Raw genomic sequence first — 122,226 nt, 5'->3', positions numbered from 1 at the left:
AGCTCATGCCCGCATTATCTACCACATTGCCACTGGGGTTCTTATTCCAGGTTGGGTTACCACCTTGAAATGCAAAAAAGCCCACCGCAAACCCAACCACAAGGTAACTCTAACTCACCCACCCACCCACCCCCCGTTTCTAGAGCCACTCCAGAGAGAACACATACAGATAAGGTTGATAACATCATTTTCTTATTTAAACTGCAGGAGAGGGAACACTACAGCATCATTAGCTGGGCACAAAAACTTTAACATTAGCTATCCCAGTGTATTGTGAAAATAATGCAAATCTTTAGACCCACGTAAAAAATAATCAAGCAGATCAAATTATTTTTCTGGCAACTGGCAAATCCAAAAAAACTGGCGAGGCCCATCAGATAAAGGCCAGGTGGTATCCCTAATGCCCGGGTGCCACCTACAGGCCAGGCCAGGCCAGGCTCCAGCACTCAGCTAGGCTTCTGCTCTGTAGTGTCCGGGTATTCCAACACTCCAGTCCAGTCTTACAAGGCTCAGCCCTTCAGCTGAACCTAGGGTTGCCAGCTTTCTATTTGCAGGAAACTGAACATCATTACCCCACTCCCTGCCCCATCTCTCCCCTCCCCGAGGACCTACTCATTCTGCCCTCCCCCCACATCACTCGCTGTCCCACATCCTTGCTCACTCGCTCATTTTCACTGGGCTAGGACTGGGGGTTGGGGTGCAGGAAGGGGTGATGGCTCCAGGCAGATTTTATAGCCCTTCATAGTACTTTCCAAATGTCAGCTATCATGATAGTTGTGAGCGGAAAGGCGGGAAGGTGTTTTTTCCCTGTACACTGTCTTCATTAACTTTTTATTTGTTGATTTATAATAACCATACAATAAAACAAAAGCATGAGAATGACACTAAGAACCCAAGCCTGCTCTCAGTGAAGTCAATACTAAACTTTTAGGTTTGAAGTGATTGTTTCTGGATGTAAAATTCATACGCCATGTGGAAAGTAGTGGGCAAAGAATTCAATTCTGGAATTCCCTACAGAGCTCTGTTTCTTGTGTGCCTTGTAAATCTGCACATCCACCATGACAAAAGCTCTAGAGACTAAGAATGAGGAAAAGGCAGATCTAAGTCTTGTTTACCGTCTCCCTGTCTCCTCAGCACGCATAACACCAGACAAGTTACTCCAGCTACTAGCAGGTTGCAGCTAGACAAAAGGTTAGTATTGTCAGGTATTGCCCCTCCCCTTCCTCTATCACACTCTCCTCCCATAGCTACGTGTCTGCATCTCCATTGCCTCCTTGCCCTGTCTATCACATTGACTGACAGTTCTGGGTAAGTAGGCTGTGGGAAAGAGACGCCTCTTCAGTCTGTTCACTGAGCTGCAGGGTTTTGAGCTTCAGCTGGGATCTTACTCTCCAGTGTGTTTGCCAAGAGAAATATATTCTCTCAGCATGGCTGGTAGGTAAGGGAGAATCACACTGGCCCATTATTCCTCTTTTTTTAATGACAAATAGACAGAGTTGTGCTTCTCTAGGGCACCTGTATTTAAAGGAGGCTTTAATTAGAGTGCAGCACTGCAATAACATTCTGCTAATTGTTTCTGTTCTATTGCTTCAAGTTGAAAAGCTGCTGGGAGCTAAAAAGGCAATTGAATCATATGCTGCTTTATGTAAAATAATGTGATACTAAGATTAGATGTTTTAAGACAGCTGATGTTGTAGGATACCTTGTAAAAGTAAAGTTATAATGATGCAAGCCCTTCCTAGTCTTTAATCAATCCCTCTTGTGTTTTTGTGGAATTATAGGGTCTTTCTAGACTGTTTATTGCATTGATACAGTTGTTATTATCTTTGAAACTTGAAGCTTGATCTCCACTCTACAGATACAGTCCTGTTTACTGGATCGGATTTTTCTCTCAAATGTATCATAAGGTTGTAAATCAGGCGTAACTCCACTGAAGCCCATGGAGTTGCACCTACGGCTGGAATAAATGAGAGGAGAATCAAGTCGATAGTTTATTTCTTTTACTAACCATTTCATACAATTTTAAGGGAAACTTTAAATACATGTTAAATCTTTATGCAAAGGGTTTGCTTAGCAACCTGGGCAAATGTTTTGCTTCTTTTAAAAGCACAAATGATGTGAAGATTAGAGGACTTTTAACAATTGCACTGCTGCTAAAAGTCTCTTGAGGATAAAATTACAGTGCAGAAGATGTACATCCAAGCCTTCAGTTTGGGTGTTGCATTGCATATTTACATTAACTACAGTTTTTGTTGCATTGATTTGGTTGAATTAATTAGAACTAGCTTTCAGGCTGGTTGGTTTGGTTGGTTACACCAATACTTATTTCTTGCACAGAAACTGTTTGGACAAGGTGAAAAGGGAGATAATGTGTCTGTGGAGCGGGGGGAGATTTTACAACTGAATTGCACAAAAACCAAATGGCATAGCATGCAAATGTCTTGTTTTAAATTAGCAGCAATGCTAAGGTTGGAATTTTGTTTTAAGTGTACACCTGTTAGAATATAGTAAAGTTTCAGTCAAAAAGCTACATCCCAGCAGCCCTCTTGCTTCTTTCACTCTCACTATAGCTTTTATAGCACTGAAACTGAAACATAGATTTGAGATGGCTGAAACCAGCAACACTCATGCAAAATTCACTTTTAATCCTATGCAAAACACGGCCTGTCTTGTCATGCAGAAATTGTTTTAATCTTTCTTTATATGGAAACACAATGCTAGTAATTGAGGTGATATCATCAAGAGTATGGAAGGAGGAAGAAATCAAGAACATACGAGACTACGCTCTTAAAATGTATTATGTCCTGGGGCTTCAAAGTCTCTGTTTGAGGTTGTCACGCCAGATGGTTAAGGTATTTTTGTGACATTTAGAAACACTTTGTTCAGAATGACACTGTAACTTATTAACTAAAATCTCAGTCTTGGAAGGGTTTGGTTTTGCCTTTTGTTTTTTTCATCTTCATTCTAAACTTCAGGTACTATCTGTGTATATGCTCTGTCCTGTTTGAAAAGAAAAGGAACAACGAAAAGAGCTGGAAAATCCCTACGTTTATGGATGCCATTTTTATATTTTGGTCATGGACAGAGGAGAGAAAAGAGAAAGTTATTGTGTACTGTGAAGTGACTGAAATTCTAGGCACACATTTTCTAATCACTCAGGTCCAATAAGGGGTAACTATTACATTTAATATAGTTCTTTCAAGGGCAAAAAAGAGTCAATCTTCTGGCTTAGCTACATGAAGTTAAAGTGTTAACTAACATAATTGTAAATTTTAGCATAGACACGACTCAAACATTTGTTCTAGGACACAAACATGAGTTGCTAGTCATGTTTAACCCTAGCAAAAAATGTTTGTATCCTGTCTGAACTAGAATTCACAATCATGTTAGTAAACCTGAGTTTATTAACACACTAAAACACAACAAAACATTCAAATGTAGACGCACCTTTTGGGAACTTGTATAGGTACATTGCAAGAGTACCTAAGAATTTATATGATAAGTTCTCAATGGTCAATTGAACATAGTGATCCTTATGCCCCACAGGCGGGCTGTGAAGTTCAATTCACGAATGTTAATAAAGCCATCTAGGATCCTTAGATGGAAGGTATTACAGAATGTGTATTTATAATTATGATAATTGTATATGAAGCATGACAAGTGGTTAGTACCTAATCATCATGTGGTTTATTTTTAAATCTGACCCAAACATCTATTTTATATTGATATTACTTGTTCCCAAACCAACTCTAAGCAAATGAGATGTGAAAGTCCAGCAGTTCCCTTCTCTCCTACACTTGTACTGCAGAATGTCAAGGAAACTGACTTAGATTCTGCCCATTTATAACTTTAATCGCTGAGCCCTTGAATAAAGAAAACCAAGAGTTCAGTATATGAAGTTGTCCATTGCATTGCTATATTAACCACTCATTTTAACCTCTTCACCCCTTGTTTGTTGGGTTTTTGTTTTGGTTTGGTTTTTTAAGATCTGTGGGCTTGGGAAAAATCATTAGTAAGTCGGAATGATCTGTGGAAAGAGAAGGGGAGGTTGTATGGGTTGGCAAGAACAGCAGCACTGGATTGGGATGTGAGAGGAAAGGTAGTAGGGGGAGAGAGAAGGCAAGGTCAGAAGTGGGAGAAGCTTCAAAAGCAGCTAGGAAGAAACATAGGAGGTGATCAGTTCTGTGACATTCAGTGATTGATTGTAGTATGATGGGAGTATGGCAACTTGTTGCTTCCAATATGTTCCCTGACATGCAACTGAATTGGTATTTTGGTAAGAAAAGAGTTAATTTGACTTGCAGCTATAGTCTGATATAAAGGAATCTGCCCAGGCACACAGCAAGTGTGCAAAGCAATGATTGTTATACCTCTGAAATTTATTATCAGGGGCCTTGTGCTGGGAGATATTTTTCATACGTTGTGAGAAGAATAAAGTTTTCATTTCTTTGGCCAAGTTTACCCTGAGTAAAAGCCTAAGTTAGCACCAATAATGGATTCAACCTTTGTTCCAGCTGCTTAATGCTAGTGATGGATTTGGCCCTTATTCCCCTTGATTTCAATTTCAGTGCAAGTTTGATTGCTAAGACCAGCAGGAGCCGGGAGTGCCTCATATCAATCAATGACAAGCTTCTTTGACTAATGAAATAGAATCATTTAATGGGATTTGATGTGTATTCTGTCCAAGGCCTTCAGGGCTAAATGAACTGCGGCTGCTGAAGAGGCCAGGATTGTGTGTAATGCTAGAAGGAATACAGGATAGAGAAGCGAATCCACAGGGCCGCTATTGCAAGGAGACCCTCATTTACACATCCGCTTTATAACCAAAGCCATTGTGTTAATGGCAGTTTAATATTTGTGCACATATATTGTTACTGTCAGGGAAGCAGTGTGTCACAAGTTCCTGTTATTACAAGACATGGAGTTGATTTTTACAGTTATGTAGATTTGTAACACATGGTAAATACAAGAGTCTGTCATTTCCTCAAGTAGTTTTGTTTCCTCTCCTGCACTTACACAGCACATTTTCTGTGGGTTTTGTTTTCAGCGTCTGGTTTCTACACTATGTATTGTGGGTAATATTATTTGGCCATTCAATTTATTCAAGCGGTCTGTTCTAAAGCTAATTTAAGCACTCCAAATAGAATTACAAATATCTAAAAATAAATAGATGCATGTGAACAAACGGACATATGCTGTTCTCCTTCACTTTCATTCATCTTTTGCTTATACTTAAATTCTAAAGGGCCAAACTCTGCCCTAAGATACATGCCAGTCTCTCCCATTGAAGTCAATGGGACCCTGTACAAGTGCACCCAAGGGCAGATTTTTGCCCATAGCTGTCAGTTTAGACTTCTGATTTGACACTGTTCAGATTGGCATTTCAGTGATCACTGATCAATGTCTTGTTTATCTATGCTTGGTTCTTGTGCCAATATAAATTTGCATAAGTCCTCATTGTATCGTTCTGAACGAATGTGCTGGACTTGCCAATTCAAATAGTTAAACCAAATAAAATTTTACTTTGCAAAGTCAGAAGGATTATAAATGAGCCCATTTGAACAGTCACTGCAGACTAAGAAATAGAAACTAGATAGGTCCTACTGGCTGTATTTTCAGATTGTCCTGACCTTGTTAGCTTTCTTCACTATTGAAAGAAATGTCACAATCACTTGATTACTAAGGGTGTATCTTCATTGTAGAGTTAACTTGGGTGATTAGCATTTCGGTCTGGGCACTGGGATGGGCCTAGCCTGGTTGTGAGCAGCCACACGGCACAGCCATAGCCGAGTTACTGTGTCCTCACTGCTGCTATGCTCACCCATGTGAGTCTCTAGGACTTCTGGGGAGCACATAGATTCCATGGTTCTTTGTGCTGCACTAAGCTGAGCTGCTCTCTGATTCTTGCCTGGTGAATTGTGGGAGAACTTGTCCTTCTGCACACATGGGGGGAACTGGAGTACCATCAGCGCATGGGTGATTTTGCTTGCGTCCTCAGTTCAAAATGATCAGATACCCAGGCCAAGTGAAAGCCTCACTGGGGCTTTAGCTTGGGGCCTGAGATCAGTCAGCTAGTCCTGGTTAAAAGCACCACCACACTTGGGCGATAGGGTCTTGTGTATGGACTGGAGGGAGGGCAGGGATAACACTTAAGGAAGAGCCCCAGTGAACTCGGAAGTGACGATATACCCAGGAACTGAGGCTAGTTCCACAAACTTAGTGCCACTTGAAGAAATAGGGTCAAAACTTCACTATAAATGTAAAACAAAGGGAAAAATACTGTAACCAGCTCCACTGCGGGGTACTATAGTAAGTGCTGTGGTACAACAGTCCCCTTTGATCCCTCGTATCATGGCCTGTGTACCATGCGCTCCAAGCACTAGGCTCTTCAAGCTCCAGCCCTTGTTGGGTTCCCATAAATACTCACACATTTTGAGTAAAAGGATTGCTTTACTATACAACCAGGTATGCTCCATGATGGAGGGGTAGGGGGTTCTATCCTGATCCCTGTAGGCAACTGGCTGAAGCCCTGAAGTGTGAGATTTTATAATAGTCATTGTCTATATGCAGAGCTGCAAGTGAAATGAGCACATTGTGGGCAACGCAAGGCAATCCTGTTCTTCCCCTGGACCACAAAGGAACAGGATGAATAATCTAGTGCCCTGTATCCTCCTGCTGTGGCTACTGCTCTCCTCTGCCAACAACAGAACGTGTCTGGCCCACTCTCAGCGTACTCATCCCAGGCTGACTGCTATCTGGCCTTCCCTCTGCTGCCAACCCTCAGGCTGCTGTGCCTGGCCTCATGCAGCTTCTGTCCCCTTGATAACAGTTTTCAAATACATAAAAATTGTTACAATGGGGAGGGAGAAAAAATGTTCTTCTTAGGCTCTAAGGTTAGGACAAGAAACAATGGGCTTAAATTACAGCAAGGGCAATTTAGGTTGGACATTAGAAAAAACTTCCTAGCGGTCAGAGTAGTTAAGCACTGGAATAAATTGCCTAGGGAGGTTGTGGAATCTTTGGAGATTTTTAAGAGCTGGTTAGACAAACATCTGTCAGGGATGGTCTAGATAATACTTAGTCCTGCCATGAGTGCAGGGACTGGACTAAATGACCCACAGAGGTTCCTTCCAGTCCTATGATTCCTGAGCCTGGTCCCCTCTGACCTCAGCACACTTCCTTTTCTTGCATTCTGGGGATTTTGGAGCTCTCTACTGGCTGGATGGTGAACTGGATAACCACATCCTGCCCTGCAGTCTCCACCTCAGCCAGGGTGGAGGTAAAGTAGGAGCCCAGTTATCAGCTAGCAGGTTCGTCACAAATATTAAAGAGAAACAAAATGTCACCTTCACATGCCTTCTTGATGAAAGCTCCTTGCTGGTGGCTATGTAATTCTATTTCTAAGTGAGACAAATGTCTTCCAAAGTGTGGAGGGGCCAACATGATAGCCTTACAGTGAGTGCTTAGTGCTACTCCATGCTGGAGGAAGACCACAGATGCAAGACTCGATTTGCCCCTGGATTAGTCTAGTTTTATGCTGGTGTTTTGAGGTCCACTGGGTTTTTTGGAAGGGAGGAAGCACCATGAATTGCTCCACAACAATCTTCCTGACTGATCTAGGAGAAGCAATGATGTACTCTGAAGGAAGTCCCCTCTAACCTCTTTGAGCAAAGGAAAGCTGCTCTGATATGGGAATTTGAAGGATTGGAAGGTTGAGAATTGGCGGGAATAGGGAATGTGATGGAGTAAGGGATCTTCCCTAGAAAACCAACCATAAAAAAAATGGAATTCTTCACTTCTTTTTCTATTCTGTTGTGTAGTGTTGCTGTTGGCTGTTAAACATCTGCTGCATTCCACACTAGAGATGGCTGCATTTTTGTGATGAGTTTATAGAATCCTTCTGGATGAATGGTTGTCATCTTTATTTTAAAAATTTTTATTAATAGATTTCACTAATTATAAAATAAAACTGAAATCTACTGTTCAAAAGTAATATCAATTGCTCTAAAAAGGAAAAACTTACTTTGAAAACTTACAAAATAAATAATTTCCCATTTCTTCATAAAGTACTTTAGGTATTATCCGCAGACTGTACTACTAATGAATATTGCCCCTCAGGCGAGAGTAGCACTGACTGCGAGTGTCATGAGCAGAGAAAGCTCCCTCAATGCCCTGATATCACCTAGAATGCTACTGAAGTACCACCAGAAATATGGATGCTGCTGTTGACAAAGTTATATTGATCTGGGTCTTTTTTTTTTATTTAAGCATTGATATTTTTCTGAATTTCTTTGCAGGCTGGAGTTAAATCATGAACTTTCTAAACTTTTCAATGAGCTATGGGATGCAGATGTTAACCGCTTTGTGCCTGGGAAAGATTATACAATTGACTTACAGGTAATTTAGCTAATAAATATCAGGAGGAGTGAGGACAGGATGAATCTGTATGAAATAGTGGGAGTAGGAGCACAGAGGGTTGGTGAGGGGGGCACTGTTTATGTGTGTATATATATATATAATGGGCCCAATTCCCAGGTCCATTACATCACTAGAATGACAGAAAAAGTGCTGTAGAGAGGCTGCAAAGAGGCTGGATACAGACCCCTGAGACATTCTCAGCATAATAGAATTCCCTGGGCAGCAAAGAGCCAAATAGCTGGCTCTGTTCTCAAATACCCCCCACCTCCCCCAAGATTTTGGTTGGGGCATAGGGGTAATGACCAGAGAACTTCTGCATTCTGGCTACTTTTGGCAAACATAACTGCCCCTTGGATCTGGTAAAGGTGTGGGCAATCCCTGCATACCCCATTGTGGCCAGGTGTGGATCTGCAGCACCTTGCCTCAGTGCCCACTCAGGTTCTTTCAGTCAGTTACCCAGACTAGATTAGTTCAATCATGTACTCCATTTGAGGGGTCTGGTTTATTGACTCTTTCTACTCACTTCTTTAGTCACCCATGTTTGCACCCACTCTGGGTCCATGTAAGAGCCTTGGTCAGTTTCCTTCCTCCATTCAGGAGTCCCCAGACAAGTCCTCTGTTCCTCTCCTTAAGACAGAACTTCCCCAGCTCTCTTCCTTGGGAGACGGAGTTGTAAATTAGGCCAGCTGTAGAAACCCAGCTAACTTCTCCCCGAGCTGGCCTTTCTCCAGTCAGCCCTTTCACCCTCAGGCTGAGAGCATGAGCAAATTAACCTTCATCGACTGCTATCTCCCCTGTTCTGAAGGAAGAGACAGAAAATAAACAGCCTTCTTTCCAGAGCTTGTCTTACTTGGCTACGAGAGAGGGGAACCCTGCCTCACCCACCCTACAAGGCTCTTGGGCTCAGACCCTTAAAGAAAAAGTAGTCTGGGACCATCTCCCTCCCCCCAAATAAATAAATAATAATAAAAAAATCTAGCTTTGCTATCCATAGGTCTTCATGCTTTCTAAAAAGTCCCAGGACTTACAGGGACACATCACAGAACAGAGCTTGACTGACCTCCTTACTATCCTTAAGGTAGCAAAGAATCCTGTGGCACCTTATAGACTAACAGACGTTTTGGAGCATGAGCTTTCGTGGGTGAATACCCACTTCCTCACATGCATCTGAGGAAGTGGGTATTCACCCACGAAAGCTCATGCTCCAAAACGTCTGTTAGTCTATAAGGTGCCACAGGATTCTTTGCTGCTTTTACAGATCCAGACAAACACGGCTACCCTCTGATACTATCCTTAAGGTGACAGTCACCCTGTTATAGAGCCATTGCAACTGAATATAGTTTAAAGAAGCCTTGCAATTACTCAAGCTTTTGTCAAGGGTCTCCTTTTCCCTGCTATCTTGGGCATTGTGCTGAGCCCATAAATTGGACCCAATACATATAAACTTGTTCTCTAAAAATGTTTCTCAATGTTGTACTAAGAGAAACCCAAGTTTTTTACCTTTATCGATGACAGTGTGGATTTCCTTGTATTGCACTGAGAAATCTTCAAGACACAATGTATGGCAATTCTGTCACTGAGTGTGCTAGCCATTTAGTTACCTGTTGCATCTTCCGTACAATCGTCAGTATTATCAGATCAGTCTATTATGGGGAAATGTGTTTTGCAATGTTTTGATAAGGGGAATTAAACATTAGGACACCAGCTAATCTCTAAGGGTAAAAACCTGTCCCAACTGAAGTCAATGGCAACATTCCCTTTGACTTCAGTAAGATCAGGATTTCACTCTAGGTCTTCAACAGTGTTCATATTGGTTAGCGCCTATGGATTGTGGTCAGTAGATGAGGATGAGGAAGATTTTCTGGCCACTGGGTGATGGAGCCAGTTTGGAACTCCATCTGGAGTGAATTCTGAAAGCCTCACTCTTCCCAGTGCTATTCTCCTGACAAGCCCCACCTCTTCCAACCTGCTAACTATCTATTCTTCTCTGAGGCAGTGCATGCTGCTTGTTCAGGCTGTGGCTAGAAAATGCAAACTGCCTTCAATTCTGGAGTAAAATTAACCAGGCTGGTAGGTAAGGTGAGAATGAGGCTCTCTGCCCACAGAGGTGGAGTACCTCTTACATTGCTTGGCATGGAAGGATGATCCTGTGGTTAAGTTAGTAGACTAGAATACAGGAGATCTGGGTTTAATTCCTGGCTCTACCACAGACTTTTATTTGACTTTGAGCAAGTCACTTCATCTACCCTGTGCCTCAGTTCCCCATCTGTAAAAGGGGGATATTATTTCATTATCTCACCAGGGTGTTGTGAAGACAAAATCCATTGATCATAGAATCACAGGAATATAGAGCTGGAAGAGACCTCAAGAGGATGTCTAGTCCACTCCCCCTCCCCCCCCCGCCATGCCAATGCTGAGGCTGGGCCAAGTAAACCTAGACCAACCCTGACCAGTGTTCATCTAATCTATTCTTTAAAACCTCCAGTGATGTGGATTCCACAACCTCCTTTGTAATCTGTTCCAGTGCTTTACTATCCTTATAGTTAGAAAGTCTTTCCTAATAGCTAACATAAATTTCCCTTGCTTCAAACTAAGCTGATTACTTCTTGTCCTACTGGGATTGTTTAATCTGCAGAAGAGAAGAATGAGGGGGGATTTGATAGCTGCTTTCAACTGCCTGAAAAGGGGCTCCAAAGATGACTGTTCTTAGTGGTACCAGATGACAGAACAAGGAGTAATGATCTCAAGTTGCAGTGGGGGAGGTTTAGGTTGGATATTAGGAAAAACTTTTTCACTAGGAAGGTGGTGAAGCACTGGAATGGGTTACCTAGGGAGGTGGTGGAATCTCCTTCCTTAGAGGTTTTAAGGTCAGGCTTGACAGAGTCCTGGCTGGGATGATTTAGTTGGGGATTGGTCCTGCTTTAAGCAGGGGGTTGGATTAGATGACCTCCTGAGGTCCCTTCCAACCCTGATATTCTATGATTCTACCCTCAGTGGACATGGAGAACAATTGATCACTATCCTTTTTTTAACAACCCTAAACATATTTGAAGACTATGATGTCCTCCCTCACCCTTCCCTTTTCTAAACTAAACATGCCTATTTCTTTCAATGTTTCCTCATAGGTCAGGTATTCTAAATCTTTTATCATTTTTGTTGCTGCCCTCTGGACTGTCTCCAGTTTGTCCACATCTTTCTTCAGGTGTGTCACCCAGAACTGGACACAATACTCCAGTGGAGGCCTCACCAGTGCCACGTAGAAATGGACCAATTACCTCCTGTGTTTTACATACAACATTCCCATTAATACATGCCAGATTGACTTTTGCCTTTGTCACAACTGCATCTCACTCTTGACTCATTCAATTTGTGATCCACTATTAACCCCAAATCTTTCTCTTCAATACTTCTGCCTATATAGTTATTCCCCATTTCGTATTTGTGCATTCAATTTTTCAATCCTAAGTGTAGTATTTGGTTCATATCTTTATTGAATCTCAGGCTTTTGGTTTCAGACCATTTCTTGAGTTTGTCAAAATCATTTTGAATTCCAATCTTGTCCTCCAAAGTACTTGCAAATCCTCCCAGCTTGGTGTCATTCACAAATTTTATAAGCATACTCTCCATTCCATCATCCAAATCATTGATAAAAATATTGAATAGCACCAGACCTAAGACAGACCCCTCTGGGATCCTACTTGATGTGTTTTTCCTATTTTACATCGAATCATTGATGACTACTCTTTGAGTATGGCCTTTCAAGCAGCTGTGCTCCCACCATATAGTAATTTCATTTAGATCATATTTACCTAATTTGCACATGAAAATGTCATGTTGGACTGTCAAAAGTCTTACTAAAGTCCAAATATACCACATCTACTGTTTCCTTGCTGTGACACTGCAATAAAAAACCTGCAGCACCAAGTCTCAGAGTCTGGGGAAATTGACTCAGGCTCACATGGCTCGAGCTCTGGGGCCAAAAATTACAGTGTAGATATTCGGGCTCAGGCTGGAGCCTGGGCTCTGAGACCCAGTCTGCTCATGGAGTTTCAGAGTCAACAGTTAAACACTTTTTTTCTGGGAGATATTCAGCCAGGGGTAATTTACTGATATTTAGCTGGCACTAAGCATTTAGAGAAGGATCTGCTTGCTCTGGTAACACTGTTTCTTGTTCAAAATCCATGTATAGATTAAACATACTAGTCATCTAATGTTATTGCATCAAAATGTTCTGCTTTTCTAACAGGATCCTTTAGGAAAGTTTCACAGTTCATATGTGTAAATGGGATCAAAACTCAGCAGCATAAAACATATTCCACTAAACTGAGGCATTTAAATATAGAATTTATTGTTGATGCCACATTTGTGGGAATTATGCTGAATACGGTTGCTGTTATAAATTATATACATTGGGCTCAATTTTGCCTTCAGTCAACCCCACTCACTTTGAACGGGTTGCACAGTCAGGGCATAATGTGACTCACTTTGCTTTTTTTTTTTTTTTTTCTTCCTATGGAGTTAACAAGATTTGTCAGATTTCTTCCTCTTATGTAATGCCTGTCTGCTCTAACAGAGACCATGTGGGGAAGTGCCAGTTCAGTTGTTAATGTTTTTGAGTTTTTTCAATGCCAGGTAAATCAAATGTTATGAGAATGAGGAAAGGAACATATTTTATGATGCCTGAAATTAGCTAAATGCATAATGTAGCAGTGGGGGGAGGGGCAATGAAATCTAGCAGTAGCACATTGCTTATAATGCAGTATGTTTTTAGCTTGGTAAATGTCTTCATTTAACACATCTAAGGCCAAATTCTGCTTTCTGTAGCACATTGAAATAAATGGAGTTATTCTGAATTTATACCAATATAATTAAAATCAGAATTCAGAAATGCTGAGCACTCAACAGCTTCCATTGGCTTCAAAATTAGACCCCCCCCAAATCCATACTTGGGCACTAGTCTCATTTTCAAAAGCTTCAGTGAGAGCTGTTTGGTGCTCAGCACTGTTGAAAATCAGGTAGGTTTCCATATAGGGATTTTAAGCTCCTACTTTTGAAAGGCTGGCCAGAAGGTTTATTCTGTAACAAATCTGTTTCTTTATCAGATATTTGAGTTTTATTGTATTTCCGTAGATTCCGGTTAGTCTCTGGAAAATGTTCTAGAATTCTATGACTATTAAATAGCTATCTGCTAAAGGAGCAGAGCAAGAGATAGGAAGCCAAGTAAAAATGTTGAACATCATGGAGGCCATAGATCCTTGAGGAATTCTGCATTCCATATTCCTTGGTGATAGCAGATAATTTCCTGTTTAGAGGTCAGTTTCTCTCACACCAGCAACATCCCTTAGTCACTGAGGCCCCGATCCTGCTCTCACTGAAGTCCGTAACAATGATTTTAATACTGTAGGATCAGGCCCCAAAGCAACCACCTGTAGTGAGAACCAGGAGGTGAAATCAATGAACCAGTACAGCAAATCAGTCAAGCCAGTTGATTTCAGTAGGACTATTCATAGAGCCCTGCAAATCTATGGATATCTGCTTTATATCTGCGGACATCCATATCCGTGGACCATGTTTGCAGATCACAGATGGATGCAGATCCAAACTTTATATCTAGAGCCCTGCAAACCTGTGGATATCCACAGACCATGTTTGCAGATCTCACATTGGATGCGGATACAAATTTTGTATCCACGCAGGGCTTTAGTCACATGCTTAAATTTATGAATGTGATGAAATGCTTTGCTGGATTGAGGCCATAGTGCATATTATTGTCTGTCATTCTTATTATAATACTTTGTTTTATTAAAGAAATCTACTGTGCTAGGGCTTAAAAGACAACTAGCTATTGAATTAATATTCAAGTGAGAAGTAAACACACACAATAATTTTTAATATGCTAGAAAATATTCCATAGCATATTCTGTAAAAGTAATGAAATCTTAATAGTATCAGACTTCACTACAGTGATTCTGAGCTTATTTTTTTTATCATAAAGTAGGAAGAGACGGCTATGTGTGTATAAGTTATGAGGGCACGGACTGGCAAAGCACAAATTAGTGAGGTTCTGCTGTCTAGCAGAATTTTACCATATACAGAGAGAAGAAACAGTTAACACCATGGCTGTGAAACCACAACCTCGTCAGAGCATTTTATAATGCATGGCAGGCAGGAAAACAGGTAACTCTCACAGCATCCATTTAGAATGACAATTCTGTTCTTCAGCTAGCTGAGCTGCACTTGGAGTAAGAGCAGCGATTTCCAGCAACTGAAATAAAAAGAAAGGCAAGTTGGCAAGTGTCAAATAAAAAATATTAGAGGGGTATTTTTTTAAATGAAGTTTAAGTCCCAAAAGTTTTGTGCAAATTGTTTTCTATTTTCTTCTAAAGATATTGATTTATCTGATTTCTGTTTTCCATTAATACTAAAATTATTATCGGAGTGTTACACACCAAGCATTAAGTCTAGACTCCTCCCTTTGCAGGGGAACTGGTGCAGTTTTGCTTTGTGATGGAGCAGGGAACTAAATGTGGGCAGCCCTGCAGGGCATATGCACCCCTATTCAGTGTGGAATGCAGCAGCACATGGGGCCGCACTATATGGGTGGGCTAGGGACTGCTGGAAGTGGGGCTAGAGGATCAGTTGCTATGTTCTTCCTCCTTTCCTTTGCACCAGGGGTTTGGGTATGTACCACACCAGCTCTGCAGTGCATCTACGCAGTGCTTGGCCTGGATGCTACACTGAGAATTTGAATCCAAGAGAAGAATTTCCACTCCAAAAACTTAAAATCTCTTACTGGAACACAGCTGACGTTCAAAAACACAAAGGGCAGTTAAGTGCCCAACTCTTATTTAAAGGCAATGTGAGTTGGGCGCCTGGCTGTCCTTTATACCTTTGAGAATCTCCCCCTCTGGGCCTGATTCCACAATTCTAAAGCAGGCACTAATTTCCATGAAGTCAATGGGAGTTTTGTTTGTGCTAGGAGTGCAGCATCAGACCCACATTGCGCCACTTGACTGCTTATTATTTATACAACACAGAGGTGTCTTTGGTCATTCATTATAGGTATGCTCCAATGAGCCATCACTGTTAGCCCTGAGAAGGAGGCAATAGGACCCTTTCAAACTCTTACAATGACAAAAAAATAATATTTTTCTCTTCTTGATGCTATGATTTATTGTATAACGTTCTCTATTGTTTTGTAGTATAATAAACAGTTTTAATAGCAGTTAACTTCTTGCTGTGCTTTGATTACTACTAGGAGAGGGATTATCCCCTTTAAATACATTTTGCATCCTTCATTGTTTTGTTTGGATATTTCTCATAGGAAAAAGCAGGCTTTGTACAACAGAGTAGCGGTGTTGCAAGGGACAGTGCATCTGAGCCGCTGTTTCGCTACGTAAATGAAGAGCGTCTGAAGAGCATAAAAACTTTTGCAGGTGAGATCTTTCCTGTGGTTTGTTCCTCAGTAATTGTGCATCCTTTCTTCTCATTGCCATTTTGGTAACATTGGAAATGGAATGATGAATCTGCATTTTTTTAAAATGTAGACTTAAAATGTAGCATTATGTATAGCTTGAATGGAGACTATTTGGAGATGAAGATCATCATGCAGTATGTCATTTGAAAGGGAATTTCCCCTAGATTTTCAATAAGATCTTGGAGTTTACCTGTGGCCTCTATTTCAGAAAGTATACTGATCTCCAGAGGAAATATGCAGGTAAACAATGTACAGATTTTTGGTAAGATTGGCTAGAATTATACGTATATACAAGAATAAATTCAATCAGCAGAACGCAGCAACTTTTAAAATCTAACTTGTTCACACTTAATACTTTTGTTGCTCAGATGGTTGGCTGCACCGGTATTAAAATAGAATACAAACTACCAACATTATCTTTATTTCAAACAAAAGTCTCTGAGCAGTATTCTGATATCTGTTATGCCTGTGAGACAATGGCAATATAAGCAGTGGCAGCAATCTCTCTGTATTTACACAGCTGCGTAACTCAGAGCAGAATTTGGCTTTATGCCTGTTAAATGGCAGTTCCAGAAACTGCCTTTCCAATTTATTACTTATTCCTTGGTATCTCTAGAAACATTAACTAATTAATTGGGTTGTAACATTATTTCTCATTTTGCAGCCATTCAGGTTCACACTGACTCCTTTTCTGCATGGAGGATGTTTTCTGGCATTACTACTTCTACTGTGGAACAAGGACCTATTATCCACACAGATCTTTTTTTTTTTTTTGGCAAGGATTAGCACCCACGCCAGGGCTGGGCTCACCTGGGGATGGGCAAACTTCATATTATTGAACAGCAATGCCTACTGGGCCTAAAACCCTTGATCAGAGGAAAGATGCAATGATACAGCGATTAGTGGAGCTTCACCAGAACACTGTTATTTATATATCTGCTATACTAGATAGAATACCAGAATTGATCCTTTTTTTGTGATTATGTTGCCTTCTAGAGGCCAAGCTACAAAGGTGATTTTAGTCTACACACTGTTGAACATCTTTACCAGGTGCCAGGCTGAATGGAATCTTTCTTTGCAGCTTTTGTTTCCCTATTGGATAACTATGAAACGTCAACTGGTGTAGCAGAAGTTGTGACCCCACAAGAAATGGCTGAAAACAATCGTTTTCTTGATGCTATCTTAGAAACAGAAGTAATGAAAGTGAGTAGAGCAGCTCTTCATGATTTATCACTTGCCACAGTTAACTGTAAATTAAACTAATTATATTTCCTTCTTTTCAATCCTCCAGCTTACTCATCAATATTTAGTTAGAAAAAATTGGTCAAAACCCAGTCTTAATGATTTCAAGTCTCAGCTCTATGACATCTGGTTTCAGCTATACACCAGGGAAACAGGAAAGGGGTATGTATGGTCAATATGGATCTGAGTAGTAACCATATTTAAGAGGATGTAAGAAATAAGTCTGTATGTCTCACAGACATAACCACAGAAAATGGAGAAAGTTATGTATTAATTGGGTGAAAGTAATTTTTAATGTCCCACTGTTTCTGTAATAGACTGTCCTGGCTTGTCAAAGACTATTTATATTATTTTTGGAAGACTGAATGATTACCAGATACGCAATCCCTTTTATGAAAATAGATGCATTTGAGAGACAAAAAGCAATTTACAGATAAATGTCAATTTAAAATGGAAAAGACAAATATTCTGGTCCATTGGGTTTTATTTGTTTGTTTGTTTTTTACTGGTAGTTATTCCTTTAACATCAAGTAGCAACTTTAGATTTCACAACCAGCTCTTTATTTTTATTTCCACAAAAAAGAAGAAGAAAACATTCAAAACTGGCAATGTTCATGGATAACTCTCAGCAAGTGCCAATTTTGTTCATTTCCTGGCCTTCTGCATCCAGCAAATTAAATTTTGTAGCTAATTATTTTTATGCTGATTTTATTGTAGGCCTGATTCCTGTGGATTCGAACATGTGTTTGTCGGAGAAACAAAACATGGAAAAGAGATTCTGGGTTTGCACAACTGGGTACAATTTTACCTTCAGGAAAAGCATAAACAAGTTGACTACAAAGGCTATATTGCCAGGAGGAAAAAGAGCAGGGTAAGAGAGATTTAGAGTTGTCTGTTTGTATGTGTACAATTTATAGATAAGGTGAGTAAATCTACTCACAGTGTCTCTGTTAATGAGTCCAGGGCATCATGGTGTTGGGGGAGACAGATTATTTTTATTTTTGCTGTGGATTTTGTCTGCTGTTAAAGCTCAATGCCCACCCAATTTTTAATTCCCCACTGAGACGCTAAAATTTTCTCAAGCCACCTTTTCCCCCAATACCGCTTGTGGTCAGAGGGGATTAATAATCCGCTAGTGACTCCATTGATTTACCATGCTGGACTCAAGCAAGAATGTCTTACATTGAAAGATGCAGAGCGTATTCACCACAAAAATCCCTTGGAAATTCCCCTGCCTTTCAGATGACATTGGCCAGAACCCTGTAAGTTTGCTGCCTTTCTGCCAAGTCCCAATGCATTAAGTTTCAAAGGGCCCAATTCTGGGAGCTGTTGAGCTCTGTTAGGATAATGGGTTCAGACAAGTATGTCCATAAAAAACAGCATAATTTTGTCATTCGCATGATGTATCAGGGTTAAAGAATGGGACTGGGACTTTTTGTTACTCTCTTGATCTGAGATCTTGGGACTTAGGGTCTTATCCAATACCCAATGAAGTCATTGGAAGACTCCCATTGACTTCAATGGGCTTTGGATCAGGCACTTAAACATTCTGTACTGTAGTTTCCTCGTCTGTAACACAATGCCAATCATACCTAACTCATAGTGCTGTTGTGAGGCTTAATTAAATGAACACCGACAACTTAATCTGCTGAGTTTTAAAAATTGTGAATTAAAAATAGTTTTAGCCTTGGAGAACCCCTGCCAATTGTTTTGGTTTAACAATCGTTTTCCTATTTAAAAAAATGAATTCTCTGCACTATGGCTGTGTGAAGTGCCTATACAGACAGGGGACGCTGACCTGACTGAACAGAGGAAACAGTGAAAAATGACTCTTATTCAAATTGCTAGCTAATGCACAAAGAGAACGTACAGAAAATATAGAGAAAATATTCTCTCAAAAATAATCTTGGGTGTTACTTGTAACAATAGTAGGTTAAAATAATCAAGCAAGTATTAACTTGAAGTTAATAGTGTCCCTTAAATTCAGGAAATGTATTGTGAGAACTGTGAGTGAGAGGTGCTATAGAACAATGGTTCTCAACCAGGGGTACGCGTGCTCCTGGGGGTACACAGAGGTCTTCCAGTGGGTACATCAACTCATCTAGGTATTTGCCTTGTTTTACAACAGGTGACGTAAAAAGCACTAGCAAAGTCAGTACAAGCTATCATTTCATACAGACAATGACTTGTTTATACTGTTCTAAATACAAGTCTGTCGCATCTGAGACACATTTAACATGCAGGATTTCAGCTTTACATGGTCGGCAAAAAAAAAAAAAAAAAAAGAGAAAAATAGCAATTTAAATACTGTTTCCGTAGTACGGGTGATTCCGCCCGCCATTACACTCAATGTAATTTTGACTATATGCAATTTTCGCTTTACACACTGTCTGCAGAACATACCCCAATGTAAGATGAGACAGACCTGTACTATACACTGAACTACAAGTACAATATTTATATTCCAGTTGATTTATTTTATAATTATATGGTAAAAATGAGAAAGTCAGCAATTTTTCTGTAATGTGCTGTGACATTTTCTTATTTTAAGTACAGTAGTTTTTAAGTGAGGTGTAACTTGGGGATAAGCAAGACAAATCAGACTCCTGAAATGGGTACAGTAGTCTGGAAAGTTTGAGAATCACTGCTATAGAAGTGCTGTACTGTACAGTAACTCCTCGCTTAACGTTGTAGATACATTCCTGAAAAACGTGACATTAAGCGAAACAATGTTAAGTGAGTCCAATTTCTCCATAAGAATTAGTATAAATGGGGGGGTTAGGTTCCAGGGAAAATTTTTTCAGCCGACAAAAAAAACTATATATTATATACACCTCTACCCTATTATAACACGACCTGATATAACACAAATTTGGATATAACGCGGTAAAGCAGCAATCCAGGGGGGACGGGACTGCACGCTCCAGCATATCAAAGCAAGTTCGATATAATGTGGTTTCACCTATAACGCGGTAAGATTTTTTGGCTCCCGAGGACAGTGTTATATCGAGGTAGAGGTGTATACACACACACACGCACACAGAGTATATGTTTTAAACAAACAATTTAATACTGTTCACAACTATGATGATTGTGAAGCTTGGTTGAGGTGGTGAAGTTAGAGGGTGGCAGAGGATGGGATACTTCCTAGGGAATGCCTTGCTGCTACATGATGAACTAGCACTCGGCTGAGCCCTCAAGGGTTAACACGTTGTTAATGTAGCCTCTCACACTCTACAAGGCAGCAGGAATGGAGGGGAGGGGAGACAGCATAGCAGACAGAGGCTGACACACACGTTATGTGTGGGAGAGAGAGAGAAAAATGCACACTGCCCCTTTAAGTAAGCTGACCCACTCTTAAGTGCATTGTCTCTGTAAGTTGATCAGGAAGTTGAGACAGCAGCTGCTGCCCCAAGCACTCTCTGTCTCTCTCCGTCTGTGTCCCCTTCCTGCTCTATATGCAGAAAGGGTAAGCAGGGTGCAGGAGCAGACAGGAGGCAGCCACCCTGACATTAGCCCACCCATTTCCCCCCACCCCTGCACAGCAAGCAGGAGGCTTGGGGAGCAGCTCCAAGGCAGAGGGCAGGAGCAGCACATGGCAGTGAGGGGGAGGGGGAACAGCCCAGCAATTGCTAGCCTGCTGTGCAGCTGCCGCACAGGGAACTTAGGAAAGTGGGGAGCTGATAGGGGGCTGCCGGTCCACCCTGGTTCCAAGCCCCCACCAGCTACTGCAACGGGCTGCTCTTCCTGCAAGCAGTGGACAAAGCAGGAGGCTGCCAAATGACGTTAGAAGGGAGCATTGCACAACTTTAAACGAGCATGTTCCCTAATTGATCAGCAATGAAACAATGTTAACCGGGACGACTTTAAGTGAGGAGTTGTACATAGTTTTATTTTGTTTTCACAGTGGTGCAGTTTTCATTTGTGCCTATAGATGTCACCTTTCAACCATAAAGGAGGCCATAATTTTAGACACTGATGCAAGGGAAACTGACAGAGATGTCACTTCAGGGCAGGAGCGGAGTAACCACCCTGCTACACTCCCACATTTGTGTTTGCAGAATAAACCTGAATGTGAAAATATATCTGTCTGGTCATAAGGAGTATTCAGGGATTTTTATGTCTTTTATTTTTGGTTACAGCCTGATGAAGATGATCAAGTTCTGAGCCTACAGTTCAGCTGGAAAGGTCTAGTAAAACCTGTGGGAAGCACCTTTATTGGTGTCAGCCCTGAGTTTGAATTTGCCCTCTATACGATCATTTTTCTTCAGTCTCAGGAAAAGGTCACTCGTGAGATGGTGCGGCTAGAGGAGTATGAACTACAGATAGTTGTGTATCGCCATGGTAAATACATTGGAACAGCGTATCCTGTCCTCCTTAGCAGCAACAATGAAGATTTGTATTGAAAAGGACCAAGTTAACCTGATTTTCTTTTTGAGTTTAACTGTAGTTTTGTGTAATTTTAAATGTCATGTTTGGAATAATTTCCTTTTGTTCTGTATTAAGATACTTAACCTAAGATGTGCCTTTTAAAGAAAAGTTCAGTGCCTGTCCAGGCTTTGAAATCCTTTTTATCACTGTAACCAAGAATGAAAGAAATTGTATTAAAGTGCCTTCATAAATCATAAATCTGTACTTTAACTTCCTGACCAGACAACAATTTTTTAAACTATGCCCTGTTAAAATGAAAATAGGGGTTTTATTTGTTAACTACTGCACACCTAGAAAGACTGATCAAACCATATAAAATACAGACCAGAATATCCCATAATAATTGTATCTTGTGGCATTAGTGTTAAAATTAAGCCCTCTATTATGGCAGTGTAAAACAATACTGAATAGCTGTATTTTGTGCTCCCATCCTCAGTTATAGTCTGAGAAAAGGATTTCTGCCAATGGCAATCTGGACAATTATGACATTATCCCTCCCCTTCCCAACCAGCACAAGCCTTATGAACACAGAAGGACTTCCTGGAATGAAAGTCAGTGCAGCACTTATCACACTACATCCAATCATTCTTCTACAGGACAGGACACATCTTAAAACAATGATTAATGAAAACTAGCAGGAAACCAGAATAACTTGACTGCCTGAAGCCTGTACGCCGGTACGCCATACTCGGGGCACCAGCTTACTTTCACCTCTGTGAGTAGTGAAATAATTAACTGGGGTCCTGCTTCGTGCCAGGGCTAAATGTTCTGTGGGCTCTGCATGGTAATGACATTTTGTCTTGTCTCCACAGGCAGCTGTATTCTTGGAACAGCTATCCTAATTAATCATTGTTGGCTTTGGGCCTTCAGTTTTCAACTTTATTGATATTAATTCTAGGCTGCTGGAGGTGGATGGTGAGCAGGTAGCTGCTATGCTACTCAATCGAGGCTTAGAGGCTGGGAGCTGTGTGAGCGAGACCATGTGCTATGTGCAGATGGCAGGTAAACACATGAAAGATTGCCTGCTGTTAATCACACCTCAGGAGCTTGCACAGGGTTATGCTATCATTGCCCATAGCCTGTCTCCCAACCAGGAATGCACTGTTCATTAAAATGGAAACCCGAGAGCAGAAATATGCTTTGCTAAGCCTTTGTTGGCCAGGACTGTGGGGGAGGAGGGTTCTTGACAACGTTATTGAGTTAAATAACAGACAAAGGGTCTTATTTAATTCTTGGTGACTATGGATACTAAGCGGGTATCACCTGCTTGATCGACACACCCTTACACAAAAGAGACTTTCTTAGATGTGATCCCATCAGACGGGCTCCCACATGGTAACGCGCTTCTGAGCTCACAAGGCTTCGTGATCAACACACACCACTATACACACCTACATGGACACTGGCTTGTTGAATACTTGACAGAGCACAGCCATCAAGGGGCTCTTGACTCATATACACACTGCCCAGATAGTGTTTTCTCCCTAAGAAATATCATGAGATTTTTTAAGAAAAGCTGCCTGCAATATCATGCTTCCACAATTCCAAGATGGAAATGTTGCCTGTGGGGACCATTGGGTAGTTTGTTTAAGAGATTATCTTTTGAACACTCTTTAACATTCCACTCTAAACATTCAGCACAAAATTGACCTGAATGTGCAGCATTTAAAAAAAATAAGAAAAAGAATTTCTCCTGTCCACATCCATTCAAAACATACTTAACCATCTCCTCTGGCAGTCAGTTTCCTAACCAGGTTTCTTAATAACTCCATACTGTACACCACCATCACCTAAAGCAATTGTTTTCTGGTTTTTTTTGTTCTCCGTGAGGGGATCAAAATAATCACACGTAGACTGTCAACATTTTAAATTGATAGAAAGTTTATTTAAAGCAAAGCTCTATTAGCCAAAAAAAAAACAAACCAACATTTAAAAAATGTAGTCCTACTAAGCCAAGGAAGTCTGTTAAAGAATTATTGCTGTTCATGGAAAAAAATTTCCAAAACATTTACTTGCTGAGTTTTCACTGTAATAAGATGAAAAAGCTGCTTCCTTTTTTTCTTGATTGCAAATATGGTGAATTTAAACAAATTTATATTTTCATAAAATCAAAAAGGTTTTATACTAATTGTGGTAGCAAGTTTTTCATTTGTTTGACACCTAACATCAGATGTTTCTATGAAATTTTCAAGTAAAGTCCTGGTTCTTTTTTACATTGGCATTTCTGTGAAATTTTTGATTTATGTAACATCATATGTCATTAGTTTCAGGGCAAATCCAGATTCAAATATCTTTTTATGGATGGCTGTAAAATATATTCAAAAGGAACTTACATCAGTTCACAGCAGCTAAGAATTCTGTTATTCATAAAATAAACAGTAATTTGCATTTTAATAATGGGTACATTGTAAACAACCTGTAGGAATGCTTGTGCTCTATCGCTTTTAGCTTCTGTTGTGTAGTGTGGTGTCGTACAAGAGAGCGTGAAATGTTCTTGCACATTAACTTCTCCCTCTAATGTCAAACTGAAAATCTAAAGTGAGATACAAATGCATCCTCTATTTATTTTCAAATACAAAGAGATTAAAAAGTAGCCTCTGTTTATATTTCGCTCAGCTGCTGTTTGCTTCAGCAGAAAAAAAATGGGTAAAACAGAGTGAAAAATGACTAATCATCTCGTTTGGCTATGTAGCTGTTGTGGGGGTGGCGGAGGCTACTTCCTCAGCTGGCATAGTATTAATACTCCATATAAGAGAAACATTCCAATAAAATGAAATTTGAGTCAGCAGCTCCAGGCCTCTGCTCGCAACTCTTGGCTGCTTACTAAAAGCAAATTAAAAAATCTCTGAAAAAAAATGATAACGTGTTGTTTCAACATTTTCAAATGATTTTTCATTTGGTTCATCTTTTCATTTAGAATTTTACTGCGATTTAAATTTAAAAAAGAATTGAGTCGTCAAGTCACAGAATTTAAGGCCAGAAGGGACAGCCACCAGCACCACTAAACCCAACAATATCTATGCTAAACCCAACAACCAAAATTAGACCAAGGTATTATAGCCCACAGGAGACTGCACTAGTATGTGCCATAGGTACAGACTAGGAAGTCCTGAGGTGCACCAGTGCTCAAGTGCCTGAGGTGCACCAGTGCAGTGGCAGAGAAATGATTAAATGAGATAGACACAGATAATCCTGATAAGCACCCCAGACTCCACACTGCAGGAAAAGGCAAAGAGGGTAAAACAGAACAAATATTTTGTTTTGGGCCAAAAAAATGTTGCCTTTGACCCAAAACAATTTTTTTTGAGTATTGATTCTCCCTCAAAAAAATTTAAAATCAGCCCAAAACCATTTTTAAAATTTGTTCAGTTCAGCCATTGAATCAAAAAAATCTGTCATTCATTCATACAGCTCTACTCAGCAAGCACCTGCATTTAACAGAGTTAATACTCTGCAAACCTGGCACAGTTCCTGTTCTTTTTTTTTTCTTTTTTTTCTGTCATCAAGCTGTTTTCTTTACTAGATATATGGTGCAGTTTCCTTCCCATGGAAGAGCTCTTCTCTCAGAAATGGGCTCATCTCTGCAGGGATCAGAACTCATCTCAGTGCAGTCTCACTCTGGGCATGCTGACACAAGAAATATGTTCTGTTTGCAGGTCTGGGAGATGTGACGTGTCCCTGCCTTTACTCTACCTCTCTGTGTCGCTCATTCTGCAATCCTTCTCCCTTCTGGATGGTCATGTGTAAAAATCTAAATCTCTTCATTACACTGTGTTCAGTACACTCTGCCAAGGCAAAAACACTCTGTAAAAACAAACCTATGAATCACTCAGTGTCATTACCTCAGTTTTGTTTTGCTGATCGATCCATCTTTGCTCTGAGGAAAGCAGTCATGTCTTTTTTATTTTTATTTGTTTTTATTTGGCAACTCCGTACAGCACACTAATGCTGATGCCCAGTCTGGGAGACCGAGCTGGGACAGTGCCAGCCAGGACTGGGGGAACAAAAACATGCCAGTCTAACAACAGCTTTGACACCAGCAGAAAGGGCCATCAACTGTGAGGCAGAAGTTCCAATGCAAGATGCGTGAGCCACGACTTTGAAGGCGGCACAGCTGAAGCTCTGGAAGGAAAAAAGCCTGTTACATCTTCCAGGAAAGGCATATGACGGACCCAGGCATATGACAATACAGAGAAGCCTGGCCTGACTTGCAAGGCTACTGGTTAGGCACCCAAGGGCAGAGGAGAGCATGAGCCATTACAATCAACTAAAAGACCTGAGGGGATTCCAGAGGCCTTACATAGCAGCAAGAATGTGGGGCATTTTAGGGATAGAGATGCTTACCCATAGGCTCCAAAGTCAATACTACTGGCCTGGATAGTACAAGGCTTGTCATTCCAGTGTGGCTCATGAGACAATCCTTACTTTAACCAAAGCACCTAAGGTTGCCGCCCAGAAGGGCAGCCTTCTAAAGAGGATATCCATGGATATTCTGGGACATCTAGTTATCACAGAGAGGCAGTCAATACGTCTACTATAGCAGACTCCTTCTTCAGGTGGGCAGGGGCTCAGCTACTGCCTGACCAAAAAGCACAGATATTTGCCACGGCACTTGTTGAGCAGTTTGTCTGTTAATACTGCAGACTTTTCTCCTTGCCACTGACCAAGAGTGAAACATTGAGTTACGGTTGTGCCAAGAGGTGTGTGACCTGCTCGGGATAAACAAGATCCACACCACATCTTACCACCCACAGTCTGATGGGCTGGCAGAGCCCCTAAACCATACACTGACCGCTACATTGTCATTCTTTGTAGATATAGAATCATAGTTTATTAGGGTTGGAAGGGACCTCAGGAGATCATCTAGTCCAACCCCCTGCTCAAAGCAGGACATCAACCAACAGAAATGGGACAGCTTGCTTCCCTACATCATCATGGCCTATAGGACTAGCATGCAGTCACCCACGGGGTACATGTCACATATGGGGATGTTTGGGCATGTGGTTGGCCTCTTGGTAGAAGTTCTGGATGGGGCAGATGTGATGGAAAGGTATGCTAATCTCAGAGGGTACCTAACACAGTTGGAAGGCATCCTCAGCACTGTCAGCCAATAAGTAAAGCATCACCAGGGTAAGACCACCCAGAGACAAAAGAAATACTATGATTTAAGGGTATTTGCCCAAATATTCCAGGGGTAATCGGGTTTGTCTCAGGTAGCACTGAAGGAAGAGGGGAGTTGAGGGCTAAATTGCAACAGAAGTACAAGGGCCCGTACAGGGTGGCCAGCTGCGTGTCAGCACTAACTCCTGTCCTTATCATGTAAATCCTCAGAATAATATATAGTCCAGTGTTGTATTTTATGGAGCTGTAGGGAGAGCTTGGGGGAGGAGCCTTGGAGGCAACAGAATCTATAGAAATGTACGTCTCTATTAGCTAACTGCTTTACATCAAAGAGAAACAGGCAGAGTTCAGTGAGATGAGGGTTTGTAGGCTCTTAACTGACTCTTCTGGGCTCACGAAGAGAAGTTAGTGCCCAATAGAGTGACACCCTTTTAGAAATCCTGTGAAATTGATCATTGATATGCTGGGCCTAATACCTGGACCACTTTGAATACAGACTATATATTTTGTGTCTCACCAGAAACTGAGGAGACCTGTCAACAATTAATCAAATGATTGGAATGTTTCCAGCTCTGAGGAATCTCATAGGCTTGTTTGCTGATGAGAAAAGAACAGAGGGCTGCTGCAGTGAATTCCAGTGCTGAAGAATCCCAGTGACATACCCTATTTTTAAGCCCCACTGCAGAGACTAAGGCAATGTCTACATTACCTTTTATGTCAGCAAAAAATGGGAACTGTTTGACCCAGGTCACAGCAAAATAGGGTGACCAGAGCAAGTGTGAAAAATCGGGACAGGGGGTGGGGGGTAATAGGAGCCTATATAAGAAAAAGACCCAAAAATCAGGACTGTCCCTATAAAATCAGGACCTCTGGTCACCCTACAGCAAAAGAGCTTTGCAGCAAGTGGGAAGAAGATATAAAAGGGAGACAATGAAGTCATGATGGTACCTCACTCTCCCTGCTACAACACACATGGAAATACCTGAAGGGCAAGAACTGAACTGTGGGAAGGGATGGTCCCAGGCTAGAAGGATTTTTAGCCTGTGTATGGAAACCTAGGCAAGCCAAGGCAATTTGTCCCTTGAGTCTGTCAGCCAGTTTATCACTCAGTGTAAGAGTTTGCTAATTTATATCCTACCTGTCAAGTGTGTTAAACTCAGTTTGCTGTTTTTGTTTATTTACTCAGATAATCTGCTTTGATCTGTTGGCTATCACTTAAAATCTATCTTTTGTACTTAATAAACTTGTTTTTGTTTTAAACCCAGTTTGTGTAATTCATAACAGTAGGGGTGGGGGTAGGGGCACTGTGCATATCTCTCTCCACAATGAGGGAGAGGGCAAATTTCAAGTAGCTTATGTTGTACAGTTCTCCATGCAGTGCAAGACAATACAATTTTGGGTTTACTCTCCAGAAGAGGAGTGCACTTGAGTGCTGGGCAATTCCTTAGCTGAAGCCTTCCCATGAAGTAGTGATTTCAGTATCTCTGTTTTTCTGCAGCTGGATGTGTCCCTACCTGTGTGTGTGCTAGAGGAGACTTGAGGGCCTGGCTTAGCAGGACAGCATGAGGGAGCTCAGGCTGGTGGAACAGGCGGGCTCAGTGGTACCTCAGTACATCAGGTGGCACCCCAGAAGATGGGGGAGCAACCTGGCACAAGATGTATCTGCGAAATTCTTGATTTAAGTCATGTTGCAGCATTGCTCACTACAGAAGAAGGCACATTCAGTTCATCTCTGTCTTTCATAAAATTTACTGTCACGGGTTGGATCACAGAGACCCCCACTTGGGAACTGCCACCTGATGTGCTGAGACTACCTCTAAGCCTGTTTTCCATGGCAGCTTGGGTCTTCATAACCCTGTCTTGTTTGACTCAGACATGCTAGCCTGCTACAAAAACAGACCCAGATCTGAACTACATCCCCTAAAAGCTACAGGCTTAACTGAAAACAGCTTAAGAAGTGCTCCTGCCTCCAACACTCAGATACCCAACTCCCACTGAGGTCCAAACTCAAAATAAATCCGTTTTACCCTGTATAAAGCTTATACAGGGTAAACTCATAAATTGTTCGCCATCTAGAACACTGATGGAGAGAGAGATGCACAGCTGTTTGCCCCCTACCCCCCGGTCTTAATACATACTTTGGGTTAATTAATAAGTAAAAAGTGATTTTATTAAATACAAAAAGTAGGATTTAAGTGGTTCCAACAATAACAGACAGAACAAAGTGAATTACCAAGCAAAATAAAATAAAACACGCAAATCTAAGCCTAATGCAGTAAGAAAGTGATTACAGATAAAAATCTTACCCTCAGAGATGTTTCAATAAGCTTCTTTCACAGACTGGATGCCTTCCTAGTCTGGACAGAATCCTTTCCCCTGGTACTGTCTTGTTTACAGCTCAAGTGGTAGCTAAGGGATTTCTCATGACTGCAGCCCCTTTTGTTCTGTTCCACTCCCTTATATATCTTTTGCACAAGACGGGAATCCTGTGTCTCTCTCTGGATTCCCACCCCTCCTTCTAAATAGAAAAGCATGAGGTTAAAAATGGATCCCAGTTCAGGTGACATGATCGCATGTCACTGTAAGACTTCAAGCCTTCATTCTTCCCAACCTGCCTCACAGGAAGGCTTGTAAACAAACAGAGCCATCTATAATCACTTGTTCTAGTTGATGGGAGCCATCAAGATTCTAAACCACCATTAATGGCCCACACTTTGAATAATTACAATAGGCCCTCAGCATTATATTTCATATTTCTAGTTTCAGATACTAGAGTGATACATTTATACAAATAGGATGACCACACTCCATAGATTATAGGCTTTGTAAAAGAAACCTTTTGTAGGAAGCATAGACTCATAGACTCATAGACTCTAGGACTGGAAGGGACCTCAAGAGGTCATCAAGTCCAGTCCCCTGCCCTCATGGCAGGACCAAATACTGTCTAGACCATCCCTAATAGACATTTATCTAACCTACTCTTAAATATCTCCAGAGATGGAGATTCCACAACTTCCCTAGGCAATCTATTCCAGTGTTTAACTACCCTGACAGTTAGGAACTTTTTCCTAATGTCCAACCTAAATCTCCCTTGCTGCAGTTTAAGCCCATTGCTTCTTGTTCTATCATTGGAGGCTAAGGTGAACAAGTTTTCTCCCTCCTCCTGATGACACCCTTTTAGATACCTGAAAACTGCTATCATGTCCCCTCTCAGTCTTCTCTTTTCCAAACTAAACAAACCCAATTCCTTCAGCCTTCCTTCACAGGTCATGTTCTCAAGACCTTTAATCATTCTTGTTGCTCTTCTCTGGACCCTCTCCAATTTCTCCACATCTTTCTTGAAATGCGGTGCCCAGAACTGGACACAATACTCCAGTTGAGGCCTAACCAGCGCAGAGTAAAGCGGAAGAATGACTTCTCGTGTCTTGTTTATCACACACCTGTTAATGCATCCCAGAATCACGTTTGCTTTTTTTGCAACAGTATCACACTGTTGACTCATATTAAGCTTGTGGTCTACTATGACCCCTAGATCTCTTTCTGCCATACTCCTTCCTAGACAGTCTCTTCCCATTCTGTATGTGTGAAACTGATTGTTCCTTCCTAAGTGGAGCACTTTGCATTTATCTTTATTGAACTTCATCCTGTTTACCTCAGACCATTTCTCCAATTTGTCCAGATCATTTTGAATTTTGACCCTGTCCTCCAAAGCAGTTGCAATCCCTCCCAGTTTGGTATCGTCCGCAAACTTAATAAGCGTGCTTTCTATGCCGACATCTAAATCATTAATGAAGATATTGAACAGAGCCAGTCCCAAAACAGACCCCTGTGGAACCCCACTTGTTATACCTTTCCAGCAGGATTGGGAGCCATTAATAACTACTCTCTGAGTACGGTTATCCAGCCAGTTATGCACCCACCTTATAGTAACCCCATCTAAATTGTACTTTCCTAGTTTATCTATAAGAATATCATGCAAGACCGTATCAAATGCATTACTAAAGTCTAGGTATATCACATCCACCGCTTCTCCCTTATCCACAAGGCTCGTTATCCTATCAAAGAATGTTATCAGATTAGTTTGACACAATTTGTTCTTTACAAATCCATGCTGGCTATTCCCTATCACCTTACCACCTTCCAAGTGGTTGCAGATGATTTCTTTGAATTACCTGCTCCATTATCTTCCCTGGCACAGAAGTTAAACTAACTGGTCTGTAGTTTCCTGGGTTGTTTTAATTTCCCTTTTTATAGATGGGCACTATATTTGCCTCCTTCCAGTCTTCTGGAATCTCCCCCGTCTCCCATGATTTCCCAAAGATAATAGCTAGAGGCTCAGATACCTCTTCTATTAACTCATATTCCAGTTACATTATATTTACACTCATTAGCATATTTTCATAAAATCATATAGAGTGCAACGTAACACTTACTTGTCGTGTTTTCATTGTAACAGACAAAGGCAGGCACAGACCAACCCCTAAATACTCAGAGCATTCCCTGCAGTGTCAAGCCCCTTATTCTTTACCATTTTTTTCAAATAATCCACCATTTTATCCACATATTCTCCATGACTGAATTTGAGGTAATATGCCTCTGGTGTAATTAGAAACCTTTACTAACAGAGATATATCTTTGGGGGCAGCAGGCCTGGTAACTCTCCTGCATCTCATCTTAACTGTTTGCTGAAGCACAGGTCATAGCTCTGTCATTTCAGGACTGTTCTGAAAAACATTACACACAGTTAAAGACTAACTTGTTATGCTAAAATCTGACATATGATCCCATTTTTGGATGTCAGTGAAAGGATCTAGTCAGAACTGTTGTGTAACTGAGACAATATCACAGCAGTGAGCAGTCTCAGCATATGGAGGTCATCATTACCAACTGGCATAACTGCATGTAAAGTCTACTTTAGATTTACTTCCTGCCTCTGTTGTCACAGAAATAGATACAGCTTCCTAGTGATAAAAGTTCAGTTAGAAAGGAAGGAAAGTAGGAAAGAAAGAAAGAAAATTAACTCGGGGATATTCTTGCATCATAAATTAGCAATATATAGACGCTCCCCAACTTACGCAAGCATTTCATTCTGGAAGCCTTGCATAAGTCAAATTTTGTGTAAGTCAGGAACGACTATTACACATAACCACAAAAAAAAGTTTACGGGACTTTTTCCGTAAGTGCGGATTTACGTAAGTAAGGTTTGCATAACCTGGGGAGCATCTGTACTTTGTAAATTCTTCTCAATCGATATGTCTCAGGAATAGCAGTGCCTTCTTGTGGTTACTTAATCATTATGCCCATCATTTTTCCAGGTTAAAGGATGTACTAAGATAGGCCTCTGTACAGCATTCCTTCAAAACAGAATGATGCAATGTTGGGGTAATACTCCTCTAACACCACTTGTAGAAGAGAGATGAAAAAGTGTTAGAGAAAGCTCCAGAACAGGGCTGAACATCTAAAAGATTGTGGTCCCCAAATCACAGGCCGTGGAATCCTATAATACAGGCTCTTCCTGAATTTGGTGAGCTGCAATTTTTTTTACTACTGGGAGGCTAAATTTCTCTAAGCCTTGTTCAAAACTATTCATAAACATTTATTTTTAAATTAATCTACAATTATAAGCAAATACAGTATTGGTATTGTGGGTCTTCATTTGTGGTTTTTGAGTAAGATTTGGGAGAAGATTGTGGTGTGACAACTCTCAATGCATCTGCTTTCTTTGATTCTTGTCAATCTGGGTCTAGACCTGGCTGTGGAACAGAAACTGCATTGTTCACATTGGTTGATGATGTCCTCCTGGCAATGGATGATGATCAGGTGTTCATGCTGGTATCAGATCGATCAGCTACCGTAAATAATGTTTATCAGGAGGGGTTGTTGACTTGCCAAGCATTCTGGTGGGAGTAGACAGGGCTGCTTTTCAGGACTTCATTCTTTTCTCTCAGCAAGATCTCAGTAGACCGTCGTTCCTCTTCTGTAAAGGCTATCAAGTGTGGCTTGTCACAAGATGCTGTTCTGTCACCACTCCTTTTCAATGTGTACGTGGGGTTGTTAGGAGAGTTAATAAAGTGGCATGGAGTGTGGTAGGAGACCCAGCTGTATGCCCCTATCCTGTCCAATTCAGATAATGTAGTTCAGCTATTCAGTGCCTACTTGAGATTGAAGGAAAGCGTGCTGCTTGAAGTTCATCCCAGATAAGACTGAGGTGTTGACGAAAGCAGTGAAGGAGGCAGCAGAAGGAATGCATCCATTCAGCTGCTGCTGCTAGATGTTTATATAACAGCAGTAACCCAAATCAGCTTTTTACCATCTGTGCCTCATTAGGAAGTTGAAACCTTTCCTTTCAAATGGGGCACTCGCGCAGATATTTATGTTTTTATGCCCTCAAGACAATTACATCAGAGACAGAAGCTAGTGCAGAATGCGGCAGCTCACTTACCAACCATTTCCTTGAGAGTACATGAAACCAGTGTTCCAGGATCTGGACTGGCTGTGTATTGGTCTGCTGGTGGTGATTAAGGGGTTGGTCATGACCTTTAAAGCCCTAAGTGACCTGGGACCTGCCTACCATAGATAATGCCTCTCTTCCCACGCCATACTGCCCCAGCTGTGGCCAGCCACTGCCCTCCAGTTGGATTCCTTTTGATAAAAAAAGGGGGGGTGGGGCTACCAGCTGAGTATCTCAAAGAGGAGTCTCAGTCTCTGGAACTTCCCCCTTGGGTTGAAATAGCCCCAACTTGATGAACTTTTATGCCTGCTGTAAAGGACACTTACTTGAATGGGCTTTTGAGGAATATTAAGGGGATGTTCCTGGAGGAGGGGCTGTGGGAAGGGTGGTGCTGAAGGAGCTGTTTTGTTGTTTTGATTATTAGTGGAGTTAATTCATTGTTTGTATATAACTATTATTTGCTGCTGGGTCATCATTTGTGACTGTAACCTTCACTAATTGGTAGGGCAACAAGAACTTTTTATGAGCATTTAAAAATTGTTATTAAAGGTACAAGTTGTCAGTGCAGCCCTCAGTACCATCAGGCTTTGGCCCCTTTGATCTAAGAGGACCAAATATTTCCCCATACCTGCATGAGCTCTGTGGAGTGAAGCTAAAATAAAGGTATGGATCTGAAGTCACTCCATTCATACTGTATGGCATGAACTACTGAAGTCTTTGTAGTAAAGCTGTAGGGCACAGAACCATTCAGGTAACACCTAGCCTAAGCATTAAAAAGTGATTGTTCATGATTCTCTTACTGTATTTTTCTAGCACAGGCTCTATTACTTTAAGTAACAACTTAGTAAAAGCTTAACACCAGGGTGAGTAGCCAGCTTCAACAGAGGAAGACAATTTCCAACAGTGCCTCCCAACTTCAGACACCTCAAAAGCAATAGCAATAGCATCCAGAATTTTAGCTTTCTCTGTAACTGTTGATGATTTAACTAGTGATGGGCAAAATTTTCTTGCCTTATTCTATAGTCATTACAACATCATGGGTTCAAAAACTCAGCTCTGACTCAAATGAAACTAGGTTTACATCCCACTTAGGAAACACTGAAAAGAGAGCAGAAATGAGGGAGAGCAAAAGTCTAACAGAACAAACAGTATGGAGCCAGATCTTCAGCCCGGCCTAAATCCTCCACCAGTACAAAGGGGATTTAAGGCTGTCCTAACACAGCAATTAGGAATTCCTCTCTTACAGAGGAATCTGCTGGCAGTGTAACACCAACTACATATAAGGACATTCTGGGGTGGACTGGAGTGCAGCCAGAGCATGCTGTGTTTCAGCAATCTTGGGTGAGCAGAATGGTCCCTATGGGACTGTTCTGTGTGATGGAAATTAGAACAGCCCAGTGGTTATTCTAACTTGTGTCAGAGATAAGTTTGGCCCCAGGATCATGGGAGATGGTCAGGTGACTTAGAGCCATGTTTACAGTCAGTGCACCTGAGGCTAGAACTCACGGTATAGATACGTGTACAGCACCAGTACATGCCAGACTCACTTTTCAAGGTTATTCTATCACTTATACATATTATGAGTTTCAGTGTTTAAAGTAGCGGGGGAAGGAGTGAGGGGGAAGCTCTGGTAAAACAATCTGGGAGCAGCTGCTTTGGTAAAACAGTAGGTAAGATGAGCACCTCAGCAACCTGGCTTCACTTCCCCCACCTCTCTGACCCCTCAGTGATACAGCTCCTTTTAAAATATTTTTTTAAACCAGGACTGAGCTCTCTTGCGATGCCCTGTCACACACACACATGAAACCGTGCAGAAGTAACTTTAAAGATAATGCCATATTCCTTATTCTAATATAGTTCCATGTTCAGAGTTAGAGTAAAGCTCTTCCAGTGACTTTACCATAGTCACATGACAGTAAGCTCTTTTGGCTGAACGAGTCTCTGAAGTGGAAGATTCTGTGCCTGAAATCAACACATTGGTTGCTTAGAGAGAACCAACAAATTAAGTCATTAAATCAGTGGGCTCAGAATAAATGGTGTTACAGTTATCAAAATAATGTCATACTTTCTGGTGAGTTGGATTATCACAGCCAATGCTGCTCCCTCACTATTTTCCAGACTACTTTAGGATTATTCTGCTCTATCACAGATGACTCGCTGCAAATTCCTGGAGTCCATTCAGGATGAAGGTACCTTGGATCAGGGCTGGCTCTACTGTTTTGCCGCCCCAAGCAGCGCGCCGAATTGCTGCTGCGGATGGCGGGGGCAGTCCGTGTGCCATTAGCAGGGCTGGCTCCAGGCCACAGTGCCAAGCGCGTGCTTGGGGCGGCACTCCACAGGGGACGTTCTGCCGGTTGCTGGGAGGGTGGCAGGTGGCTCTGGTGGAGCTGCCGCAGGAGTGGCTGCGGACAGTCTGCTGGTCCCACGGCTCAGGTGGACCTCCCGCAGACACACCTGCGGCAGGTCAACCGGAGCCGCGGGACGGGCGAGCAGCAGAGCGCCTCCCGCGACGTGCCGCTGTGCTTGGGGCTGCGAAATTGCTAGAGCCGGCCCTGGCCGTTAGGGTGGCACAGACGTTTCTATGGCAGTGGCAATTCGGCGGCAGCTTCTGTCTTCAGCTGGAAGACAGAAGCTGCTCTGCTGCGGACAGCTGAACATAGAAGCTGCCATCGAATTGCCGCCTCCATGGAAATGCGCGTGCCGCCCTAAAGGCCTCCACTGTCCACGGCGGCAATTCAGCGCACTGCTTGGGGGCAAAAACACACAGACTGCCACCCCTTGCAGATTGCCACCCCAAGCACCTGCTTGGAATGCTGGTGCCTGAAGCCGGCGTTGCCTTGGATGCATTATCTTCCTCCATTTTGCAAGTGCAACACAATATAGGAAACAAATGCTACTTAGCCTCCCTGAACTGGTGGATCTTGGTTTTTACATTAAGATGAACTGTTCATGTGGGAATGTCTACTTTTTTCTCTGTATCACCTTTTACTAAATTGTCTTATGTGTCTCTGCATTCAGGTTCCCCTTATGAAAATTCCACGCCCACAGGCCCTGCCGGCTCATTGCTTCACAGGGTTGGATAATCCTTGGTGGCCAATAGAGCCATACTTGCTTTCTAGCTTCAGAATGTAATGCATTCACCTCAGTGATTTTCTCTGTGTGAAAGGTTTATGCTAAGTTTCATTTTATTTGCAGAGTGTGGCAAACATTCCTTCTCTGCATGGGGCTATGTGCAGGCTGCTGGCTACATCCTGTGTGGAGGTATCATGGTATAATTCCCCACTCTGAACCTTAGCGTCCAAAAGATGGGGTACCAGCATGAATTCCTCTAAGCTCAATTACCAGCTTAGTACTTGTAGCGCTGCCACCAACCAGGAATTCCAGTGCCTGGTACACTCTGGTCCCCCCAAAACCTTGCCTGGGGACCCCCAAGACCCAGACCCTCTGGATCTTAACACAAGGAAAGTAAACCCTTTCCCTCACCGTTGCCTCTCCCAGGCTTCCCCTCCCTGGGTTACCCTGGAAGATCACTGTGATTCAAACTCCTTGAATCTTAAAACAGAGAGGAAAATCCACCTTCCCCCTCCTTCTCTCTCCCCCTCCCAGACTCTCCCTGAGAGAGAAAGTAACCTCTCTCTCCCCCTTCCCTCCTTTCTCCCCATCAGTTCCCTGGTGAATCCAGACCCAGTCCCCTGGGGTCTCACCAGAATAAAAAAACAATCAGGTTCTTAAACAAGAAAAGCTTTTAATTAAAGAAAGAGAAAACAGTAAAAATTATCTTTGTAAATTTAAGATGGAATATGTTACAGGGTCTTTCAGCTATAGACACTGGGAATACCCTCCCAGCCTAAGTATACAAGTACAAATTTGAACTCCTTCCAGCTAAATACACATTTGCAAATAAAGAAAACAAACATAAGCCTAACTCGCTTTATCTACCTAGTACTTACTATTCTGGACATATAAGAGACGGTATCAGAGAGATTGGAGAGAAACCTGGTTGCACGTTTGGTCCCTTTCAGAACCCAGAGAGAACAGCAACCAAAAACTAACAGCACACACCAAAACTTCCCTCCCTCAAGATTTGAAAGTATCCTGTCCCCTGATTGGTCCTCTGGTCAGGTGACAGCCAGGCTCACTGATCTTGTTAACCCTTTACAGGCAAAAGAGATATGAAGTACTTCTGTTCTATTAACTCTTACTTATCTGTTTATGACAGGAGGAGATTGTTTCTGTACAGTTGGTGCACATGTGGTACAACTGCTGTCATTGTGCACCCCCAGAAAAGTATGTCTTTTCCATTGTATCTCTGTCTTTATTCTGTACCTAGCAGACTCCTTTTAATTCTACAGTACTCTGTATAGCTGGTTTGTGGGCCTTGTGCTTTGTGAATGGTGTGACTGGCTGCCTTTGAAATACATTGTATGTTGGATTTCAACCTACATGTACAGCAGGCTTGGGGGTTTCACATTAAACAAGAATAAGCCTCCTTTGTTCTTTTGGTTCATATTCAGTACAGGACTGTTCTCCTAATCAAAGTCTACTGCAAGCTTCTGATTCATATAGATGTTTACTTTCAGCTGGGAGAACGGGTGCTCCTGATAGGCTTCTTTCCTTCCCGATCCCTTGAACCTGCTCAGTGCTTAACTTTAGCATAATAATATTTTCCACCAAGCCATACACCTATTTATATATTCATATTAAGTGATCACCAATGAATAGAACTCTCTCGAATTCGCCATGTCGGCTTTCCCATTAACCATTCTGGATTACTGGGACTGAGGTAAAAATGCTGCCAACGGACAACACTGGTCTGTTTCTATCTCTAAGCGGCATGTAGCATCTAATTAATAAATGTCAGAGATATTAAGATCAGAAGGCACTATTGTGATCATCTAGTCTGGCCTCTTCACCTAGCAATTTCTGCATTAAGCCCAAACTTCTGTTTGAGCCCTAGCATAGTTTTTGAAAAGATATCCAGCCTTGATGTAAAGAATTTACCATCTCTCAAGGTAAATGCTGCAATTTTTTTATATTGGAACTGTTTTTCTAGTCTCAGTTAGTCTAGAATCTTAATTTTTTTGAGGCCAGAAGGAACTATTAGGTCATCTAGTTCAGTGGTTCTCAAAGCCGGTCCGCCGCTTGTTCAGGGAAAGCCCCTGGCAGGCCAGGCCGGTTTGTTTAATTGCTGTGTCTGCAGGTTGAGCTGATCGCGGCTCCCACTGGCTGTGGTTTGCCGCTCCAGGCCAATGGGGGCTGCGGGAAGGGTGGCCAGCACATCCCTTGGCCCGCACCGCTTTCCGCAGTCCCCATTGGCCTGGATCGGCGAACTGCAGTCAGTGGGAGCCACAATTGGCCAAACCTGTGGACATGAAAGGTAAACAAACATGCCCGGCCCACCAGGGGCTTTCCCTGAACAAGCGGTGGAGTGGCTTTGAGAATCACTGATCTAGTCAGACTTCCAGTTTAACTCAGGCCACAGAACTTCATCCAGTTACTCCATACTGAGCCCAATAGCTTTTCTCAAAACATTTCTAGTTAACTAAAGCATGTCTAGTTTCAACATCAAACCAGTAATCACTGGACCTTGTTATCCCTTTTTCTGCTAGATTAAAGAGGCATCTACTATCAGAAGTGTCTTCCCCATATTAGTATTTGAGGACTGTGATTAAGTCATCTTTTAACTTCTCTTGAATAAACTAAGTAGATTTATTCTATTAAGTCTCTCACTATAAGGCATCCTTCTAGACCTCAGATCATTCTTCAAGCTTTTTTCTGAACCCTTTCCAGTTTTTCAACACCTTAACTGAAGTGTGATCACCAGAACTGGACACACTATTCCAGTAATAGTTTCACTAATGCCAGATACATAGGAAATACCTCTTTTTACTCCTACTTGATATATCCCTTCCTTATACATCATCTTGGCCCTCTCAGTTATAACATCTCACTGGGAGCTCATTATAACTTCAATTATATTCTCTCAGAGAATTTAGCTCCCAATAACCAGTAACACTCTAAGGAACACAGCTAACCCTATCATGACCACTTTACTACAATCCTGATGCTTTTCTCTGTGTGCAGAGTATGCTAAACTTCACTTTATTTGCAGTGTGGACAACTTCTTTTCTTTGCATGAGGACTATAGCAGGCTTCAGGCTGCATCCTGCATGGATGAGACAGTTTTGTACAGTTCTTGCACATGTGGCATGACACGTTCCATTGTGCACCCAGAAAATATTTCTTTTCCTTTGTTTTCATGCTGTGCTCCTTTGACTTTTATTTCTGTATAGCTGATCTGTTCGCCATCCCCTGCTGCTTCACGAAGGGTGTGATCAAGTGCCTTTGGCATCCATTGTGCATTGGATTTCAGCTTGTCTGTGCAGCATAGCAAGTGTGGGGTTTTTACATTAAACAAGATTATGCCTCCTGTTTCGTTTTCATCCATATCTGGCACAGGAGTGCTCTACAATTCAATGTCTGCCACAAGCTTCTGACTTATACAGATTTCCACTTTCTGATGGGAGATTTCTACTCCCGGCTAGCTGACAAACCAGAATAGCCTGCTGTCTGTGGGGAAGTGATGCAGGTTTTTGCTGGTATGAACTGCACACAAAACATTACTCGGTCTGGAACCCAGAACAAACTCCCTCATAGAATGATGGACTCATGATTTTTGGACCTTCATGCACAATGTAGAGTTGCTGTTTGGAACATACTCACCCTAAAAACTATTGGTGCTCCTCCCTTCTTGCCACGTGAATTGAACCAATACAACATTTCCATGGCAGGACTCTGCAAAACCCATTGGAGCAGTGCTGGTGAAATGATTATTAATGGCTCTCATTATTTATGGCAAAACTCCAATGGTGAGTGGAAGCTGTGTCAGCTTCAGTAGTGTTGCCTTGGCCTTGTGAAGGAAAGCTTGTAAAGCCCTCATAGACAATACATGAGCTGTGTGTGATGTCATCACCAGAGTATCCATTCATGACATTACCTTTGTGCTATGCAATGCCAACATCACACTGGGAGCTGATGTTAGAACAGGTTGGCCAGAAAGCATCGGACATTTCTTTCTGGAAGCAACCATAAACAATTCTTGTAAGTGATTCATGGATTCATAGATTCTAGGACTGGAAGGGACCTTGAGAGGTCATCGAGTCCAGTCCCCTGCCCTCATGGCAGGACCAAATACTGTCTAGACCATCCCCAATAGACATTTATCTAAGATATTCTTAAATATCTCCAGAGATGGAGATTCCACAATCTCCCTAGGCAATTTATTCCAGTGTTTAACCACCCTGACAGTTAGGAACTTTTTCCTAATGTCCAACCTAAACCTCCCTTGTTGCAGTTTAAACCCATTGCTTCTCGTTCTATCCTTAGAAGCTAAGGTGAACAAGTTTTCCCCTCCTCCCGATGACACCCTTTTAGATATCTGAAAACTGCTATCATGTCCCCTCTCAGTCTTCTCTTTTCCAAACTAAACAAACCCACTTCTTTCAGCCTTCCTTCATAGGTCATGTTTTCAAGACCTTTAATCATTCTTGTTGCTCTTCTCTGGACCCTCCCCAATTTCTCCACATCTTTCTTGAAATGCGGTGCCCAGAACTGGACACAATACTCCAGTTGAGACCTAACCAGCGCAGAGTAGAGCGGAAGAATGACTTCTCCTGTCTTGCTCACAACACATTTGTTAATGCATCCCAGAATCACGTTTGCTTTTTTTTGCAACAGCATCACACTATTGACCCATATTTAGCTTGTGGTCCATTATGACCCCTAGATCCCTTTCTGCCATACGCCTTCCTAGACAGTCTCTTCCCATTTTGTATGTGTGAAACTGAATTTTCCTTCTTAAGTGGAGCACTTAGCATTTGTCTTTGTTAAATTTCATCCTGTTTGCCTCAGACCATTTCTCCAATTTGTCCAGATCATTTTCAATTATGACCCTGTCCTCCAAAGCAGTTGCAATCCTTCCCAGTTTGGTATCATCTGCAAACTTAATAAGCGTACTTTCTATGCCAATATCTAAGTCGTTGATGAAGATATTGAACAGAGCCGGTCCCAAAACAGACCCCTGCCAGACCCCACTTGTTAAACCTTTCCAGCAGGATTGGGAACCATTAATAACTACTCTCCGAGTACGGTTATCCAGCCAGTTATGCACCCACCTTATAGTAACCCCATCTAAATTGTACTTTCCTAGTTTATCTATAAGAATATCATGCGAGACCGTATCAAATGCCTTACTAAAGTCTAGGTATACCACATCCAATGCTTCTCCCTTGTCCACAAGACTCGTTATCCTATCAAAGAAAGCTATCAGATTGGTTTGACACAATTTGTTCTTTACAAATCCATGCTGGCTATTCCCTATCACCTTACCACCTTCCAAGTGTTTGCAGATGATTTCCTTAATTACTTGCTCCATTATCTGCCCTGGCACAGAAGTTAAACTAACTGGTCTGTAGTTTCTTGGGTTGGTTTTATTTCCCTTTTTATAGATGGGCACTATATTTGCCCTTTTCCAGTCTTCTGGAATCTCTCCCGTCTCCCATGACTTTCCAAAGATAATAGCTAGAGGTTCAGATACCTCCTCTATTAGCTCCTTGAATATTGTAGGATGCATTTCATCGGGCCCTGGTGACTTGCAGGCATCTAACTTTCCTAAGTGATTTTTAACTTGTTCTTTTTTTATTTTATCTTCTAAACCTACCCCTTCCCATTAGCATTCACTATATTAGACATTCCTTCAGACTTCTCAGTGAAGACCGAAACAAAGAAGTCATTAAGCATCTCTGCCATTTTCAAGTTTCCTGTTACTGTTTCTTCCTCCTCATTGAGCAGTGGGCCTACTCTGCCCTTGGTCTTCCTCTTGCTTCTAACGTATTGGTAAAAAGTCTTCTTGTTTCCCTTTATTTCCGTAGCTAGTTTGAGCTCATTTTGTACCTTTGCCTTTCTAATCTTGCCCCTGCGGTCTTGTATTGTTTGCCTATATTCACCCTTTGTAATCTGACCTAGTTTCCATTTTTTATATGACTCCTTTTTATTTTTTAGATCATGCAAGATCTCGTGGTTAAGCCAAGGTGGTTTTTTGCCACATTTTCTATCTTTCCTACCCAGCGGAACAGCTTGCTTTTGGGCCCTTAATAGTGTCCCTTTCAAAAACTACGAACTCTCCTCAGTTGTTTTTCCCCTCAGTCTTGATTCCCATGGGACCTTACCTATCATCTCTTTGAGCTTACCAAAATCTGCCTTCCTGAAATCCATTGTCTCTATTTTGCTGTATTCCTTTCTACCCTTCCTTAGAATTGCAAACTCTATGATTTCATGATCACTTTCACCCAAGCTGCCTTCTACTTTCAAATTCTCAATGAGTTCCTTCCTTTTTGTTAAAAATCAAGTCCAGAACAGCTTCCCCCCAGTAGCTTTTTCAACCTTCTGAAATAAAAAGTTGTCTGCAATGCAGTCCAAGAACTTATTGGATAGTCTGTGCCTCGCGGTGTTATTTTCCTAACATATATCTGGATAGCTGACATCCCCCATCACCACCAAATCTTGGGCTTTGGATGATTTTGTTAGTTGTTTAAAAAAAGCCTCATCCACCTCTTTCACTGGTTAGGTGGCCTGTAGTAGACTCCCATCACCCTTGTTTTTTACCCCTTTTAGCCTAACTCAGAGACTCTCGACACTTCCGTCTCCTATGTCCATCTCCACCTCAGTCCAAGTGTGTACATTTTTAATATATAAGGCAACACCTCCTCCTTTTTCCCCCTGTCTATTTTCCCTGAGCAAGTTGTACCCATCCACACCAACATTCCAATCATGTGTATTATCCCACCAAGTTTTAGTGACGTCAACAATGTCATAGTTGTATTTATTTAATAGCACTTCCAGTTCTTCCTGCTTATTATCCATACTTCCTGTATTTGTGTATAGGCATCTAAGATACTGGTTTGATCTTGCCTCCCAGTTTTGCCCTGATCCTTCTTTCTCTCTCCATTCTAGCCCATGCTCCCTCTTGTTTCCGACTCGTCTCCCAGGTCTCCATGTTCCCCACTTACCTGTGGGCTTTGCTCACCTGATTGCTTGTGCTTTGTGCTGCAACCAGACTCCATGTTTCTGACCTCAATTTCCAACGGTAGAACACAAAAGCATGAATGTAGTATTCGAATGATGAATGAACCCACAAAGCAGTAGAGCACATTCTCATATCCAGTCAGTGGAGAAGCTGTATAAACACTGTTGGATGTTCAGGGGTGCTGAAGTTGACAATATTGACCACAGGTTGCTCGTGGCCACAGTGAAACTGTAGTTGAAGACAACCCAAACCAAGCCTTCCATTACTCATTTAGACTTACAGAAACTGACAGATGCTGCTGTCAGAATGGAATATGAGGCTGAAAGCTGCAAACGATTTGAAGCTCCAGCCCTTGCTGATAAAAGCCTTGAACACAAGCCAATCAACAACTTTTGGGACTCTTTCCAGGCTTCTATTATGGACATCATCAGCAAAGTGCTGGGGAAAATGTGCCCCAGCCCTAAACATTCAATAGATTAATCAACAGATCATGAACGTCATAGAAAAATACGTGCAGCTTGTTAAAATAGGAACATCCAAGAATACTGACACTTCAATGCCTCGTGTAACACAGCTTTAAAGCTGGACCATGAGCTGTTTTGGGCAAATAAGTCTCAATTGATGGAAGCTGTATTATCCAGAAACAACTATGGCACTATCTGTAAAGAACTGTGCACCTTAAAAGCTGGTCCAAGGCATAGATCTTCACTCATCAGTGATAGACATGGTAACATACTGAACACCAAAGCAGAATGTCCAAGTAGATCAGAACTGCAGATCCTCAGCTCCAGGAGGATGTGAAGAGTCCAGTGACTGCCCATTCATGTAATGTAGAGGATGTCACTCTCAAGGATGTTTGATAAGCAGCTTAAAAACTCAAGAATGGCCATACTGCCAGTATTTGTGGTAAAGGTACTGAGATGATCAAGCATGGTGGGGATTCCACCTTGTAGTGCCTGACCCATATTATCACCAAAGTGTGGATTCATGAGAAACTACCCAACAACTGGCACCATGGGATTAGGTTCCCATTTTGGAAAGGGAGAGGGAAAGGTGATGCTCTGTTGTGGCCCAATCACAGCAGCATCACTTTGCTTTTCATTTCAAGAAACTGTTACACTGGTTCTTTTCGAGTGTGTCAAGCCTGCCATAAGGAATGTACATAATCTAGCAGGCCACCAGGTTTACATCTGGCCAGTCAACCATGGAGCAGCTTTTTACCATTAGACGAACTATTGAAAACGAAGTTTTGGCATAGGAAGGATGAGGTGTATATAGCATGTATTGATTTAAAGCTTGCTTCGATTCTGTTGGTTGTCGCTCCCTTTGGCTCTGGCTGCAAGCTGCTGGTGTGACTGGCAATCTCCTCTGACGTCTCATAGAAATGTACCATCAAAGTGAGAGCTGTGTCCACTTAGGTACTAGAATGCCCAACTGGTTTGAGGTCAACAGTGGTATCCATCAAAGGTGTGTGAGTTCAACACCATTATTGACCAGAAGCTGAAAGTCATCACTAGCCACATACTGGAAGTGATGCTGCATGACTTTTGCATAACACACTGGAATGGGCAGATGGCACCCTCACAATTCAATCTCATCAATAACCTGAATATATTTATGGAAGAAGCAAGTAAGCTTGGTCTTCAAGTCAATTGAAAGACTATCAAACTGATGAAGTGGCTGATGACCAGACCCCTAGCCCACCCATTGTAATCAATGGACAAGAAGTTAAATTCATCAACATACTTGAGTATTTTGGCTTCATTGTCACCAAGGAGAGAGGTTGCCTTGCTGACATGAACCATTGAATCGGCAAGGCTACAGGTGTTATGCATAGTCTTTGGAAGCTTCTGTGGAATCAACATTACATATCAACTCATTAAGATGCACAGCTATCAATCAGTACTGGCTTCTGTCCTTTTGTTTGGCTCTAAAACCTGAGCCACCACAGTGACTCAAATGTGCCAGCTGGATGCTTTTGACATGAAACAACAATGAAATATTGAGGTCACATGGTGATTTCATCATGTTATGAATGAGGATGTTAGGCATTGGACCAACCTGCCTTCATTGTCTACCCAAGTGACTTAACACCAGCTCAGCTGGCTTAGCCATCTTTTCCATATGCCAGAATCCAGATCAACCCACCAATTTTAAGTGTTTGATCCAACAAAAGATGGATGGAGATGATCTCATGGGGGGCCCCACATAGGTTAGATCAGGGGCAGGCAAACTTTTTGGCCTGAGGGCCACATTAAATTGTATGGAGGACTGGTTAGGGGAGGGGGTCATGGCCTGGCCCCTACCTCCTATCTGCCCTCTCCCTGAGACTTCTGCCCATCCAACTCCCCCTGTTCCCTGACGGCCCCCCTGGGACTCCTGCCCCATCCACACACACCCCCACTCCCTGTCCACTGACTGCCCCTGGATCCCCACCACCCCATCCAACCCCTCCTCTCATTCCTAAGGCCCCCCCCAGGGACCCCTGCCCCATCCAACCACCCCTTCTCCCTGACCACCGCTGGACTCCTGCCCCTAACTGCCCCCCGTCACCCCATCCAACTACCCCTTCTCCCTGTCCCCTGACTGCCCCAGGAATCCCTGCCCCTGACTGCCCCCTGCCGCCCCATCCAAATGTTCTGCAGCCACTGCTCATCATCCCAGACTTGCATGACGATGTGATCCCACCATTCAGTGCTTTTTTCCTGAGCCCAAAAGTGACATTCCACTGTGGTGAGCATGTCCATGAATGCCACAAGCAATCTCGTGTTGTATGTGTTACTCGAGTTGATATCATCGATATCATCATCGGAGTCCTCACTGTCAGTTTGGATCTTAAGGAGTAACTCTACTGCCAAATGTGATGTGCTGGCGAGACTTGTCAGCATACTCCTCAGCTATTTGGGCTCCATTCCCGCAGCCCAAAAGACAGAGCATGCAGCACAAAAAAACATTGAAAGATGATGCCAAATGTGGACAGATGGACAGAAGCACAGGGATTGCTGGGATGCGAACTGTTGCATAATGATGTGTTGGGACAGGACCCAGAATGCCCTGCACTCCCCACCCCCTTCCCACAAGCCACAGCGCCAGAATAGGAAACGGTGCTCTGTGGGACAGCTGCCCATAATGCACCGCTCCAAATGCCACTGCAAGAGCCGCAAATGTGGCCATGCCAGCATGCTTGCAGCTGTTAGTGTGGACAGACTGCAGCACTTTCCCTACTGTGCTCTCCGAAGGCTGGTTTAACTCAAAGTGCTCTACATCTGCAAGTGTAGCCACGCTCTCAGAGACTAGTTATGAATATTTCACAGTCAAACCAGATGGGCATATCGAGTGAGGTCCCACAGGGGTCTGTCCTTGGTCCAGTTCTGCTCAATAACTTCTTAAATGATTTAGATAATAGCATAGAGTACAAAAATAAAGTTTGGAGATGATACCAAGCTGAGAGGGGTTGTAAGCACTTTGGAGGACAGGATTAGAATTCAAAATGATCTTGACAAACTGGAGAAATGGTCTGAAATAAATAGAATGAAATTCAGTAAGGATAAATGCAAAATACTACACTTAGGAAGAAATAAACAATTAAACAATCAGTACAAAATGGGAAATGATTGCTTAGGAAGGACTACTGCAGAAAAGGATCTGGGGCTTATAGTTAAGCACAAACTAAATACGAATCAAGAATGTAACACTACTGCAAAAAATGTGAAGATCATTCTGGGATGTATCAGTAGAAGCATACTAAGCAAGACATGAGAAGTAATTCTTCCACTCTTCTCCACACTAAAGCCACAACTGCAGTATTGTGTCCAGTTGGGCACTACATTTCAGGAAAGATGTGAGCAAACTGGAGAAAATCCAGAGCGTGCAACAAAAATGATTAAAGGCTTAGAAAACATTAATTTTGTAAATGGTTCATGATTTTAAATGGGCCAAGCCCTAAATCCACACCCCTGAAATTAGAATTGTTAAAATCTAGTTCTGGCCCTAATCAGAATTTTATGATTGGAGCTCATCTCACTTTAAAAGGCAATAAGATTACCTTTAAGAAGATGAACTTCTAGAATGCCCAGGTTCAAAGTCCTAAATGGAAATAGGAGACAAGCCTACTGGATTGATTTTCAGAGGTGATGTCAGAGAAAGCTGTGTATGTCGAGCACCTCTGAAAATCAGGTCAGGCCTCTTTTGAAATGCTATTTAATAACTTCTGTGGAACTGTATGGAGACTGAGCCAAGAGAAGCATTGCCAGGCAAGCTGTGCTAATACAGAACGGAAATGTAACGTCTGGGTGGAGAGTAACTTCTGCCTAAAGCTGAATGAGCTTAGCCAAGTGTGTCTGTGATAAATGCTCAGCAGAAAGCAGCTACATCTCACTTCTCTCACTCTTTGCTGAACAAATGAACACACTGAACTTTTATCATCCCCAGTATTTTTAATCCCTCTTTGGAGTCTCTTGATGTTCTAGAGCAGTTTGTACTGAAACAACTCAACACTGTGAATCTCCATTCACATCTGCAGTATCTCATCCTTAGAGTGTGAATCTGCGCTCTCCATCAAGAAAGCGTCGAAGAACGTGATATTGCCATTCCCGCCATGTGTAACAGTAATAATTTGAATTTATATAGCTACTTTCTTCTCAGGATTATAAAGGTATCACTATACAAATGGGGAAAGCTCAGGCATAAAACCAGTTTGGTTATCCTAGGTTATTCAGCCAAATAAAACCAGAGTTGGGAATAGGGCACAGGTCTTCTCACTCTCACTAGACCATGCCTAGGTAACATTGTCAGTGCCAGTAGCCATAGTGGGCATAGCAGACCTTAAGCAGTGGCAGCACTAGTTCTAGAAATTATAGATCAAGCAGCAATAATAGTTAGACTAGTGTGTTCATTTTGGAGCTACAGTTGCTACTTTTCTGCATGAAGTTCTGGTGCCAGTTGCTAAAGATGATTTTTGACTGAAAAAGAGAAGAGCTCAGGGCCCCAGATTCCCACCTGTCCTGCTCTCAACTGGCTCATAAATAAGAGCATTTCTAGAAATTGTTTTAACCACATTTGACTGTGTAGCTGGTTTCACTGAGGGCAGTAACTGTAGGCTACTTCTCCTCCTAGCAACAGCACAGAGACTAAAGACAACAAAAGGCTTTACCCAGGGTGTGCGGAAGAGACAATATTGCTTCATTGTAAGAGAGACACAGACAGAGAGAGAGTGTGTAAAGTAGTAACTGCCTTAACCTAAAATGCCTGATCTTTCTGTATCCCAAATTTGTTCTGTAGCTCACATAGCCCTCATGGAGTCAGCACTAGTTTATTTAGCTTTCACAGAAGACAGAATTCACATCCTGCAAAGTGCCATGGTTTCCCCAAGAGAAAACAGCTTTCCTCCAACCTCACCCTTTTAATGGTCTCTTCTAATGAGGCTTCACCCTTGTTTCCTCACAACAGTCATTGCTGTGATGGCAGATGCCTGTGCTGTTTGTCTTTCTCCGGAAGAGAGCTTTAACCATGTTTATGCAAAATACTACCTGGGTGTTCACCTGTGGCTATGACTGATTACTGTCCAGTGTGCTCACCATGTGCAGTTAGGGGGTGTATAACCAAAACACTATCCCCCTCTTTTCTGGGTTACAGTGTTCTCCTATCACGGTGTAAAGGACAATGGAACCTTGTTTGTTGTCACCATCGACTGGCAAGTTTGATGGTGTTCCTAGTGTCTGTTCAAGTCTAAGCCCTGCACACTATTCCAAGTCTTATATGGGTTATTCACAATTTTGATTACAAATTGTGTCACTGTGCATGTCTCAAATGGCTCTGATAGAGCATTTCCTGGAATTCTGACCACCAACTTTGCCCCATGCTGACTGGAACCTAATCTTCAGAGGAATCATCAACTAAGTATCCTGCAGCTGTTTGCTCACTCCTTTTCTATCTGGGGTTTCATTCAGTTTTGATCATACTCATTATCTAGGTATGCAGGCACCTTTTCCCCACCCCCCAATAAAGTTAACTGCCTCTCCAGACATAAAAAGTTAATTATATTTGGTGAGGCCAATATTCTGATGAAATCCACTTTCCCATTCCCCCTCATCTGCACAAAATTCATATTACACTTGAGTTTGTCCTATTATGCCTCCCTATTTTCTGTTGTGAAATTATTTCCTGCTAGGAAATACTCCTCACTCCCTCTGCTGACCCTAAACCTGTATTCTCCTGGTATATGACTCCTATGTAGATGGCATAAATCCACCTTGTTCAGTTTTAAGTTATTTATATGTAACCCTTCTGCCACATGGAGCCAGCAGCAACAAGGGCTGGGTTCACTATCTAGGGGTTCCTTTTCAACAATACAACACAAAAGCGGCTCAAGCCCCCACCCAGTGCCTGGGACAATTACACACCTCCCCTGGGCGCTTCTACGAGGTAATACTTCCCCTCTCACAAGCACAGAGTCTGAGTGTAGCAAAAAATTTTAATAAAAGGAGGGAAGTAACTCAGCATTAATTTGGGAAAACACCGCAACTAGGGTTCATAAACACAAACCGTGAGCAAAAGACCCACCCCCAAGTAAGTTGGGCAACATCCTTTTGCCCTCAGGGTCTTAAGTCCAGCAACCCAAAAGTCCCTTTAACGTGCCTGTCCCTTCTTTGCATCCCATGTACAGTTGCTGTCCTTGGCCAGTGCAGCCCCCGAGTCCAGAGATTCATCCGCAGAGTTTGTCTCCCACTCTGTATGTGCGTGTGTGAGGGATGGTGGTAAGGAGGCACCTTACATGCTGCATTGCTTGGGCACTCACTCATTGCCCCAACAGCTGACTGCTGTGCCTCTCTGGGGGGCTCTTCTCTGGTCTGGCCCTCTCCACCAGCTGCCCTGCTGGCTATGCCAAGATGTCTTCAGGCCCCCCACTTAACACAGCTCTCAGTGATTTCAGCTGTTAGTGTGGGAACCTCACTGCTGGTGCACCGTGAGTAGTCTCTTGCAATAGCCATACTGTCCCAAAGTAGATCTAATACATAGACATCAATGATTTCAGGTCTTTGGTGTGTAACGTCTCTCAATTGTCTAATTTTCTTTTATAATACCATGGAGAAAGGAAGGGTCAACTGGTATCTAGGACCCCACCACCAAGTACAAATACCTATTCCCACCCTCTCTCAACTCATTGGGCTTTGAAACCCATGCCTCATGACTAGCCAGTGCCATTCAATTGAGGATGAGTCCCTCCATTGGGGTTTGCCAGGTACAGTTCTGCTGCTCTCAGTTCACACAAGGGTAACAACCCTTTATTACTGATTCCCCAATAACAAGACGACTGGGGATCCAACACCAGCCATGACTGATCATTTCAGCAAGTAGTCCCAACATGCTGACACCTAGGAAGGGTGGGTGTGTCTGTGCAAATGAGATCAGTTCCTGAAATCTTTTTCCACAGCTCATCACTAAATGTCAGGGGAGCGCTCATTCAGACTCTGCTTACATATATAACAGACCAAAGGATACCACAGAGGCATTCTCAGATGTCTGGTTTATATTGTAATACACATAATAACAGTGCTTGCATAATTACATTAATGCTTAAGGCCAACCAAGAATAGGGTCCGAGTGTGTTAGGTGTGGTGCCAATGAAGAGTAGTAGAGGTCCCTGTCCTGGAGATCTTATAATGTACTAGACAAAACAGACACAGGGTAGGGGAAGGGGTAGAACACACAAGTAGAATGAACAGTGTGATGGTGGCAAACGTCATGTTAGCTGCATGTTTTGGGGGGGCTATTTAGGAGAGGATCCACTAAATGGAAAGAAAAGGGAACAGAGAGGGGACATTGAAGGGAAGGGTGGTGTGGGGAAAACAGTGGGGAGAACATGGTAAGAGGGACAGCTGCGGAGTGAAGGTGAGATGAAGAGAGTCTGAGGGAATGGGTGGGAGAGGATTGGAGGAAACAGCCAATCAGCACAGCACAGAGAAAGTCCAGTCAAAATTATAGAAAGTTCTCTGAATATCAAAGACCCTTGCTTTGGCTGCTACTTGCTACCATGCAAAATCATGCTCTGAAGGCATGATTCATGCCCCTAGCCTGTTTGCCAGAAGCTGGGAATGGGCAACAGGATGGATCAGTTGGTGATTACCTGTTCTGTTCATTCCCTCAGGGGCACCTGGCATTGGCCACTGACAGAAGGCAGCATCCTGGGCTAGATGGACCTTTGGTCTGACCCAATATGGCCATTTTTATGTATTTCTACTGGGTGGAGTCTCTGGTTGGCTCCTTTCTGTCCCTTTTCACCAAGCTCACACCTGTGTCCTAGTGCTTCCAGAGTGTGAGTGGGATATCCCTCCTGCACAGTAGCTAGAATAAGGAAAGAACAAGTTAAAAATTACGTAGCTGAGAAAGATGTCTTCAATTCAGCAGGATCTGATGAAATACATCCTTGAATAGTCAAGGAGCTGAGCCATTAGCGATTATCTTAGAAAACTCACAAAAAATGGGCGAGATTGTTGAGGACTGGCAGAGAGCCCATCTATAAAAAGGGGATTAAGTATAACCTGGGGAATACTGACCAGTCATCTTAACTTCAGTACCAGGAAGATAATGGAGCAAATAATTTAGCAATCAATTTGCAAACACCTAAAATATAAGGCAATAAGTAACAACAGTCAACATGGATTTATCAAGAACAAATCATGTCAAACCAACCTGATAGCTTTCTTTGATAGTTTAATAAGCTGTGTGGATGGGAGGGAAGCAGTAGATGTGCTATTACATGACTTTAGTAAGGCGTTTGATACTGTCTTGCATGACCTTCTCATAAATAAACTAGGGACATATAGTCTAGCTGGAGCTACTATAAGGTGGGTGCATAACTGGTTGGAAAACTGTTCCCAGAGAGCAGTTTTCAGTGGTTCACAGTAAAGTTAGAAAAGGATATTGAGTGGGGTTCTGCAGGGATCAGTTCTGGGTCCAGGTCTGTTCAATAACTTCATAGAGAGTACACTTCAAAAGTTTGCAGGTGATACCAAGCTGGGAGGAGGAGTTGCAAGTGCAGGAGTAAAATACAAAATGATCCTGATGGACTGGAGAAATGGTCTAGGTGAAATTCAATAAGGAAAAATGCAAAGTTCTGCACTTAGGAAGGAACAATTAGTTACATGCAGTGGCAGATTAGCCACTGGTCCTATGGGGCCTGTGCCCAGGGCCAACTGAGGGCCTTGGGCGGGTAGGGAAAGCCCCCATGCCCAGACCCTGCTCCTGAGCAACAACGCCAGATGGGTGGGATGAGTTTGGTGGGGGGGAGCCACCAGCATCCTCCAATCTTGGCAGAAGGCAGGGAAGCTCCCTGCGCACCCCAACCGTCCTTGGCAGAAGCTGGGGGCAGCAAGGGAAGCCCCATGTGCCCCCTGACCCCATCCCCAGCAGAAGCCAGGGGGGCAGCAGAGGAAGCCCCCAGCGCCTCCCACCCCATCTGACGGGGGGCAGCAGGGGAAGCACCAACACTGGGACCCCTGCTGTGGCCCTGGGACTGGAGGAGTGCTTGCTACCTGCTGAGGCCTCAGGGTTGGGAAAGTTCTCACTCCTCGCTGCGGCCTAGAGCTGCAGCAGGGGGACACAGCATCTTTGGGCCACAGTTGGGGGGGGAGCAGAATGGGAGGGCACCCTGAGTGGAACAGGGACAGGGCCCCAGGGAAGGGGCAGAAAGGGGTGGGACCATGGGCAGGGTCATATATGGAAGGGTGAAACAGGGGCAGGACCACAGGTGAAATGGGTGGGGAGGGAGCTCCCACTTGCTCTAGCCCCAGCCCCATGAATCCGCCTCTAGTTGCAGACATACAAAATGGGAAATGACTGCCAAGGTAGGAGTACTGCAGAAAGGGAGTTGGGGGCTATAGTGGATCACAAGCTACATGAGTATCAACTGTGTGAAAAACTGTTGCAAATTAAGCAAACATCATTCTTGGACTTAACAGGAGTGTTGTAAGCAAGACATGAGACATAATTCTTGCCCCGTACACCACATGGATTGGGCCTCAACTGGAATATTGTGTCCAGGTCTGTGCACCACCATTTCAGGAAAGATGTGGAGAAATTGGAGATAGTCCAGAGAAGAGCAACAGAAATGATTAAAGGTCTAGAAAATGCAATTAATGAGGAAAGATTGAAAAAATAGTACATAAAAGTAAATAAATGATTGTTACAAGGAGGAGGATGAAAAATTGTTCTCCTTAGCTTTTGAGGATAGGCAAGAATCAATGGGCTTAAACTGCAGCAAGGGAGGTTTAAATTGGACTTTACGAAAATCTTCCTGTCAGGGTAACTAAGCACTGGAACAAATTGCCCAGGGAGGCTGTGGAATCTCCATCATTGGAGGTTTTTAGAAACATGCTAGACAAACACCTGTCATGAACGGTCTAGCTATTATGTAGTCCTGCCTTGAGTGCAGGGAACTTCACTAGATGACCTATGGAGGTCCCTTCCAGTCCATGATAGTTTCCATCAATTTGTACAGTATTAAAGTTAGGCTTACTGTCCTATAAATGCCAGGTTTGCCTCTGGAGCTCATTTTTAGCTACCTTCCAATCATCTGGTACAGAGGTTCGTTTCAGCAATAAGTTATATACTCCTATTACTAGCTCTGCAATTTCATATTTGAGGTCCTTCAGAACTCTTGGGTGAATACCATCTGGTCCTGGTGATTTATTACTGTTGAATTTATCAGTTTGTTCTAAAACCTCTTCTACTGACACATCAATGTGGTACAATACTTCAGGTTTGTCACTAGGGTTGCCAGGCATCCAGTTTTCGACAGGAATGCCCAGTTGAAAAGGGACCCTGGTGGCTCCAGTTGGCACCACTGACAGGGCCATCAAAAGTCCAGTTGGCAGTGCAGTGGGGGCCCATGGCTGACAGGCTCCCTGCCTTCCCAACTTCACATGGCTCTTGGATGCAGATGCATGGGTGGCTAGGGAGGTTCTGCATGCTGTCCCTGACCCAGTGCTGGCTCCACAGTTCCCAGTGGCTGGGAATTGCAACCAATGGGAGCTGTGGGGATGGTGCTTCTGGGCACGAGGACAGCATACGGAGCCTCCCTGGCCACCCATGCGCTTAGTGGGGCTGGGGTCTGCTTCCTGGGAGCCACAGTAAATGTCACTGGGATCCTGCACCCCAGTCCCCTGCCCCAACCCAGAGTCCCTTCCTGCATCCTAAACCTCTCATTCCTGGCCCCACCACAGAAAGACTACACCCCCAGCCAGAGCCCTCACCCTCCTGCACCCCAACCCACTGCCCGAGCTCGGTGAAAGTGAGTGAGGGAAAGCAAGCAACAGAGAGAGGGGGGATGGAGCGAGCAGGGGCAGGGCCTTGGAGAAGGGACGGGGCCTCAGGGAAGGGGGTGGGACAGAGGTGTACAGTTTTGTGCCATTAGAAAGTTGGCAACCCTATTTGTCAACCCAAAAGAACAGCTCTGCTGTGTGCATCTCCCCTACATTTTCTTCAGTAAGGACAGATGTGTAGAGTTCATTTAGATTCTCCACAACGGTCTTGTCTTCCTTTAAAGCTTACATGGGGTTAATTTGACAAGGGATACAGCTCCATCATAAAAGTAAACAGAATTTGTGATATAGATAGTTTCCCAATTATATTTCCTCACCTGAATTTTCTCAGTCCTCCGTGGGCAGCAGTTTCACCCTGTTAAAAAGGTCACTACCTCTAATGTCAGAACCACGAAGACCTCAATCAAGCAACAGTCAGAGGTGGTCCATTGCTTTCCATCCTTCCTTGAAATTGGGTTAACAATTAAAAAGAGACAAGGAGGTGAGGTAATATTTTTTTTTTACTGGACCAACTTCTGTTGGTGAGAGAGGCAAACTTTCAAGCAACACAGAGCTCTTCCTCAGGTCTGGGAAGAGCTCTGTGTTGCTTGAAAGCTTGTCATTCTCTCCTCTACAGAAGTTGGTTGAATAAAAGACATTACCTCACCCCTCTTGTGTCTCTAATATCTGGGACACACAGCTACACCACCACTGCATACAATTAAAAGAAGAACGTTACTATTTAGTATTTAAACAACATGTTTAATATTTGCACATTAAAAGTGAAATCTGTTCCCTTAATTCATGATTCAGTGTGGTCACAGTAAAACCTCAGTCACTTTGCTCTGATTAACATGATTTGAACATACTGGAAATGATTTTATCATCAGATACACTTTTGGGAACAACAGAACACACAAGCTGCCATTGCAAACCTAGAGAAATAAAGCTGAGCTAGTATTTAATAACTGAGAACTTGTAATCAGGTATTTGTATATTGGCGCTGGGGTGGGTGTTTACAAACCTGCCAATTTCATTGCCTATCTGAACCTCAACAGGATACAAGACAAACCTGGGAGCTACATATTTCATTTAACAAATAAGTCAGTTTGGGGATCAAAATGACAGTACTGGTGCACAAGGTCCTTTATTCATCCATTGCCTTACTCAAAAAACATTCGAGTCACTAGAAAGACTCCCCTTGACTTCAATAGGCTTTGGATCAGGTCCACAAATATAGGTAGGTAGGGCAATGGAAGTCCAAACTTTCCACTATTAAGACTAAAGAGGGTGGTCGGTACTAATTTAGGGCCTTGATTATTGACCTCACTGATAAGAGTAGTGTAAATTGCAATACAATTTCTTATGGTGTGGATCTGTCCATTTTGTGGACCAAGATCACCAAGCTTATTTTACATAGGTTACCAAATAAATAGTCATTTTGTATGGTCGCCATAATGCTGGATAGAGAACAGGAGCTGAATATTTTGCACTGACATTACCAACTGCCTATGCATCCAGCCTGCATGCCGTAATTTATATTCTAAAAATTGCTTAAACTCAGCTAGTTTAATGCTATTTCAACACTGCTAAATTTAATCAAGTTGTTTCTAGTGATAAGATGAAAATTTCTTGTCTAGACAATAACTAATGCAGATTACATAAAGTTTCCAACGATCACTTGAAAAACAAAATGAAACTTTTTTTTTGTAGAAACATGAAATAAAAAGGTAAAAATTACATTTATGTCCTCCCCATAAACATTGAACAGTAGGAAAAGGCCAAAGGCTGCTTTGGTTTATCTCTTTTAAGAAGAGGATGAATCTCTGAAAAGGCATCAAATGGTATAAATCCAGACAACAGCAGCACTAATTCTTGATTTTAAAATATGTCAGGATTTCTACTTAGGACCTCTGGCAATAAAAATGGTGCCTGTGGTCTCTATCCATGCCAAAAACAAAACAAAAAAAATTTTTTAAGCTTTTTCACCCCAGGGGGTGCTGCAATATTGCAGGAGCTTCTTTTGCCTAGAAGCTAAATCCTGATCCAGGTTGCCTTGTAAAGACAGTACCATAAAAAAGGTGAGAAAAGATCACAGTGAACTGTTCATCTCTACCTTCGATTATCAGTGCAAGTCCTGGCTACAGCTTAAAGAAAGTTCCCACCAGTTTCCATATCTCAGTGCAAGCTAAGTAACAGGAGCACCAGATAAATTTTGACAGTCTTCACGGAAAGACATAGATGCTTGCTTATCTGACTAACAAAAGGTCACAGTGGATCGCTTCCAGCTTATTTTGAACTTTTTTTTTTAAAATCACAACCAAATTTTCCCTTTCCCTTCTCCATGATGATTCTTCCACATTGAACTGCACTTGGATGGTGCTTCAGACAACATTACAGCTTATTAGAGCTGGTTGGGAGCCACAATTTTCATTCTGCAGGAGAGTCTGACAAAAAAAAATTGCTCCAAACCAAAACGAAAAGCCAAAATTTTGTAGTTTCCTGTGAACCAAAAATTAAGAAGGGGGAAAAAAATCAACTTGGGACCATCTAAACATTTAATTTCAATAGCTTTGAAATCTTTCATCAATGTAAAAACATTTCATTTCAAAAGTGTCATTTCAATTCAATTTGTTGTGACTTTTATACCATATTAAAATGTTACACATATGTATTTTAATATAATACCAAAAGCCAAACAAAAAAAAATCAAACTCTGAACACAAATTGTTTTGACTTTTACCCATTGCAAAGTTTAATAAAAAAATCTGTATGTTCCTGCAAAAAAGTTTTGATATAGTCAAAACGGCTTTATGACAGAAGAGTGTTCTATCCAATTTTTTTTTTCCTAAACCAGATCTATTTAACCCTTGAGGCGGGACAATAGGGGCAAATGGCTCAAATACAACCACTACTGGCTGAAGTCTGTTTCCTCATGCATGGATGAGAGAGAGATGTTGCATTCATTTTCCTCAAAATGGAAAAGGAAACACCAGGCAAATGAAACATTCGAATTCCACTGGGCACCCCTGTTATGTGTATGATCAGTACCACTTAGGCAGCAGTCAGAATGGAGATATTCAAGGCACATGATCCTTAATTTGCAAAGGACTTTATTATGCATTTCACTGCAGACTAGATTGGCCTCTTCCTTTAGCCTGATATTAAGCTGCCATGAATCAACAATGTTCCACTCAAATCCTAAATTTAGAATTCTCCTAACATACAGCAAGCTAATCTGCCAGGACACAAGTGACCCAACTTCCCACGTTCTACTAGGACAGAGGGACTCCCTCCCAATTTAACAACTGACCTCTATTCTATTTACAGCAGTGGAGAGAACATGGGATTAGTGCAAAGCTCTTTATGCAGGTTGCCAGTTGCAGAGAAATAGGCCATTCTATGAAAAGGCACTTTTTCACATAAGCAGTGTTATATTTTACATGAAATTCAGAGGCAAAGAGTGCGACCAAATAAAGTGCACACTTTGTGATGCAGCCTGACCAAAAGAAGTCTATGCCTTGACCATTGAGCTGTCCCTGGCTCAGCTAACATTTCATTGCTCAGTTGGACTGAGGCCAAGTAAAAGAGAAATACCAGAAATAGGATACCATACTACCCAGACCAGGGATCTGTTCCAGCCTGGCAATTTCTTGCATTTCTATCCATTTATATAGACAGGAATAGCAGCTGCACTGACACAAGCTGGAAAAAAAGACACAAGGGCTATCAATGCTAATGTCTCAGATATAAAATGTTCATGAGGCAGGGCTCAGGAAGATCCCCAGCGTATAGTGTTGCAAAGTTATAATGGGTACACAGTTTGCCTTCCTCTAAAATAGCCAACATTGGCTCCAGTGGCTGGAGACAGGATACCATCATATAGCAGCCCCATGGGCTGTGTGAGAACATAGTTCCTATGCTCTTAGACATTGTTGGATTTTGGTAAGTACACACTTTTTTTTTTTTTGGAAGAGTGTGTATTCTGAAGTGCTCAGGGTGGGGACTGAGGGGAAACCAACAAGATCAAAATGACTTTAGGACACAGGAAAAGGAGAGTAAAGCTAAGAATGTGACCTAAGGTTTAAAGAGAAAAATAAACCACACCTGATTACTCATAGCCTTGTGAAGTGAGAGGGATGAGTTCCATAGTAGGTTAGGGTCCTTTTGCTCTGCTGTTTGTGTCATTGGGGTGGTTGCAAGTAAACAGAGAAAGAAAAGAAAAATAAAAAGAAAGAAAGATTTTGGCCTGCTATGCTTCAGGCTGTCTTTTGTTTTATACATATCTTTGGCTCAGCTGAGCACATCTGTGCTTGCTTGTGGTTAAGCTGGGAAGCCGAAAAAGCCCTGAAGCAGCTGCAGACTTGAAGGTCAGATAGAGCCAGAGCAGTCAGCAGTGTTGGTCGGATCACAGACTTAGAGCAGTTTTCCAGAAGTGTCAGATGATACCATCCCATTAGGATTCAGCATTAGTCATGTTCATGAAATGGAGCGCTGGATCAGCCACTGTCCCTGAACATCAGAAAAGCTTATTTTTAGATCTGAAGTTAATAGCCCAAGCCCATCTTTATTCATAAGAAAACCAACTGTTTAAGGCTCAGACAAGGTGTTTAAAATATTTTATAGTACTATGGTTTCCATTACTGAGTACAGGGTAGGAGAAGGATGATGCTCCACTCGCCCATGACAAACCCATCTCAGCACGTCTGTGGCCCTGGGTGACCCCTCTTACTATAAATCTTGTTTTAGAGTGCATGTGCACTGAGACTGATGCATTAACTGGCAGCCTGCCTCCCTTATAGCTACTAATGCTTCTTTGTCAGTTCAGTTGTGCTTCAAATCATGCTATAGACTCCCAGCTGAATCAAAGAGCAGGAAGAAGTGGTGGTCAAGACAGAGGGCAGCACATTTTTTCCCATTGTGGAGGCTACAGCTAAATCCAACTTAACCAGTAAGAGCCCATTCCTGCAAGGTGCTGAATGCCTCCTGTGAGATTGTAAGTTTTTTCAGCTCCCCTTCACTTCACAGAGGATGTTCAGTCTTCTGCAGTGTCAGGTCTCAAGATCAGAGACTGACAGGTGGGAGGGTGGTGAATTAAAAACAGGAGAGGTGCCCTGTGTTGGCAGCAGCAGAAGCTTCAAATGAAGGCTCAAAAGCTGGGAGATGGAGCAGTAAAATTTCTCTCCCACCCAATGCTTCCCCCTCCTTTCCAAAGTATATCACCACTTTATTCTACCTGACCCTTCCAGCAACAAGTCCCTTCAATGTTGCAAAAAGCCATCCCCTTCATCACTGCTACACTCCTCCTGACAGGTCTGTTGGCAGCTCATCTCTGCCTTCACACAGAGCAAGTACTGTAGTTCACTAATGTTGTGATGCTTACACGATCCCTTTAGTAACAGCACACAGCTACAATCTGTTGTGTAAGAAAGGAAATAAAGAATTAATCATTTATTTTACACTGAGTTTATGGAAACTGGAATTTCCTGTCAAAAGTCCCAAAGCTTTCATGGTCTTTCCTTGGGCTCAGGCCAGTGCTGGGAGTCTGCAAAGACAACTTTTTCCACAACATAAACTGTCTCCCCTCTACATCAGCTAGGAAGAGTCTGAGAGCCACTGATGCTTTCAGTAGCATTTATTCAGGGCTCAAAGAAGACTCTTGCACTTCCAGGCTACTTTCTGTGCCAGAAATAGCAGCAGAATGCCACAGAAGATTTGAAAGTGTAAGAAGCAGGATCTTTCTGTTCCGGTGCTAAAGTGAGGTTCAGAAAAACCTAGGTTAAACTCCCAGTTCTACCATGCATTTCCTATGTGATCTTGGGCAAGGAGCTTAGGCCCAGCTCCTCAGAGGTAGTTAGGCAACTAACTCCCATCCTTAATCTCTCTGGCCACGTCCAGACTACCCGCCGTATCGGTGGGTTAAAATCGATTGCTTGGGGATCGCTATATCGCGTCTAATCTAGACACGATATATCCATCCCCGAGCGCACTTATATCGATTCCGGAACTCCATCCACCCCAACGGAGTTCCGGAATCGACACGGAGAGCCGCGAACATCGATCCCGCGCCATCTGGATGGGTGAGTAATCCGATCTTAGATATTCAACTTCAGCTACGTTATTCACGTAGCTGAAGTTGCGTATCTAAGATCGATTTCCCCCCCTAGTGTGGACCAGCCCTCTGTCTCTTAGTTCTCCATCTGTGAAATAGGAGAGTGGTACTTCCCTACCTCTCCATGGTGTTGTGAGAATAAAATGATTAATAGTTGCTCAGATACCACTGTGATGGAGATGGGTGGGGAGAGCTGCAGTGGGTGTATGCGCATAAATCCACAGATCATTCCAACAAAAGGAAGTGACATTTTACAGCTCTCCAATCAGAAGACAGACAAGACATAATTTGGACACACCCATCACTTGCATCTTCATAGCATACTAATTCTGACCCTCGTTTAAAATAAAAAGTTTGTCCAATGGCTGCTTAGAAGTTTTTTAATTAAAAAACAAAACAACACACACCTTTGGACAAACTCTGAAATCTTTACACAGTCAAACCTCACGCTGGAGACCATGGGAATTTGCCCCATTAAGAACTGATCAAGGACTATATAGCACACGGCTCCTTATACACACAGCAGGTGTCCCGTTAAAGCTTTGTAAAATAAAAGCTGGAATATGTGGAAGTTCCATTCAGCCACTGGTTTCTGAAGTAAGAAAAAAAAAGTTTAAAAATAAAATCTGCCCTTTCTTCTCTCATCTTCTTTATTCCCTTCCCTGGCTGCCTTTTCTGATCCTCCTTTTAACATCTTCCTCAATTCGTCTTCCCTCTGCTTCCCTCACTTTATTTCTTTAAAGAGAGAACTTGGGAGTTCACAAGAATCAACCAATGACCTAGGTCCAGCTTTTCATTTATACCAAGGCCTCTTTATGCCCTTTTGGCAGAATAAAGACTACTCTCACTTTAAAACCTCTTTATGCTGCCAGAGTGTTGTGATATTTACTTCCATCTTAAGGTCCCTTTACACAGCCAGAGTAGTGTAAAGGGACCCGAGTGTAAGGAAAAGAAGGAAAACGTGGTAAGCACTGCTCAGTCTTAACTCCTGTGTTCAACCTACATTCAGCCTGCCATACATTTATCTTTGAATTTCACTACATCACACTGCCTGGTGATTGATGATTCACAGAGATATAAACACTTTCAAATGTACATTTTTGCTTGGAAGGCTGAACAGTTTTGGCTACTTCCTTTGTTCAGTTAGGTGACAGGTGGGCCAATCAATTCCTTTCAAAAATACTTCTTCATTATCCCGTATGTTGAAGGGCAGTAATGGGAATGCAGCTGAGCCAGCAAAGCTTTTGAGGTGATCTCAAATCTTGTCCCTTGACTCTTTTTATTCCAAATATGCACTGCATAGGTGTTCTTGAACAGTCTGTGAAGCTCTGAGGAGCTGACCACTTCAAAGTACTTCTTCCAGTCCTGCCAGCGGATGGGATAAAAGGCTTCTCTGGGAAGAGCACTGACTCCTTTACAGCTTTTACTGCTCCGGAGACTCCTGATAGAGCACCATTTTTTGAAAACACGGGTTAAAAGCTGTGGGCCCTGGTGCCCCCAGATCCAGCCATTGTAATTATCCACATAGTCCTGCATGCAAAGCTCTATGAACTTGTGTTTGGCTTCAAAAGAGAGAAAAGCCCCATTCAATACATATTTGGACTGGGTTCCAAGAACATTAGTGAGGTTCTTTAAGTTCTTAAGGACTATGAAGTCTGTGTCTAAGTAGATACCCCCAAATTTCCACATGATAGCAATTCTACAGGCATCAGAAAGTATGGGTAAGAAATAAGGCTCCCATCTGTGCTGGGCCACCAAATACCAGTCAGCTAGAGGGGTACCAGAGAAAAGGTCATTCAAGTCCAGTGGCCGGATTTCCACATTGGGGAAGCATCTCAGCAGGGAGAAGCCCCAGTGTTTTGGAAGAGTGAAATTTCTGTTTGCCAAGCCCTTCATAAGGATGACAACTTTGGTCTCAGGATGAGCCCTGGCTGCTGATTCGACAGAGCACGTAAAGAGAAAACTTGGGTTGGTTTTTTCTGAGGTCTCCACAAAAAATATATCCCCAGGCGGTGGAGGTGGCCTGCCAGATACACCTGGTGGAGGAGAAGGCACAGATCGAGGACATTTGACTTCCAGAGGCAACCCATAGAGCAGATTCTTGCCTTTGGCGTCCTCGGTGATTTTCCAGTAAAACATTATGGAGACAAAGGACATGAACTTGAAGGTAATGATAAACACAGCCCAGAGCTTATGGTTCATCACCACCCTGCTTAGCTGTAGCACGCAGATGGGCATTTTGTACATTTTTGCCTCTACTCCAGGGCCTTGTTCTTCCAATAAAAAATAAGGTGATCTGGAAAAAAAATAAAAGGAAATTAACAAACACAAAAGACAATAGAAACAGTGAACATTAATCCATAGTTTGTAACCTTATGCAATTATATATTTTTGACTTTCACAATATACTGGCTTATTTTATTAATCACCATTATTATTTATTTGTATTGTAGCAGCATCCAGGGGCCCCAATCAGAAACTGCAGCCGTATTGTGCTAGATGCTTTATAAAACGTAACCAGGAGACAGTCCATGTTCCCTTTAACACCATGCAGCCAAATTCTGCCCTCTGTTTACACCCATGCAACTATATGGATTTCAGTGGGGTTGCGTGAAGCAGAATTTTGCCCCAAACTAGCTTTTTCTTTCACTTCAGGCCACATTCTTGACCAGACTAATGTTGTAGTGATTCTAGAGAGCTGGGAATTCGGAGGGACTGTCTCTGTAAGGCTGCCGTCCAAGCAATCCTAGAGCCCTGGGAAAGGGCCGGGTGTGGAGAAGCTGCAATTGTTAGGACAGGATGTTGATTACTTAGTAAGGACAAGGACAGTCATTTCCTGACTCTGATTGCTCAAGTGAAGCCAGCCAAGACGGTAACATGTTCCTCTCACGAGATCCCAACTGCTAGTCTGGCAAAACATGCAATGGTCTTCGCTGATCGTATTCTGCTCTCATATTCCCTTGTGACACCCCACTGTGCTGTTTTATTCTTACAAAGTCCCACAAGCAGAGGTGCTGGAACTAGGGATGCTGGGGGTGCTGCTGCAGGGCTTACAGCTTGGGTCTATGGCTCTCAGTAGCTCCCACTGTAACAAATTGTTCCAGCACCCTTGCACACAATGTGAGAGCATTATCCAGACTGCCCTCACACTTCTGGCTCTGCTCCACTCTTGTCTGCTCCCTGATTTAATATTTAGACCTTTACAATGAAAATATCTAAATCAGAATTTCACCTCCCCGTTCACAACACAGGCCTATGCTCCAGTACCCTCGCTTTACCACGACCATCCTCCGGGATGGAAGGGGAAACAACCAGCGCCCTTTTCCCTTTCCCTGCACCCTATCAGGGCCTATACCTCCCTCTGGAGTATGTTCACAAGCGTGGGAGAAGCCTGTCTACCATCACAGTCTGCAGTTGGACCAGGGTACATTACTGCTGTCCCACTGTTATTAGTCCCGTCACGTTCTGGCCTGGGGCTGAGCCATTCCTCTGAGTTCACTGGACAGGATTTCCTGCCATTCAGCAAGTGAAGTTATTTGATCTGCCCAGACTATTCTACTAGGCAGTTTATTTTACCCTCTTCTGATTTACATAGTGTGGCTTTGCCTCGGGGGTCCTGCTCTTCTAGGTGGTTAGGGCTTGCCTCAGAGGTTTGCTGTGACCCTCAATGTAGCCTCTCTCCCCTCCTAGCTTACTGATCCACCTTCATAATCAGCCAGTCAATGGGTTTGGTGTAAGAGCCCTCTTTAGTCCCTGTCTTATTAGGGAGCATTTTTTTTTAAAGAGGTTGAGGGGAACCTGGGCCTGTCCTCTTTGCCGGGTTCCAGCCCAGGGACCCTAATGGCACTGGCAATGGGTAGTTTTCCTATATTACCGGAGCTATAGCCCTTCCCTGGCTACTTTCCCAAATGGCCCCTCCTAGCACCCTCCTTGGTACCTGACCATGCTTGTCCAGGGCCGCCCAGAGAGGGGCAAGCAAGTGGGGCACTTTGCCCTAGGCTTTAGGTCCCACAAGGACCCCCACAAGAATATACTATTCTATAGTATCGCAACTTGTTTTTATGGAATGGCTCCCCAAAACTGCTTTGCCTCAGGCCCCCTGAATCCTCTGGGCAGCCCTGTGCTTGTCCTCCCAGCTCTTTCATTGCTCACCTTCTTTCTCCCAGTCTTCCCACAACACATTTTCTTACTCCCAGCTCCTACCAGCTAGCCTCTCTGAAGGGGCTTCCTTTTAAACTAGTCCCAGCAGGTTCTAAATGGGCTTCAGGTGATTTGATTAGAAGTCATCAAGGGAAACAGGTTAATCAGTTCTTAATTGTTTCCAGGTGTCTTATGGAGGCTGCCTGACTTAATTGCCTCTAGCACCTTCCTGACTGCTCTGGGGGCAGCCCCTGCCCTGGTCACTTATGGAAGACAAAACTATTCATCCAGTGTCCAATATGTTTTCCTTCTACCAGACACCTGCACCCAACCGGTCGGGGTCTTCAGGAATTCGAAGCACCCAGCTCTACCTATTGCATCTAGCAGCATCTAATAAATACCAACAAAGCAGTGCACTTTTGCCTCAGAATTAAACACACTTATCTGAAACATGTCATCTTCTGGACACTTTAATGGTAATTGAAGCTGCTGAATAGCAGAAGCATTCTTTGCAACAGCTCACCAGCCAGGGGAGCGGTGAAGTGTTGCTCAAGAAGCTAGATTTGGGGGGCAGGATGGTGGAGACAGATAGTTATGCTATCTGAGCAAAGAGAACAGCAGCTAACAGGAACTGGCAGTGCTGTGAGAAGCAACGTGTTGTTTTCAGTGCTGCCTTCTTGCCAAAAAAAATAAAAATAAAAATGAATCCTTGGTAACAGTTGGTTTCGGTTCTCTTTTAAAACTTTCCATTCTGAAGAAATCATTTTTGTCAGTAACACTCGATGGGACTCCTCATTACTAGGGCTGGCTAGAAAACAACAATTTTGTTTTGCAGAAATTTTTGAGATCTTTAAAGAGAGTGAAAGACACCACCCAGGCCTCAAAGTGGCCAACAGCTCAGTGGTTAGGCCACTCACCTGGGATCGAGAAGATCCACAGTCAGCTTCCACCTCAGCCTGATTCGGAGCAGGGACCTGCCCTAATCAGCAGGCCATTTTCAATGTCTCCTGTTGGATCTATTCCACTTTGTACAAATAATTACATATCCACTGGGCCAGAAAAGGTGACTTTACAGGCTGGTGATTAAGGGCTGGTCTACAGTGGGGGTGGGTGGGGCGGGAAGGGAAAAATCGATCTAAGTTACGATGTCTTCACTGCAGTAAAATCGACAGCTGACGCTCTCCCGTTGACTCTGTCTCTCACCCTGGTGGAATACAGGAGAGCACTCAGCGGTTGATTTATCGCATCCAGACTAGACACGATTGATCCCGTGGGGGTCGATTTATTGCGGCCCATCAATGCAGTGGGTAACGCAGACAAGCCCAAAGACAGCTCTCTGAGATCGTATGCTCACATCTTACTATAAAGTGAAATGAGTAAACCATGGCAGAAATGGAGCAAAATTAACTCACCCAAATTCTTCAGTCTGGAAAGGAACCAATCAGAACTGGACAATCGGGCTGCAGTGTTTCCCCATTTTTCCCTAAAGCATTTGATATTATTGAGAAATAGGTAAGTTGTTAGAGCTGAGTGAATACAAAGCCAAAAGACAAGGAAAAAAAAAAGTTGGTTTTGAATCAACTGCAGCTTAGTTTTTTTCCGTGGCTGAAATAAAAACAAAAAAGATTTAATTTGGGTTGAGCAAAATGACATTTTCCAAGTGAAAATTGATTAGAACTGACATTTGGGGAACAGAATGATTTCTTTGCAGATAAAAATGTCAAAAAGGGCTATTTTGAAAATGTCAAAATGAACAGTTTTGATTTTTTTTTTAACCTCCCACCCCTCATTTTTTTTTTTATTTGGCTGAAGCTATTTGCCAAATGTGACCTAAATTTGCCAACACATTTTGGAGCAACCAAAACCCCTTTTTTTTTGTGGGGAGGGGAGGAGGCAGCTGGGGGTGAATTTATTATTTGCTGAAAAATTGTCACTCAGCCATAGCAAGGGTCATATTTTCCACAGTATTAGGTATCAGGCCTACAGGTTCTGGAAAATGACCACATTCCAGTGTGAGCATGACGTGAAGTGCAATCTGCTAGACAAAACTCATTAAATTGTGCCAAGACTACTGTGAACCTAGCAAAAATGTCACTTGTGGAGGATACATTTCCTTTACAATAAACTAAGTGCTAGGGGAGACCGTTGACCATTATACTTCTGACCTACTTTGTATAGCCAAACCCTATGAATCTGAACAGTTAACAAAAGGAATCAGATCAAAGAAAGGTTGCTTGCAAAATCAAATCCAGTTCTTGCAAAGGAGAATAGATATTTGCAAAGCTAGTGAAGTTTGTGTACAGACAATTAACAGAGAAAAACGTATATTATGTCAAAACTAGGATCTGTGGAGTATGATGTCACAGCTGCTGTCCAGGGTGTTCCAAAGCTGCTTTGTCCACTGTCCTGCTTCTACTGCCTGGATCCCGCCAGGAAAAGTGGAAGCCTTTTTCAGACACCACAAAAAGGTTTCACACCCAGAGGTTCCCTTTTCTTCTTCTCCGGGCAACATGGTTGGAAAAAGGCAGCTCTCACAGGCCTTGTGCTCCAGATGGCAAGGAAGTTTACACTGTTGAGGAGCACCCCTTGATGAGTAAGTTCAGAGAGGTTTTTTAGGGGGTGGGGGAGGATGACAGAGAACCCACTACTGCCCTGGCAACCAACTCCTGCCTGGTTTGGTCCCTGTGATGGAAATTAACTGCATGGGGTGGGAAGGGGTTGTTTTTGTTTTTAAAGAAATCTCTCTCTACCCAACAACTGTCCTGATTGGCTGATGTGATTGCAGAGCTTTGGCCATTATCTTTGAAAACTCGTGGTGATCGAGGGAGGTCGTGGACAATTGGAAAAAGGGGAAATCTAGTGCCCATCTTTAAAAAAGGGAAGGAGGAGAATCTGGGGAACTACAGATTGGTCAGCCTCACCTCAGTCCCCTGAAAAATCATGGAGCAAATCCTCAAGGAATATATTTTGAAGCACTTGGAGGAGAGGAAGATGATCAGGAACAGTCAACATGGATTCAAGGGCAAGTCATGCCTGACAAACCTGATTGCCTTCTATGATGAGATAACTGGCTCTGTGGATATGGGGAAAGCAGGGGATGTGATACACCTTGACTTTAGCAAAGCTTTGGATACAGTCTCCCACAGTATTTTTGCCAGAAAAGAACCTGAACCTGAAAATGCACCTGATAAATGTTTTGGAAAAGGTAGACCTATTTTTATAACTGGGAAATATTTCAAACTTCTGGCAAGAGGGACAACAGGGTATGGAAGCAATCCGGCACCAGGGTAGCCCAATTAAAAGGGATAAAAACAGAAGGAAAACCTTATACGTTTTCTTTGCGGGCCAGAAAATAACATGAGTGCCTGTGACTGTGTTTTAGATTAAAGACCATGTCCTGCAAAAAGTTTTGTTGGAATATACACAACTATTATTGGCCTAAATCAGGGCTGGGAAGTGATGGTTGTCATATGTCTACTACCTTTCCAACAAATATACTTGTTAACGGTAACGATTTTTCCAGGGCTAAGCTGTCGAATGCACTGGAGCTGAGGGGATTCTAGGGGCCAGTAAGTTCACAGGTTACCCAGCCCTATCCAGAGATCAGGAGTTATTTCCGTGGCACCAATTAGAAAGCGGTTAGGGCAATGGGGAGGTTTTATTTTCCACACATCCCGGTGGATGACCCAGTCCCACATACGACCTACCCAAGGATCTGGAAGGATTCGGTATGTGGGAGCCCACACCCCTTTCACGGGCCCATAGACCTGGAAGGAGCACTGTGAGCACCAGCATTCCCATCCAGAAAATCTCCAAGTGTGTCTCCAGGGCTATAACTCAGATGGTATGCCTGAGGCATTTGTAAGGGCAGTGGGCCAGGTTTGGTGCTTGAGGTCTTCTTGAATGGAGGCTAGCTGGACATTAAGGAAATCCTGTATCTCAGAGCAAGCATGGTCCCACTGCAATACCTTTCCAGCCTCAGCAATGCTTAAGATTATTTTTAGTAAATCTTGGGTAAAGGCACGAAGAGTGGAGACAATACGCAATTCGCCCACACCAGCCCGGACACCGCTTACCTGTGTCCCAGAAATAAGCCCTACGGCCTATTCCATTTGGCTCAATTTTTCATCATGCTGTTGATTTTTGTAAATATTCCAAACAGAAGCAGCATTATTTTTCCCGTCCTACAAGGAGCCAGCTAAGACCCTCCTTTGGCGGGAGGATGCACCCCAAGTCTGTACCAACCCCAAGGGCAGCCCCTCGGGAGCAATTGAGGCAGGTAGCTGTGATCTGGAAGTGGGATAAGGACAGGGTAAATCTGATAGTTCCCTGACTGGCATTAAGTATGGTCCATCTGAACCCCCCTGGGTTTCTTTTCCTAGAAGAACAATACCATAACTGTTGGTTATACACTCGGATACTTCTTTGGGAGGCCTCTAGGTTTGTCATATGGGAGGGAGAATACTATAACAGGGTACTGGAATAGCCTTTAAGCAGAAAAATATTCCTGTGGCCAGGCAAGTCCTGTGGGTATATGTCTGGTTGTTTCCTAGTGAGACTACTGATTGGCTAAGATTTAGAAAAATATTACTTTCCCATCCCCACCCCAAGTTCATTAAAGAGGAGAGGTTAAGGAACATTAAAAGTCTCATATTCAGGTAGTTTTGGCTAGCTTCCGCAAGCTATTCTTCAAGATTTCATAGTCTTAATTCACTTAGCTGTCCAGCAATGAGGCCGCCAGGGAGAGGTTACTAGCACAATCACCTTGCTTGCTTGGAGGCTTTATTATGTCCTCAAGTGGAGAGGTTGTTTTCTTAGCAAGGCACAGTGGCTTTGTCAGCAGACAAAGGAGAAGTTACCAGTTCTTTTACCTTGTCCTTCACTTCTGCCATCCAGAAGGAGTAACACCACCAGAAGGAAAGATAGACCGATCATCAGTTGGAGAGCCATTACAGTGAGGAACATGGGCAGGTAGTCAATTCTTGGCACTTCACAGTGGTGTTGATAATCAACAGGATTTGATAAGGGTCTTTCAGCATGGGGCCAGGGCAGTTCCTTGCTGGTGGACCTCCATGTAGACCCAGTCTTCTGGTTTCAGCAAGTGGCGGAGCTACTGTATATAAAAAACCTAACACATTTCATTAGTGCCTGGCAATAATTATGCATTGTGCCATTTATTAAATGAATGTCCATCTGAGCGAAAGCCAGCAGGGCACTGTCGGTAGTTACATTGGGTGCCCTGGTAGAAATTTTATGAGGGCTGAGTGCGGTTTTTTTAATTGGAAGTGGCCTTCTAAGGGCATTTGGCTATACTGGATCTGTGAAGCTGCACATGACTTAGTTATAATTTGTCCAGTAAAATTAGGTTCATATTCACTGTTGCTACTCACAGGTATGCCAAAGTTTTACAACAGTTTTGGCATTTGCCTTTTTATAAGGAAATACATTACTAAAACTAACACATATTCATAAGAGCAGCATTTTGGCATGTTTATAAAATCAATCTGAATATTTACAAAGGGTCCCCATAGAGTGGGGTGAGCTGCCGGTCTAGTCCGGATTGGCTTTCCACTGTTGTGTGCCAGACAAATAGGGCAAGAATTACAATATTGTTGAGCCATGATCGAAAATGCCATAAGATTTGATACAATCATCCCTCCTTTGCTCACGCAGGCCAAACCATGGGCCACGCGAGCAAGGTAGGGGAGCAAAGCCCGGGGCGCAAAGCCCGGGGCGCAACCAGGCAACCATCTGGAGTGCACCACAATGCATCCTTAGGGTGTGGAGAACACCCATTTCGTCTCCAACTGTCCTCCTCCTCAGACGCTGACTCTTGCAAAAGCGCCAGGTCACGAGGGGACGCAGCTGGAGAAAGAGGCTGCAGCATACAAAGACAAAAATTTCAGAGGGAGCTGGAGACCCAGAAAGGGCCGCTTGCCTGGCAGCAGCGTCTGCTAGGACATTTCCGCGCATAACATCATCATCACAGGGCTTTTGATGGGCAGAACATTTAACAAAAACAACAACAACAACAACAACAATTGCAGACGAAAGCTAAAGGGCATTAACATAAGGGTCATGACCAATGGGTGCTCCTCCAGAGGTAAGAAATCCTCTATATTTTCAGAGCTGCCCATAATCATGCACCACCCCGAAGGCATATCTGGAATCCATATAGATGGAAACAGACTTGCCCTCAGCTATAGAGCAGGCCCTGGTAAAGGCAACCAGTTCCGCCACCTGGGCAGAGCTGGCCCTTGGAAGACAGTAGGCTTCCATTGGGCCGTGGGGGGGCACAAACTGCATAGCCAGCTACAAGCTGGCCCAAGAGGTTCCTAAGATATGAGTCATTCACATAAAATAACTCAGGATTCTAAAGCAGAGTGTCCTGCAAATCAAGCCTGGGAGAAAAGAGCCCAGCAGTTACTGTTAGACAGTCATACGGTTCACCATCCCCCCCCCCCCCCCCCCCCCCCCCCCGCGGGCAACAGAAAGGCTGGGTTAAGCACAGGGTACCTAGTTAAGGTAACATTAGATGCATTCAAAAGAAGCATCTCGTATTTAGTGAGCCTGAGGAGAGCAATAACAGCATGGGGAACCGTGACAGTCAAGGGCTGCCCAGCACAAGGGTAGCGGAAGATTTTACATGGGCCGCCGCAGTAGCCACAAACCTAAGATAAGGAGAGAAGCCATCAGCTACTAGGTCCAAAGAGGAACTAAAATATGCAACGGGTTTCTGCTTATTTCCGTGAGTTTGCGTGAGGATACCTAGGGCCATCCCCTCCTTTTCATGACAATAGAGAATTTTTTATAATCATATAAAAAAGGGTTTTTATAATCAGGGAGGCCCAGTGCTAATGCTCGGGCCAGAACATGCTTAACCTGAGGGAAAGCCTCATTGGCCTCTGATGTCCGAGGGATGGGGTCTGTGATCTTGTCTAACGTCAAGTCTTGCAATTACAACATTTAAACATTTGAAAAAATTAATTTGCTTAAAATATTTCTTTCTTTACAAATATCCTTGCTGATTGCAGGCAAAACTGAGGAATTACTCAAATTACTCCCCATATTTTCCTGTATTTGTTTTATAGGCAGGTCAAGTTTTAATGGTTTCTATTTTTTTTTTTTTAACTTCTGTCTTTGAATACATATTGATTTAAAATGGAAAACACAATTTATTTTGGCTTCCCTTTGGCAACATGACCGTTGATTACACAGAGCCACCTTAAGGCTTAGTGCGGGGTACTCACTACAGTTTCTGTCTGCTATTTGTTACCAAAACAGATTCAAAATCTTTTACCATTCTCCTGGCCTTGACTGGCCTGTTGCAGCCACAACTTTGGATTGTTTTCTTGTTTAGTTTTGTGTTCTGGCAAAAGTGTGTGTGTGTATATATATATATATTTTTTACAACCCAAAACAACACCAATTATTATAAAACAAAAATTATACACACCAAGAGTGCTGATTATTTACAGATATTCTAAAGAAACCAAGATTTTTTATTTTCATAACACCTTCTTTTAACATTTGTACTTAGTTTTACTGCTTAATTTTCTCCAATAACTACAGAGTTAACTTTAAACTTTTTTTTTTCCTCTAACTTCCTCAAACCGTGGTTGCCGTTTGTTTGGGCCCAATCCTTTTTTCTTGCTGCATTATTTCTTTTCATGGGCACAGGCATTGTTTCACTACCAATTTAATAAGGAGGGTGGGCTTTTTAACTAAACTCCCTTTTATCTATTTATGCACACCTATTTACATACACACATTACATCTAGATGCATCTTATTTAATAATTAACTTTTTATCTATGTCCGGACTTAATACAATTTTCCCTTGAGACGGTAACAATGCCTCAGCACCAGTGCATTATAAGAAAGAATAATAACAGGGCTACAAACAACAAATAAAATAGGGAGAACAGCAGCATAAACAGCACAATAAAATTCCTTCCTCGGTATAGTTTGAGAGGAGGGATTTAACTATATTTTTGGGAAGTGGTCTTGCTGGGTTCAGGCAAATTTCAGCCAGCTGGGCAGATCCAATGTGCCCAACCTGGTCAGCATGATCGGCTCACAATGCCCACAGGGAGGGAGAGACCTTAACCAGCAGTTCCTGTTGCAACGAGGAAGGGTTGGGGTCGGTCTTCTCCTTTAGAGTGTCCTTCTGAAAAACTGCCAGGACCTTATTGTGAGCAGGATCAGGCACATCCAGATACACAACATTTGGGTACAACAGATTGTACAATTTAATTCACACATCAAATCCTTTCCCACTGGGTTGATGGGAGAACACGGACTAAGGAGAAACGCATGGCGGTTAGAGAGGGGACCAAGAAAAACAGATAAAAAAGATGGTACGGGGTGGGGAATGGGAGCATTTCCCACTCCTACTGCCGTAACAATATTCAAAGACAGGGCACAGACAGAAACTCCTGCTCCCTCAGGGTGAAACATAAGGCTTTAATATCTATCAAGCATGAGGTAAAACTACCATTTATTATACAGAAAACGATAGGGCCTGTCTAATTACCAGGGAAAAGTGAGACAATGATGTTACTAGTCTCAGGACCTTCCTAGCAACCTGGCTGCAGAGGAGGCGGGTTAAGGAAGAATCGGAAATTCGGGAAGAGGCTTGCTCCGATACTTCTCCGGGGCAAGAAACGATCTGAGGTGCGTGGGGCACTCCTTTATAAGGTGGCCTTCCTGCTTACAGTAGGCGCAGCTCTTTCCACGAGGGCATTTAGCCCTCCAATGCCCTTCCTGCCCGCAAGAAAAGCAAGAATTGGAGTTAGGTCGAGGATTCACCCCAGGTGCTCCTTGACCCTGTTTCCATCTGGGGAACTTTTTATAAGAATCCTGCATGGTTTGAATTTGCAGGGCCATAAGTCTAGATTCCGTTTCATCCTTCTTTCTTTCAAGCTGCTGATGAAAATGCTAAGCAGCAGCTAAAATACCTTCTAATTTTTTTTCCCTTTCCAATTAACGACTGCAATTATGGGAGGGGGAGAGGTAGCTTGACCTTTTCCCTCATCAATGGCTACCGGTGGGAGCCACTGTCTACATTTCATAAACAAGTCATTTAAATCATCTGGTGGGGATAAAGGTGGCAGTCTAGAGGCAGACGCTCCCCAAAGAAGGGCTCTCGGACCAGCTGCAGACTGGCCCGACAGTCCCTGGACAAGGACTAGTTTTTCCTGAGTTTTTCAAAGTCTGAGCTTTAACTTTTCTTGGGAGTCCTTAAGACCCCCTGGTATACCAATTCCACTTCTGCAAATATTCACACGTCAACGGACTATAATGTACACACATATAAGCAGCAGGCGTGCCTTTTGGTGGGACAGGGATGCCTTTTGATCCACTAGTCCCCATTCTTGCTTCAGCCCACTTTCACCCAAGCCACGCACACAAAGGAATGCCTTTAGGATTACCATGGTTTTATCACCTATGGTCTCTCTACCTGCCCTGGGCAGGGGAAATAGGAATAGGCTTTTGCTGACCTGCACTACAACAGGTACCTACAAGGGAAGAGGTAAGAGGTAAGAGGCCTCCTTAGGGCTTCTACCCTAGCAGAGAATCTGTGGTCCTCACAAGCCTCCTGCCAGCTCAGGGCACCAGCCTTCAAGCCAACGGTGCCTCTGGAGCTGACAAGTCAGCACTGCGGTTTTCCCAGGGCTCCCCTTCTCTCCGAGAAGGGAAGGGAGCTTATGGCTCCGAGGGGCAAAGAGAGGAACCCTGCGGTCCTATAGAGGACAGTGCTTGAGGAGCGGTCACAGGATTATAGGTCATGGAAGGGAAGAAAAAAAAGGAACGGGGAAACATGCATGCACCTCAGATGGGTAGCCACTTACCAAGGCCTGCCAGCTGGGGAACTTAACAGTCTCTCCAAGCTCAGCTGCAGGGCTTGCTTTCGAGATGCTCCCAGTCACGAGCTTTCACTTCGCAGGAGGCTCGGGGCGTCTTCCCACAGCTGTCATTCACACTGGCCGCTTGGCCATCACACACACAGGCACATTCTTGACATAGTCGTCAAGGCAAAAAATCTTGAAACCTTGGGTCCCCACCAGTCCTGGTAGGAAGGGGACCCCCAATCAACTCCCAGGGCACATTAGCCCATGAGTGGATCAGGACTCTCCGGACCAAAAGGAGCGCGGTCCAGGGGTTGCTGCCAGTGATACCTTTGAGACCTTAAGACCTTTAAGGACCTTGATACCCTGAGACTTCAAGAACCTTAGAAAACCTTAGGAACCTCAGAGAGAGAGCATCAGGCCTGTCTGAAATTAAAAGTTCGATTCCAGCTTGTGACTTAGCCCAAGCCGGAGCCTATGGGCCAGTCTTCCACCAAACCCCAATAGAGATTTCAAAAGGTCTCTTACCTCTCTCAGGCGGGCCCAGGGTTTGGGAGGAGACTGTCCGCGGTCCTCTGGTTCAGGGGAGTCATCTGTGGATCCCCATACGGGCCACCAAATTGTTGTGGAAAATCGACCACACGGTTGATTTTTTATCAGACATCCTGAGGCACCTTTATTTTCATACAAGCATATATGCAGGGAGAGACAGCATAGACCCCACGCAAGCAGCTGGCTGCTCTACATATTACAAATTTTACCAAGCTTATAAAAGGTTAAAACCGCAAAACATAGCAAGCTGGTTATACATGTTATTTGCCTTATTTGGAATATAATGTTGATAACAAGCAAGCTGACCAATTAATTCTCCATCTATGGCTTTTCCTGTTATTGTCTTTGCCAGTCAAGTCTGCGGTTTGACTGTTCTAGCACCTTTTCTGTAGTCCTGACAGCAAGCTCTGCTGTTATAACTTAACAGATCTTCTCGTTCCCCTTTATCCAATTCTAGTTCCTCTTTTTGGGGCCCTGACCACATCCTTCTGCCTCAGCATGTCCTTTGTACAGAAAAGCAAAGTTAAAACTCTTGCTCTTTGCTAAAGGCTTTTGGGCCTACTCTGACTCTATTCTCAGCAAAAAGCCTGAGGCCTTGGGTAAGGTAGGGTCGGGGGGGGCGGGGAGGAAGGTTTCCCTATCAACACTGACAGTGTCCATCAAAACTACACAAAACAATCAAAGGCAGAAAGTGAAAAAGTTATCGTAGTCACCTAAAAACAATAGGGGGGATGTAGTTAGGTAGATACAAGTCTCTAAAGGTTACAGTAGCCCCTCCACTTTCACCCCATTTTGTACATTTGAAATGGTTAGCTGCTAGTCTAAAATGATGGTGCTTGCATGTGTCTCCTGGCATCTTTTACATGTTGATCACAAGCTCTATTACCTGCAATCTTCTCTTCCCCTGCACCACACAATTAGTCCCGTGAACAACAACTTTTGTATTTCATACCGCATTAGCTTATGTTATTCACTGGTGCATTATGAAATGTTCACAAGGAATCATCATCATCATGACGACAGGTAATAACTGATGCATACAGTTGTTCTGCTTATAACAGCATTAGTAATAATGACAAGCAAAAGCTAATCATGTACCTTATGTACAACTGAAGAGAACTGCAAACATTTAAAAAAAAATCTATGGGAATTTATCAGCACGATTTTCTGAATGGCAGAAAAAGAGTGTTTGACAAATAAAGGCAGGTTTACAAACTAAAGCCTACAGCAAGGTTTCTCAATCAGTGTGTCAGGACCCAAAATTGGGTTGCCAAAATGTTTCGAAGGGTCACGTGGCAGCTTCTTGTGGCTCCTGTCCCATGGGGCTGGCTGGGGTTGCCTCCCTGCTCCAGGAACTGCAACCTTTAGGGTTCGTTCCAGCACCGCTCAGGTTTAGCCTGGCTGTCATGATGATGGGAGTCTGGATAGGACAAACATGAGTGAGCGGCATTGCAACTCCATGAGCCAGGTCATAACTCCACTCTCACAAATTTGATCCAGCCAGACCTGAGCGACACCGCAACACCAGAGGCTGCAATGCCTAGAGTGGAGAGCCAGCCCCACAGCACAGGAGCTGCAGGAGCAACCATTGCGTGAGGAGTGTCAGGCAGGACTCCATAGATTAAACCTATTGCGGGGGGGGGGAGGGAGAAAGGGTCATTTCAATTCCACACAGGGCCAGGAGATTTTTCTCCTTCTGCTAGATGGAGGAGCCAGCCCCACAGGTTCTCAGTGTCTGTATCAAAATGGCACTGGAAAAAATGCCAACAAGACTCAGTGACCCAAAATCTACCAAAGAACATGTGATGAGAGAACAATCCCTTCCTCAAAGCATTTACAATTTAAGTGAGAATTAGCAATATGGCACAGAGGTTGATTCTGATCCATTGCCCCTCTCTCTCTCTCTCTCACACACACACACACACACGCGCACACACACACACTCTACACTACCGAGTTTTGTCGTCAAAAAGGCAGCTTTTGTCAACAAAACAGTAAAGGTGTACACACTGCGATACGACTTTTGGCGGCAAACATGTCCTGTTTCAGCGACAAAATAAAACCACCTCAACGAGAGACATAAGGCTTTTTGTGCAAAATTTTTGTTGACAAAATGCCAGCATAGACACCACGCTTGATTTTTTTGCTTTAATTGGTCTCCAGGAGGTGTCCCACAATGTCCATCCTGACCGCTCTGGTCAGCAGTTTGAACTCCACTGCCCCACAGCCAGGTAACAACCATCTGCCCCTCCCCCTTAGAAGCCCCAGGAATTTTTGAAATTCCATTTCCTGTTGGCTCGGCGTGGAGAGGTCTCGTATCTTCCCAGGTGACCATGGCAGCTTATTGTAGCAAATGCTCTCCCACTTGGACCACTGCGGAGCTGCTGCATCTGCTCAGTATATGGGGAGAGGACAGAGGAGGCTGTGCAGTCCCAGCTATATTAGAGTCCTAGGAATTTTGATACTTACGGGCAGATTTCTCAAGGTTTGTGAGAAAAGGGTTATGATTAGGACATGCTGCAGTGCAGAATGGAGATAAAGGATCTGAGGCAGGTGCACCATAAAGCAAGGGAGGCAGATAGTTGCTCTGATGCTGCACCTAAGACTTGCCGGTTCTATCCTCAGTGGCAATCCCACCTCCCTCACCAAGAGCCCTGTGGATACTTTGGCAAGCCTGGAGGCGGTGGAAAGAGGACCTAACCTGGAGGATGAAGTCATTGATGAAGAGGTGGAGATAGACAAAAATGTGGAGCTCCTAGCGGGGTCACCCAATGGGGAAGGCAGCCAGGAACTGTTCACCACTCCAGGAGGGTCTAGCCAGTTTCAGCAGTTGCTCTCCTGTGAACGAGAAGCAGGAGAGGAGACGCCTGGTAAGTGTCTGTGGTTTGTGTAGTGCGGAGGTGGGTTCAGGATATAGAAAATGTATAAGGCTGGCTGTGTTTCTGTGTGCTGCACATTCCCGTGTGCAGCTAATCAGTACAGCAGAACAGGGTGTTGATACACAACAAGTTCTCACAGGAATCCTCCAGAGAGATCTCTAGGAAAGTTTCCTGGAGGTACTCTGCAATCCTCTGCCGAGGGTTCCTTGGCAGAGTTGCTTTGTTTCTTCCCCTATTGTAGGAAAAACTTTCCCATGCCATTCAGCAATCCTTTGTGCAGGGACCAAAGCAGCACGCAGGTAAGCAGCATAGGGGCCAGGGCAGAAGCCATGAGTGTGTAGTAGATGTGCCCTTGCTTCCCTGCTTACCTTCAGAAGTGAAGCATCTGCTACAATGACCCCGGCCTGTGGAAAAGCGTGAGAGAATTTTCAAACTTTTCCCCTAGTTGGCTGCAGCGCAACTTTGTTGAGTGCTCTCTTCCCCATGCATTGCCCCTCCCCCCCAGCAAACACTCACCATGCTTTGAGTGTTCACCAAGATGTGTACTTGCCAAGAGTCAGTTAGAAAGTGACTGTCATGTTACCAGACATGTTTCAATGTTGTGCACAAATTTAACAATCATGCTTCTGTGCATTGTTCCTTGTGCTTCGGCAGATGTGGCCTTGAGGAACACCCCCATGCACTGTGGCTGAGTGTCTCCACCAGATAAGAAAGTGCCCAACACAGAGCAAGAAAACATGTTCTGGGAGGCACTGCACTTCTCTAATGCGGAGAAAAGGGAACATAAAGAATGGAGGGAAGCTGAAAGGCAGGACAGAAAAGAAAATCAGGAGTTTGTTAAGGATGCTACTGAGTGGATGATTAAAGTCACGGAGAAGCAAACGCAGATGCTGAAATCCTTAATAAAAGTTGCAGACTGAGCAGATGCATGTCCGCCCTTACCTGCGGCACATCCAGAACTCTCTTCCATGATCCTTTACCAAATTCCGCCTGGACAGTCCTTTCCACTTTCCGGTACTTCTCGGTTTTCCCTTCACTCCGCCCCCTTGAACAACTTTCAAAATGATAGCTGGACCTACACACAGCTCTGAGACTGTGCCCTTCCCTGGCACCTTCTTTCCCACCAAACGCGCGCGCGTGTGAGTGTGAGAGAGAGAGAAAAGAAAAAGGTTTTGAATGGTAACTCAACTTTATTTGTTTCCTACAAATTGAGATAGCAGACACTACCAATACATACACAGGTAGTTTAATCATTTGATTACTGGAACGTAAGGCCCCACATTTCACCGTTGCTTCCTAAGAAAACTACATGTAACATAACATTGCAGGACCAATCACAGAGATATACATTACTGATTCTCATTTTCAAAGTGTTGCTTCAAAGCCTCCCTGATTCAAATTGCACCCCTCTGTGTCCTTCTAATAGCCCTGGTATCTGGCTGCTCAAAATCAGCAGCCAAGCAGTCTTCTTCAACACACCGTCCCTGAGCAAACCTTTCACTCTTAGATTCACAAAGATTATGCAATTTACGGCTATGACTATGTGAATCTTATCCTCACTGAGGTCTAATCTGCCATAAAGACCTCACTAGCACACCTTTAATTTGCCAAAGGCACATTCCACTGTCATCCAGCATTTACTCAGCCTGTTGAACAGCTCCTTATGTCTGTCCACGTTTCCTGTGTAAAGTTTCATGAGCCATGACAGTAAGGGGTATGCTGGGTCTCCCAGGATCAATATGGTCATTTCAACATCCCCCACTGTAATCTTCTGGTCTGGAAAGAAAGTCTCTGCTTGTAGATTTCTATAGAGACCAGTATTCCTGAAGTTGTGTACATCATGCACCTTCCCAGACCACCCTGCATTGAAATGCCCACGGTGATCCACAAGCAACACCATGGAGAAGTACCCCTTCTTATTGATGTACTCTGTCATAAGGTGGTCTGGTGCCAAAACTGGAACATGTGTGCCATCGCCACTCCATAGTTAGGGAAACTCATTTCTGCAAAGCCTTCCACTATTTCATGCACATTTCCCAGAGTCATGGTCCTTTGTAACAGGATGCAATTAATTGCCCTGCACATTTGTATTAACGCAGTCCCAGTGGTTGATATCCCGACTCCAAATTGATTCATGACCAACTGGTAGCAGTCTGGAGTTGCCAGCTTCCACACAGCAATTGCCACATGCTTCTTTATCAATAGGACAGTTCTCGTTCTGATGTCCTTGCCCCACAGTGCTGGGGCGAGCTCCGCACACAGTTCCAGGAAGGTGGCTTTCTGCAGCTGAAAGTTCTGAAACCACTGCTCGTCATCCCAGACCTGCATGACGATTCAATCCCATCATTCAGTGCTTATTTCCTGAGCCCAAAAGTAACAGTCCACTGTCTGCAGCTGTTCTGTGAATGCCAAAAGCAACCTAAAGTTGCTCCTATTCATATCAGACAGCATGTCAGGCAACTGAGAGTCTTCGTCAGTTAGGAACTTCGCGATTAACTGCACTGCCATCTGTGATGTTTTCATGACAGTTATCAGAGCGTAGCAGAGCAATGCGGGATCCATCCCTTCTCACAAAGATGCTGGGGTGCACAGCAAACAAGGACCATTAAAAGTGTTGTGAAAAAGCCGGAAGCCCGTGGAATGCTGGGACATTGAGCCTGGTCAGGGCTAGTGCAAGGATGTTTCGTGCCCTAGGCGAAACTTCCACCTTGCGTCCCCCCTACGCCCTCACCCTGAGGCGCCCCCCACGGCAGTTCCCCTCCTCCGCCCTAAGACATCCTCCCCGCCCCAGCTCACCCCTGCTCCGTGCACGAGCACCCTGAGCACGCCGTGGCTGCTTCACTTCTCCCGCCTCCCAGATTTGTGGCACCTAAGCTGATTGGTGCCACAAACCTGGGAGGCAGGAGAAGTGAAGCAGCTCACTCCTGCCCCGCCTCCTCCCCGAGCACACCGTCACCGCTTCACTTCTCCTGCCTCACAGGCTTGCAGCGCCAATCAGCTTAGGCGCCGCAAGCCTGAGAGGCGGGAGCAGTGAAGCAGCCACGGCGTGCTCGGGGAGGAGGCGGAGCAGGGGTGAGCTGGGGTGGGGAGTTCCCTTACGTGCCGCCTCCCCCCCTTACTTGCTGCAGGCGGCCCTCCCAGTGCCCCTCTGCCCCAGCTCCCTCCGCCTAAATGCCGGTGGCAACCAGGGTGGCCAAAGATCCGGCTGCCGCAGTCACTACCAAAGAAAATGGTGCCCCCCAAATCCCAGCACCCTAGGCGACTGCCTAGGTTGCCTAAATGGTTGCACTGGCCCTGAGCCCGGTACCAAGATGTGCTGCAATCTGCTCCACCCTCCCACAAGACTTAGTGGCAGAAGTTGTCGAGCTGGACTGTGGGATAGGTACCCACACTGCATTGCTCACACTGTTGATGATAGTGCCCCAACTGCAGATGCGCTCTGCTGACAGACAGAGCGAGTGTGAACATGCAATACCAATTCTTATTATAGCGCTTTTTGGAGTGTCAACATAACTCTGCAGTGTAAACAAGGCCTTAATCTCCTGATGATTTGAGAGAGAACAGCAAAATCTCTATTCTGGAAAGACCACCTCTCCATAAAATTTTGGAAGGGTGAGAAAAAGAATCTCCCTTCCTGCCTTTGCTCAATATAGCAGCCTCTTAGGCCTGGTCTACACTACGCATTTATACCGAATTTAGCAGTGTTAAATTAAACTAACCCTGCACTCGTCCACACAACGAAGCCCTTTATTTTGATGTAAAGGGCTCTTAATGCCGATATCTGTACTCCTCCCCGACGAAGGGAGTAGCACTGAAAACAGTATTGGCCTCCGGGCATTAACCCACAATGCACCATTGTCATTGCATCTGAACTTGGATGCACTGGCCAGGTAGACAGGAAAAGCCCCGTGAACTTTTGAATTTCATTTCCTGTTTGCCCAGCATGGAGCTCTGATCAGCATGGACTGTATGGGAGATACTGGATCTGATCGCTTTATAGAGAGACAAATCTGTTCTATCAGAGCTCCTTCCAGAAGACGAAATGCCAAAGCATTTGAAAAAATCTCCAGGCTATGATAGACAGAGGCCACAGCAGGGACTCAACACAGTGCTGCGTGACAAGTGTAATGGAAAGCCAAAGAATCAAATGGACGCTCATGGAGGGAGGGAGGGGAAACTGAGGACTCCAGCTGTCCCCGCAGTCTCCGAAAAGCATTTGCATTCTTGGCTGAGCTCCCAATGCCTGAAGGGTCAAAAACATTGTCCCGGGTGGTTCAGGGTATATGTTGTCAATTTATCCCCCTCTCCCTCCCTCCCCCATGAAAGAAAAGGGAAATCGTTTCTCACCTTTTTTCAATGTCACCATATGTCTGCTGGATGCTGCTGGTAGACGCGGTGCTGCAGCGCTGAACAGCAGCATCCCCTCCCCTTCCTTTTCTGATGGTAGACGGCACAAAAGGCTTGAAAACCGTCATCATCCCGTGAGTGCTCCTGGCTGGCCTCAGTGAGGTCGGCCGGGGGCGCCTGGGAAAAAATGGGAATGACTCCCGGTCATTCCCTTCTTTAAGCTTTGTCTCCTGGAGAGGCAGATGGTGCAATAGGCTTGGTAACCATCCTCATCATAGCAGCTGGAGGCTGAGCTCCTCTCCCCTCCCCCTTTCATGTCTAATGAAGATTCTGTCCTGCCTGGACTATCATAGCAGCTGGAGGCTGCCTCCCCCTCATTTTATCTCACTAAAAAGTCAGTGTTTCTTATTCCTGCATTCTTTATTACTTCATCACACAAATGGGGGCGGGGACTGCCATAATAGCCCAGGAGGGGTGTGGGAGGAGGGAAGCAATGAGTGGGGTTGTTGCAGGGGCACCCCCTAGAATGGCATACAGCTCATCATTTCTGTGGACTATCTGGGGCTCTGACCTGGAGCGGATGTGCTCTCTGGTTCTCTAGTAGACTTGCCCCATATTCTAGGCAGGACTGACTATTTTTAGACAAAACATAAAGAAGGGAATGACCTGGGGAGTCACTCTCATTTTTGTCCATGCGCCCCCAGCCAACCTCAGCGAGGCCAGCCAGGAGCACCCATGACAGCAGCAGACAGTACAAAAGGACTGGTAACCATCATCACCAATTTCCAAAGCAGCAGACGGTGCAAAAGGCTCGTAACCATCTCTGCTACCTTGCAAAGGCAAATGAATGCTGCTGTGTAGTACCACGTCTGTCAGCAGCATCCAGTACACATACGGTGACAGTGACAAAAGGCTAAATGGGCTCCATGGTTGCCACGCTATGGCTTCTGTCAGGGCAATCCAGGGAAAAAGGGCGCTAAATGATTGTCTGCTGTTGCTTTCATGGAGGAAGGACTGAGTGATGACATTTACCCAGAAACACCCGCGACACTGTTTTTGCCCCATCATGCATTGGGATCTCAACCCAGAATTCCAATGGGCGGGGGAGACTGCAAGAACTATAGCTATGGGATAGCTACCCACAGTGCAATGCTCCGGAAATCGACACTAGCCTCGGTACATGGATGCACACCGTCGAATTAATGTACTTAGTGTGGCCGCGTGCACTTGACTTTATACAATCTGTTTTAAAAAACGGTTTCTGTAAAATCAGAATAATCCCGTAGTGTAGACATACCCTTACTTTTCTGGTCTTTTAAAAGAAAACCACCAAGATATATTGAAAACAGGGTAGAGAACTGCAAGCCAGATCCTCAACTGATCTGCAGGAAGCAGATGCCAACTGAGGATTTGTTTCTAAAACAGGGCTTTTTCCAAGTCAGCACTGGCATAACTGTAGTGTGAGTTTGAGAGGAATTATAGTTATGCCAGTGACGAGCAAACCAAAATAGTTCAGTTGTTCCTGATAAGCAATATGTTTGGATTCTTATATGAACCTTTTGCAGACTATCTACTTCTCTCCCACAGCTGTGAGAAAAACTCTCCCTTTCCCTCTGGCTTCTCATCACTCTCCTCCCTCTCCCCCACAGTTGGTATCCTAACTCAATTCCCCATTTAGGACAGGATATGCTGCTGCATGTCTACCTCGAGTGGCCTGGTTACAAGGCTTAGCAGCTGCTCTCAATGTCTTTAAAGTACCTGGGGATATGTTTCTGTTTGTATGTATCTCAAATGAAAAACCACATAGCACATAAAACCTTTGGGAAAATAATGTCCCAGGCTTCCCGCTCCCCTGGTCTTTTGCTGTTGCTAACTGGTTTCTATGTTTATAGTACAGCAACAGATCATTACACTCTGACTCCTGCCAGAGCAATCTACAGTCTATTTCTTGCCACCCTTGTAAATATTTGTTAGGTTGCTAGATTTCCACGCATCCCAACTAACAAACAATGCCTTCACTGCTGTTTTAAATATGTAGCACACAAGGAAATAATTACTGCCAATATCTCTGCTCTGTAGCCGTCGCAAGAGTTGGATTGATAGTTCACTCTGCTTGGTTGGAAGCGGGGAAAAGAGGTCTGGTTCAACAATTTACTGCTCATCTGTTATTTGGTTGAGCTGAGGCTTATGTCATCATACAATGTAATGCACACTGGAAAACAATCCCAACTATACAGACAAAATAATGGGGTCTAAATTAGCCATTACCACTCAAGAGAGATCTTGGAGTCTTCATGGATAGCTCTCTCTGAAAACATCTACTCAATGTGCAGCGGCAGTCAAAAAAGCTAACAATGTTAGGAACCATTAGGAAAGGGATAGATAATAAGACAGAAAAATGTAGTGCCACTATATAAGTCCATGACATACCCACACCTTGAATACTGCATGCAGTTTTGGTCACCCCATCTCAAAAAAGATATATCTGAATTGGGAAAAGTACAAAGGTGGTCAACAAAAAAGTGATTAGGGGTATGGAACAGCTTCCATATGAGGAGAGATTAAAGACTGGGAAGGTTCATCTTAGAAAAGAGATGACTAAGGGGAAATATGATAGAGGTCTATATAATTACGTATAGAGTGGAGACAGCAAATAAGGAAGTGTTATTTATCCTGTCACATAATATAAGACCCAGGGGTCATCCAATGAAATTAATAGGCATCAGTTAAAAAAACAAACAGAAGAAAGTACTTCTTCACACAATGCAGCCAACCTGTGGAACTCATTGCGAGGGGATATTGTGATGGCTAAGAATATAACTGGGTTCAAATAAGAATTAGATAAGTTCATGGAGGATATATCCATCAATGACTATTAGCCAAGATGGTCAGGGATACAACCCAATGCTCTGACTGCCCCTAAATCTCTGACTGCCAGAAGCTGTGAATGGATGACGGGGATGGATCAATCATTAATTCTGTTCATTCCCTCTGAAGCCAGCCACTGCTGGAAGACAGGATACTGGGCTCGCAGGACCATTGGTCTGAACCCTTATGGCCATTTTTATGTTCTGATACCTACCTTGATCTAGACTGATTTCTGTTCTTAGCGTGAAAAACTAAGTCAAGTATGATCTGGAAGTGCAAGTGCTGCATGGCCACTGATAGCACTGATTGCGAGCTAGTCCAGAGACAAGAAAATCTTTCACGGTCCGATTTCCTTAAGAGGCCCTCAGCTGAACTAAAAACTGGGATAACTGTATATGATTTGTATACCTCTCTGCTTATGATGCTCTAAAAAGCAGCTGTCTGCATGACTCAATTTGGTGAATTATTTTTATTCTGGCTGGAGTTGGTAACTGTGGTATCGAACACAGGAACGAAGAGCAGGAGACTCTCCTGTGTTCCTGGCTGGACAAGGAGACAGACTGGGAACCAGGAAGGGACTGAGATCAGACAAAGAGCCAGTGGGGAAGACTAGCTGGGCAAGGAGACTGGACTAAGAGGTCTGTGTGGGAAGGAGGAGATGAGACTGGGATAAGGAGCTTGGGATGGAAGAGTGAATCTCGGATGGGGGTCCTAGTGAAGGAGACTAGGACTGCCTGGGAAAGAGGACTGGGATTAGCAGTCTGTGCGGTGGAGACCTGGGCTGACTAGGTGAAGTCAGTGGGTCTGGTATAAGAAGCCAAAAGGGGATAAGAGGCAGGACAGGGACAGGCTGGAGGTGACAGGGCAGGAGTTAAGCGTGGGGCAGGAAACATTGTGCCCAGTAGACTGCACTCCCCCTCTTGCTCAAGCCAGGCTTCTGTTCTTAGCGTGAAAGATTCTATGAAGTACAAGCGGAAAGTGCTGCTCAGTCACTGACAGCACTGATTGTTTGCTAGTCCAAACACAAGAGAGAGATTCTTTCACTGTCTACATTCCCCCTCCAGAGCCTGGAATGGAACCCAAGGGTACTGAGTATCACAACCCCTCTCATGTCTGCAAATATTTGTGAAGCTCACCTGCAAAGTACTTGTCTCAACCCACTCTAGTGCTGGTCCATATATAGGATGACAACTTACTATTGCCATCGGTTGCTCCTTTAGCTCAATGGCAAAGCTCTGTGTTGTGGATATAATAGACTCAAGGAGTTCAATCTATTAGCTTAACAAAGAGAAGTTGAAGGAGCTACTTGATTACAGTCTACAAGTACCTACATTGGGAATAAATATTTGATAATGGGCTCTTCAATCTAACAGAAAAAGGTTTATCATCATCATCCAATGGCTGGAAGTTAAAATAAGGTCTACATTGTTGACAGAGAATAATTAATTATTGCAACAAGTTATCAAGGATAATGGTAGATTCTCCCCAGTGATAATTATTTAATCAAAACTGGATGCTTTTTCTAAAAGATCTGTTCTAGGAATTATTTTGAAGGAGGAGTTCTGACTGCCTGTATAACACAGGCTACAGACTAGATGACGACAATGGTTCTTTCTGGCCTTGGAATCTATGAATCATATAATTAAAGAGTGTATCAAAATGTATACCCACGGGGGGGGGGGCAAATTAAGGTTTCACAGGCAACATTAATTCTAGCATTTCTTGACTTTTGAGTGTTTGACTTTACAACACTAATGTGTTTTTGTGCGTAATGGGTTTTAGTATGTGATTATTTTTAGCACTGTACATACAGGCTGGAGTTTTTAAGTGTTCTATTTCCTTTTAGGATTTTTTTTTTTTAAACTTTGAAAGTCTAGGCTAACTGCCAGGTTTAATTCCCTGAAATCCGAAGGGTAGACTTACCATAAACAGACATGTTATAGCAACACCACCACCACCCACTCAGATATGCATTGCAAAAGCCTGATGTGCTTTAAGAAAAATGAGATAGGGTCAGGGGGCTGTGGACTATATCAAGGTCTGACTGGAGTCTTTACTGCTGTACCTCTCCTATGAGACTAGGAGTTCTTCATAAGAAGTAGATTTAAAAAAAACAGTATTAAATTGTTAGAGGAATGCAAAATTGTTTAATTTAGTTATGTACTTTGGCATTTGAGAGAGATTTGTTTTCCCCATCTCTAGCTTTCCTCATGAATAAGTCTAGGATTTAAACAGGAAGGAAACTCAAGAGGGTTCTATAGTAATTTTAAAAGGGTTTTTATCAAACTGTACAGTACAAGTCTGTCAAATTTACATGAGAGTTATATAGTTCTGCTACAGAGGTAGGATGCTTTAACAAGTCTATTGAATTTAATAGAGAATAACTTTTCTATATTACCTTCCAGTTAGGGTTTTAGTCAACACCCATCCTCAAATCAACTCACCATTTTATTTTATTTTTCTGCATTTATTTTTTAGTATTTCCAAAGCTGACAGTTTGACAGACCTGAAGTCCTATGTTTTTTCACAAAAAAGATGATAATACAAAAACTTGCCCACACTTCCTCACTAATAAGCCTCAGTCTGACCTGGAGGGACCACCTCAGAGTGACTGGGTGCACCTAACCAATCCTTGAGACTACCAGCTGAGTAATACCTTCTAATTTCTTTTTCTATGTGTGAAACAAATGGCTGCCTGTGTGCAAATTTAAAATAAAGCAGCATAGTCTCTGCCTTCTCATATTTCTTCCTGCCCACGCTGTTCCCTCTTTTTCCTTAGTCTCTATTACACAAACATACAGAGTGAGGAAAGAGATTTTATCTGTACTAGAAAGTTGTACTGGTTTCACTATGAATAGTTTTGGAAGGATTAGAGTTTTATTCACTGTACACACACGATGAAAAAAGTTTCCACTGATACAACTCAACATTTACAGAGAAGCAAAAAAAAAAATGCTGCTTGAGAAATTAGTTTGATTTAAGGTTATTTATTCTGTATATTTTGACATGAAATTGACAGTATAAAGGTGCAGTTTACTTATTCCCCTTCCTGCATGGGAATAGTTTACTGATACTAGCATAACTGAATCTACACTAGGAGTTGTATCACTATAAACATATTCGTTTTAAAAAAATCACAACAAACACATTTATGCCAATATAACTTTTGAGTGTAGAGCAGGCCTTAACCTTTGTCTACACAGGGAAAATGTGTTACCTCACAAGTTTTGATTAACCCGCTGTTAAATACCATCTTAGCACCTAGTGCTAACAAAGACAGTCATGTTTAAAAAACATGTTAACCAGTTGGGGGCCCATGAGCTAAGTTTTCCTGGCAACTAATAGTCCATCTCTGTGCAATGGTCATTTAGAAGTAGATATATGGAAATTCCCTTAGAAAAAGAAAATAAGAGAGGCCATACACAGTTCCACTTAATCTACATACTTTACTATATCATGCAGATTGCTGGCAGCTTGTTGACATAGGGAAAAAATCCATTGGCTTTGTTTCATACATGACTGATCAACATCATACTTAGTCCAATATCGGTTATGGAACAACTCCACTATTTATCATGGGCCGGATTGTATCCGGGCCTAATGCAGCCATGCATGAGTAACACACACATACCCCTGCTCAACTTCTGCATCTCAACTCAGGCACTTAGGTGAAAACAGTAGCTACCCGCCCAGTACTTGCCCCCAAATATAAGACCAGGGAATGGATATGGCAGAAACTCCTTTGAAGTTTCCAATGAAAGGAGTTGGATGTACCTCCTGGGGCAGCATTACAACACACTGCCTTATGCCAAGGGGCTAGAAGCAAAGACTCAGTCTATCACTATCATACCAAGGCAGTGTTCCAATTCGGACTGAAATCTGACATGTCTGCTGCCATAGGATCTAGGCTGGTGGTACATCTCACACAAGCTAAACCAGGTCACTACTTGAATTGGAGTACTGTAGGACAACTTTGCCAAGTAATATTGTAGATCCAAGAAATAGCACTCTCCTTTCAGCGTCAATACATATCCAGTGACCATGGTTCTAGAAAGAAATATGCTGAACAAGGAGTTATTTTTCAGAATTATTTTTTTTTAAAAGTTCTCTCTCATTTTTTGTGGTCTTTTAAGATTCCTCAGTAAGAAGAACGTTGGCCATGGCGCCCTGGCTAAATTCCAAATGAGATGATAATATTCTTTGTCTTCCTAATTTCCCTCTGCAGTTTCCATTAGATATACTGTAGTACTTTTCTTCATTTCTTGCCCTAAATTGTATGATTTTACTGTGTCTTCAACAGCAGAGGTCAATTCACCCCAGATTTGGCTGTATATTGTTGATGGTTATCTTTTGTAATGAAATATAGCGTGTATTTATGTAACTTCTGCCAAGTGGAGCCAGCAGTAACCGGAACCAGTTTAAACATCTAGGGGTTCCTTTCCATCGATACAACACAGAACCAGCTCAGGTTCTAAAGTCCAGCAATCCAAAAGTCTCTTTAATGTGCCCATCCCTTCTCTGCACTCCAATCAATTGCTGTCCTGGGTCAGTGCAGACCCAGAGTTCAGAGGTGCATCTACAGAGCTCACCTCCCACCCTAAGTGGAGGCAAGGAGGTACCTCATGTATTCTGCAGCCCCTTACTTGTAACACTGACAGACCCTACTTGGTGGCAGACAGAACTGAACCTGGGACCTCTGGAGCTAAATGCATGAGCCTCTACTGCATGAGCTAAAAGCCCCCTGGCCCTTAGCTAAGGCTATAGAGCAGATGCATTAATCTCTCTCTTTAAGTGGATTCCATGCCACTAAATGGGACAGAGCACGACACTCAGGTGGTGTGGAGGTTACATTTATTTCAAAATGTATTGAAATAAAAATTAAAACCCAGATACCTAGTATTAGAATCATTGCTGAGAACCAACAGCATCCCTGGAACTGGACAGACATAAGATGAGAGTGTTCAGGGGGCGGGGTCCCAGGACAGGGCAGTTAGGGAATAAGGAGAAGGGGAGGTTAGATGGGTCAAGGGTTCTGAGGGGGGCAGTCAGGGGCAGATAGGGGGAGGGGGCAGATAGGGGGAGGGGGCCAGGCTGTATGTAGTGTTGCTAGGAAGGTCTCTTTGTGATAGCATGTTGTTCAGAGGTGGAAATATACCTGGAGGCCCTTGCTCCCTACAGCCAGAACAGCTATAGTAATGGCGATTCCCTTTCCTTTCCTTTTGCTGGACTAGGCTTTCCCAGCAGCCCTTTCTATGCATCCCGCTTTTATAGGAATCTCCCTCAGTTTTTTGCCCAGCTGGCTTTATCACTACTTAGGCCTGGCTCCTTTTACACAAGAATCACCTAATTCCTCTCAGGGGGGACCTTTTCTGTAGTCAGGTTGGCTTAACCTCAGGTTCTCCAGCCCACAGGCAAGCCATCCTGTTACAGAGAGTATCCAGCTGACATCCCAGGTCTCACTGTCACAGCTAGTGCCAGAGCACAAACAGGGACTTACTCCTCTGTACTATTTACAGGTGCTGGGACAGGTGGAATTAGCCTGCCCAAAACTAGAGGCCTGTCCCCGCAACTGAGGGGGAGGAGTGACTGGACCCTGGCCACAAGTTAGTACTGGGGACAACAAATGGAAAAACAAGGATAGGAGTGAATGTTAAAGGTTAAAAATAAGATATCCAGAGGGGAACACTGAGCAGAGAACCCCTGAACAGCATTACTGATCTTCACAGGTGTCTAAGGAGCCAGTGGACACTGCCCAAAGAAACTCTGCCCAGCGACATGATCAGATAAGAGCCCAGAAATAGGCCCCATGGTTGCAGAGCACACTCTGCCTCCATCCAGCTTCCTCCTCGTGGTACGATGAATGGCCATCCATGACGGGTATAATAGCACAGGGAAGGGTCGGATCTGCTGCCAGACACATGGACCATGGTGGCCATTCCCCTTCCCGAAGACCTCCACTGCCTCTGCTGTTCCTCCCTGCTGCTGCTGACCGCATCCCTCCTCCTCAGGGAATGTGGCAAGCCAGCGGTGGCCAGGAGGTTCTGGAGAGGGAGTGAGCCCACGGCAGCTCGAGCTGTGCGTGCTGGCCCGGAGTGGCTGGGGCCATGGGGCACTGGCAGCAGCTCCATCCAGTGTGGCCATGGCCCAACCATCAGCTCAGGGTGGTGGCAGTGGCTCGGCCCGGTGTGGTCGGGACTGGACTAGCGGTCAGGGCGGGGGCGCAGTCCATCCTGGCTGGGGTAGGCAGAATGGAACTCCTCCAGTTGCAGGGGGAAGGGTCCTCAGGGCTTCTCCTGTTATGGAGAGGTGGAGGGGGTCAGGGCTCCGGCATGTGAGGGGACGGAACCTCGGGTGGAAAGTGTGCAACCAGCGGGCTAGCCTCCCCAAAGCGAGGGTTCACCCATATGAACAGCCATCTTGGAGCAGATTGATGAGGAGGGCCACAGCTGGGTTGTGCATAAATGAGGAAGTGTTAGAAGAAGTACAGCAAGACTCTCATAAAGAGGAGGCGGTGGCGGCAGAAGAGGGGCTGCAACATGATGCACCCTACATAGATATGTGCCAAGGTCTCCCTCTCACTGCAGAAGGAGCAGATGTCAAGGGAGTTAATGCCTCTGCTTATGGCTCCACGGAGGAGCCACCAAACTAATATCCCTAGCAGGACATGTACCCAGAGTGGAGTACAGATTGGCACAATGGGCTTCCTCACCCTCCTCAGGTGCCAGCAGGTTCCACCACTTGATGTCAGGGCAGAACATAAGGGGGAGGAAATGGATGGTATGAAGTACAAGTATGTAAGATGCTTTTTGGGCATACTTGGGAGACAGATGGGCAGGATGTCTTGCAGCTGACTCAGATTGGGTGTGTCGGGGTGGCTTGTGGGGCAAGGGCCCAATGACAAGTTCCAGAGGCCCAGGTGCGAGCAGGGAGCACTTTCCTGCCTGGCCCACTCGAGGAAAGTGAAAGAAGTAAAAGGCACACAACAGGGAACACACAGGGCAGGCAGCCCCATGTGGTGGCCGAGTGCCACAAGGTCTGCCCAGTCCCTCTGATCATAATCCAGGAGATGTCTGGCACACCAAGGGGGATTACATCCCTACGTGGCCAAGTAAGGGTTATCTAGTCTTATGATATTTGCCCCTCTCAGAAATGCAAGTACCAAGGAGAGTTTTCCATTATAAAATGCTTTCAGTAGTGTATTTCCGCATGTACAGAGGTGCAATAACTTATTTCAGCATTAACCGAAATAATCATTGTGCCCACATACTAAAAAGCACATTCCAAACTACTAAAGAAGGGCGTAAAACCTGCATCTACTTCAGCCATGACTGTTAGTTAAGCATTATCGAACCAATTGACCACTTGTGGAGGGAGGCATAAGAGGACTATTAGTTAAGTATTTCCATAATGCAGAAAGGCATAATATACTCAAGGTGATATAACCGTACAACAAACATGTAAGGCATTCTTAAGAGGCCAGAGTAACATGTTGGCTTTAAACGCTTCATTAAATATTCTTCCTAATATTAAGCCCAAGATGTCTCAGATGTTTTCCTAGATGATTATAATAAAATATTCAAAGCCTGGTGTTTTTCCACTGCTTAATGGAAGAGAATACTTCCAACATTTCATTTCCCTCTATTGTTTGGTATAATGTTTACTTTTTGCTATTCTCTGAGCTAAGGGAAGCAGTGAGTTTTCAGTGAAAATAACTTTAAGTAGTTTGCTGCCAACATGTTAACCCATAGCTTTATATTTTTGACAAATGAGGGTTATCTCCATGATGCCTCAAGACTCATTCTTGAGCCTGATTCTCACCAAATCCACCTTGTACCATTCCGGCAGTGATAATGGGTCTTAAAGTGGCCTAAAGTGGTCTCCCACTCACTTTAAGTCCCCTTAACACTGCTAGAAGTGACCTTAAAGGAAGGCGGGGTGGGGATAGTGTAAATAAGAATCAGACCCCATTGTAGAATCATAGAAATGTAGAGCTCAAAAGGTCATTTAGTTCAGTTTCCTGTGCTGACGCAGGACCAGGAAAACCTAGACCATACTTGACAGATGTTTGTCCAACCAGTTCTTAAAATCTGCTAATGACAGGGATTCCACAACTTTCCTTGTTAGTCTATTCCAGTGCTTAACTAGCCTGATATTTAGAAAGTTTTTCCTAGTATCTAACCTAAATCTCCCTTTCTGCAGCTTAAGCCAATTATTTCTTGTCCTGCCTTCAGTGCACATGAAGAACAATTGTTCACGGTCCTCTTTATAATAGCCCTTAACATCTTTGAAGACTCTTATCCAGTCTCCCTCAATCTTCTTTTCTCAAGACTAAATGTGCCCAGTTTTTTTTTTAAGCCTTTTGTCAAAATCAGGTTTTCTAAATATTTTATCATTTTGTTGCTCTCCTTTGGACTCTCTCTAGTTTATCCGCATCTTTCTTTAAAAGGGTGATATCCAAAACTGCACACTATACTCTAGCTGAGGGCCCATCAGAAAGTTAAGCAATTTATAAAACTAAGGACAAACTAAAGCTGAAAAAACAGGTGAGAAGTATATGCATAATAAAAGCCGAGCAGGCTTATTTTTACAATTTAATACCGTCATTCAAATTTTAATGAACTCTGTGACTAAAAAGCATATGCAAACTCAAACCACACACAGGAACTCCTCACTTAACGTTGTAGTTATGTTCCTGAAAAATGCGACTAAGTGAAATGATGTTAAGTGAATCCTATTTCCCCATCAGAATTAATGTAAATGAGGGGATTAGGCTCCAGGGAAACATATCTCACCAGATAAGAGACTAATTTATATTATGTTATATATATATATACACACACACACACACATACATACACACACACAGAGTATATGTTTTAAACAAACAATTTAATTCTAGTACACAGTGATGATGATTGTGATGCTTAATTGAGGGGAGGAGTCAGAGGATGGGATATTCCCAGGGAATGCCTTACTACTAAATGATGAACTAGCAATTGGCTGAGCCAGGGTCAGCTCCAGGCACCAGCAAACCAAGCACATGCTTGGGGCGGCACAATTACAGGGGCAGCACTTTTGCTTTGGCAATTGCGCTCTCTAGGCTGAGCCCTCAAGAGTTAACTCTCACACTCTGCAAGGCAGCAGGAAAGGAGGGAGGGCAGACAGGGACAGAGACTCACACCGTGTGTGTGTGCGAGAGAGAGTGAGACTTACACCGTGTGTGTGCGTGTGCGTCAGTGAGTGAGAGATGCCCATTTCCTCTTTAAATATGAAGAGTGGGGTCAAAAGTACACTGCCTTGTTAATTAGGTCAGCAAGCTGAGACCTGATCACAGCAGCAGCTGCCTGGAAGCTCCCTCTGTTGTGTTCCCCCCTGCTCTATGGAAGATGGGGTAAGCAGGGTGCAGGAGCAGTGGGAGCAGGACACTGACATTAGCCCCCCCCCCCAGCAAGCAGGAGTCTCGGGGAGCAGCTTCACGGCAGAGGGCAGGAGCAGCACATGGCAGTGAGAGAAGGGACAGCTGCAATTGCTAGCCTGCTGTGCAGCTGCCGCACAGGGAACTTAGGAGAGTGGGGAGCTGATAGTGGGCTGCCGGTCCACCCTGGTTCCAAGCCCCCACCAGCTAGCTGCAACAGGCTGCTCTTCCTGCAAGCAGTGGACAAAGCAGATGGCTGCCAAACAATGTTAGAAGGGAGCATTGCGCAACTTTAAACGAGCATGTACCCTAATTGATCAGCAACGAAACAACGTTAACCGGGATGACTACGTGATGAGTTACTGTACACACAAATTTTCAGTTTAGATGAATCAGTAGATAAGGGTTCTGAGACTTTTAGGCACCTAAATACCTTCTTGTGAGAATGAGTTACACACAAAGAGTAAAGCAGCAGGAGGAGGGAAGTGGTGGTGGTGTTCATCTACAGGTGCTAAAACAATTTGTATAGTGAGTGGAGCTGAAACTGGATCAAACTCTAAACCAGTATATGATGGAAGCCACTTCAAACCAAGGGGTGCTTCTATACCTCCAGCACCCCTGTGCTCACCTCACAACTTTTAGCCTAATTGTCAGAGCACTGACTGGGAAGCCCAGTTCCATTTCCTGCTCTTTGTCAGAGAGGGAGAAAGGATTTGAACAGAGAGTCTCCCACCTCTAAGGAAAGTGCTCTAACCACTGATCTATGGGATATTCTGGTGAAGGGAGTCCCTCAGTCTCTCCTGTTGAAGCTGTTGCACTGTGGATAAATAAAGCAAGAGTATACCTCTACCTCGATAAAATGTGACACAATATAACACAGGCTCGCATATAGCACAGTAACCCCAGGGCTCTAGCAGCGGGGCTCGGCCAGTGATTTAAAGGGCCTGGGGCTCTGGCTGCTGCAGGGAGCCCCGGGCCCTTTAAATCAGCGCTGGAGCCCTGCCACCACTACCCCAATATAATGGGGTTTCATCTATAACGCAGTAGGGATGTTTGGCTCCCGAGGACTGCATAGTATCGGGGTAGAGGTGTAATTGGAGTGAATCAGTAGGAGGAACCTGCCATGCCAGAGATCCCCCAGCTCCATGAGGAATCCAGTGAACCTTGGAGCAAGCTTGGTAGGGAGAGACTGATCTGGCTATCTGGCCATAGGGCCTCCAGTAAAGCTCCTACCCAGGTACCCCTACAATAAGGTGGTGCCACTGACTTTTTGGTTGACTCCAGGAGGCGCTTGTTCTCTGAGTCTGAGCTTTTGCTTTTCCCCACGGGTAAACAAAAGAAATAATCCTGCAAGGGCAGGGCCCACTGCAAGCATTAAGAGCCTGGGGCCTAGACTGAGCTCACCCTGGGGTAATAACTGGGTATGGTAAGGAGCCTAAAGCCAGCTAGGGAGGTGTCACTGAGGGACTTTCACTGGACCACCAACTCATTCTCATTTTCCATCTGTCTCTGGCTCAGTGACTATTGCACTGTGTATAAATACTACAGTCACTGGGCTGCGGGGGTAGGGGGGGGAAGAGGGGGAAAATGACTCTTTGGTCCAGTAGTCCGAGCAACCTCTCAAGAAGTGGGAAGCCCCCTTTTCTGACAGAGAGAAGGGAACCGAACCCGAGTTCCCCACATCCCAGGAGAGTGCTCTAATCAATGGGCTAAAAGTTATAAAGTGGGCACCACCATCACCTCCTTCTGGATTTTGGATGGGGCCCGATCCAGTAGGCATGCCCAGTGGTCACATACCAGATTGGGACGGACACACACACACACACACACACACACACACCGCGCACCAAATTCCTCTCTTCTCTGGAGCATAGGTGGGAGATAAATGTCCCAGTGTCTGATGCAGCAGTGCTTATGCCGAAAGGCTGAAATTTGTGTGTCTAAGGAACTTTTTACTCAAAAAACAGTGGCCAAGTGAGTTCAGGCAACTACCAGAAAACTCCTGCCAAACCCGGATCACAGTGGAGCTAAAAACTGGGACTTCAAGAGCTAAGTCTGGGGTTTAGATGCCTAAGTACCTTTGTTCTTGCAAGAATGGGAGTATTTGATGTACAGTTGTCTTCAGATATAAACAAGGGCCCTGAACCTCAGTTTGGAGCTCTGTGTGTGTGGATGCTTGTACCCATATGGCACTCCCTTGACTAAAACAGGATTCTATGCAAGCAAGAGAGGCCACCCACATGGAGCCATTTGCTTGACTGGGACATCAAATGTAAACATGTGGCCTTAACAACATATATTCCAGATCGGGTCATTAATACAATTAAGACATTTTGACCTTTTTAATGGACTAAATCTAAACTAAAGTTACTTAGATAGCAATACACATCCATAGTTTTTGGAGACAGGTTAATAAGTTGTTGTTTACTTTATTCATAAAGTGAAAGCAAAATCAGCTTCCTGGAATATGTAACCTGGTTCAACACATTGTTACATTGCATGGCTTCAATCAGGAAGGAAGAACTTGGGTTGGTGGAGAGGGGGATTGTTTGTCTCTCCTCTCCCACTCACAGCTATAGATTTTCTCTCAGTCAATTGATTGAATCTAGAATAAATTATAGAATCATAGAATATCAGGGTTGGAAGGGACCTCAGGAGGTCATCTAGTCCAACCCCCTGGTCAAAGCAGGACCAATCCCCAGACAGATTTTTACCCCAGTTCCCTAAATGGCCCCCTCAAGGATTGAACTCTCAACCCTGGGTTTAGCAGGCCAATGCTCAAACCACGGAGCTACATCTCCCCCCCATAATACTTTGCATTTCCATACAAGGATCTCAAACGAATTTACTCATATTTATTAATGAATCCTCAGTACTCTTGTGAAGTAAGTCTTATCCCCATTTTACAGATGGGTATTTGGCACTGGTGCAACCACTGCTGGAATACTGTGTCCAGTTCTGATGGCAACAATTCAAGAAGGAGGTTGATCAAGTGGAAAGGGTTCAGAGAAGAGCCATGAGAATTATTAAAGACCTAGAGAACATGCCTTACAGTGATAGACAGAGAGCTCAATCTATTTAGCTTAACAAAGAGAAGGTTAAGGGGTGACTTGATTACATTCTATAAGTACCTACATGGGGAACAAATATTTAATAATGGACTCTTCAGACAAACAAAGGTATAATACAATCCAATGGCTGGAAGTTGAAACTGGGCTCTCCTGCCGACAACACCAACGCTGCTCGTTGGGAGTGGAAGTTTTTTTGTCACCAGGAGATCGCTCTCCTGGTGACAAACAGCTGCTATACTGCGTGCCTTTTAGTGGCATGGCTGTAGCGGCGCAGCCATGTTGCTAAAAGTTGTGTAGTGTAGACAGTTTAATTCTTGGAACAATTTATCAAGGGTCATGGTGGATTCTCCTTCACTGACAATTTTAAAATCAAGATTGGATGTTTTTCTAAAATTTCTGCTCTAGGAATTATTTTGGGGAAGTTCTGTGGTATACAGGAGGTCAGACTAGATGACCACAATGGTCCCTTAATAGATTCCAAGGCCAGAATTAGTGAGTAACAGATGTTGCCATAGAATATACCAGTAAGCGTTCTGATTCTAAGAATTATAGAATAGATCAGAGTTTTGTCCAGGAAAGGACTGTAGACTTCGGCCTTTAGTCCCCCTTAACTGGAAAAACTATTGTTTACAGCTCTTAGACTCTGAAAGGCATAGACAATTTACAAATCCTCGCCAATATTTACACTATAATGAAATGTAGGGTAGGTGCTGGAAGAGACAATGGAGAGAAAGGATGGAAATACAGTAATTTGATATTGTAGTAATAGCTACATGCGTAAGAGTGAGTAAACTGATACTAGTAATATGGAACTGAATTGTAAGCTCTTGATGGCAAAGATGGTATGTGTTTGTACAATGCTGAGCACAGTCATTGCATAACTAATAAAATCTAGTGGGGACATTAAGTATGAGCAAAATTTTAGCCCTCACAATTAGATGTTCCTGAGTTTAATCAGAAAGGTGAAGCATGAGAACCAACCTTTTTGGAAGGATGTGCGCCAGGATATTGGGAATGTTGGTGTCACTAGGCATAAATCTAGGTAGCTCGGGAGGGTGGACGATCACAAGTGTCGATGAAGCCCTCCTGCTCAGGCCTCAATGAACCATTGTTCCTCCATGTTAAACACTTTGTGTAACCTAATGTACTAATAGCTGCAAAAATGTAGTGTGTGTTAGTTTTCGGTTGTAGCAGCCAGTTCTCTGCTGTAATATATTAAAGCTAGGCTAAAGCAAACTCAAGGCCGTTTTAAGATACTGTACACGTGTCTCAGCAGCAGAGAGGGGGGAGGAAGGGGAAGACAAAAGATTGAATGAGAAAAGATACTGAAGCTGGATGGGAAAGGAGGGAGGAGTGAGATCAGCTAGTCAGCAAGGAAGTTTTGTAGTAAACAACTGGGATATAAAAGGAAGAAACTGCTTATTTTAGGTGTGCAAGATTTGAGATTGTTATTTCTCCCTTGCACCTTATTTGAGCTCAAATAAACTTGGTTGTTTGCTTCTCCACCCTGGTGTGTTCACTGGTGCTACGCACTCTGGGCAACGAACCGCTGTTGCTTGCCTTGGGCACCCTGTGCCAGCAACAGGAACATATTGGTCTTTCAGTTGCTATTCCCATGATTTGTGGTCATTCTGGAAATTAATACATTGGACAAAAGTATGGCAATATTAATCTGAGCTATTTAGGAAAAGCAAGTGTCTAACCCCGTTTCATAAACTTACATAATAGGGACTGCACCATTGAAAGTGACCATTTAGAGTTTGTCCTGTTCTTACTGAACTTCTGTAGTGTAAGGCTTTTCTTCTTCTTTATTTTATATGTAACTGAGCATCAAGTAGCAGATCAATAGCTTGTGTATTTTAACAAGTGCACAAGTGCCTAGAGCTCTTTAGAATTAGGCTCTTCAAAAAATTTTAAAGTCTTAAATACTTTAGAATACAAAGAATAGTCTTAAATAAATATTACTACCAACGTACTTCTAGGGATCTCTCTCTCTCTTTTTTTCCCTTCCCTCTCTAGTCTGGTAAAGGGAATTGATTTCTCTTTTCCTACTTGTAAAATCTGAAGATATGCTGGAGACGAAAGATGATATAATAGGAGGAGGACACTCGCTTCAGACTTCGGACACCTGCATGCAATACCCTGCTCCATCACAGGTTCTCTGTGACCTTGGGCAAGTGACTTAAGCCCAGATCCTCAAAAAAAAAGGTATTTAATACCCATGAGGATCTGAGCATTAGTCTCTCTGTGCCTCAGTTTCCCATCCATGAAAATAGGATAGTACTTCCCTACCTGACAGATGTGTTGTGAGGATAAACATATTAAAGATGGTGCGTCACTCTGACACTAAAGTAATGGGAGCCATGTAAGTACCACACATACTGACAATCTGGCCTATGGATTTATAGGTCTCAGTATTTTAGTATTCTTGGCCATAGCCATAGATGCCAAGTTTTATTTTTCACCAGGGGGTGCTCTGCCCCCATTCTGTTCCCTCCCTTGAGGCCCTGTCCTTGTTCTGCCTCCACCAAACCCCCTTTCAGAGGCCCCTGCCCACCTCCCACTTGCTGCTCTCTCCAAGTCCCTTCCCCAGCCACCGAACAGCTGATTGGCACGGCCCTGCCCAACAGTTGTGGCTGGTGGGTGCTTAGTACCCACTATTTTTTTTCCCCATTGGTACTCCAGCCCTGGAGCACCCCTGGAGTCAGCACCTATAGCCATAGCAAATCAGTTTTCCCCTCTCACCTTTTGTGCTTTTCTATCTAGCAAAATAAGTTTAACATAATTCAAAATCCCATTACACTGTATGTGATTTTATTTAAACATGGCATTGTGGGCCAGATAAGGGATAATAATGCTGTTGTGAGAGTCCACCACAAGGGAGGAATTTTATTCACACATGGTGAAATTCACCCTGTTCAGAGATGCAGTATATGGCCTGTTGCACCACTTAAATATCTCAATGTAAGGCTTGAGTGGTGCATAGGCCTCATGTAGGCTCTGCACTGAGGTAAGCTTCACCCTAAAATAAAAACAAAATACACATCCTAGGGCCTGATACAAGCACACTCACATTGATGGAAAGACTTCAGCATACTTCAGACCACAGCCCCAACCCTAAAAAAAAATTAAAAATAAAATATATATATAGAATAGAATGACTGTCATAAATGCAAAGCTTCTCATGACAAAGCTGTCCTGTGACTGGCATGTCATAAATTACATGTCTGTGCTACTCACCAAATGCTATCAAAAAACTGAAATGACCTTATCTATAAATGTCATTTCATGAATTCCAATCATGCTCCAAAATGTTTAACATTTAAAAATATGGCTTTATGAGGGCAACATTTAGAGTAGTTACCAAAACCCACCCCTAGAATCAGATTGACTATTGGCATGTTCTATATGGTGAACAGGAAAGACTCAAGTCATAACTAAAGTAACTGGCAAGATTAAGTAGATTAATGGATAGTGCTGCCCAGTCTCAATTCTAAACTGAGCTGTACAAGCTCAAATTGATTAAAGAAAGCACGCTGGCTGGTATAGTATAATATAGCTTTCTCCAGAGATTAAACCACATTGCTGTTCAATAAATTGGTGACTTCAGCTGCATAGTAATAAATATAACTTGCACATCTATAGCACCTGTAACCTGGGGATCTCAAAGAGCCAGATTCTGATACTCTGATTAATGGAATGAAAACTTGGCTCCACTGAGGAAGTGGCAAAATTCTCATTGACTTCTATAGGGCCAGGATTTCACTCATAGCGAATAGTACCTTACTCCAAAAAAATAGGCCTATTTAAATCAGTGGGACTGCTCATGTGTAACTGCTCATCAATAATCACATTCTCACACTAATTAATTAGGCTTCAAATACTCCTGTGAGAGAGACAGAATTTATAATTGTTGTATAGATGGGAAAATGTTCTGAGAAGTTAAAACTTTGTCAGTGATCATCATGCCTGCCAGCAGTGACCAGGCTGAGGGGCCTGAATCCCACACCTACATTATCTCATGAGCATAAAGTAATTACTGACAGGTGGACTTAAATAAATTCACCAGCAGACCCTTAACCTTCTGCAACTTATACATTCATGTAGAAATTAAAACTACAGCCATTGTGCTGTTCACGAACCCCCCAACGGGACAGTAAAAGACTTAAGAGATGAAACTCTTCCATCCATTGCTTTCCCTACAGAGCTTGTACCAGTGACTCTCTACACACTTCTGCCGGCTTGGAGCTCACCTCACCCAAACAATCTGTGGCGTCTGGGGCTTTTTCCTCATAGAGGGATACAGAAGGGTTAAAAATGTCAACTTGTCCCATTTACTGTCCGAAAAGAGCATGTGGCACTCTACCTTCTGAGTGACACTGCTTTGATTTCCTGCTCTAGGAACCATCACAGTAACAGCCTCCCTATGCTTGCCTCACTCAAGAAGTGGAGGGCAGGACTGGGAATTCACATGTTATTTACTAAACAAAAAAATTAAATTAATATTAATTTAATACTGAATCCCAGTAAGATTTGATTCTAATGGGCCTTCCTCTTTCTAGATAGCAAGGCTATCTAAAATATGATGATGCCCACACTATCAATAGCATCTCTTTACCTCCCAGAACTCTTTACAGTACAAAATTTGGTTTCTAGCCATGCTTTCCAGTGTGCCTCTGATTATTTCATTGGGCCAACTTCTCACTTCAAGAGAAGCAGGATCAGCATCTGTACTGCCTTCTTTTACCCCTCAGTGAAGCACATCTAATCATGTCCCTTGTTTTGCGATTTGTGTTTTTAAATCTCCTAGCCTATTTTCTTCATTTATACATACTAAAATATTCTCCTTCCCTCTGCCCACAGTCATACACTCTGTTCCTTTAGTACGTTTTTCTTCATCTTCATTCTCATTAGATTACTGTCCTCCTCTGTATTCTTCCAATTCCCAGTTCAAAGTCTATTTTTAGTTTCCCTGTTATTTTAGAGTTGTCTCTGGTAATGCTCAGCACTGCAGCACTCAAACCACCATTAACAAGGTTACATCCTTTCCTTATTGCATTTCAAAATTTTTTTTAAATCCATCTTCCTTCACAGATCAAAAGGTGATTTAAATGCATACAGTGTCTGCTATCTAAACACAGAAACCGCTGTAACCACTTTCTCCTTATTTGCTATTCCTTCTTGAAATGCTAGCAAAAGACTGCAAACTAGTATCATTGACAACTACTTCATTACACAGCAGAATAAAAAACTGTCTGGGTGTTTCTTGACTTTCATTGTGAAAACTATCGTTGCTACCCACCACTGAGAGAAGTTCTATAGCATGTGTTATGCAATCTGCTAGTGTTTCTCAAAAGTTTTGTACTGGGGGCCCCTTTCACATAGCAAGCCTCTGAGTGCGACCTCCCCCTCTAATATAAACAAGTGTGTTTAATTTATATTTAACACCATTATAAATGCTGGAGGCAAAGTGGGGTTTCGGGTGGAGACCGATAGCTTGCAACTCCGCATGCAATAACCTCACAACCCCCTGACTGGTCCCAACCCCCAGTTTGAGAACCCCTGCAATATCTAGTGGTTAGATCAGCGGATTGTGTACTATAACTTTTGAGTTCTTTATATGGCTTTGTCACTTACTCCTTGTGTGAGCTGGGGCAAATCACAATCTCTCTGGAAAATGGGTATAATGCTTAACCCTTCCATACAGATGTTCAGTGACTTAAACACTGAAGTATTATAAAAGTGCAAAATATTATTATTATTATTGAGAGACTGAGTTGCAATGGACACCAGAGATGACCAGAGAAAGCTGAATTTTGGCTCTGAAATTCTTCAACTAAGATTTGCTTCCTGAAGCACTACTGTGATACAAATAATTATAAAAATGCAAGCCACTGACGTTCCAAAGGGAATGGACCTGGCCAGGATTGGAGAAAGTGTTTCCATTTTAACCCATCTAATATTAAAATTACCAGAAAGGAGCTCACCTATATTAGAGAAGAACAAACTTTGTTCAGTAGGTTTGATTCTAATGACCTGCTCTCGGCCAAGATCAGAGACAACTTTTCTTAACTCATCTTCCTCAATCTATCTGCTGCCATAGGCACTGTTGATTTCACTGTCATTCCATGGCTACCATGGCTCCAAGTTCTCCTCTCACCTCTTCTTCTGCGACTCCTTTCCTTTCAAAGTTTCTGTCACTGTTCCTCATGGCTCTGTACTTGGTCCTTTCTTCTCCTCTAACCATTTAGATCTTATTCCCGAGTGATCTCATCCATTCACATGGCTTCATATCATCTCAGCTTAGGACTCTCATGTTCTCCTCCTTACATCAAGTTCTCTCCTGCAATCCTGCCATGCCTCTGACTGCTATCTTTCCAACATCTCATCTGGACTGTCCTGCTATTTTCTCCACTGTTTGCTACAGACTTCTAAAATCACACCAGAGAAAAAGGATGACTGTCTCCTTAAGCAGTTATCTACAATGTGTCCAGAAAAAAAGCTGCATTATCGTAGGGTACATCAGTCTTTGAGTAACATGTGGTAGAGGTATGCAGTGTTGTTGTAGCCATATTGGTGTCAGACTATTAGAGTGACAAGGTGAGTGAGGTAATATCTTTTATTGGACCAACTTCTGTTGGCGAGAGAGACAAGCTTTCAAGCTTACACAGCCCTCTTCTTATGGCTGCATGCTGTCAGTACTTAAAACATTATCAGAATTTCTAAATATCTCAGATGACAGTATCTTAACTCAAAAAGCATTGTATCCACCATGGGGAAAATCTATATTAGACCTCATCTTGACAGATAAAGAGGAACTGATCACAGAACTAGAAGTCAGTGGTGGCTTATGTACAAGTGGTCATGATTTGATCATATATGTTGTGTGTAAACAGAATCAAATACAAATCTTTAAAATATATATGGTTCTTTAAAAGGGTCAAATCTGAAAACAAGAGAGAATTTAAACAATAAAATTTGAAGAATTGGGAACTATTTAAGAACATTTTACTAGATGCCCAAGAAGCCTCAATTAAGGAAGAAAGCTGTACTGGCTAAAAACAAAACAAAAAACACCCTGCCTTAGAGAGGAAGTGAAAGTATCATAAGATATCTATATCAAATGAAAGAAAAGAATATAAATCAGAAGCTAGGTATTGCAGAAAACTGATAAGGGAAACAAAAGGACACAAGGAGAAATCTATGGCCAGAAGAGTTAAGGACAATAAGGAGGAGTTTAAGTATATTAGGAACAAAAATAATCCTAAAAATTGTATTGGTCTATTACTAAATGGAAATGGTGGAATTATCAATAATAATGCAGAAAAGGCAGAAGTGTTCAATATATATATATATTTCTGTTCTATATGGGAAAAAACTATATGACATAGTCACAGCATATGATAAAACAATTTCCCTTCCAGGCACATATTAAACAGTAGCTACAAAAGTTAGACTTTGTAAAATCAGCAGATATGGATAACTTTCATCCAAGACTTTTAAAAGAGGTGGCTAAAGAGATCTTTGGGCAATTAATATACATTTTCATTAAATCTTGGAACAAGTGGGGAGAAGTTCCATAAGACTAGAAGAAAGCTAATGTTGTGCCAATATGTTAAAAGGGTAAATGGGACAACCCCAAGTAATTATAGGCTTGTCAGTCTGACATCAATCCCAGGCAAAATAATGAAACAACTGATGAACTCAATTAACAGAGCATTAAAGGAGGATAATACAATTAATGCCTATTTATACAGATTTATGGAAAATAGATCCTAACAAACCAATTCATATTTTTTTGGTGTGATTACAAGTTTGGTTGATGAAGGTAATAGAATTCATGTAACATCATTCTGTAAGGTGTTTGAGTTGGTATCCCAAGGACATTTTGATTAAAAACTAGAATACAAAATTAACATAGCACAAACTGAATGGATTAAAATGTAGCTAACTGACAGGTCTCAAAAGGTAATTATTAACAAGGAAACATCATCATCTAGTGGGTGTGCTTCTAGTGGAGTCTCCAGAGGATTTGTTCTTGCCCCTAGCTTATTTAACAAACCGGAAGAAAAAACAAAATCATTACTGATAAAGCTTACAGGTGAAAAAGGTTAGGGAGGGATAAATAATAAAGAGGACAGGTCATTTATGGAGGGTGATCTGAATCACTAAGTAAACTTGGTGTAATCAAACGATATGCGTTTCACTATGGCCACATGTGAAGGCATACGTCTAGGGACAAAGAATGTAGGCCATATTTACAGAATGGGGGACTCCATCCTGGGAAGCAGTGACTCTGAAAAAGACTTAGAGAACAAGGGGGATAATCAGCTCAATGCAAGCTCCCAGCACACTGCTGCAGCTCAGAGAGCTAGTGCAATCCTTGGAAGCATAAAGAAAGGAATCACAAGTCACAGCAGAGGAGAAGAGCAGGTTCTATGACCTCTGTATTTGGCAATGGTCTGTCTGTACTGTGATACTGTGTTTGTTTCTGGTGTCCATAATTCAAGAAGGATATTGATAAACTAGGGATACAGTCATCTCCAGATTCAAAGAATGATTAAAGGGCAGAAAAACATGCTTCACAGAGACGGACTCAAGGAGATCTGTCTGTTTAGCTTATTGAAGAGCAGAAGGTTAAGGGGCAACTTGATTACAGTCTAAGTACCTATGTGAGGAAGAAATATTTGATAAAAGGCTCTTCAGTCTAGCAGATAAAGATATAACAAGACCCAGTGGCTGGAAGCTGAAGCTAGACAAGTTCACTCTAGAAATAAGGTGTACATTTTTAACAGTAATTAACCCTTGGAACAACTTACCAAAGGTTGTGGAATTTTTTTTAAAAACAAGATTGGATGCTTTGCTAAAAGATACGCTCTAGTTCAACAGGAATTAATTCAAGGAAATCCTATGGCCTGGCTATACAAGTGGTCAGACTAGATGATCACAACGGTCTCTTCTTGCTTTATAATCAATGAATCTCAAACACAGCAAAATTTGAGCTTCCATCTTTCCTTCTAAACCCTCTCTCCTTTTCCTTCCTTCTTCCCTGCTGTTGAAATCATCACCTCCCCAATCACCCAGGCTCTCATAATTGTGTTATATTTGACTCATCCCTCTCTTTCTCCATTCAGTCAGGCTATTGCCAGATCCTGTTGGTTCTTTCTCCACAATAGGTCAGCTGTCACTTTTTCCACTCATACGGCTAATACGTGTCCATGTTTTAAGTCATCTCCCTCTTTTACTTGTGCAACTTACTCTTTGCTGGCCTCCCTGATTCCCATCTCACGGTCATCCAATTTAAGCAAAAACAATGTGACTAAAATCATCTCATCCATGAAACAGATTGCCTCACTCCTTTCTTTAAATGCTTTCAGTGGTTTTCTCTCCTTCCCCTCCACATCAAGCTCAAGCCTCTTGTCCTAGAAGACTCTGAACTCCATCCTTGCCTACCTCTCTCCTTGCCTTTCTTCCTACTCTCTTCACATTATACAAGCCTCCTATCACCTACTTATATCTGAGCTTTTGTCCACAGTGCCCCATGGCATGGAACTTCCTAGTGCATTGGGTGACCACCCTTTTTCATTGAAATCCCTTTTAAAAACTCACTTCTTCAATGACACCCAGCAGGATGAATCCATATTAAAAAGAATTTCTATCCACAGCACAGTAATAAAAAGATATAGGGAGTAATACTCAACTGTTATCAATGGCATAACTCCAAGGCTTGATTTGGAAGGGGGAAAATGTCATAGTGTTCTTACAGGGGCACTCTAAGCGCCAAGGTCAACGACAGTTAACTCATAAAGCTCAATGATAAGTTAACACCCCACTGAAATGAATGGGGCAACTTCCAGAGCTAATGTTTCAGGCTCTCTGCAGACTCAGCCAGACAGTTCTGCATCATTTTATACCAGGCTTGTATTTTGAAGGTTGTCTTTGCCACTATGAAAACTAGATACTTCTGCTTTGTTTTTTTTTTAAAAAAAAAGCAGAGACTTTGGAGAACAAGATGGTATCCTTTAAAAAAAAAAAGTGTTGTATAACTGATCTGTCCCAGTTTGAACCCTGTGTAGCACTACTGAAGTCAATGGGGCTATGCCAATTTACACCAGCAGAGGATCTGGCCCATAATTCACAGGCCTCCCTATACTCTGATCATCCAGGACATCGTGTGTCTGAATTGTTTTCTCTATTTAGACTGTAAGATACAATGTCTTTTTCTGGTTTACACTGTCAAAAACACTGTCAGGTCTTAAAATAATCATAATCCTACCACCTTAATTGATCTAACAATATAAAACTGAATTTATGCACAGCATTCTATAGCTATATTGTGAGAGTTACTGCCACTCACTGTGTGACACTTGCAGACCTCATCCTGTGCTGTCAGAGAAGTCACCATCATTTTCTGCCCTCATTTTGAATAGCTTTCTAGCAGTTCCTTCTCCAAAGATATAATATATCTTCTTGGCTAATTCTGACAAATTGGGATGAACTAAGTAAAATAGCTGCCCTATGTTTTCTCTGACACTGGGAGTATATTTCCTTGGGTTTCTTTTCAGACCTGCTCTGAATTTCCAGCCTCAGTTCAAGGACTATTATTTCAAAGTAAAAAAAGAATTGTTTTGGAGCTTAACAAATCATTCCCTGTCTAATAGAACCGGTCAATAAATGATTAAAATTGTTCAAAATATTCATGAAATATTTTGTTGCAAATATGAAACATTTCTACCAGCTCTCCTGTCTATTATAACCTTAAGACTACAAGAAAGATATTTCTTCTTCTGACCCGTTACCAATGTCTTTGCGCACATGGATCTGGTAACAGTATAAAAGTGCTTCCTCCTTCATACTGTTATTCAGGAACTGCATCAGTGTATTATAAGTCCTGAGCCCCTCCTTTCACTTACATTACAAATCTCAACATGTGAATGTGTTCTTAATCCTAATTTGATCATCCGACATTTTAGGATGCCTTTCCATGCACTGGAGAGTCTTAATGACAGACAGAGGTGATTTTGGTTTTGCTATTCATCCCTGATTTTAAACTCTATGAAGGAAGGGAACATCTCCTTTTCTGGAGATATGTACTCCACTCTCTCTTCTTCTAAAGTCACTGACTTCAGTCTTCTCTGCTTAATGGTATATCTAAAAAGTACCCTTTCACTTTTTTTGCTGAAGGACTGTTCCTAGTTGTAATTTATACATTATTAACAACTATTAGTTGAATCAGTTTTGGAGGATTGCAGTTTCAGTTATGAAAAAGAAAATGTCAGATATAAGTCAACAGCTTTCCGTGGACTTTGGATCAGATCCTAGATTATGAACAGTACCATTAAAAATATCAAATAGTAGGATAGATGCCATGTTTTATTTCATGCAAAAGAAAAAATGTAACTTATAAGTTACATTTTAATGAGCCTATCAAAAATACCAAATAGTATAGTGTACTTAATTCTTTGTTGAGGACACATACAAGTTACACTTTGCAGCATACAACTGATTAATCTGGTTACCATTAGCAAGATTTAAACACTTATGTACATTAAACAACACTTAAAGAAAATATCTCGTGCAAAACACATTTTTTTCATAGTTATTTAAATTAGAACTGTCCAAAAAAAAAAAAAGCCAATTTCTCAAAACCAAAACCTCTTCAGGAAATGTTGATTTTGACAAAATTTTCTAATTTCCAAACAATTTTTGAAGCTTTTCTTTATAATAGTTTGTATAAAAATAAAGCTTAACACAATAAAACATGTAAATACACACATACAATGGAAATACCTTATAAATAACAAAATTCAGTGTTCGTTCTTTGTAAACCTTGAGGAAAAAAAAACAAAAAACTGAATCTGTAGAGATTGTGCAGAGCATAATTATTACAGTGACTAAATAGATAAATAAGTGAGACATAACCTATGAGTATTGAGTACTAATATATACTAAATTGCAAAAGTATGCAATAACTGTGTGACCAGCCATCCCCATTTTTTCTATTAGAGTCAATTTTCCATTAATACAGTAGTAGAGAACTCACTAAGACAGTTTGTGTATGAAAGAGGAATTGCAGATTTGCATTTTCTCAAAATAACTTTTGACCAGTAAAATAGTTACTGCAATCCATTTCTTAGTATTCACTGGTAATAACCAACTCATTCAGCACCCCTAAAATACACAGGCTTGGAGAAGGAAAGATAGTAACACACATTTTTTTGAGAAAGCACTTAACATGGCATTCCAGAACATACGCACTTTTTGGGCAGGTACAGAGGAGAGCGAAAGGTTCGCATCTCCAACATTCAAAGTTTGTTGCCAATCTAGCCTTAAACAATCGTTCTGGAGTCCAGTAGTGCTTGTTTAATAGCTCGTTCCAGAAAAATCACAAGGATAAGGAACTTGAAGTATCTTTCACATTAAGTCAGATATCCTCCCAGGTTTCTGTTGTGAAAATAAGGCTACGTTCTTTTTCCTATTTTTCTTGGAGAAGGGGATGGTAATGCAAAGCATTAAGCCACTTATAGCTAATTCCTACAAACTGACTTTTGTTTACATATTTTTACTATGTTCCTCTAGAGGTGAGAGAGTTGAAACAAACCAATTGTCCCCTAGTCTTGCCTGAATCCTTGAGGATAGCCACTGAAAGAAGGAACTGAGAGATAGCGGTAGCTGATATTTGTTACACATGGAACCCAGGGAGGCAAGTTTATCATCCCCTATTAAAACTTGAATTTTTGCTAATTGGTCTGAGAAGAGAATGAGTAAAATGGGATGCTGTAATCATCTTAACAAATTGCAGGATGCCAATGTAGATTACTCCTGAAAGAATTCTGTGCAATGCAAAATTGTGCAGAAATTAATGTAGTGCACGCAGAATTTCCTTTCCCCCACTATAGAAATGAGATGCAGTACTGCTGGCCACCACTAGGGGCCACTGGACAAAGGAGAGCCCGGCTCACACAGAAAACACTGCCAGGTGGTGGGGGGGAGGGAAGAGGACACAGCTAGAGAGTTGGCATCATAGACTATCAGAGTTGGAAGGGACCTGAGGAGGTCATCTAGTCCAACCCCCTGCTCAAAGCAGGGCCAATCCCCAGACAGATTTTTGCCCTAGATCCTAAATGGCCCCCTCAAGGATTGAACTCACAACCCTGGGAATAGCAGGCCAACGCTCAAACCGCTGATCTGTCCCTCCCCCAAGGTTTGTTGCATGGATTGGTTCCTGAGTTAGAGTTACTATGGGGCAGTGTGCAGTTATTGGTGAGAATATGCTTCAGGTTGTCTGTGGGTGAGGACTGGCCTGCCACCCAAAGCCTTTTGAAAGTGAGGGATCATTGTCCAGTAACTGCACACTGCACCATAGTAACTAACTCAGGAACCAATCCATGCAACAAACCTCAATGCCAACTCTGCCCACATATCTACACCAGTGACACTATCACAGAACCTAACCAGATCAACCACACCATCACCGGTTCATTAACCTGCACGTCCACCAATGTAATATACGCCATCATATGCCAGCAATGCCCCTCTGCTATGTACATCAGCCAAACTGGACAGTCCTTATAGAAAAGGATTAACGGACACACATCAGATAGGAATGGCAATATACAAAAACCTGTAGGAGAACACTTCAGCCTCCCTGGACATGCAATAGCAGATTTAAAGGTAGCCATCCTGCAGCAAAAAAACTTCAGGACCAGACTTCAAAGAGAAACTGCTGAGCTTCAGTTCATCTGCAAATTTGACACCATCAGCTCAGGATTAAACAAAGACTGTGAATGGCTTGCCAACTACAAAACCAGTTTCTCCTCCCTTAGTGTTCACACCTCAACTGCTAGAAGAGGGCCTCATCCTCCCTGATTGAGCTAACCTTGTTATCTCTAGCCTGCTTCTTGCTTGCATATTATATATATATACACACACACACACATACACACACACACCCCTACCTGCCCCTGGAAATTTCCACTACATACAATCCAACCAAGTGGGTATTCACCCACGAAAGCTCATGCTCCTATACGTATGTTAGTCTATAAGGTGCCACAGGACTCTCTGCCACCTTAAAATAGAACGTATTTAGAAATCTAGATAATATATGGTAGATACAAATCTGGCAGTCCCATGCCTCCAGTTGCCCAGTAGTTTTTAAGTGTCTTGTGTGAGAAGCAAGACTTCTTTTTAAATCCCACATAAATTGGGTGATAAGCCTACTTATGAGAGCAAAGGAGATAACTTGAAAGGCAATAGGCTAATGATATAAAAGTCATTTTTGGGTAGATATTCATATTGATTATTTTCTATTCTCCCCAATAAGGACAGAGGGACGAGATGCCCCCTCTATACATCTTTGAAAGTGTCTTTAATATATATAGTCCATATTTATAGACCCAATTTTGGGAAGATCAGGACAAACTTCAACACCTAAAGAAGTTATTTCTTTGTAGCTCTGCAACTGAAAATACTGAAACTGAGAAGGATCTGGTCTTTTGGATATATCCATTGCATGTGACTTATTCTAGTTAACGCAAAAATGAGAGAGCTTTTCAAAAACATCAACTACTTCCACTAACGTTGGGATTCTTCAACAGTGCAAAAATGTCATCAGAATACAAACTGATTTTGTATTCTTTCCTGTTTATAGTCACACCTTGAAGCATTTTTGAAGTTGTCAAAACAACCTGTTCTGACATTTTTCAAATGAAAAACTTGCAAGTGATTTTTCAAGTTGTGTTGAACTGAAAAAAAAAACTGCTATGTACCTTATTTAGGCATAGTATAAGAATTGAAGAACTTTCTTTTCTTTCCTCTGCATTTTAAAATCACACAGGTGTCTAACATCTTCCACTACCTTGTGGGATGAAGTTCTTTCACTTCAAACCTGTCCTCCTGCATCCCTGTAGAAATAACTAACTAGAGAGTGATATACTTAGTGGTGTTTGTCAGTTTTTTGGGGGGGATGGGGGAAATGGTGTGGGCGTGGTTAGTGCATTCATTTTCATTATCGTTGGAGACTGGTTTGAAGAGAAAAATGTGTAAACTTAAGAAACTCAAACCACTATTGTTTATTTTTCATAAGACAATAATAAAGTACTATTCAGAAGCGCCCTGATCTGTAAAGATTTAAGCCCATATGTAACTTTACCCATAAGAACATATCGGTAGTGGGACTGCTCGTGTGTTTAAAGTTACACATATACTTAAGGCTGTGCAGATTTCTCTCATATTTGCTTTATACAAGTATAATACACTTTCCCCCTTAATGCTCTAGTTATTGCTGTAAAACATCTTAAATGTAATCTACTATTATTAATGTTATTTTTCCTTTCTATTCTGACAACTGTATATGAATTATTTTAAAACAAACAGCATAGAGTAAAATTTAGACAACTTTCATAATTAGGGAAACACACATGTACAGGCCACGATTGTGAAAAATAGGGCCCTAGTAGCTCCTAAAACCACAATGGCCTACTGAGGACCAGAACCAACACCATGCGACATATATGTTCACTCAAAACAGCATAGTCAATATTCGCTATTCAAAATCTATCTGAAGCTATACCCACAGCAACACTGTCACATAAGACAAGCAAATAATTCTAAATTGACAACATGGTTGGCAGAAGTTGTGATCTAGTCACAGACAACTCATAAAATCATCAACAACAAAAGGGGAGGAGGAGGGGCTAAATTTAACCAATAAATTATTCACTGAGCAGTTTGCTCAGCTCCAGCAGCTATGCAAAGACAAGTCATGCAAACCTTGGCAAGCAACTAATAGCAAGGACTTTCCACATTATGAAATCCAGCAGAGGCTGAATGTTGTACGTCAGTGATTCTCCAGCTTTTCCATTCTGCAGACCTTTTCATAAGGGAAAGACCCTCACAGGTCCCTGCAACCCACCCCGACTGCAGCATTTCCACATTGACCTGCCTCTGAGCACCTCCACCCCTCTGGCTCACAGGATGCTCTGCAGCCAGGAGGAAAAGGGGCTGCCTGGTAGTACAAGGGCTAAAGTTGCCAGGAGCCTCGGGTCAGCCAGGGCCAGGTAGTAGGGACACCTTTATAGCAGAGCCCCCAGTAGGGAGCAGGAAGGAAAAGCTGATGCCCAATGGGCCAAGCAGAAGGTCCTCACCAGCAGCTCCAGCCACTGTGCTCCCCTGCCAGGCAGCCCCCTTTCCCCTCCCCTGCAGAGCACCCTCCACACCAGCAGCTGCCAATACTGGGCCTGGGCAAGGGGTCAGGCAGGTCAGCACAGGGAGGTTGCAGCCTGGGACCAGGCAGCGGCCAGAGCTGCTGGAAGCCCAGGGCCCATCCAGAGGTGGAGCCAGAGCTGAGTTTTATGGCCACCTAGATAGGTTGGAGCAGAAGCCAGGCAGGGGCAGGGGGAGGTGGGATGAATTTAGAGGGCTTCCCTGGGCCTTTCCCAGCACCCCTGCTGGCCCCATCTTCCTCACAGTCCCAGGTAGGGGACCCAGAATTGAGCTTTGCAAGGTACAAACACCGCCACTGCCTCCTCCCCTCCAAGCAGTGCTTGGTTTCACTATGGGTTTGTCTGTGCTGCTTGTGGCAGTAAAGCTCCCAAGCCGGGTCAGAAGTCTTGGGCTAGTGGGGCTTGCAAAGTAGCAGTCTAAAAATAGCTGTGTAGACAACGCTTCGCAATCGTGGCTCAGACTGGAGCTCTGGCTCAGAAGCACAGGGAAAGAGTGGGTCCTAGCAGGGCCAGATTTACACCTTACATGCCCCTAGGAACAGCAACTTCAGCGCCACCTCCCACCACCACCCCTACAGCTGACCCTGCACCAATGTGAAACTTATTTTGTATTATATTAAATCTGTGCTGGCCGCAATATTCTGGCCCTGTTCCTCCCCGCAGCAGCCTGCCCCCCCCCGCCAGTGGAGTAGCCAGGACACAGCCTTCCTGGGAAGGCATGAGACCCTCTGCCATGCATGACCTCCCAGCCCGAGCCAGGGCACAGCCCATCCACCCCAGGCAAGGTGCAAGGGTGGAACTGTACTTCTCCCCACAACTAGTGGTCCCCGGGTGTCTTCCATCCCTCCCACAGCCTGGCATGGCAGCCACACTCCGACTCTGCCCATGCAAGTGAATGGAGCATTGGCCATGTCCCTTCCTCTCCCTTACCAGCACGAGACAGAGGCAGCAGGGCTGCTAAGAGTGGGAAGGGGCTTGGATGCTCCCAGCACCTTCAGCAGCTGCCTGCTTCACAGCACCCCCAGGCGGGCTGACTCGGATGCTCACCCTGTTCCACCTCCATACGCTGGGCAGCCACCAACCCCTGCCAGGAGCTCTCTTAACTTTTAGGTGGCCCTACAATGCCAGCACCCATAGGCACATGCCTACTGTGCCTAACTGGAAATCCAGCCCTGGGTCCTAGTTGAAACCTCAGTATCTACACAGCTGTTTTAGACCACGAGCTCGAGTCTCTCTCCTGTGGGCTGTGTAGAGGTACATTCCAAGAACCAGAACAAAGGGCTCTTCGTAGAACTTGCAGTCCAACAAACTACATTTCACTTCCAACTACAGTGCAGCTGGGAGGTGTACACGGTGCAGCTTGGGTAGGCATACGTGCATTAGCTGTGCTCGAGCTAGCATACTAAAACCAGCAGCTTGGTATGCGTGGTGACTCAGACTCGCAGCTCAGGTACAACTCCGGCCAAAATCTGAGGTATGTACTTGGAAGGCTAGCCTGAGCCAGTGCAGCCACTCTGCTATTTCAGCCTGATAGCTTGAGCAGAGCAAGCAAATGTACATCTACTCGAGCTGGGAAATTATGTCTCCCAGCTGCGGTGTAGATGTACCCTTTTGTGGACATCTGCGCATGTCAAGATGAAACGGTACTTGTGGCTTAATGAACTGGGTTGCGATAGGAGATTAACTTCAGTTCTCTGCTTTGACACACTGCCTTTGTGATACAGAAGAAGTCAATCTCTGTGTGCCTCTGTAAAATGGGGATGATAATAAATCCCTTTCTCCCATCTTGTGTGCGTCTTTTCTGTTTAGTTTGCACACTGATCAGAACGGGGACTGTCTCTTATTAGGAGCGTGTTGCCCAACACAATCGGACCCTGGCCTCGGTGAAGGCCTCCAAGCACTGCTGTAATACAAATGATAATGACCACAGAGATTGCTCCCACTATGCTAATTTCTTAAATACGTCAGAATGGACTCTTACTTTTGCCTTGACTTTTATGACTTCAGGCTGTCCAGTCTTACTGTCATTACTCTTTTGTGCACCTACTGCTTACGGGAATCAGATACACATGGGCAGTAGTGCCTATCTTTGAACGGTAAACCCTAATTAAAAAAATTAAACAGTAATAAGCATTGCTCAACCCAGCCACATCAGCACAATCTCTTGCGCCCCGTGAAGATGTTAATCAGTTCCAAACATCTGTTAACTCTTCTACCTACTCAGTAGGGCTAAGGTGGACTAGGGCCCTGATCCAGTTCACTTTTGTGCACCCTCAGTTCAGTGCAAGTTGATGGCCTATTGCACCTCGCAAGAGCATGTATTAAGGGCCCATCCTGCAAACCCTCACTCACAGCAATAATTCTAGCAGAGGAAGGGTTGGGGGGGGGGTGGAAATCAGGGCCTAACTTTGTGCCTGTTCTTTTTCTTTAGATAAAATGAAAGGAGTTTGCTGTGTCCTGTTTAGACGATCAGGATTCATAACGGAGAACACACATCTTCACATTTCAGTGCCTTTGGTAACTTGTAGATAATACAGTGAAATAATTATTGGTGAAAAACTGCAAGTTTCACACAAATCAGATGAACCCTTCCAAATTTTACCTATATCTAGACAGCCCAGTTCAAGATTCCTTAACCGTGGACGTACCATTGTACCAACAGAACATTCCAAGCACCTGCACATTTTGAGGTGTTTGTACTATGGGAGTTTTGCCACTGACTTCAAAAGGGCCAGAATTTCATCACCAAAATGAGCTTATTTCATGTTATTTTAAAGCATTTATGCCAAATAACCTTAATGGACTGAACAACCTATTTGCATCATAGGCTCCTCCAAATGCAGACAAAACTACAATCAAAGCCAAATATGTGAAAGTTCCATGTTGACAGGCACAATGAGGTTACTCACTATGTGATAAAATGTAAAGCAGAATCAGCTCACAGAAACACAAAACAAAGCAAAGTGTCTCTGTAGTGAAAAGTGAACTCTCTGGAGTATAACTCACCCCTATGCAAAGAGCTTCCACAAAGCCAATACACCACTTAGGGTTGAGATTACCAAAAGAGTATAAGGAATTTAAGCACTAAACTCTCACTGAAACTCAGTGAGATTTGTCCACCTATCTCCTTTAAATTCCCATGAAATACCAGCCTTTTCCTCAAAATACTGCGCATAATCACAGTGTTGCTGGCTCTCTGCAGTGGGGCGATTCTCGCCTCACAGGCTCAGTCCTGCAAACCCTTATCCAAGTGGTCTTTGTTACCTCCATGGGAGGATGCATATGTGTATGGATTGGTACAATCAGACCCTACCCTTTAGAACTTCTAGAATGCAACTGAGACACACACAGAGAGAAAGAGACAGAGACAAAGAGAAACTTCCAACCAAGGAGTTACCACAACTTTCACTGTCTACACCAGGGAAGGCTTCCTTTTGACTTGCCTGGTGGATCTGCTGCCTACAGACCAGAAGGTTCCCATAATGCACAGGAGGAGTATGAAGTATGTCCAGCCCCAGATTGGGCTAGTCTGCTTATTGATTATGTCCATGTTAGTGTCCGAGCACAAAATAGTAGATAGTGGCAGGAGTATATTACTAACATTTGTGAAATAAGAGGATTTGCTTTCCCTAAGCAAGTCAGTTTAAAAAACAAACAAGAACGGTCTAGAAACAGCTGATGTCTTTCCAAGCTCAGGGATAGAAAAATGTTTTTATTAATAGTACAGCTTGTTGGGGAAAAAAAAACATTTTACAGAGTCAGAGCTGGCTGCTATACAAAATTAGACTAATATTAACTGGGACAGGCACAAACCAAAACTTTGGATCCAAATTCCCCTTGGGCTATGGATGATCAAGATCTGGATCTAATTTTGTGGTTTCTGCCCATCTTCATGATTAAATACAAGAATGTTGCCAGTTCTTACAAGTCCTTTTCATTCCTTCCTATACACCCCACTCAGAAAAATTACATTCAAGTGTCCATATGTAGTCATCTGAATAGTATTGCAGGTACAGTGGGCTCATGGGCTAATCACTGGAAACATATGTCTCTTCCATGCCCCTTAGGTGCACACTCCTCTGCCCATCCCTTCCTTCCCTGTCCTCCCACCCAGACACAGCGTGGAAATTTCCATCTGCTGCTCCAAGATTCAAGTGTGTTCCAGATGTTGAAGACAATGGACCCAAATTCTCATAAAGCAACACTTCATACAGCTGTATTGGAAACACTATTTTGCCCCAGTGATCTGTGTGCTGTTTTCCTTACAAGACCCAGCGACACTGCCTTAAGTTTGCCATTTCTGTGCGTCCCTCTCTTCCAAGACCCACCAAGACATACCTGAGTCTTGGTGGTGCCCATCTCGTGGATGAGCAGGTGCCTCCTCCCCCATTAGTTATCCCTGAAGCCAAAACAAGAGTGGAACTCATACTGCACCAGTGTGATCTATTTCATGATGCAGAGATGCAAGGACTCATCCCCTTCTCCAGCGTCTTCCCTAGGGTGACCAGATGTCCCGATTTTAGGGTCTTTTTCTTATACAGCCTCCTATTACCCCCCACCTCATCCTGATTTTTCACATTTGCTGTCTGGTCACCCTCTCCTCTCCTTCCCCCCGCCCCCCGGGGTACACAGGAGGCTGGAAAACACTCCCATTGCCCTGTACCTGCCTAATGGGGCTAGGGGGGGAGGAAATCGCAGACTCCATGATCGGGACCGAGAACTTCAGCCGACCCCCCAGGAAACGCAGTCCCGGAGCGGTGCCGTTTCCCGTCTCAGGGCAAGTTCCCAGGCTTTGAGTTCTCCCCTCTCCGGGCAGGGGCGCGCGGGGCCAGGTCCCTCCGCTCGCACCCCCTTCGCCCAGCCCCAGCGGCGCAGAGAGGGGAACCCGCAGGAGGGGAAAAAGGCGGCGGGGGGGTCGTTTTTCTCCCCCACCCCCCTGATCTTCCTTCAGCCTCAGTGTCTCATCGGCAGCCCCCTATTGCCCCTTAGCTGCCCTCGCCTCCCCCCAGCTCGGCAGCACGAGAAACCTACCTTCAGCCCCTTCCACCGCTGCTGTCCCACGGGCCCCTCCCGAGGCGGCCACTCCCTGCTGGGAGCCGAGGGCTAAGCGCAGCGGACGACAGGCGGCTTCTGAAGAGAGGATCCACCTCCCCTCCGCTCACTTTTTCCCTTCCCCTTCCACCGCTCCGCTTCCCAATTGCTGCTAGCGCAGCTCCTATACCCCTCGCTCTCGGCTGCTGCGGCCCCACCTCTCTCCCAGGACCAAGTCCCGCTTGCCAGAAACAGTGAATAACACACGCCTGCAGCAGCAAACACCGCTCTTTAACCCATCACCACCTTTAGAGCTGGAGCTGGGCAAACAGCCGCCTTCCCAGGCCAGTAATCTCGCTCCACCGTCTGCTCCCTCCGGCTCAGCCCAAGAGCCAAGGGAAGGCGAGTTAATTGGCAATTAGCTGCCTTTGTTAGTTGCAGGTGGCAACAGGCAAATGTTGTCCCCTCCTCTAATGCTTACTGCCTCCTTACCAGGGGGAAAGGCCTACAGCGGGGGTAGTAAATAGGCAGATCATGGGCCAAATCCAGACCGCCAGATGCTTTTGAAGGGACCCCACAATCTCTTTATTTACTTATTATTATTGGGGATTTTATTATTATTTGAGCTGGATCCTAGACCTTCACTATCCTTTGGCCATGCAATTAGGACTGTGACAAAAAATAATTGTTCTACATCCTAAAATGGCTTCACTCTTGCTCATTGGGAGAGGCGACTCTCCTCGCCTATCTTTTTTCACTTCCTCCTTGATTAGCTCTTTGGAAAATCACAGCAACACACCAGAAGCCCAACACACCAGACCCCATAGCTGCTGGGTAGCCTGGGCCAAATTCATCATTGGAATAACTCCACTGAAGTGACTAGAGCAGCAGGGACTGTGTTGTCAGTGTTGTGAACACCTTCACATATTAATCAGTCAGCTTGTTTGCCTGGCATGAACTGCAGCTGGAATGAATACTCCTGACATCTTCCCTTCCCAGTCATGGAAAGAAGTTAGCTGGGGGATATTAATAGAGCCTGGATAACTTCCTAAAGTGCCTCTGTGGTCTCTGAAAAATTCAGCACTATAATGCCAAGAAGTGAATTGCTATATGAGAGCACATGAACAGGGGGACAGGTCTGTCTAGTTTTAAGGACCTAATCCTGGAAACCCCAAGGGCCTGTCAACACTTAAAAGCTTTGTCACTTGAACTGAACTTCTCGACTAGACTGGTATAGTTGACGTATCAAAAATAAATGTAGCTACACCAGCATAAAAGTGCTTATACCAGTATAGCTTATTCCTGTCCAGTAATCTAAATACATTACAAGGGTTGGTCCATGCTTGGAATTTAGGTCAACATAGCTAAGGTACTCCAGGGGGTGAAAAACTCATGTTTACATCTCTCTAAAAGCATCTACACTAGGGGTTTTACCAGTATAACAATGTCAGCAAAAATTCACATTCCTGTCATATTCATAAGGGTAGACCACATCTGAGGTAAACACTAAGCACCTGATAACAACATAGTAATATAAAACATAGTAATATAATTTGATGGCACTGGACTGAAACAGGAAGACAAAGACATGTTACACACTTCACAAAAAAGTGTGTGAAGATTTAATCACAAGAATTATGTGCTCTCATTTATTCCAAGTTATCAGAACAAATTCTATTTGTCAGGTAGATTTAACCCTAAATCCTGAGATCATGAGGATTCCTTGAATAACAGAGGGGATCCGATTTGCCTTCTTAATGTTATCACTTCATAAACTAAATACTTGCAGAACTGGGACTGGAACCCTGAATATCTCATTGGTCTTTTTAATCTCTGCCACACACTGTGCTCTGAGAAATCTAGAGTACCCAATACTGGTCCCACTGCAATCAATGGTTTAAAAAAATGAGAACAGGATTGGGCCCAAAACTCTCATCAATTCACCTCCCAAAACAATTAACACAACCTATTATTAACAACATTGTTTGATCACAGTTTTTCTTTAACTATGGCCTGTTCTATAGCTTTTGACAGTACGGAAAGTTTGAAGGGATAGTAACACAGGTTTCATTGAGCCTGGGGGAGGCAAAAGACAATATCAAATCAGGGTAGTTTTTTTAAATGACCAATAGCTCAAACTACTATTTGATTAATTTTCTTCAAACTTTGCAGGTTCTGTCATCAGATTCAATCTAATAATTTTCAGGCCAAACTGATTTTCCAAGCCAAAATTACAGAGGGCAAAAATAGGGCTTTAGAATGAAAATTATTTTCAATTGTCACTCTAGAGAATCTTCTGTTTGTCTGGCTGTCTTGGATTTTATATGATCCCTATCACCTTAGTATCTAAGTTCCACCTAAAAATTATGAGAAATGCACATAAGATGTTTTGCTGTTCCCTCCAGTCAGCAGAACCCAGATTTTGGTTTTATTTTATTTTTTGCAGTGCTATTGTGGGAAGGCTGGATTTGCATTTTGGTTTTGAAGTTGCTGAGATTCACACTCATCCTGACATTCTCCAGCAGTGATTTCCAGAGTCATAAAGGAGTTATTGATAAAGTTTAGATCCAAAGTCATGCAAATTATGAAAAAAATCTCTCAACCTCAAAAAATCTCAAATCAACCTCCTGTTACAGAGACTGTACCAATTAATTTAGAGCACACACATACACCCCAAAAAAAGAGGGTGTGCAGTTTATTAGAAAACATAATTAAAGATTCCCACTAGAGAGTTTGAAATGTTTTAAACAAAGGTTTTTTGGAACACCTTTTTAGCTGATATTTTCTATACAAGAGCTATATGGCTTATACAAAGCGGTTAGATTTTTACAATGGGAAAGTGGGGTTTTCTCCCACTTTTCCTTAATTCAAAAATGGCTGGAGAAATTTTCCTGAAATTTTAAACATACATGAACACAAAACCCTAGGGAAACACCTTATATTATCAGCCCAAGAGATTTTGTTTCATTCTGTTACATAAAAGTGAATCCATATAAGCAAAGGTGATCAAAAAGGCTAAAGTCTGAAGCTTGCATGGACACAGTCCTCACTGAGAACTAGTGGGCCAAACTGGAGCTACTCGAAATTTAACACAGTATAATGGAGAACAGAATAGGGCCCTAAAACATGTGATTCGCTGATGAAAAAAAATTCAATTAGTGAAACTAGAATAACTAGGATGCCAATACAAATCAGTGCAAGCTAGGAGATA

General features: G+C 43.3%; 2 protein-coding genes across 15 annotated transcripts; one reads left to right on the top strand and one right to left on the bottom strand.

The window, feature by feature from the left end:
* Window positions 1-1,306: 1,306 nt before the first annotated feature.
* Window positions 1,307-25,678, top strand: LOC115638676 (poly(U)-specific endoribonuclease-like). Of its 2 annotated transcripts, XR_003997501.1 has the most exons (8): window positions 1,307-1,438; window positions 8,298-8,397; window positions 15,743-15,854; window positions 16,977-17,098; window positions 17,187-17,299; window positions 17,855-18,008; window positions 21,280-22,283; window positions 25,225-25,678. XR_003997501.1 is itself a non-coding variant. In XM_030540563.1 (7 exons), exons 1-7 carry the CDS (start codon window positions 1,428-1,430, stop codon window positions 21,541-21,543), a joined length of 876 nt encoding a protein of 291 aa, XP_030396423.1. In that variant the 5' UTR covers window positions 1,307-1,427; the 3' UTR covers window positions 21,544-24,459. The 2 variants fall into 2 exon arrangements, 1 of the variants encoding a protein (XP_030396423.1); XM_030540563.1 differs by lacking the exon at window positions 25,225-25,678 and having other exon boundaries at window positions 21,280-24,459.
* A4GALT (alpha 1,4-galactosyltransferase (P blood group)) lies at window positions 25,218-119,352 on the bottom strand. 13 transcript variants are annotated; one of them, XM_030540496.1, is made up of 4 exons: window positions 75,155-75,357; window positions 69,648-69,904; window positions 66,189-66,259; window positions 60,661-62,932 (listed from the first exon to the last, which is right to left on the bottom strand). In XM_030540496.1, exon 4 carries the CDS (start codon window positions 62,881-62,883, stop codon window positions 61,810-61,812), a length of 1,074 nt encoding a protein of 357 aa, XP_030396356.1. In that variant the 5' UTR covers window positions 62,884-62,932; window positions 66,189-66,259; window positions 69,648-69,904; window positions 75,155-75,357; the 3' UTR covers window positions 60,661-61,809. The 13 variants fall into 13 exon arrangements, 10 of the variants coding, with proteins under 10 accessions (XP_030396356.1, XP_030396373.1, XP_030396350.1 ...); XR_003997497.1 differs by lacking the exons at window positions 60,661-62,932; window positions 66,189-66,259; window positions 69,648-69,904; window positions 75,155-75,357 and adding exons at window positions 77,491-77,568; window positions 77,880-78,016; window positions 78,426-78,461; window positions 78,574-78,717; XR_003997498.1 differs by lacking the exons at window positions 60,661-62,932; window positions 66,189-66,259; window positions 69,648-69,904; window positions 75,155-75,357 and adding exons at window positions 25,218-25,690; window positions 118,323-118,479; window positions 119,016-119,352.
* Window positions 119,353-122,226: the final 2,874 nt, after the last annotated feature.

Source organism: Gopherus evgoodei, chromosome 1, assembly GCF_007399415.2.
Source record: "Gopherus evgoodei ecotype Sinaloan lineage chromosome 1, rGopEvg1_v1.p, whole genome shotgun sequence".
Classification (NCBI taxonomy): Eukaryota; Metazoa; Chordata; order Testudines; family Testudinidae; genus Gopherus; species Gopherus evgoodei.
This window is presented reverse-complemented; position numbering and strand designations above follow the sequence as displayed.

Bases quoted from the DNA above. Each gene is read 5' to 3' on its own strand.
- LOC115638676 (XM_030540563.1), top strand. The intron at 17,099-17,186 runs GTGAGTAGAGCA...TCAATCCTCCAG, and splicing joins TAGAAACAGAAGTAATGAAA to CTTACTCATCAATATTTAGT. The intron at 18,009-21,279 runs GTAAGAGAGATT...TTTTGGTTACAG, and splicing joins CCAGGAGGAAAAAGAGCAGG to CCTGATGAAGATGATCAAGT.